A 144,179-nucleotide genomic window follows, 5' to 3' on the forward strand; every position below is an offset into this window, starting at 1 on the left:
TTGAAGCCTTACACTCCGTGGATTATGAGATTCATCAGAACAAGGTCTTCACTCAACTACAAGGCTGATTTTCAGAATCACCTCAGCTACTTGCCCCCGATTGAAGTCCTCAAGCGGACCTATTCCTCAGCTGATGACAAGGGCAAGGCTACTGCTGTTATAGATGAAGGCATTCATCCATTGGATGGTCAATTTCGCAAGGCTGCATCCTACTCCACCAATGACGACTCTGCCACTCATGACTCTGCCGCCAATGCAACCAAGCCAAATCCTCAAGGCACAGCTCCCAGGGTGATGACTGATCGTGAGCTTCTCCTCAATCTTCACCAGAAGGTTGATCGCAATCACAAATGGGTCAAGCGTCAGTTTGGTTCAATTCTTCACAACATGACTGCTACCCACAATGCAGTGAAGAAAAACCATTACTACCTTCATGAAACCTTCAACCGTACCTGGGTTGTTCTGTCTCACATTTATAGCGAAGAAGATCTGAAGAAAATGGGTCTCAAGGAAGACTTTGACTGGTCTGCTCCTCCACGAAGAAGTACAAGAAGGTCAAGGTTCCTTCCTTGGTGGCCAGCTCCTATTCTTCATCGTGCGACACTGACGAGCATGAAGACTTGGACGACACTGCGGCAGGCCCAACATCAACAAACGACCCCAACAACGCTGGCGCTCCTCCATCAACATGATATTCTTCAGGGGCGTTAGTCCTCATTTTCAACCCTTTTGGTCATTCGATGACAAAGGGGGAGAAATTTGAGTTAGTCTTCAAGCGGGTCTACCTATATGGGCGTTTTTTGCTAAGTTACAACTCTCGTTCTTCTGATGACTTTGCTGGATCGAGTTGTAAACTTAAACTGTATGGTGGCCTGATACTTTTGCTGTGATTTTCTGCATGCTTATTCCTCGCTAATGTTAATGCACGCATGCTGAATTACATCAGTCACCATATTTCATCATGCATTTCAAATTCTTCATATCATATGTCAAATGCGTGTTTGAATTACAAGATATAGGGGGAGATCTCCATGATTCTACTCTTCAAGTGTGCATTGCTTCAAAAGCAAATTCCTCACTATGCACATCTTCAGGGGGATTTCTTCTATATCTTGCAATCAAATTCCTCAATTTCAGTATTTACACTTCATATGTTTATCCCCGTTGAGAACTTAACCTATATTGTCATCAATCACCAAAAAGGGGGAGATTGTAAGTGCATCTAGTGCCCCTTAGTGATTTTGGTGTATTGAAGACTTATAGGTTAAGAGACTAATGAGTTTATGAGTGTACACAGGTCTATAAGTCTATGAGGAGTTTGATATTTACAGAGAAAGCGACCCCTAAAAATGAAGTTCTTCGACTGAAGACTTTGGATTTCTGAAGACTTTTTGAAGACTTTGAAAGTGAAGAAATTGGTGTGACCTTGAAGACTTGGTATTCATTCGAGGAACATGAAGCGTGAAGACTTTTGTTTTTGTAGTTTCATTTTCTCTTTCTTGAGTCATAGGAAACACCGTACTATTAAAGGGGGTCGAGGAAATACTAAGGAAAAATTTCCATGTGATGCTCAACTCAAAATCCTACACCTACCAATCCCTTCGAGTGAAGCCATTGGAAATCTCATACAGTTCAGTCATATTCTTCAGTGACAGAGACGAAGTTCTTCTGGTCTCTGAGGAATTTGTTCTGACTAAGGAGTTAGGAATTCGCCAGTGCGGATTGCCTACACAATGAGGAACATGATAGCCCTGAGGAATTTGAGCCTCAAATTTCTGACCGTTGATGTGCTATGCGTGAGCTGTCCCAAAATATCTTATCCACCTAACGGTCATATCATTGAAGGGCATTTATGTCTTATCATGTCGGGCTGCTCCCTAGGCTATAAATAGCCGCCCCCTACAACCACTAGCTGGTTGGCTGCTCCGAGAGAAACTGACACTTGTCATTTGAGAGCATCCCATCCTCCGAGGACTTTGAGCGAAAATCATCGAGTGAGGAAAACCCAAACCCAAACACCTACAAACCCAAAGTGATTGAGCATCACTGAAGAGATTGATCCTGCGTGCATCCAACGCTTGTTACCTTTGAAGACTGTGCTTCTTCCAGACGCTTCACCATTCCATGATGTGCATCCAAGTACTCCTTCACCTAAGGATTGTGAGCATCCAACACTCTCAAATGGTCCTCATGCTTCCTCAAGTTGCATGTGTATGATGCTGGCCATAGGTTCTCATCATAAACTTTACCTTTGAATTTATTTTTAAAATTATGCGCTAGGTGTCGCATACATTCCCTATGCTCCGCTCCAGGGAATACAATTCCTACCGCAGTCTCTAAACCCTTGCAAGCATCCGAGTGTATAGCTAAACCTGGGGGTGTACCTATAATGTTGCGCAACTGCTGCAGAAACCAGACCCAACTTTCCTCGGACTCTACCTCCAACACACCAAATGCAACTGGGAATAGCCAGTTGTGTCCATCAACTGCAGAAGCTGTTACTAGCTGTTCTCTCCATCTTCCATTCAAAGAAGTTGCATCAACAGCCATATTGGGCCTACAACCATCCAGAAACCCCTGCCAGCAAGCCTTGAAACAAACAAAAGCCCTCCTGAAGCACTCTGATACGTCTCCAACGTATCTATAATTTTTGCTTGTTCCATGCTGTTATATTATCAATCTTGGATGTTTTATAACCATTTTATAGTCATTTTATATCATTTTTTGGTACTGACCTATTGACACAGTGCCAAGTGCTAGTTGTTGTTTTCTGCATGTTTTTTACATCGCAGGAAATCAATATCAGACGGAGTCCAAACGCAACGAAACTTTACGGAGATTTTTTTGGACTAGAAGGGACGTAATGGGCCCTAGCTGTGCCTGGGGGTGCCCTGAGGAACTATTCTGTCCTGCTTCCTCATCAATCTATTGTGGGCATTGATCCTTTCCCTCCATAATTTCTGACGACCGAAAATCGAACCACCGTGCTTTGGCTTTTTATTGACGTGCATAGCTAGGATCATTGCGACGTCCTCCTCCTCTTGAAGATCAAATTCTTGATCGGAAGAATCATAGGACGAACTTATCTAAAAACTTGAATTTAAACCAATTTAAAACTACAAAAAACATGCACCAAATTCATCTACAAATATAAAGTTAGAAGCAATATATACCTTGCAAGTGTTTTGTCAAACACCTTGTGGGTGTCGAGCTGCAAATGGACGTCGGGCATTGTTTGTCGGAGGAACAGTGTGCTCGAGGGGCGACGGCGAGGAGAGGAAGCAGCAGCGGTCACTGGGAGAAGTAGGGGGGCGACGACACGTTGGGGACATGCGGGGAAAGCGTCGACGGGTCGCCGGAGCGAATGTGGGAAAGTGCGGGCGGAGGCGCCAACGCTTGGAGGTTTCAGATCTGGAGGTTGGTGAGACTCACACGCACAATTTGCTTGTCCAGCCCGCGTGAGCGGGCGCACGAAATATACAGCGCGCGATGCAGTTTTCCCCAGCGCGTTGAACCTTGTTTACTGCACGTGGGATTATAGCGTGGCTGCTGGAGCGCTACTTTCGGTCGCGCGCGTGCTATATAGTTGTTTTTTCAGTGCGTGGCTTATCTAGCGCATCTATTGGAGATGCTCTAAAGGTCTCATTTCTCCCTCGTGAACGTACTTGTTCAAAATCAGGTACATGGTACTGTTGTCCTTTATATGGTACTAGATACCCATCTCTGTTTGGATAGCGTGAGTCGATAAGATAGTATTTGCCTATACAGGAAAATGCAATGAAGACCAGTAAGTTAAAGCAAAAGGCTAGTGTAAAAGAACGCATGTATGAGTCATCACCGTTTGGAGGGTGTGGGAAACTGGGATATTCAACTCGTTCATCTGCCCATACCCGCGTGTCATGAACAGATCCATACCATCCATCAATAGCAAAAATGAAACTCATACTGAAATCATAGATTGACATGACATTCCGAGTGGTGACACCTTTCTGTTATGATACTTGGGCTACTCGTTTTCAAGCACAACACAAGGTATGTGTATTCCACCTGTGGCCCTAATGGGCCCTGCAGTGCACTTGGTTTCACGCGGTAGTTGATACGTCTCTGATGTATCTATACTTTTTGATTGTTTCATGCTATTATATTATCATTCCTACATACTTTTGCCATAATTTTATATTATTTTTGGGACAAACATACTAATGTAGTGCCCAGTGTCAGTTGCTATTGTCTGCTTGCTGTTTGTTTCATAGAATATCAATACCTACGGAGGTCCAAACACGATGCCAATTTTTGACGATTTTGTCTAGACCCAAAGGAACCCTAGAAGCTTCGGGAGTCATCGAGGGGATGCCCGAGGGCCCCACAAGGATAGGTGGCACGGCCAGGGGTGGCCACGCCACCCAGGCTTTGTGGGCCTCCTGAGCCTCGTTGCCCCCCCACAATAAAAGGATCTAGTCGAGGAGTGGCGGTCATGGAATGAGCGACAAAACTAGTTTGATGTTGTATGTTTGTTGTATTGTTGACTATTTGTTGTATTGTTCATGAACTATTTGTTGTATTGAAGATAAACTATTTGTTTGACTTGTAATAATAATTGAACTATTTATTGTTGATTTATTCTGTGTGCGTTTGATCTTCTTGGTTCTATGTTGAGTGGGAAATGTATTTTGAGCTAGGCGCACACACTACCTGCGGCGCGCAATTTATAGCACTTCTAGTAAAGAAAAACACCAGCCCAACGCGCTAAAATGTTATTTCAGCGCTGTAAAAAAATTAGCACGTCACGCAACCGCGTGTCTGTTGGAGATGCTCTTAATCATCTACATTCCTCACTATGTAACTTCATTGAAAGATCTTTTGGTCTTCTCGAGACGAAATGATGAATCTTTCTTGGCATTAGGCATTACAAAGTTGATACGCTAACAATGATAATTACTGCATGCACTTGTCTTCATAACTACATCCATGAGAGAAAACTACCTGATGAGCATTTCGACATGGTTGAGAATGGATCCTATGTTCATGAAGAGAGCGCTTCTCATCATGTTGCACCCTATGATGAGTGTAATGTGGGTACGAGATGCTATTGCTGCGAGTGTCTTTCCTTGACGACTAGCTAGCTTTATGGTGTATGCTTTTGTTGGGAGAGCCTTCTTATATTTAGAATATCCTCCTTTTGTGTGACTTGTTCTCAAGTACTAGTGACAATGATGTTTTTATGATGTTTGAATGCGTGACAATGAGCTTCCTTATGTGGACTTGTTACAATTTATGGATGTTTCAAATCAAATTTATGTTCGTAACTTCGTATGCGCGATAAACACAAGAAAATAACTCAAATATTATTTCATCAAACCAATTCCAGTTGTTGCATCAACTGTACGTCTAGTTGAGGCGGCTGAGTCGCAACTCAGTGGACACACAGTCCTCACCGTATTCCTCTTGAGCTAAGGTCACTTGGTCCTCGCCCAATCACTCGTGATAAGTCTTCAAGGTAGACTTCCAAAACCTTCACAGACTTGTTCACGGGCACACCACAATGACTCTTGATGTACTCAGAACTTGATGCCTAACCGTCTAGAAGAATGATAGTCTTCAAAGGTAACAGACGTCGGATCACACTGATCAATCTCTTTAGTGATGATCAATCACTTTGGCAGGTTTTTCCTCACTTAGGATTCTCTCGAAATCATTAGAGGATGGTTTGCTCTCAAATGGCAAGTGTCAAGTTCTCTCAGAGCAGCCAACCAACAAGTGGTTGTGGGGTCGGCTATTTATAGCCAGGGGCAACCCGACATGAATTGTCATAAATGCCCTTCTCTCATTCGACTATTGTTAGGATAAGGATCCACTCGACAACTGGCACACGGCGCAACAACGACCGGAATATGAACTCTCAAAATCGTCGGGGCACTCAATTTCCTCACTTTTAGGCAGAACACACTGGCGAACTCCTAACTCCTCAGCGTGACCAAATTCGTCAGCGACCAGATGAACTTCATCACTGTCGCTAGCAAATTCATCAGCTGTACTAGAGATTTCCAAAGGCTTCACTTGAAGCGGCTTTTGTGTATGGGTTTGAGTAGGTTTGAGCATCACTTTGGAAATGTGAAATATGTTTCACCTTGACCCCTTAACAGTATGGTTTTTTCTATGACTCAAAGAAGAAGAAAAGAAACTATGAAAACAAAATCCTCAAGCTTCAAAGTCTTCACATCAATTTCTTCAAAGGCCGTACCAATTTCACCACCAAATTGTTCACTTGAAGAAATCCATTTTTAGGGATCGTCTTCCATGTGTTAAACCAAATCTTCTAGGACTCTGTCTCCTGTGTATACTCACAAACACATTAGTTCCTCAACCTATTTGTCTTCAACACTCCAAAACCACTACGGGGGACACTTGATGCACTTACAATTGAGAGAGCACCTACATGCATGTATAGGCAAAGAATTTTGAGGAAGCCGTTGGAGATGCTCTAAGAGGGTCGCTCGATCATCTTCCTCCAGAAAACGTTCTCTCGCCCCTCTGTTTTCCTGAATTGCCGCCGCCCCAAATATTCACACCTCTCCTCCACACAAAAATGATGGTTTCGTCTGCAGATCCATTCAGTAAGTAGCATTAAAGACGATTTATCCATCTAACTGATCTGAAGGACCAACAGGTTTAATATCTTAAATTTCTCCTATTATCTTAGGGTTTGTTTGTCGTGTTGAGTTTTTTATAATTCCTTGAAAAGATGGTTAATCATGTGGATTGCACAATTAAGATTAAATCTCAAGTCATACCCCCATCACAATATAATATAGAGAGGTAAGTACTTTTGTAATTGGAGCTTATTTTATTATGATACATTGTCAACTATGATTTCTTATTTATTTGTGCTTAGTAAATAAATATTGTAGACATCTTAGTTGATACGAGGTACACCTTTTTTAGCCATATATTATTGCTACTTTGTTCTGTTTTGAGGTATATGTTAGTGCTATCTATTTGCGTTAACACCTATGACCTTTCTTCTTGGATTAGGGCATCTCCAACACTAATCCCAATCGGACACTGTATCTGTCCGCCGACCGGTGAGGACTAGTCCGCGACCACTGATACAGGAGCCGACCGTCCAAAGCTAGCCGTAAATGTCCGGTCACATTTGATGCAAATTTAAACAAACTTAACAACTTTCATTCAAACTAAGATAATTTTGACATAACCGAATGATTTTCATCTAAACCAGAGCATGCTCATTACATTTTGAACACATTTCAACTAAACTATAGCATACTAGCCTCAACCTAGTATAAAAGATCATCGACTGCCGCCGCGCCTGTTTCCCACAACATGTCTTCCATGTCCGACAGCAAGCTTGCTGGCCGACCATGAGCCCAGGGAACTGAAGCTACAACGAGAAGGTAAATAACACCCACCTCTGCGAAGTGGGCAAGCTAATCGACCAACGATGATGAGCATGCCAAACTTAACTTCAATGGGAGGGGAAGAGTAGTGGACTCCGGCTCCACAAAGCAGATAAGCTCATGGCTATGCAGCCCGATAAGACGATGGCCGTGGCCTTCTTGGGATCCAAGCGGTGGCGACCTCCCATGTTCTACTCTTCCTCACTATCGGCGGTAGCCATGGACGTTCTGGCCTCGTCGTCGTGGCGGCGGGGCGCAATAGGCGTAGAGCTGGTGACGTCGTCAGTGTCGTGTTAAATTCCTCTGCCACCGTGTTGATCTATGCGAACATAGCTTCTTTCTCCACCTGTAGCAAGTGGAGTTGCCATCACTCGTGACTTATTTCTTGGGCGGGGCCATAGGCCCGTAGAAGCGCCTTCTACTTGTCCACATCCGCCATAATGCATGTGTTGGTGATTTGCTCCTTCGTGAGCAGGTGCTAGTCGAGGAGGAGGAGGTTGTACCTCTGGTTGTCCTGCGTCTACCAGAACGTGGCCTCCCACTCTTTCAACACCATGTTGGTTTAGTGTGCCCGCGCCTCGCCCATGGTGATGCCGACATGGACCAACGAGGGCGTAGGTGCAAGCTCGTCGTCAGCCACCTCTTTCATTTGTTCGTCCGCAACGCTGGTCTCCGTGGAGAGCTCGTCGGCAAGCCAACCTCTATCCATCTAGCTCGGTGGGCCTGCTAACCGGCAGCAATGCGGGTGAGCTCCTACTTCTGTTCGTCCGACAGACTCTCCCACAGGGCTTTGGAGCTCGGGGCCATGGCGGATGTGGTGCAGAGAGGAGATCGGGGAGCGGAGGTGGGATGCACCTATTGCCGGTCCTGCCACGTTTAAATGGCGGGCGGATATAGGCCAAGAGATAAGGTGGTTAATGCCAGTTTTTTTCTCGAATACGCATAGCATGAGTATCATCTATATAGAAAGAGGAAGGGTACAAGAGACCCTCCACCATGTACAGTTACATCGAACTATAGCTTAGTGGCTCAAACCACACCCACACTCTGACGCTCATCCACACCTAGATACATACTACACATTACTCATACCTTGCCCACCGCTCCTAAGAACCTCTCCATGTCTCCTTTGAACTTCCCTGCTGCTTGCCATGCCCTTCCTTCGCATTCCACTCTTTGCAACACCACATGAGTAGCCGGTGTCACTCCGTCGAAGACTACCACATTCCTATGTTTCCATATCTCCCAAAGCACTAGAAAGAGGATGGCCCTCGTATCCTTAATGTGCTTGAAGGAAATATGCCCTAGAGGCAATAATAAAGTTGTTATTTATATTTCCTTATATCATGATAATTTTTTATTATTCATGCTAGAATTGTATTAACCGGAAACTTAGTACATGTGTGAATACATAGACAAACAGAGTGTCACTAGTATGCCTCTACTTGACTAGCTCGTTAATCAAAGATGGTTAAGTTTCCTAGCCATGGACAAGAGTTGTCATTTGATGAACGGGATCACATCATTAGAGAATGATGTGATTGACTTGACCCATCCATTAGCTTAGCACTATGATTGTTTAGTTTATTGATATTGCTTTCTTCATAACTTATACATGTTCCTATGACTATGAGATTATGCAACTCCCGAATACCGGAGGAACACTTGGTGTGCTATGAAACGTCACAACGTAACTGGGTGATTATAAAGATGCTCTACAGGTGTCTCCGATGGTGTTTGTTGAGTTGGCATAGATCGAGATTAGGATTGGTCACTCCGATTGTCGAAGAGGTATCTCTGGGCCCTCTCGGTAATGCACATCACTATAAGCCTTGCAAGCAATGTGACTAATGAGTTAGTTACGGGATGATGCATTATGGAACGAGTAAAGAGACTTGCCGGTAACGAGATTGAAATAGGTATGATGATACCGACGATCGAATCTCGGGCTAGTAACATACCGATGACAAAGGGAACAACGTATGTTGTTATGCGGTTTGACCGATAAAGATCTTCGTAGAATATGTAGGAACCAATATGAGCATCCAGGTTTCGCTATTGGTTATTGATCGGAAGTGAGTCTCGGTCATGTCTACATAGTTCTCGAACTCGTAGGGTCCACAGGCTTAATGACGATGACATGTACCTAGGGTAGGGCAATAGACCTGATCTAAGCACCCTACCCAAGGACACTGCCCTACAGTCAAGGACATTCAAAGGATAGCAGATTCTACCGACTGAAATCACCACAGGACACAAACCACTCGACTGAGAGTTCACCCGGATAGCCTAATCCCATTCGACCAGGATATATTCATTCGACCATACCAGAAACCACTCGGAGAACAGAAGATCTAAGGTCACTCTGAATGACAACGGTCGGGCGTTCACTCCATAGTCTTAATGTTCATTTATATGACTTTAATGCTGGTGTTATCAGTAATGTTCCCTCTTTATGTACATTGAACCCCTTGTAACGTGGGCTGGCTGGGGCCCTAGCGTACTCTATATAAGCCACCCCCTCCACTGGCACAAGGGTTCGCACCCCCTATAACTTCACGCATAATCCAATCGACCGAGCCTCCGGGCACCGAGACGTAGGGTTGTTACTTCCTCCGCGAAGGGCCTGAACTCGTAAATCTTGCATGCACAACTTCACCATAGCTAGGATCTTGCCTCCTCATACCTACCCCCCATTCTACTGTCAGACTTAGACCCACGACAGTTGGCGCCCACCTTGGGGCAGGTGTCTTAGCGACTTTCCGGTGAGGTTGCATTTTTTATGATTCCCATCATCATGGTTTCCGGCGGTGGTTTGGCTGAGGGCCGTGAGATCCGTCTCGGCGCGCTTGTCTTCGTCGCCGACGATTCCGCCTGGCTCCAGGAGGCCCCTCTCGACGTCGAGGTGCTCCCTGTCCGCGGGGCGACGCACTTTCGTGCGAGCGTTCGCGGCGTCCTTTTGCGCCAGCCGTCGACCCAATATCGGTCGGCTCCGGCGGTGTCTTCGCTCCCCGCTGTGCGCCATCGCAAGCGATCCGATCGGTCGCAGCTTCAGTGGTGGGTGAAGCACGCGGTGGCACGCCAGTCGGCCACCCCCCAAGTCACAGCAATGGAGCCCGACGAAACTCTCTACGACCTGTTTGATCTGTCGACTGGCTCCGTCAAGACCCTGTCCAAATGCGACAGCAGCGACCCTGCGACAGAAGTCCTGATGGTCAACGCGCCGCGCCGCCCGCCTGGTTTTCGTCGCGCCGACGGTGGCGACGGCGGCGGCGATCCGTCATAGGTTCATGAGGAGTATCATCCCGAAGCCCTCACCTCACAGCAGAGGGAGGAACTTCACCGCCGCAATGTGGAGGCACTCCACACGCCCATCATCGGAGAAACCTCTGAGGCTCGGGCCTTGGAGGCGGCGCGCCTGGCCACTTTGGCTGACCGCACTTGACTGGAGAACCTTTAACATGCACTCGACGAGCGTGCTCGGTGGCAAATCCCTAAGTCCAGTCGGCGGCAACGACAACTGTTTCCGCCTGAACCTCAGGTATACCGCACACCGATTCAGAATCTTACAGCTGCTGCCCGTATAGCAGAGTCTATTCAGCCGTCTCAGTCGGAGGCTGGAAGAGGTTTGATGCAAATCAGAGCATTGCTGCGAGTAGCAGGAGAGCAGAACACAGCAGTATCTCAGTCGCGTAACAAAATACACAGCAGATCTGTGATGGCTGACATAGTTCAGTCGGCCCACAGCCCAAGATCGCCCCTGCGGCGTTAGGGACGTGGGCATCACCAAGATCAGTACATGGGTCGGAACCACGAGCAGTATAATCATCGACTCGGCCGTGATGACCGCCGTCGGGTGCCCACACCTCCTCCGAGGAGTGGATCATATGTGCCCCAACAGTATGATGACAGGCGCCCGCACAGTGGTGAACGAAGAGTACCAGTCGACCCAAGGGAGCCAGGTTTTGATGCGAGATTGATTCTTGTTCAAGGTTTGGTCGACAGGAACAGAGCACACAGTGAGGGACTTGACAGAGATCGCCCGACAGGCAACAAAGTTCATGTTTCCGGTCCAAAGTGTTTCAGCAGAGCCATCAGGGCTGCAGAGATTCCCCCCAACTTCAGGTTGGCGACTAGAGTTAGCAAGTTCACTGGTGAGTTCAAGCCTGACACTTGGCTTGAGGATTACCGAGTGGCTGTATAGATCGGTTGTGGCAATGATGAGGTGGCCATGAAGCACCTCCCCCTGATGCTTGAAGGATCAGCTAGAGCCTGGTGTAATCAGTTGACTCCGGGTAGTATATTCAGCTGGGAAGAGTTGGCCCGAGTGTTTGTCAGAACGTTTGAAGGTACATGCAAGCGACCTGCAGGGTTGGCAGAATTGCAGCATTGTGTGAAAAAACCGAATGAAACTTTGAGGGATTACATCCAGAGGTGGACCACTTTGCATCACACTGTGGAGAATGTATCTCAGCACCAAGCAGTGTGCGCCTTCAAGGAGGGCGTTCGGTATCGTGAGCTTAACCTGAAATTCGGTCGGACAGGAGACATGACCCTAACCCGAATGATGGGAATAGCCACTCGGTACGCAAATGGTGAAGAAGGAGACCGACTCCGCAGTAGCAAGAGCAAACCAGTCGGCCAAGACACTGGAGGAGGTAATTCCAATCAGAAACAGAAACATAAAGCTAAGCCTGCAGGACCTGGTGAAACTGCAGTAGTGATCCAAGGAAAGTTTAAGGGAAAACCTAAGGGGCCCTGGACCCCCAAGAAGGTGAAAGACCAAGCAGGGAATGATGTGTTGGATTTGCCATGTCACATTCACACAAAGAAAGATGAAGAGGGAAATCTGATTTATCCCAAGCATACCACTCGACAGTGTCGACTCCTTATCCAGCAATTCCGAGAGAAACAACCCAGTGAGAAAGGGAAGGAGTCTAATAAGGATGAGGACAAAGAGGAAGATGATGGTTTCCCCAATGTCAATTCTACCTTGGTGATTTTTGCGGACATTGAGAGCAAAAGTCGACTGAAAGTCATAAACAGAGAAGTAAACATGGTTGCCCCGGCAACGAAGACATATTTGAAGTGGTCGCAAACAGCAATCACATTTGACCAGTCCGATCACCCATCACATGTTGCCACTCCAGGGCGGCAAGCGTTGGTAGTCGACCCAGTTGTTGGAGGCACTCGACTGACCAAAGTGCTGATGGATGGTGGCAGTGGTCTGAATATTCTTTACGCTGAAACCCTGAAGGGGATGGGCATTCCGATGTCCAAGCTTAGTGAGAGCAACATGAGCTTCCACGGCGTTATCCCTGGAAAGAAAGCTGAATCACTCGGTCAGATCACTCTTGACGTGGTTTTCAGTGATTCGAAGAATTACCGTAAGGAAAAGTTGACATTTGAAGTGGTAGATTCAAAGTGCTTATCATGCTATTCTGGGCAGACCTGCATATGCTCGTTTCATGGCTCGACCATGTTACGTGTATCTTAAGTTGAAGACGCCTGGTCCCAGAGGTGTGATCACGGTTACTGGTAATCGGCAGAAAGCAGAAGAGTGCCTTCAGAAGGGCTCAAAAATTGCTGATGAACAGATGGCAGCAGTTGAGATGCAAGAATACCAGAAGAATGCAGATCCGAGTGATTTGCTGCGAGCCAAAAAGCCTGCCTCAGATTTTGCGTTTCAGTCGTCCGGTGAAACAAAGTCAGTTCATATTCACCCTATCGATCCCAATGCTGCTCCGACTCATATCTCAACAACACTCGAAAGCAAATAGGAAGAAGCGCTCATCCAGTTCCTCCGTGAGAACTGGGACATCTTCGCATGGAAACCTTCTGACATGCTAGGTGTGCCCAGGGGGCTGGCTGAGCACCGTTTGCGAGTCGGCCCAAAGGTAAAACAGTCAAAGAGCATCTCCGACGGTCCGCCGTATAGAAGAGAAAAGCAATTGGCGAGGAAGTGGCTTAGCTTCTGGCAGCTGAGTTCATTCGAGGGATTTACCACTCCGAGTGGCTCGCCAATGTCGTCATGGTTCCTAAGAAAGATGATTCACTCCGTATGTGTATCGACTTCAAGCATATCAATCGGGCCTGCCCGAAGGATCACTTCCCTCTTCCTCACATCGATTAGATAGTCGACTCGACTGTGGGATGTGAGCGGTTGTCTTTCCTGGATGCATATTCCGGGTACCATCAGATCCGACTGTATGGACCAGATGAAATAAAAACAGCTTTTATCACTCCATTCGGGTGCTTTTGCTATGTCACCATGCCCTTTGGTCTCAAGAATATTGGCGCCACATTCATGCGCATGATATAGAAGTGCCTGCTCACTCAAATCAGTCGGAATGTGGAAGCATACATGGATGACATCGTGGTTAAGTCGCGTAAAGGTTCTGACCTGCTGACTGACCTCGCTGAAACCTTTGCCAATCTGAGGAGATATGATATCAAGCTCAATCCGTCGAAGTGTACGTTTGGAGTTCCAGGTGGCAAGTTACTCGGTTTCCTCGTTTCCGAACGTGGGATCGATGCAAACCCAGAGAAAGTTGGGGCAATACTCCGAATGAAACGCCCTGTGCGCGTACATGACGTTCAGAAGCTTACTGGTTGTTTGGCTGCTTTGAGTCGATTCATCTCCTGTCTCGGTGAAAAGGCTTAGCATCTTTACCGACTGATGAAGAAATCTAATAAGTTCGAGTGGACTCCTGAAGCTGACACAGCGTTTGCAGAGCTCAAAACCCTGCTTTCCACCCAGCCGGTGCTCGCTTCTCCAATCAGCAAAGAGCCTTTATTGCTTTATATTGCAGCCACTGGACAAGTCGTCAGTACTGTACTCACGGTCGAGCGAGAAGAAGAAGGTAAAGCCTACAGGGTTCAGCGCCCAGTGTATTATATTTCTGAAGTTTTAACCCCATCCAAGCAAAGATATCCACATTATCAGAAGCTTGTCTATGGAATTTACTTGACCACAAAGAAGGTTGCACATTACTTCTCAGATCATTCAATTACAGTCGTCAGCGACGCTCCATTATCAGAAATTTTGAACAATAGAGATGCAACTGGTCGAGTGGCTAAGTGGGCGATTGAACTCCTTCCGTTGGATATCAAGTTCGAGGCAAAGAAAGCAATCAAATCCCAAGCAATAGCAGATTTTCTCATCGAGTGGATTGAACAGCAGTTGCCGACTCAGATTCAGTCGGAACATTGGACTATGTTCTTTGACGGGTCCAAAATGTTGAATGATTCAGGTGTTGGGGTAGTCTTGGTATCCCCGCGAGGCGACAAGCTCAGTTATGTTCTCCAGATTCACTTTGACTCCTCCAACAATGAAGCTGAATATGAGGCACTTTTGTATGGGTTGCGTATGGCCATTTCACTCGGCGTCCGACGCCTGATGGTTTACGGCGACTCAGATTTGGTGGTCAATCCAGTGATGAAGGAATGGGACGTGAGGAGTCCAACTATGACTGGTTATTGCAATGTAGTGAGGAAATTGGAAAAGAAGTTTGAGGGGTTAGAGCTTCACCATATACCCCGACTGAAGAACCAAGAAGTCGATGACCTGGCAAAGATAGGTTCCAAGAGGGAGGCTATTCCCAGCAATGTGTTTTTGCAACATGTTCACACACCATCCTTTCAAGAGGATCCCTTCACAGAAGAGCCCCCACAGCCTAAGAGCTCCATTGATCCGACTGAAGTTGAAATCCCAGCCGTGGTCGACTTGATCATGGAAGTTTTGGTCATTATTCCCGATTGGACAGTGCCGTACATTGCATATATTCTCAGGAAAGAGCTCCCATAGGATGAAGAAGAGGCTCGTCAAATTGTCCGTCGATCCAAAGCCTTTACTATGATGGGTGGACAGCTTTACAGAGAGAGTGTTACTGGAGTCGCTCAGAAATGCATCACACCAGAAGAAGACCGAATGATCCTCAATCATATCCACTCGGGGACCTGTGGTCAGCACGCGACCTCTCGGACCATCTTGGCCAAAGCATACCGAGCGGGGGTTTACTGGCCACATGCCAATGAGATGGCAAAGGAAATAGTCGACAAGTGAGAAGGCTGTCAGTTCTACTCCAACATGCCCCACAAGCCTGCATCAGCCTTGAAGACCATTCCACTCGTCTGGCCATTTGCTGTTTGGGGATTGGATATGGTTGGACCTCTGAGGACTGACAGGAGTGGCTTCACCCATCTGCTCGTGGCAGTCGACAAGTTCACCAAATGGATTGAAGCTAAACTTATCAGAAATCTTGAATCAAGTACTGCTGCCAGCTTCATCAGAGAGTTAACGTTCAGATATGGAGTTCCACACAGCATCATCACAGATAATGGGTCAAACTTTGATTCAGATGAGTTCAAAGCTTTCTGCGCTTCCCAAGGCACTCGGGTCGGCTATGCTTCAGTCGCCCACCCATAGTCGAATGGACAGGCGGAGAGAGCAAACGGTTTGATCCTCAAAGGGCTGAAACCTCGATTGATGCGTGACCTCAAGCATGCAGCAGGTGCTTGGGTCGACGAGCTACCATCAGTGCTTTGGGGATTGAGAACAACTCCCAATCGGTCGACTGGTCGGACTCCCTTCTTCTTGGTGTATGGGGCTGAAGCTGTGCTTCTGAGTGACTTGCTTCACAATGCACCCCGAGTGGAACTTTTCTCAGAAACTGGAGTAGAACAAGCTCGACAGGACGCTATTGATCTTCTGGAAGAAGAGAGAGAGAGATGGCCTTGATCCGGTCGACTATCTATCAGCAAGACCTTCGTCGATTATACGCCAGAAATGTGAGAGGTCGAGCATTTCAGGAAGGTGACCTAGTGCTCAGAATGAATCAGCAACGGCCGCACAAGCTTGCTCCCGCTTGGGACGGTCCCTTCATCATCACCCAAGGTGCTCCACAACGGAGCATATCACCTCTACAATGTGGAGCACAATAAAGACGAGCCACGCGCTTGGAACGTCGAGCTGCTCCGCCGTTTTTATACTTAAGTCATTCAGATTATTGAGATGTAATAAGAAATACCTTTTAGTTTGTATATCAAAGACACAGTTTTACAGTCTCCTAAATGGTTGTTGTTGCTTATACATTTGTTTTAAATCCCCCAGTGGGTGGCTTAGCTGCGAATCCGTTTCGCCTAAGTTTCAAAAACAAACTCCGAGTGAAGAGCAAGCCTCTCACTTGGAGACTTAGTCGCGAATCCGATTTGCCTAAGTTTAAAAAATCCCATCGAGTGAAGAGCAACCCTCTCACTCGAGGGCTTAGCTGCAGTCATGTACTCGCGTAAGTTTAAAAAATCACACCGAGTGAAGAGAAACCCTCTCACTCGGGGGCTTAGCTGCAGTCCCGTACTCGCCTAAGTTTAAAAAATCCCACCGAGTAAAGAGCAACCCTCTCGCCTAAGTTTAAAAAATCCCACCGAGTGAAGAGCAACCCTCTCACTCAGGGGCTTAGCTGCAGTCTCGTACTCGCCTAAGTTTAAAAAATCCCACCGAGTGAAGAGCAACCCTCTCACTCAGGGGCTTAGCTGCAGTCCCGTACTCGCCTAAGTTTAAAAAATCCCACCGAGTGAAGAGCAACCCTCTCACTCGGGGGCTTAGCTGTAGTCCCGTACTCGCCTAAGTTTAAAAAATCCCACCGAGTGAAGAGCAACCCTCTCACTCAGGGGCCTAGCTGCAGTCTCGTACTCGCCTAAGTTTCAAAAATCCCACCGAGTGAAGAGCAACCCTCTCACTCAGGGGCTTAGCTGCAGTCCCTTACTCGCCTAAGTTTAAAAAATCCCACCGAGTGAAGAGCAACCCTCTGAATCGAGGGCTTAGCTGCAGTCCTGTACTCGCCTAAGTTTAAAAACTCTCACTGAGTGAAGAGCAACCCTCTCACTCGGGGGCTTAGCTGCAGTCCCGTACTCGCCTAAGTTTAAAAAATCCCACCGAGTGAAGAGCAACCCTCTCACTCGGGGGCTTAGCTGCAGTCCCGTACTCGCCTAAGTTTAAAAAATCCCACCGAGTGAAGAGCAACCCTCTCACTCGGGGGCTTAGCTGTAGTCTTGTACTCGTCTAAGTTTAAAAAATCCCACCGAGTGAAGAGCAACCCTCTCACTCGGGGGCTTAGATGCAGTCCCGTACTCGCCTAAGTTTAAAAAATCCCACCGAGTGAAGAGCAACCCTCGCACTCGGGGGCTTAGTTGCAGTCCCGTACTCGCCTAAGTTTAAAAAATCCCACCGAGTGAAGAGCAACCCTCTCACTCGGGGGCTTAGTTGCAGTCCCGTACTCGCCTAAGTTTAAAAAATCCCACCGAGTGAAGAGCAACCCTCTCACTCGGGGGCTTAGCTGCAGTCCTGTAGTCGCCTAAATTTAAAAAATCCCACCGAGTGAAGAGCAACCCTCTCACTCGGGGGCTTAGCTGCAGTCCCGGACTCGCCTAAGTTTAAAAAATCCCACCGAGTGAAGAGCAACCCTCTCACTCGGGGGCTTAGCTGCAGTCCCGTGCTCGCCTAAGTTTAAAAAATCCCACGGAGTGAAGAGCAACCCTCTCACTCGGGGGCTTAGCTGCAGTCCCGTGCTCGCCTAAGTTTAAAAAATCCCACCGAGTGAAGAGCAATCCTCTCACTCGGGGGCTTAGCTGCAGTCCCATACTCGCCTAAGTTCTAAAAAAATCCCACCGAGTGAAGAGCAACCCTCTCACTCGGGGACTTGGCCACAAGTACAACGTGTGCTCCATCCTGATCCGCAAGGACAACGAGGTGCAGGTCGACTACGACCTTCTCCTCAGAGCTGTGCCACAGGTACAATGTGCACTCCATCCTGATCCGCAAGGACGATGAGGTGCAGGTCGACTATGACCTTCTCCTTAAAGCTGTGCCACAAGTACAATGTGCACTCCATCCTGATCTGCAAGGTCGACGAGGTGCAGGTGGACTGTGACCTTCTCCTCGGAGCTCCGCCACAAATACAAACAAGAACAAAAGCCTGTTTCATGTGAAGATTCAAGTTCCGCTCAGAAATAAAGACAAGCATATTCAAGTTCAGATAAATCCCTCGAGGGTCCAGACCGCGGATTAAAGTACTCGGGCTCCAGGCCCGAAGGAGTTTTATGGTTACAAAACCACTCGGCATACCGAGGCAAATTTAAACGGATCATAAAAGAGTTTTTTCACTCCGCAGGAGGAGGGCTGGCAGGCTCGACGAACTCATCCAGGTCGATTCCATCAGCAATCCGAGTAGCAGCAGCAATGAAAGTCTCCATGAAGGACTCGAAGTCAAGCCTCTTGGTGTTGGCAACCTTGATCGCCGCTAGCTTCTCTTCTTTGGCTTCCTTGCAGTGAACGCGAACCAGAGACAGAGCCACGTCAGCACCACACCGACCAGAAGACTTCTTCCATTCCTGCACTCGACCGGGGATCTCATTGAGTCGAGTCATCATAGACTCGAGATCATTCTGGAATGTCACCCTTGGCCAGAGCGCTGAGTCGATCCGCGACACCGCAACCTTCAGTCCAGTGAGGTAGTCAACGACGCTAGCAAGACGAGATTCCAGTCGGAGCACATTCATGGCAGCTTCATCCTTGACAGGGGAGTTTATGGGGTCCAAGCTCGTTTCGATTTGACCAGTCTCTGCCTCGAAGTTTTGATAGAATTCTGTGCTCACAGAGAAGCAATGAGTCGACGGTTTTACGACTAGTCGACGAAAGAAAATCAATCAGACGAAGACAAATACCTTCTAGCATGAGGAATAACTTCTTGGCGAGTACTCCCAGTTAATTCTCCAGCTCGTCTCTCTTGCAGGAGATGTATTCTACCTTGTCAGTCAGGGCGCCCTTGTCCTTCTTCAGTCGAGTCACCTCTTTGTTGGCTTCATCAAGGGCAGCCTTCAATTTGGTGTTCTCTTCCTCCAGCTTTCCGACTGAGGCCAGCTTCTGGTCGGCGAGTGCCGTTTTGTCTTCTGCCGTTTTTCATGCAGCCGCAAGATCAGAGTCCTTCTTCTCCAAAGCTTGTCTCATTGTTTCTACAAAGAATAACATTCGAGTTAGAAAAAGGAAGGGAAATATAGCAGGAGAATCAGTCGACAAGTTTTCCATACCAGCAGCATCATCCTTAGCCTTCTGCAGATTCGTCTTGGCCAATTCCGGATCAAGATTAAGCTGGATCTGCTTCTGCTCCAAGTCAGCAAACCGACCTCCAAGTTCACATGATTTCTGTGGACAGAAGATAGTCAGTCGACAGACAAAAAGATTGGTTGCTTCTAAGCAATAAAATAACAAGTTCTAAGAGTTCTAAGACCACTGCCGAATCAAACATTCAATAGTAGTCTCGAGGACTACACCCAGTGGGTGCACTCAGCGTGCCCCCACTGGTTCAGTGACTTTTCAATTGACTTGGTCCGTCCAGTTGGGAAAAAAACATATGACTTGTTCTCAGACCATAGCCGACTGCTCGCAGTCGACTACGGTCTCGGGGACTGCACCTAGTGGGTGCACTCAGCGTGCCCCCACTGGTTCAGTGACCACTCGACATGATCTGCTTAGATCGAGTGGAAAAGTTCTGTTCAAAGACCACCGCCGAATCAAACATTCGACAGTTATCTCGGGGACTACACCCAATGTGTGCACTCAGCGTGCCCCCACTGGTTCAAAGATTTGATCGACACAACCTAGTCGACTCAAGTGGAAAAACTATTCAGCAGAAATTGAAACACCTAGTGGGTGGACAGATGCAAAATGCAGACTGGCAAGTAGAAGCACAATAAAGGTTTTTCAGGTAGCATATCCTAACAGAACAAGCGACAAGCTAGAAGATCAGTCGGAAATCAGCTAACCTGGATATTGGCCTGGAGTGCTGAGCTGGCGTCATAAGCAGCTTGACTAGCCTCGCGAACCACTTTCATCTGCTCCATCATGATGACTGCCTGGCGTATAGCTTCCTTGGCAGCACTCACTTGGTCCTCTGGGACGTGATGGGCGGTGAAAAGTGAAGACGGTGGATCAGCTTGAGCCTGTGCAGTCGACGCTGAAGGCTGTGCACTTGACAATGGAATGACAAAAGTAACAGAAGCCCGGTTGGTGTCTCCGGACTGCTGAACCACTGGTTCCGTCACTAGCGTCGACTGAGGCGTCTTGCTAGTTGATGTTTTCCTGTTCAAAGTCCTTCTCCTCCTTCCCGTGGGCCTCAGTGGTGCATCCTCGTCGTTGTTTGGAAGTTCAATAACATTGGGCAGAGCTGCAAAAGAATTAATCGCAAGAGTTCAGCCGACCGTCAAAATGGCTGATAAAGTAAAGACGAAATGGCAAGAGTTATACCCGCGTTGGAGGTGTGATGTCTACGAATCAACATTCTTCTTGTAGATGTTGTTGGGCCTCCAAGTGCAGAGGTTTGTAGGACAGTAGCAAATTTCCCTCAAGTGGATGACCTAAGGTTTATCAATCCGTGGGAGGTGTAGGATGAAGATGGTCTCTCTCAAACAACCTTGCAACCAAATAAGAAAGAGTCTCTTGTGTCCCCAACACACCCAATACAATGGTAAATTGTATAGGTGCACTAGTTCGGCGAAGAGATGGTGATACAAGTGCAATATGGATGGTAGATATAGGTTTTTGTAATCTGAAAATATAAAAACAGCAAGGTAACTAATGATAAAAGTGAGCACAAACGGTATTGCAATGCTTCGAAACAAGGCCTAGGGTTCATACTTTCACTAGTGCAAGTTCTCTCAACAATAATAACATAATTGGATCATATAACTATCCCTCAACATGCAACAAAGAGTCACTCAAAGTCACTAATAGCGGAGAACAAACGAAGAGATTATTGTAGGGTACGAAACCACCTCAAAGTTATTCTTTCCGATCAATCCATTGGGCTATTCCTATAAGTGTCACAAACAGCCCTAGAGTTCGTAGTAAAATAACACCTAAGACACACATCAACCAAAACCCTAATGTCACCTAGATACTCCAATGTCACCTCAAGTATCCGTGGGTATGATTATACGATATGCATCACACAATCTCAGATTCATCTATTCAACCAACACATAGAACTTCAAAGAGTGCCCCAAAGTTTCTACCGGAGAGTCAAGACGAAAACGTGTGCCAACCCCTATGCATAGGTTCATGGGCGGAACCCGCAAGTTGATCACCAAAACATACATCAAGTGAATCAATAGAATACCCCATTGTCACCACGGGTATCCCACGCAAGACATACATTAAGTGTTCTCAAATCCTTAAAGCCTCAATCCGATAAGATAACTTCAAAGGGAAAACTCAATCCATTACAAGAGAGTAGAGGGGGAGAAACATCATAAGATCCAACTATAATAGCAAAGCTCGCGATACATCAAGATCGTATCACCTCAAGAACACGAGAGAGAGAGAGAGAGAGATGAAACACATAGCTTCTGGTACATACCCTCAGCCCCGAGGGTGAACTACTCCCTCCTCGTCATGGAGAGCGCTGGGATGATGAAGATGGCCACCGGTGAGGGTTCCCTCCTCCGGCAGGGTGCCGGAACAGGGTCCTGATTGGTTTTTGGTGGCTACAGAGGCTTGCGGCGGCGGAACTCTCGATCTATTCTGTTCCCCGAAGATTTTGGGTATATGGGAATATATAGGTGAAAGAAGTACGCCAGGGGAGCCATGAGGAGCCCACGAGGGTGGAGGGCGCGCCCAGGGGGTGGGCGCGCCCCCCTGCCTCGTGCCTTCCTCGTTGCTTCCTTGACGTGGACTCCAAGTCTCCCGGGTTGCTTTCCTCCAAAAATAACTTCTCCAGAAGGTTTCATTCCGTTTCGACTCCGTTTGATATTCCTTTTCTTCGAAACACTGAAACAAGGGAAAAAAGAGGAACTGGCACTGGGCTCTAGGTCAATAGGTTAGTTCCAAAAGTAATATAAAAGTGTAAAATAAAGCCCATAAACATCCAAGATGGATAATATAATAGCATGGAACAATCAAAAATTATAGATACGTTGGAGACGTATCAGCATCCCCAAGCTTAATTCCTGCTCGTCCTCGAGTAGGCAAATGATAAAAACAGAATTTTTGATGTGGAATGCTACATAACATATTTATCAATGTAATCTTCTTTAATGTGGCAAGAATATTCAGATCCATAAGATTCAAGACAAAGGTTTAATATTGACATAAAAATAATAACACTTCAAGCATACTAACTAAGCAATCATGTCTTCTCGAAATAACATGGGCAAAGAAAGTTCATCCCTACAAAATCATATAGTTTGGTCATGCTCCATTTTTGTCATACAAGAATGCTCTCATCATGCACAACCCCGATGACAAGCCAAGCAATTGTTTCATACTTTAGTAATCTCAAACTTTTTCAACCTTCACGCAATACATGAGCGTGAGCCATGGATATAGCACTATGGGTGGAATAGAATATAATGATGGGGGTTGTGTGGAGAAGACAAAAAAGGAGAAAGTCTCACATTGACGTGGCTAATCAATGGGCTAGGGAGATGCCCATCAATTGATATCAATGCAAGGAGTAGGGATTGCCATGCAACGGATGCACTAGAGCTATAAATGTATGAAAGCTCAACAAAAGAAACTAAGTGGGTGTGCATCCAACTTGCTTGCTCATGAACACCTAGGGCATTTGAGGAAGCCCATCGTTGGAATATACAAGCCAAGTTCTATAATGAAAAAATCCCACTAGTATATGAAAGTGACAAAACAAGAGACTCTCTATCCTAAAGATCATGGTGCTACTTTGAAGCACAAGTGTGGAAAAAGGATAGTAGCATTTCCCCTTTTTATTTCTTTTATTTCTTTTTTTGGGCCTTTCTTTTTTTTGGCCTTTCCTTTTTTTTATTTGGCCTTTCTCTTTTTTGGGGGGGGGGGACAATGCTCTATGAATGATGATCATCACACTTCTATTCATTTACAACTCAATGATTACAACTCGATACTAGAACAAAGTATGAATCTATATGAATGCCTCCGTCGGTGTACCGGGATGGGCAATGAATCAAGAGTGACATGTATGAAATAATATGCATGGTGGCTTAGCCACAAATACGATGTCAACTACATGATCATGCAAGGCAATATGACAATGATGAACGAGTCATGATAAACGGGATGGTGGAAAGTTGCATGGCAATATATCTTGGAATGGCTATGGAGATGCCATAATAGGTAGGTATGGTGGCTGTTTTGAGGAAGATATAAGGAGGTTTATGTGTGATAGAGCGTATCGTATCACGGGGTTTGGATGCACCGGTGAAGTTTGCACCAACTCTCAAGGTAAGAAAGGGCAATGCACGGTACCGAAGAGGCTAGAAATGATGGAAGGGTGAGAGTGCGTATAATCCATGGACTCAACATTAGTCATAAAGAACTCACATGCTTATTGCAAAAATCTACAAGTCATCAAAAACCAAGCACTACGCGCATGCTCCTAGGGGGATAGATTGGTAGGAAAAGACCATCGCTCATCCCCGACTGCCACTCATAAGGATAACAATCAAAGAACACCTCATGTTTCAAATTTGTTACATAAAGTTTACCATACGTGCATGCTACGGGACTTGCAAACTTCAACACAAGTATTTCTCAAATTCACAATTACTCAACTGGAACAACTTTAATATCACTATCTTCATATCTCAAAACAATCATCAAGTATCAAACTTCTCTTAGTATTCAATGCACTTATTATGAAAGTTTTTATTATATCCCTCTTGGATGCCCATCATATTAGGACTAAATTCATAACCAAAGCAAATTACCATGCTGTTCTAAAGACTCTCAAAATAATATAAGTGAAGCATGAGAGTTCATCTATTTCTTCAAGATAAAACCACCATTGTGCTCTAAAAGATATAAGTGAAGCACTAGAGCAAACGACAAACTACCCCGAAAGATATAAGTGAAGATCAATGAGTAGTTGAATAATTATGCAACTATCTGAAGACTCTCTAACATTTAAGAATTTTAGATCTTGGTACTTTATTCAAACAGCAAGCAAAGCTAAAGAAAATAAAATGACGCTCCAAGCAAAACACATATCATGTTGTGAATAAAAATATAGCTCCAAGTAAAGTTACCGATGAACGAAGACGAAAGAGGGGATGCCATTCGGGGCATCCCCAAGGTTAGGACCTTGGTTGTCCTTGAATATTACCTTGGGGTGCCTTGGTCATCCCCAAGATTAGGCTCTTGCCAATCCTTATTCCATAGTCCATCGAATCTTTACCCAAAACTTGGAAACTTCACAACACAAAACTTAACAGAAAACTCGTAAGCTCCGTTAGCGAAACAAAACAAAACACCACTTCAAGGTACTGTATTGAACTCATTATTTATTTATATTGGTGTTAAGCTTACTGTATTAAAACTTCTTTATGGTTTATAAACTATTTTACTAGCCATAGATTCATCAAAATAAGCAAATAACACACGAAAAACAGAATCTGTCAAAAACAGAACAGTTTGTAGTAATCTGTAACTAACGCAACTTATGGAACTCCACAAATTATAAAATAAATTGGTGGACCTGAGTAATTTGTCTAGTAATCATCCTCAAAAATAATCAACTAAATAACACTCTCCAGTAAAAAGTTGAAGCAAATCTCGTGAGCGCTAAAGTTTCTGTTTTTTACAGCATGATCATAAAGACTTCACCCAAGTCTTCCCAAAGGTTCTACTTGGCACAAACACTAATTAAAACATAAAACCACATCTAAAAAGAATCTAGATGGCTTATTTATTCCTAAACAGAACCAAAAAGCAAGAAACTAAAATAAAATTGGGTTGCCTCCCAACAAGCGCTAACGTTTAACGCCCCTAGCTAGGCATGATGATTTCAATGATGCTCACCTAAAAGATAAGAGTTGAAACAAAAAGAGAGCATCATGAATAATTTGACTAGCACATTTAAGTCTAACCCATTTCCTATGCATAGGGATTTTGTGAGCAAAAAACTTATGGGAACAAGAATCAACTTGCATAGGAAGGTAAAACAAGCATAACTTCAAAACTTTAAGCACATAGAGAGGAAACTTGATATTATTGCAATTCCTACAAGCATAAATTCCTCCCTCATAACAATTTTCAGTAGCATCATGAATGAATTCAACAATATAACCAGCACCTAAAGCGTTCTTTTCATGATCTACTTGCATAGAAAATTTACTACTCTCCACATAAGCAAAATTCTTCTCATTCGGAATAGTGAGAGTATCATAAGAGACTCGAATACTATAAATTGTTTCCACATTAAATGAGTAAGGTTCAGAAAAAGGGTAATCATAATCATGACAAGTTTTATAAATATAATCATCACTACTCTTTATAGCATAAGTTTCATCACAATAATCATCATAAGTAGCAACTTTATTCTCATCATAATCAATTGAAACCTCTTCCGAAATAGTGGATTCATCACTAAATAAAGTCATGACCTCTCCAAATCCACTTTCATAATTATCACAATAAGATTCAACATCCTACAAAATAGTAGGACCACTACTTCCTAAAGTTGACACTCTTCCAAACCCACTTTCATCAATATAATCATCATAAGTAGGAGGCATGCTATCATCATTATAAATTTGCATATCAAAACTTGGGAGACTAAAAATATCATCTTCATTAAACGTAGCATCCCCAAGCTTGGGACAAACATTAATTGCAACAAATATATTCTCAAAAACATCATCTTCATCAAACATAGCATCCCCAAGCTTGGGCCTTTTCATATCATAAGCATAATCACTCTCATCATTAATAGTATAGCAATTATCATATTCTTCCAAGCAAGTGCCAAAAAGATTTTCAAGATCATAAGTAGTATCATTATATTCCCAATCATAATCATCACAACAAGCAATAGGCATAACGAGATCATCATCAAGTGCATCATCTTCCACAACTATTTTTGATTCATTTTCATGGGGCACAACAATAATAGGAGCAACATTATTTGGGAGAGATATCTTTGTACCTTTCTTCCTTTTTCTTTTCTTCTTCTTCACATCATGTGTGGGTTCAATCCTCTTTTTGGAGCTCCTTATTAATGAGATTGGTTGAATAGAAGGCTCCTCCTCGTTACCTGATTCATCATAAGAAATAATAGGAGAATATTGGGAAGTCTCTTCCCTTTCATTAGTGTTTTCTTCATCTTCTATTTGTTTTCTTTTCTTTATGTAATTGGCAATATAAGGATTTTCAATGCAATTCACCGCACAATACATATAAATTTCCTCTAGATCAAATTCAAGAAGTTTATAACGGGCAAATTCTGGAAGATAATTAGTCATACGTTTCATTTCTTCGTAGCCCATAAGCAAACTAAGTTAATTATAATGTGCAAGGGAAATCAAGTCATCACAATTTTTGGACACGATTAGATCATGAAACAATTTGCATCGGATAGTTAAATGACCCCGTTCATTTCAAAGTTCACAAGTATGGACAAGAAAATTTAAATTTTCAGCACAAACATCTAGCCTTTCTTGCAACAATTTAGTTTCTAAATGCTTATGCCTCTTGCAATATCTATCTTCTCTATTTGATGTGTACTTGCAAACCCAATGCACTCCACAGAAATTGACATGCTTATAGGAAACATTTTCATCATGACTAGTGCAATCATCATTAGTACTATGGATATTCAAAGAGTTCATACTAACAAAATTGCAATCTTGCTCATCATACAAAGATTTAGTGCCAAACATTCTATATATTTCTTCTCCTAGCACTTTAGCACAATTTTCCTTTCCATCATTCTCACGAAAGATATTAAAAAGATGAAGCGTATGAGACAAACTCAATTCCATTTTTTTGTAGTTTTCTTTTATAGACTAAACTAGTGATAAAACAAGAAACTAAAAGATTCGATTGCAAGATCTAAAGATATACCTTCAAGCACTCACCTCCCCGACAACGGCGCCAGAAAAGAGCTTGATGTCTACTACTCAACCTTCTTCTTGTAGACGTTGTTGGGCCTCCAAGTGCAGAGGTTTGTAGGACAGTAGCAAATTTCCCTCAAGTGGATGACCTAAGGTTTATCAATCCGTGGGAGGTGTAGGATGAAGATGGTCTCTCTCAAACAACCCTGCAACCAAATAAGAAAGAGTCTCTTGTGTCCCCAACACACTCAATACAATGGTAAATTGTATAGGTGCACTAGTTCGGCGAAGAGATGGTGATACAAGTGCAATATGGATGGTAGATATAGGTTTTGGTAATCTGAAAATATAAAAACAGCAAGGTAACTAATGATAAAAGTGAGCACAAACGGTATTGCAATGCTTCGAAACAAGGCCTAGGGTTCATACTTTCACTAGTGCAAGTTCTCTCAAAAATAATAACATAATTGGATCATATAACTATCCCTCAACATGCAACAAAGAGTCACTCAAAGTCAGTAATATCGGAGAACAAACGAAGAGATTATTGTAGGGTACGAAACCACCTCAAAGTTATTCTTTCCGATCAATCCATTGGGCTATTCCTATAAGTGTCACAAACAGCCCTAGAGTTCGTAGTAAAATAACACCTTAAGACACACATCAACAAAAACCCTAATGTCACCTAGATACTCCAATGTCACCTCAAGTATCCGTGGGTATGATTATACGATATGCATCACACAATCTCAGATTCATCTATTCAACCAACGCATAGAACTTCAAAGAGTGCCCCAAAGTTTCTACCGGAGAGTCAAGACGAAAACGTGTGCCAACCCCTGTGCATAGGTTCATGGGCGGAACCCTCAAGTTGATCACCAAAACATACATCAAGTGAATCAATAGAATACCCCATTGTCACCACGGGTATCCCACGCAAGACATACATCAAGTATTCTCAAATCCTTAAAGACTCAATCCGATAAGATAACTTCAAAGGGAAAACTCAATCCATTACAAGAGAGTAGAGGGGGAGAAACATCATAAGATCCAACTATAATAGCAAAGCTCGCGATACATCAAGATCGTATCACCTCAAGAACACGAGAGAGAGAGAGAGATCAAACACATAGCTTCTGGTACATACCCTCAGCCTCGAGGGTGAACTACTCCCTCCTCGTCATGGAGAGCGCCGTGATGATGAAGATGGCCACCGGTGAGGGTTCCCTCCTCCGGCAGGGTGCCGGAACAGGGTCCCGATTGGTTTTTGGTGGCTACAGAGGCTTGCGGCGGCGGAACTCCCGATCTATTCTGTTCCCCAAAGTTTTTAGGGTATATAGGAATATATAGGTGAAAGAAGTACGTCAGGGGAGCCACGAGGGGCCCACGAGGGTGGAGGGCACGCCCAGGGGGGTGGGCGCACCCCCCTGCCTCGTGCCTTCCTCATTGCTTCCTTGACGTGGACTCCAAGTCTCCCGGGTTGCTTTCCTTCCAAACATAACTTCTCCAGAAGGTTTCATTCCGTTTCGACTCCGTTTGATATTCCTTTTCTTCGAAACACTGAAACAAGGAAAAACAGGAACTGGCACTGGGCTCTGGGTCAATAGGTTAGTCCCAAAAGTAATATAAAAGTGTAAAATAAAGCCCATAAACATCCAAGATGGATAATATAATAGCATGGAACAATCAAAAATTATAGATACGTTGGAGACGTATCAAGGTGACTGCGTATTCCATCTCCTCATCATCATCTTTATAAACAGAAGTCCCAGAGGTACGGCACTGCAAATTTCAAAATTCACTCGGTCAGACCTTCCGAGGGGATTTGACCAAATATCAAGCCATGCTAAACTAAGGATTCGAATTCAAAGATTACCCAGAAGCAATGGGTACAGCCACTTTGATCTTGGGCAAGGCCTTCCGAGGTTTTGACGGCGCAATTTTGGGCTGCTTCCAAGCCTTCTCAGTCGGCACAGGAGAAGACGTCCGAGTGCGCTTTAAAGTCTGTCCAGTCTGTGTAGTCGCTTTGCCACGGATACTTGCTGGGTCATGGGTATGCTTGGATCGCCTTTCGGTGCGAGGAGGGGAGTCGACTTCCTCACCACCGCTTGAGTCGTCACTCTCATCATCTTCCCCTCCATCAGAATGCCAGTCACCGCTGTCACCCCCGCTCGCCTCTCCATCTGGCTCCTGCTCCTGCTCCCCGTTGGGCATTGAATACATCTCGGTATAAATCTGCAAGACACAGAGTCGACCGGGTATCAATCGGTTTCGAAAGTAAATTACATGTCAGAACAAAAAGACACTCAGAAAGAAACAGTCAGACCTTGTCTGGTTCGTTGACGTGGTCGAATGGAGGGACCCTCCTAGACCCCCTGGGGTTGTCCTTGTTGCCGGTGATGCCCTGCAACCATTGCACCACCGTCTCCTCATCGACTTCTTCTGGGTGGATCCGGGTGCTGTCTTCAATACCCGAGTACATCCACATTGGATGATCGCGGGCTTGGAGTGGCTGGATACATCGAGCGAGGAATACCTCTAGCAAGTCCATGCCAGTCACCCCATCGCCGACAAGTTGGACTACTCGGTCAACCAGCATATTCACCTCAGCTTTTTCAGCTGGAGTAACTTTCAAGGGGGAGGGTTTCTCAACTCGATCCATGGAAAATGGGGGAAGGCAGTCGACTGTCCAGGAGTCGGCTGGTCCTTGCAGTAGAACCAGGTCGACTGCCAACCCCTGACTGACTCGGGAAGAATCATAGCTAGGAAAGTGCTCTTACCCCTCATCTGGATTCCTAAACCTCCACACATCTGGATCACATGTGTCCTCTCATCACTCGGATTAGCCTTTTTTACAGACTGAGAACGACAAGTGAAAATGTGCTTGAAGAGACCCCAGTGCGGTCGACACCCCAGAAAGTTCTCATACATGGACACGAATGCAGCAAGGTATGTGATGGTGTTGGGAGAAAAGTGATGAAGTTAGGCTCCAAAGAAATTCAGAAAACCCCCGAAAAAAGGATGTGGAGGCAAAGAGAACCCGCGGTCGACGTGAGTGGCGAGAAGGACACACTCACCCTCTTGCGGCCGCGGCTCAGTCTCGTCCTCCGGAAGCCGCCAGGAGCCATGGGGAATCAATCCCCCCTCCACCAGATCCTCGAAGTTCTCCTGCTGGATCGTCGGCCGAATCCAGTCGCCCTGGATCCAGCCGGGTGGCAGGCCAGATCTCGACAACGACCCGCCCCGGCTCGTCTTCTTGCCCTTTGCCTTCGCCGTCGCCTTCTTCGCACACTCCAGGGCCACCATCTTGTCCTTCGCCATCGCTGCGGGTTGCGCTCGGGCCGGGCGGCGGCGTCGAGGGAGGAGGCGGGCACAGTGGAGAAGTAGAGGAGGAAGAAAAGAAATGGGGCGCACAGTGCAAGGGTACCGGCCCAGACACCTTATATGGGCTTGTTCACCGAGTGACTGACTTGTGGGCCCGAGCAATCTTGTCAAATCCCGCAACAGTCGCGCGCGCGGTACATGGCGAAAAAGGTGGCGCGTGGATCAAGGCATCCCAGCCTAATCCACTCTGATTACCGTGGCCCTCTTCGCCCCGCGCGCTTCCCCAAATTTTGAATCCCACGAGATCCGGGAGCGGCAGAGCAGTCAATCATGCCGAAGATTTTATACCATATTAAACACTCAAAGCTTATCAACAAAAGTTCACTCGACAACTTCTGAATGGCTCAAGGCGACTAAAAATGAAGTCGAAGTTCTTGCATGGTTCGCCAATCCAAGTAAAGTGCTTCTGAAGCATGAAAGTTGCTTCGGAACCACCTTCCACTCCATCTCCACTCGGACCCAGAACCATTCGGCGTCTATTGACGATGACACGTACCTAGGGTAGGGTAATAGACCTGATCTAAGCACCCTACCCAAGGACACTGCCCTACAGTCAAGGACATTCAAAGGACAGCAGATTCTACCGACTGAAATCACCACAGGACACAAACCACTCGACTGAGAGTTCACCCAGATAGCCTAATCCCATTCGACCAGGATATATTCATTCGACCATACCAGAAACCACTCGGAGAACAGAAGATCTAAGGTCACTCTGAATGACAACGGACATGACGAGGAGTCTCGAAATGGTCGAGACATAAAGATTGATATATTGGAAGGCTATGTTTGGACACCAGAATGGTTTCGGATAAGTTCGGGCAATTACCGGAGTACCGGGGGGTTACCGGAACCCCCTGGGGAGTCAATGGGCCTTATTGGGCCTTAGTTGAAGAGAAGAGGAGGCGGCCAAGTGGGGTGCGCCCCCCCCAAGCCCAATCCGAATTCAGGAGGGGCCAGGCCCCCTTTCCTTCTCTCCTTCTCCCTCTTCCTTCTTCTCCTACTCCAACTAGGGAAGGGGGGAAACCTACTCCTACTAGGAGTAGGAATCCCCCTTGGGGCGCGCCATAGAGAGGGCCGGCCCTCCCCTCATCCACTCCTTTATATATGGGGGAGGGGGCACCCCATAGACACACAAGTTGACAGTTGTCTTAGCCGTGTGCGGTGCCCCCCTCCATAGATTCCCACCTCGGTCATATCGTTGTAGTGCTTAGGCGAAGCCCTACGTCGGTAACTTCATCATCACCATCATCACGCCGTCGTGCTGACGAAACTCTCCCTCGGCCTTAGCTGGATCAAGAGTACGAGGGACGTCACTGAGCTGAGTGTGTGCAGATCGCGGAGGTGTCGTGCGTTCGGTACTTGATCGGTTGGATCGCGAAGACATTCGACTACATCGACCACGTTACTTAACGCTTCCGCTTTCGGTCTACGAGCGTACGTGGACACACTCTCCCCGCTCGTTGCTATGCATCACCTAGATGGATCTTGCGTGTCCGTATGAATTTTTTGAAATTACTGCGTTCCCCAACAGTGGCATCCGAGCCAGGTCTATGCATAGATGTTATATGCATGAGTAGAACACAAAAGTTGTGGGTGATAATAGTCATACTGCTTACCAGCATGTCATACTTTGATTCAGCGGTATTGTTGGATGAAGCGGCTCAGACCGACATTACGCGTACGCTTACGCGAGACTGGTTCTACCGACGTGCTTCGCACACAGGTGGCTAGTGGGTGTCTGTTTCTCCAACTTTAGTTGAATCGAGTGTGACTTCGCCCGGTCCTTGTTGAAGGTTAAAACAGCAAACTTGACGAAAAATCGTTGTGGTTTTGATGCGTAGGTAAGAACGGTTCTTGCTAAGCCCGTAGCAGCCACGTAAAACTTGCAACACCAAACTAGAGGACATCTAACTTGTTTTTGCAGGGCATGTTGTGATGTGATATGGTCAAGACGTGATTATATAAATTGTTGTATGAGATGATCATGTTTTGTAACACAGTTATCGACAACTGACAGGAGCCATATGGTTGTCGCTTTATTGTATGAAATGCAATCGCCATGTAATTGCTTTACTTTATCACTAAGCGGTAGCGATAGTCATGGAGGCAATAGTTGGCGAGACGACAACGATGCTTCGATGGAGATCAAGGTGTCAAGCCGGTGACGATGGTGATCATGACGGTGCTTCGGAGATGGAGATCAAAGGCACAAGATGATGATGGCCATATCATATCAGTTATATTGATTGCATGTGATGTTTATCCTTTATGCATCTTATTTTGCTTAGTACGACGGTAGCATTATAATATGATCTCTCACTACATTTCAAGGTATAAGTGTTCTCCCTAAGTATACACCATTGCTACAGTTCGTCGTGCCGAGACACCACGTGATGATCGGGTGTGATAAGCTCTACGTACACATATAACGGGTGCAAGCCAGTTTTGCACACGTAGAATACTCTGGTTAAACTTGACGAGCCTAGCATATGCAGATATGGCCTCGGAACACTGAGACCGAAAGGTCGAGCGTGAATCATATAGTAGATATGATCAACATAGTAATGTTCACCATTGAAAACTACTCCATCTCACGTGATGATCAGACATGGTTTAGTTGATATGGATCACGCGATCACTTAGATGATTAGAGGGATGTCTATCTAAGTGGGAGTTCTTAAGTAATATGATTAATTTAACTTTAATTTATCATGAACTTAGTACCTGATAGTATTTTGCATGTCTATGTTGTTGTAGATAAATGGCCCGTGCTGTTGTTCCGTTGAATTTTAATGCGTTCCTAGAGAAAGCTAAGTTGAAAGATGATGGTAGCAATTACACGGACTGGGTCCATAACTTGAGGATTATCCTCATTGTTGCACAGAAGAATTACGTCCTGGAAGCACCGCTAGGTGCCAAACCCACTGCAGGAGCAACTCCAGATGTTATGAATGTCTAGCAGAGCAAAGCTGATGACTACTCGATAGTTCAGTGTGCCATGCTTTACGGCTTAGAACCGGGACTTCAACGACGTTTTGAACGTCATGGAGCATATGAGATGTTCCAGGAGTTAAAGTTAATATTTCAAGCAAATGCCCGAATTGAGAGATATGAAGTCTCCAATAAGTTCTACAGCTACAAAATGGAGGAGAATAGTTCTGTCAGTGAGCATATACTCAGAATGTCTGGGTACCACAATCACTTGACTCGGCTGGGAGTTAATCTTCCAGTTGATAGTGTCATTGACAGAGTTCTTCAATCACTGCCACCAAGGTACAAGAGCTTCGTGATGAACTATAATATGCAAGGGATGGATAAGACAATTCCCGAGCTCTTCGCAATGCTAAAGGCTGCGGAGGTAGAAATCAAGAAGGAGCATCAAGTGTTGATGGTCAACAAGACCACTAGTTTCAAGAAAAAGGGTAAAGGGAAGAAGGGGAACTTCAAAAAGAACGGCAAACAAGTTGCTGCTCAAGTGAAGAAACCCAAGTCTGGACCTAAGCCTGAGACTGAGTGCTTCTACTGCAAAGGGACTGGTCATTGGAAGCGGATTTGCCCCAAGTATTTGGCGGAGAAGAAGGATGGCAAAGTGAAAGGTATATTTGATATACATGTTATTGATGTGTACCTTACTAATGCTCGCAGTAGCGCCTGGGTATTTGATATTGGTTCTGTTGCTAATATTTGCAACTCGAAACAGGGGCTACAGATTAAGCAAAGATAGGCTAAGGATGAGGTGACGATGCGCGTGGGAAATGGTTCCAAAGTCGATGTGATCGCCGTCAGCACGCTACCTCTACATCTACCTTCGGGATTAGTTTTAGACCTGAATAGTTGTTATTTGGTGCCAGCGTTAAGCATGAACATTATATCTGGATCTTGTTTGATACGAGACGGTTATTCATTTGAATCAGAGAATAATGGTTGTTCTATTTATATGAGTAATATATTTTATGGTCATGCACCCTTGATGAGTGGTCTATTTTTACTAAATCTTGATAGTAGTGATACACATATTCATAGTATTGAAGCCAAAAGATATAAGATTAATAATGATAGTGCAACTTATTTGTGGCACTGCCGTTTAGGTCATATTGGTGTAAAGCGCATGAAGAAACTCCATTCTGATGGGCTTTTGGAATCACTTGATTATGAATCACTTGATGCTTGCGAACCATGCCTCATGGGCAACATGTAGCGACCCGACCCGAATGGATCAAGTCTCTGTGCTTAAGTGTCATCCCTGGATCGGTATGCTGACACACACAGTACTCTAGGATTTATAACAGAGGTAAATCACATGTATAAAGTAACGTAAATACTATTACCTCAATCCAAAATAGCGGAAGTAACAAGGTTGTGGATTCCCATCAACACCAACGGCAAAGTTGAGTGTAGAAATCGTAACCCTAACGTATCACTTACTCGTCGTAAGATATCCTGCAACATGAAACGTTGCAGCCCGAAAACGGGTCAGCACATGGAATATGCTGGCAAATTCACACCATAGAGAAATGATGAACAAAGGCTATCACTACATGCATATATGGCTGGTGGAAAAGCTCTATGGTTATAATGTTTTTGCGAAAAGCCAATTTTTCCCTACTTCAAAGGAATAAATTTTATTTAACTATCATGGTGGTTGTGAAACATTGAGATGGTTGACAGCATCTCAATCCCAATTAAGTATCATCATTAACCCAACAATATTAATTAAAAGTAACATGATGAGATCAACGGGATAATCCAAGAACTAGATACTCAAGATGTCCATAACCGGGGACACGGCTAATCATGATCAGTTTGTACACTCTGCAGAGGTTTGTGCACTTTTCCCACAAGACTTGATCTCCTCCGTTGGATTACTCGCACTACATGGTGTTTGAGTAACGGATGACCAAGACACAGTCTTTCAGAAGTGTTTGCACCTTACGTATGGGTAGACCGTTACACCTACTTTCCCCTACATCTGCTAGTCTACCACTGTAAGAGTTCACACAACTTAATCAACTATGCTAGAGCCCATAATAGCTTGCGGCTGCACACGGAAGTTTCTAGCATGAAAAAATCTCATGATCCCTTTGAACCTGGGTGGCGGTCCAAAAGAAAAAAACAGGCAATCCTGGAATACCCAGGTACCTCAATCCACCCAGATGTGAGTTTTAGTTGCCACCTTAAGTTGAACCATTAATAAACAACTCACATCTGTCATGAATATCACTCAAACCCAATCCACGTCTACGAGCATAGCATGGCAATAATAAAAGCAACGTAGAAGTAACTCCCAAGGGTTTGATTGTAAACAGGGCAATAGGTACTACCTCATCAACTACTTCCCAATACCCACAATTTATTTAGATCCTAACCATGCAATGTGTTTGAGGAAATAGATCTAATGCAATAAAACTGGGTATGAACTGGGATATGATCAAAGTGTGAACTTGCCTGCAATGTTGATGAAGATGATTCGCACTCAAACTCTTGATAGATCTACTCGTCACACTCCGGTCAATCTATCGAGAGCAAGCAATAGTAACAACACATAAGCAATCACTCAAAAGATCAGAGAGAACGAGGAAAACAATTCGGAAAACTTCAAAACCAAGCAATTAACTCTTGCAACATAAAACAATTTCTAACAGTACCAAAATTATATGAATTTGGCCTTATCAGAAAGTTTAGGTCAAGAGCTTCGAATTGCAAAAAGAATCAACTCAAACGGAGTTATAAAACTCAAGTTATGAACAAAAGAAGTTTGAATACAAATCTGTCTGAATTCAAATTTTAAAACTTTCTAAAACATGTTTAAGTTGTTTTACTGGATAGAGGAGATCATAACGAAGGCGTGGGCGTTGGTTTCGTTGGATTTGGACAAACGAGTAAAAAGATGTGGTTGTTTGAAAATCAGGGACTAATCTGTAAATAAAATAACTACAACTAGGTCCCTGGCGAAAATAACAGAAAAAGAAAAAGCTAAATAGCGAACGCTCGTTTATAAGACCTAAACAGTGGACGTTCGTAGTTTAGTAAAACCTAAAAAAACAGATCTAGTCTAGTTTTTTTTTAGAAAAACCAAACAAAAGAAAAAAACCGAGAAAACCGGGCGGCGGTTATACCGGTTTGCGGCGGTCCGGCGCCGGCGGGGGAAACTCCGGCGAGGCGGGGGCGGTGGCGACGGCGAGCTCCGGCGCGGCGGCTCGGCTTCGCGACGAGGGGCGAGGCCGGCGCGGGGCAGTGGAGGCAGGAGCGCGGGCGGCGCGGCGAGGGGAGGCGGCGGCGGCGACAGAAGGCGGCGACGGCGGCGGCGATCTATGGCGGCGCGGCGAGGAGAGAGGAGAGAGAGAGGGCCCGGGGCGGCGCTATTTAAGGGGGGAGGGGCGGCTCCGTGGCGTGGAGGAGGGGGCGACCGGCGGCGTAGGTGCGGCGGACTCCGGCGAGAGTCCCGCACGGGCACGCGAGGAGGGAGGCGGCGCGGGGCTGGGCCTTGGCCTGGCTTCGGCTGGGCCGGCCCAGTTCGGCGGAGAATTTTTTTTTTATAAAACATTTCTCAGACAAAGAAAACAATAAAACGAAATAATTAAAAATATTATATAGGCATATAATATATCAAAATTTTCAGAAAAAGATTTCCTACAACGTGGACATTTTTGTAAATTCAAATAAAATCCACACAAATTTTAATAAATCAAACAGTGCTACTGCCTTAATAAAATCCAATAAAAATCATTTTAAAAATACCAAAATGATTTCAAATTTATTTTTCTCCAATTTTCTGATGTAGGGAATCATGTTACCCTATTTTCTGTATATTTTATTTTTGGAGAAAAATAATTTGAATAAAACTCAAATAACTCCAATATTGAAAAATAATTTCAATGGGACTTTGAATAAATCCTTTGAAACTCCCAACTCATATTTCATATGTTTTGAAGAAGTCATATTATCTTCTCTCGTGAAAATCATTGAGTTGCATAAAGTTTCAGAAATGGGAAATATTTTCAAATGAAATTCAAATATTTTCAACACCCCTTGTCATTTAAATAAATGGAAGAAGTCATGTCATCTTCTCTCCAGGGTTTTGTGATGAAAAGAATTTGAATTCATGGAGATCATAAAAGCAAAATGAAAGTTTGGGAAAGTCCTTTTATTCCCTCTCATTTAACTTTCAAAAGATTTCGAATTTCACTCACTTTCAGTCAATCAATCACACAACAATCCAACAAACAATCAAATCTATCTATTTATTATAACATTCCAAAATTTAGAATTTTGGGATGTTACACAACATGACTAAGAATCCGTTCTCCGGAACAATGGACGAGCAACAGACTTGTTGGAAATAATGCATACTGATGTATGCGGTCCGATGAGTGTTGATGCTCGCGGCGGGTATCGTTATTTTCTGACCTTCACAGATGATTTGAGCAGATATAGGTATATCTACTTGATGAAACATAAGTCTGAAATATTTGAAAAGTTCAAAGAATTTCAGAGTGAAGTGGAAAATCATCGTAACAAGAAAATAAAGTTTCTACGATCTGATCGTGGAGGAGAATATTTGAGTTACGAGTTTGGTCTTCATTTGAAACAATGCGGAATAGTTTCACAACTCACGCCACCCGGAACACGACAGTGTAATGGTGTGTCCGAACGTCGTAATCGTACTTTATTAGATATGGTGCAATCTATGATGTCTCTTACTGATTTACCGCTATTGTTTTGGGGTTATGCTTTAGAGACGGCTGCATTCACGTAAAATAGGGCACCATCTAAATCCGTTGAGACGACACCATATGAACTGTGGTTTGGCAAGAAACCCAAGTTGTCGTTTCTTAAAGTTTAGGGCTGCGATGCTTATGTGAAAAAGCTTCAACCTGATAAGTTCGAACCCAAATCGGAGAAATGTGTCTTCATAGGATACCCAAAGGATAATGTTGGGTACACCTTCTATCACAGATCCGAAGGCAAGATATTCGTTGCAAAGAATGGATCCTTTCTAGAGAAGGAGTTTCTCTCGAAAGAAGTAAGTGGGAGGAAATTAGAACTTGATGAGGTAACTGTACCTGTTCCCTTATTGGAAAGTAGTTCATCACAGAAATCAGTTCCAGTGATTCCTACACCAGTAAGTGAGGAAGCTAATGATGATGATCATGCAACTTCTGATCAAGTTACTACTGAACCTCGTAGGTCAACCAGAGTAAGATCCGCACCAAAGTGGTACGGTAATCCTGTTCTGGAAGTCATGTTACTTGACCATGATGAACCTACGAACTATGAGGAAGCGATGATGAGCCCAGATTCCGCAAAATGGCTTGAGGCCATGAAATCTGAGATGGGATCCATGTATGAGAACAAAGTGTGGACTTTGGTTGACTTGCCCGATGATCAGCAAGCCATAGAGAATAAATGGATTTTCAAGGAGAAGACTGACGCTGATGGTAATATTACTGTCTACAAAGCGTGACTTGTTGCGAAAGGTTTTCGACAAGTTCAAGGAGTTGACTATGATGAGACCTTCTCACCCGTAGCGATGCTTAAGTCCGTCCGAATCATGTTAGCAATTGCCGCATTTTATGATTATGAAATTTGGCAAATGGATGTCAAAACTGCATTCCTTAATGGATATCTTAAAGAAGAGTTGTATATGATGCAACCAGAAGGTTTTATCGATCCAAAAGGTGCAAACAAAGCGTGCAAGCTCCAGCGATCCATTTATGGACTGGTGCAAGCCTCTCGGAGTTGGAATATACGCTTTGATAGTGTGATCAAAGCATATGGTTTTATACAGACTTTTGGAGAAGCCTGTATTTACAAGAAAGTGAGTGGGAGCCCTGTAGCATTTCTGATATTATATGTGGATGACATATTGTTGATCGGAAATGATACTCAATTTCTGAATGGCATAAAAGGATACTTCAATAAGAATTTTTCAATGAAATACCTCGGTGAAGTTGCTTATATATTAGGCGTCAAGATCTATAGAGATAGATCAAGACGCTTAATTGGACTTTCACAAAGCACATACCTTGATAAAATTTTGAAGAAGTTCAAAATGGATCAAGCAAAGAAAGGGTTCTTGCCTGTGTTACAAGGTGTGAAGTTGAGTCAGACTCAATGCCCGACCACTGCAGAAGATAGAGAGAAAATGAAGGTCATTCCCTATGCTTCAGCCATAGGTTCTAGCATGTATGCAATGCTGTGTACCAGACCAGATGTGTGCCTTGCTATTAGTTTAGCAGGGAGGTACCAAAGTAATCCAGGAGTGGATCACTAGACAACGGTCAAGAACATCCTAAAATACCTGAAAAGGACTAAGGATATGTTTCTCGTTTATGGAGGTGACAAAGAGCTCGTCGTAAACGATTACGTCGATGCAAGCTTTGACACTGATCCGGATGACTCTAAGTCACAAACCGGATACATATTTTTATTGAATGGAGGAGCTGTTAGTTGGTGCAGTTCCAAGCAGAGCGTCGTGGCGGGATCTACGTGTGAAGCGGAGTACATAGCTGCTTCGAAAGCAGCAAATGAAGGAGTTCACATCTGATCTAGGTGTCATACCTAGTGCATCGGGTCCAATGAAAATCTTTTGTGACAATACTAGTGCAATTGCCTTGGCAAAGGAATCCAGATTTCACAAGAGAACCAAGCACATCAAGAGACGCTTCAATTCCATCCGCGACCAAGTCAAGGAGGGAGACATAGAGATTTGCAAGATACATACGGATCTGAATGTTGTAGACCCGTTGACTAAGCCTCTCTCACAAGCAAAACATGATCAGCACCAAGACTCCATGGGTGTTAGAATCATTACAATGTGATCTAGATTATTGACTCTAGTGCAAGTGGGAGACTGAAGGAAATATGCCCTAGAGGCAATAATAAAGTTGTTATTTATATTTCCTTATATCATGATAAATGTTTATTATTCATGCTAGAATTGTATTAACCGGAAACTTAGTACATGTGTGAATACATAGACAAATAGAGTGTCACTAGTATGCCTCTACTTGACTAGCTCGTTAATCAAAGATGGTTAAGTTTCCTAGCCATGGACAAGAGTTGTCATTTGATGAACGGGATCACATCATTAGAGAATGATGTGATTGACTTGACCTGTCCGTTAGCTTAGCACTATGATCGTTTAGTTTATTGCTATTGCTTTCTTCATAACTTATACATGTTCCTATGACTATGTGATTATGCAACTCCCGAATACCGCAGGAACACTTAGTGTGCTATCAAACGTCACAATGTAACTGGGTGATTATAAAGATGCTCTACAGGTGTCTCCGATGGTGTTTGTTGAGTTGGCATAGATCGAGATTAGGATTTGTCACTCCGATTGTCGGAGAGGTATCTCTCGGCCCTCTCGGTAATGCACATCACTATAAGCCTTGCAAGCAATGTGACTAATGAGTTAGTTACGGGATGATGCATTACGGAACGAGTAAAGAGACTTGCCGGTAATGAGATTGAACTAGGTATGATGATATCGACGATCGAATCTCGGGCAAGTAACATACCGATGACAAAGGGAACAACGTATGATGTTATGCGGTTTGACCGATAAAGATCTTCATAGAATATGTAGGAACCAATATGAGCATCCAGGTTTCGCTATTGGTTATTGACCGGAAGTGAGTCTCGATCATGTATACATAGTTCTCGAACCCGTAGGGTCCGCACGCTTAACGTTCGATGACGATCGGTATTATGAGTTTATGTATTTTGATGTACCGAAGGTAGTTCGGAGTCCCGGATGTGATCACGGACATGACGAGGAGTCTCGAAATGGTCGAGACATAAAGATTGATATATTGGAAGGCTATGTTTGGACACCAGAATGGTTTCGGATAAGTTCGGGAAATTACCGGAGTACCGGGGGGTTACCGGAACCCCCCGGGGAGTCAATGGGCCTTATTGGGCCTTAGTGGAAGAGAGGAGGAGGCGGCCAAGTGCCCCCCAAGCCCAATCCGAATTCGGGAGGGGGCCGGGCCTAGTTTCCTTCTCTCCTTCTCCCTCTTCCTTCTTCTCCTACTCCAACTAGGGAAGGGGGGGGAACCTACTCCTACTAGGAGTAGGAATCCCCCTTGGGGCGCGCCATAGAGAGGGTCGGCCCTCCCCTCCTCCACTCCTTTATATACGGGGGAGGGGGCACCAGATAGACACACAAGTTGATAGTTGTCTTAGCCGTGTGCGGTGCCCTCCTCCACAGATTTCCACCTCGGTCATATCGTTGTAGTGCTTAGGCGAAGCCCTGCGTCGGTAACTTCATCATCACCGTCATCACGCCGTCGTGCTGACGAAACTCACCCTCATCCTTAGCTGGATCAAGAGTACGAGGGACGTCACCGAGCTGAACGTGTGTATATCGCGGAGGTGTCGTGCGTTCGGTACTTGATCGGTTGGATCGCGAAGACGTTCGACTACGTCAACTGTGTTACTTAACGCTTCCGCTTTCAGTCTACAAGGGTACGTGGACACACTCTCCCCGCTCGTTGCTATGCATCACATAGATGGATCTTGCGTGTGCGTAGGATTTTTTTTGAAATTACTGTGTTCCCCAACAGTGGCATCCGAGCCAGGTCTATGCGTAGATGTTATATGCACGAGTAGAACACAAAAGTTGTGGGCGCTAATAGTCATACTGCTTACCAGCATGTCATACTTTGATTCGGCGGTATTGTTGGATGAAGTGGCTCAGACCGACATTACGCGTACGCTTACGCGAGACTGGTTCTACCGACATGCTTCGCACACAGGTGGCTAGTGGGTGTATGTTTCTCCAACTTTAGTTGAATCGAGTGTGACTTCGCCCGGTCCTTGTTGAAGGTTAAAATAGCAAACTTGACGAAAAATCGTTGTGGTTTTGATGCGTAGGTAAGAACGGTTCTTGCTAAGCCCGTAGCAGCCACGTAAAACTTGCAACAACGAACTAGAGGACGTCTAACTTGTTTTTGTAGGGCATGTTGTGATGTGATATGGTCAAGACGTGATTATATAAATTGTTGTATGAGATGATCATGTTTTGTAACACAGTTATCGGCAACTGGCGGGAGCCATATGGTTGTTGCTTTATTTTATGAAATGCAATCGCCATGTAATTGCTTTACTCTATCACTAAGCGGTAGCGATAGTCGTGGAGGCAATAGTTGGTGAGACGACAATGATGCTTCGATGGAGATCAAGGTGTCAAGCCGGTGACGATGGTGAATAACTCGATGATCATCTTCAAACGGCGCCGAAAGCAGGACTTGAGGTATGTGGGATTCTCCATAGAATAGTTCCTCATCAATCTATTGTGGGCATCGATCCTTTCCCTCCACAATTTCTGACGACCGAAAATCGAACCACCGTGCTTCGGCTTTTTATTGACGTGCATAGGTAGGATCATTGTGACGTCCTCCTCCTCTTGAAGATCAAATTCTTGATCGGAAGAATCATAGGACGAACTCATCTAAAAACTTGAATTTAAACCAATTTAAAACTACAAAAAACATGCACCAAATTCATCTACAAATATAAAGTTAGAAGTAATATATACCTTGCAAGTGTTTTGTCAAACACCTTGTGGGTGTCGAGATGCAAATGGCCGTCGGGCACTGTTTGTCGAAGGAACAGTGTGCTCGAGGGGCGGCGGCGAGGAGAGGAAGCAGCGGCGGTCACTGGGAGAAGTAGGGGGGCGACGACACGCTGGGGACATGCGGGGAAAGCGTCGACGGGTCGCCGGAGCGAATGTGGGAAAGTGTGGGCGGAGGCGCCAGCGCTTGGAGGTTTCAGATCTGGAGTGCGCTGGAGGGTTGCGAGGCTGGCCCACTTTGTTGCCTCCTATCATGCCATTCGACGTGCCGAAATGCATGATGACCTTTAAAAGGATCTAGTCGAGGAGTGGCGGTCATGGAATGAGCGACAAAACTAGTTTGATGTTGTATGTTTGTTGTATTGTTGACTATTTGTTGTATTGTTCATGAACTATTTGTTGTACTGAAGATAAACTATTTGTTTGACATGTAATAATAATTGAACTATTTATTGTTGATTTATTCTGTGTGTGTTTGATCTTCTTGGTTCTATGTTGAGTGGGAAATGTATTTTGTGCTAGGCGCACACACTACCTGCGGCGCGCAATTTATAGCACTTCTAGTAAAGAAAAACACCAGCCCAACGCGCTAAAATGTTATTTCAGCGCTGTAAAAAAATTAGCGTGTCACGCAACCGCGTGTCTGTTGGAGATGCTCTTAATCGTCTACATTCCTCACTATGTAACTTCATTGAAAGATCTTTTGGTCTTCTCGAGACGAAATGATGAATCTTTCTTGGAATTAGGCATTACAAAGTTGATACGCTAACAATGATAATTACTGCATGCACTTGTCTTCATAACTACATCCATGAGAGAAAACTACCTGATGAGCATTTCGACATGGTTGAGAATGGATCCTATGTTCATGAAGAGAGCGCTTCTCATCATGTTGCACCCTATGATGAGTGTAATGTGGGTACGAGATGCTATTGCTGCGAGTGTCTTTCCTTGACGACTAGCTAGCTTTATGGTGTATGCTTTTGTTGGGAGAGCCTTCTTATATTTAGAATATCCTCCTTTTGTGTGACTTGTTCTCAAGTACTAGTGACAATGATGTTTTTTATGATGTTTGAATGCGTGACAATGAGCTTCCTTATGTGGACTTGTTACAATTTATGGATGTTTCAAATCAAATTTATGTTCGTAACTTCGTATGCGCGATAAACACAAGAAAATAACTCAAATATTATTTCATCAAACTAATTCCAGTTGTTGCATCAACTGTACGTCTGGTTGAGGCGGCTGAGTCGCAACTCAGTGGACACACAGTCCTCACCGTATTCCTCTTGAGCTAAGGTCACTTGGTCCTCGCCCAATCACTCGTGATAAGTCTTCAAGGTAGACTTCCAAAACCTTCACAGACTTGTTCACGGGCACACCACAATGACTCTTGATGTACTCAGAACTTGATGCCTAACCATCTAGAAGAATGATAGTCTTCAAAGGTAACAGACGTCGGATCACACTGATCAATCTCTTTAGTGATGATCAATCACTTTGGCAGGTTTTTCCTCACTTAGGATTCTCTCAAAATCATTAGAGGATGGTTTGCTCTCAAATGGCAAGTGTCAAGTTCTCTCAGAGCAGCCAACCAACAAGTGGTTGTGGGGTCGGCTATTTATAGCCAGGGCAACCCGACATGAATTGTCATAAATGCCCTTCTCTCATTCGGCTATTGTCAGGATAAGGATCCACTCGACAGCTGGCACGCGGCACAATAACGACCGGAATATGAACTCTCAAAATCGTCGGGGCACTCAATTTCCTCACTTTTAGGCAGAACACACTGGCGAACTCCTAACTCCTCAGTGTGACCAAATTCGTCAGCGACCAGATGAACTTCATCACTGTCGCTAGCAAATGCATCAGCTGTACTAGAGATTTCCAAAGGCTTCACTCGAAGCGGCTTTTGTGTATGGGTTTGAGTAGGTTTGAGCATCACTTTGGAAATGTGAAATATGTTTCACCTAGACCCCTTAACAGTATGGTTTTTCCTATGACTCAAAGAAGAAGAAAAGAAACTATCAAAACAAAATCCTCAAGCTTCAAAGTCTTCACATCAATTTCTTCAAAGGCCGTACCAATTTCACCACCAAATTGTTCACTTGAAGAAATCCATTTTTAGGGATCGTCTTCCATGTGTTAAACCAAATCTTCTAGGACTCTGTCTCCTGTGTATACTCACAAACACATTAGTTCCTCAACCTATTTGTCTTCAACACTCCAAAACCACTACGGGGGCACTTGATGCACTTACAATTGAGAGAGCACCTACATGCATGTATAGGCAAAGAATTTTGAGGAAGCCATTGGAGATGCTCTAAGAGGGTCGCTTGATCATCTTCCTCCAGAAAATGTTCTCTCGCCCCTCTGTTTTCCTGAATTGCCGCCGCCCCAAATATTCACACCTCTCCTCCACAAAAAAATGATGGTTTCGTCTGCAGATCCATTCAGTAAGTAGCATTAAAGACGACTTATCCATCTAACTGATCTGAAGGACCAACAGGTTTAATATCTTAAATTTCTCCTATTATCTTAGGGTTTGTTTGTCGTGTTGAGTTTTTTATAATTCCTTGAAAAGATGGTTAATCATGTGGATTGCACAATTAAGATTAAATCTCAAGTCATACCCCCATCACAATATAATATAGAGAGGTAAGTACTTTTGTAATTGGAGCTTATTTTATTATGATACATTGTCAACTATGATTTCTTATTTATTTGTGCTTACTAAATAAATATTATAGACATCTTAGTTGATAAGAGGTACACCTTTTTTAGCCATATATTATTGCTACTTTGTTCTGTTTTGAGGTATATGTTAGTGCTATCTATTTGCGTTAACACCTATGACCTTTCTTCTTGGATTAGGGCATCTCCAACACTAATCCCAATCGGACACTGTATCTGTCCACCGACCGGTGAGGACTAGTCCGCGACCACCGATACAGGAGCCGACCGTCCAAAGCTAGCCGTAAATGTCCGGTCACATTTGATGCAAATTTAAACAAACTTAACAACTTTAATTCAAACTAAGATAATTTTGACATAAACCGAATGATTTTCATCTAAACCAGAGCATGCTCATTACATTTTGAACACATTTCAACTAAACTATAGCATACTAGCCTCAACCTAGTATAAAAGATCATCGACTGCCGCCGCGCCCGTTTCCCACAACATGTCTTCCATGTCCGACAGCAAGCTTGCTGGCCGACCATGAGCCCAGGGAACTGAAGCTACAACGAGAAGGTAAATAACACCCACCTCTGCGAAGCGGGCAAGCTAATCAACCAACGATGATGAGCATGCCAAACTTAACTTCAATGGGAGGGGAAGAGTAGTGGACTCCGGCTCCACAAAGCAGATAAGCTCATGGCTATGCAGCCCGATAAGACGATGCCCGTGGCCTTCTTGGGACCCAAGCGGTGGCGACCTCCCATGTTCTACTCTTCCTCACTATCGGCGGTAGCCATGGACATTCTGGCCTCGTCGTCGTGGTGGCGGGGCGCGATAGGTGTAGAGCTGGTGACGTCGTCAGTGTCGTGTTAAATTCCTCTGCCACCGTGTTGATCTATGCGAACATAGCTTCTTTCTCTGCCTGTAGCAAGTGGAGTTGCCATCACTCATGACTTATTTCGTGGGCGGGGCCATAGGCCTGTAGAAGCGCCTTCTACTTGTCCACATCCGCCATAATGCATGTGTTGGTGATTTGCTCCTTCGTGAGCAGGTGCTAGTCGAGGAGGAGGAGGTTGTACCTCTGGTTGTCCTGCGTCTACTGGAACGTGGCCTCCCACTCTTTCAACACCATGTTGGTTTAGTGTGTCCGCGCCTCGCCCATGGTGATGCCGACATGGACCAACGAGGGCATAGGTGCAAGCTCGTCATCAGCCACCTCTTTCATTTGTTCGTCCGCAACGCTGGTCTCCGTGGAGAGCTCATCGACAAGCCAACCTCGATCCATCTAGCTCGGTGGGCCTGCTAACCGGCAGCAATGCCGGTGAGCTCCTACTTCTGTTCGTCCGACAGACTCTCCCACAGGGCTTTGGAGCTCGGGGCCATGGCGGATGTGGTGCAGAGAGGAGATCGGGGAGCGGAGGTGGGATGCACCTATTGCCGGTCCTGCCACGTTTAAATGGCGGGCGGATACAGGCCAAGCGATAAGGTGGTTAATGCCAGTTTTTTTCTCGAATACGCATAGCATGAGTATCATCTATATAGAAGAGAAAGGGTACAAGAGACCCTCCACCATGTACAGTTACATCGAACTATAGATTAGTGGCTCAAACCACACCCACACTCTGACGCTCATCCACACCTAGATACATACTACACATTACTCATACCTTTCCCACCGATGGAGCGCTCCTAAGAACCTCTCCATGTCTCCTTTGAACTTCCCTGCTGCTTGCCATGCCCTTCCTTTGCATTCCACTCTTTGCAACACCACATGAGTAGCCGGTGTCACTCCGTCGAAGACTACCACATTCCTATGTTTCCATATCTCCCAAAGCACTAGCAAGAGGATGGCCCTCGTATCCTTAATGTGCTTGAAGGAAATATGCCCTAGAGGCAATAATAAAGTTGTTAATTATCTTTCCTTATATCATGATAAATGTTTATTATTCATGCTAGAATTGTATTAACCGGAAACTTAGTACATGTGTGAATACATAGACAAACAAAGTGTCACTAGTATGCCTCTACTTGACTAGCTCGTTAATCAAAGATGGTTAAGTTTCCTAGCCATGGACAAGAGCTGTCATTTGATGAACGGGATCACATCATTAGAGAATGATGTGATTGACTTGACCCATCTGTTAGCTTAGCACTATGATCGTTTAGTTTATTGCTATTGCTTTCTTCATAACTTATACATGTTCCTATGACTATGAGATTATGCAACTCCCGAATACCGGAGGAACACTTGGTGTGCTATGAAACGTCACAACGTAACTGGGTGATTATAAAGATGCTCTACAGGTGTCTCCGATGGTGTTTGTTGAGTTGGCATAGATCGAGATTAGGATTGGTCACTCCGATTGTCGAAGAGGTATCTCTGGGCCCTCTCGGTAATGCACATCACTATAAGCCTTGCAAGCAATGTGACTAATGAGTTAGTTACGGGATGATGCATTACGGAATGAGTAAAGAGACTTGCCGGTAATGAGATTGAACTAGGTATGATGATACCGACGATCGAATCTCGGGCAAGTAACATACCGATGACAAAGGGAACAACGTATGTTGTTATGCGGTTTGATCGATAAAGATCTTCGTAGAATATGTAGGCACCAATATGAGCATCCAGGTTTCGCTATTGGTTATTGATCGGAAGTGAGTCTCGGTCATGTCTACATAGTTCTCAAACCCGTAGGTCCGCAGGCTTAATGACGATGACATGTACCTAGGGTAGGGCAATAGACCTGATCTAAGCACCCTACCCAAGGACACTGCCCTACAGTCAAGGACATTCAAAGGACAGCAGATTCCACCGATTGAAATCACCACAGGACACAAACCACTCGACTGAGAGTTCACCCGGATAGCCCAATCCCATTCGACCAGGATATATTCATTCGACTATACCAGAAACCACTCGGAGAACAGAAGATCTAAGGTCACTCTGAATGACAACAGTCGGGCGTTCACTCCGTAGTCTTAATGATCATTTATATGACTTTAATGCTGGTGTTATCAGTAACGTTCCCTCTTTATGTACATTGAACCCCTTGTAACGTGGGCTGGCTGGGGCCCTAGCGTACTCTATATAAGCCACCCCCCCTCCACTGGCACAAGGGTTCGCACCCCCTATAACTTCACGCATAATCCAATCGACCGAGCCTCTGGGCACCGAGACGTAGGGTTGTTACTTCCTCTGCGAAGGGCCTGAACTCGTAAATCTTGCATGCACAACTTCACCATGGCAAGGATCTTGCCTCCTCATACCTACCCCCCATTCTACTCTCAGACTTAGACCCACGACAGTTGGCGCCCACCTTGGGGCAGGTGTCTTAGCGACTTTCCGGTGAGGTTGCATTTTTTCTGATTCCCATGATCATGGTTTCCGGCGGTGGTTTGGCTGAGGGCCGTGAGATCTGTCTCGGCGCGCTCGTCTTCGTCGCCGACGATTCCGCCTGGCTCCAGGAGGCCCCTCTCGACGTCGAGGTGCTCCCCGTCCGCGGGGCGACGCACTTTCGCGCGTGCGTTCGCGGCGTCCTTTTGCGCCAGCCGTAGACCCAATACCGGTCGGCTCCGGCGGTGTCTTCGCTCCGCGCTGTGCGCCGTCGCAAGCGATCCGGTCGGTCGCAGCTTCAGCGGTGGGTGAAGCACGCGGTGGCACACCAGTCGGCCACCCCCAAGTCACAGCAATGGAGCCCGACGAAACTCTCTACGACCTGTTCGATCTATCGACTGGCTCCGTCGAGACCCTGTCCGAATGCGACAGCAGAGACCCTACGATAGAAGTCCTGATGGTCAACGCGCCGCGCCGCCCGCCTGGTTTTCGTCGCGCCGACGGTGGCGACGGCGGCGGCGATCCGTCACAGGTTCATGAGGAGTATCATCCCGAAGCCCTCACCTCACAGTAGAGGGAGGAACTTCACCGCCGCAATGTGGAGGCACTCCACACGCCCATCGTCGGAGAAACCTCTGAGGCTCGGGCCTTGGAGGCGGCGCGCCTGGCCACTTTGGCTGAGCGCACTCGACCGGAGAACCTTCAACATGCACTCGACGAGCGTGCTCGGCGGCAGTTCCCTAAGTCCAGTCGGCGGCAACGACGACTGTTTCTACCTGAACCTCAGGTATACCGCACTCCGATTCAGAATCTTACAGCCGCTGCCCGTATAGCAGAGTCTATTCAGCCGTCTCAGTCGGAGGCTGGAAGAGGTTTGATGCAAATCAGAGCATTGCTGCGAGCAGCAGGAGAGCAGAACACAGCAGTATCTCAGTCGCGTAACAAAATACACAGCAGATCTGTGATGGCTTACATAGTTCAGTCAGCCCACAACCCAAGATCGCCCCTGCGGCGTTAGGGACGTGGCATCACCAAGATCAGTACATGCGTCGGAACCACGAGCAGTATGATCATCGACTCGGCCGTGATGACCGCCGTCGGGTGCCCACACCTCCTCCGAGGAGTGGATCATATGTGCCCCAGCAGTATGATGACAGGCGCCCGCACAGTGGTGAATGAAGAGTACCAGTCGACCCAAGGGAGCCAGGTTTTGATGCGAGATCGATTCTCGTTCAAGGTCTGGTCGACAGGAACAGAGAACACAGTGAGGGACTTGACAGAGATCGCCCGATTGGCAACAGAGTTCATGTTTCCGGTCCAAAGTGTTTCAGCAGAGCCATCAGGGCTGCAGAGATTCCCCCCAACTTCAGGTTGGCGACTAGAGTTAGCAAGTTCACTGGTGAGTCCAAGCCTGACACTTGGCTTGAGGATTACCGAGTGGCTGTACAGATCGGTGGTGGCAATGATGAGGTGGCCATGTAGCACCTCCCCTTGATGCTTGAAGGATCAGCTAGAGCCTGGTTGAATCAGTTGACTCCGGGTAGTATATTCAGCTGGGAAGAGTTGGCCCGAGTGTTTGTCAGAACGTTTGAAGGTACATGCAAGCGACCTGCAGGGTTGGTAGAATTGCAGCATTGTGTGCAAAAACCGAATGAAACTTTGAGGGATTACATCCAGAGGTGGACCACTTTGCATCACACAGTGGAGAATGTATCTCAGCACCAAGCAGTGTGTGCCTTCAAGGAGGGCGTTCGGTATCGTGAGCTTAACCTGAAATTCGGTCGGACAGGAGACATGACCCTAACCCGAATGATGGGAATAGCCACTCGGTATGCAAATGGTGAAGAAGAAGACCGACTCCGCAGTGGCAAGAGCAAACCAGTCGGCCAAGACACTGGAGGAGGTAATTCCAATCAGAAACAGAAACAGAAACATAAAGCTGAGCCTGCAGGACCTGGTGAAACTGCAGCAGTGATCCAAGGAAAGTTTAAGGGAAAACCTAAGGGGCCCTGGACCCCCAAGAAGGTGAAAGACCAAGCAGGGAATGATGTGTTGGATTTGCCATGTCACATTCACACAAAGAAAGATGAAGAGGGAAATCTGATTTATCCCAAGCATACCACTCGACAGTGTCGACTCCTTATCCAGCAATTCCGAGAGAAACAACCCAGTGAGAAAGGGAAGGAGTCTGATAAGGATGAGGACAAAGAGGAAGATGATGGTTTCCCCAATGTCAATTCTACCTTGGTGATTTTTGCGGACATTGAGAGCGAAAGTCGACTGAAAGTCATAAACAGAGAAGTAAACATGGTTGCCCCGGCAACGATGACATATTTGAAGTGGTCGCAAACAGCAATCACATTTGACCAGTCCGATCACCCATCACGTGTTGCCACTCCAGGGCGGCAAGCGTTGGTAGTCGACCCAGTTGTTGGAGGCACTCGACTGACCAAAGTGCTGATGGATGGTGGCAGTGGTCTGAATATTCTTTACGCTGAAACCCTGAAGGGGATGGGCATTCCGATGTCCAAGCTTAGTGAGAGCAACATGAGCTTCCACGGCGTTATCCCTGGAAACAAAGCTGAATCACTCGGTCAGATCACTCTTGACGTGGTTTTCAGTGATTCAAAGAATTACCGTAAGGAAAAGTTGACATTTGAAGTGGTAGATTCAAAGTGCTTATCATGCTATTCTGGGCACACCTGCATATGCTCGTTTCATGGCTCGACCATGTTACGTGTATCTTAAGTTGAAGATGCCTGGTCCCAGAGGTGTGATCACGGTTACTGGTAATCGGCAGAAAGCAGAAGAGTGCCTTCAGAAGGGCTCAAAAATTGCTGATGAACAGATGGCAGCAGTTGAGATGCAAGAATACCAGAAGAATGCAGATCTGAGTGATTTGCTACGAGCCAAAAAGCCTGCCTCAGATTTTGCGTTTCAGTCGTCCGGCGAAACAAAGTTAGTTCATATTCACCCTACCGATCCCAATGCTGCTCCGACTCATATCTCAACAACACTCGAAAGCAAATAGGAAGAAGCGCTCATCCAGTTCCTCCGTGAGAACTGGGACATCTTCGCATGGAAACCTTCTGACATGCTAGGTGTGCCCAGGGGGCTGGTTGAGCACCGTTTGCGAGTCGGCCCAAAGGTAAAATAGTCAAAGAGCATCTCCGACGGTCCGCCGTATAGAAGAGAAAAGCAATTGGCGAGGAAGTGGCTCAGCTTCTGGCAGCTGAGTTCATTCGAGAGATTTACCACTCCGAGTGGCTCGCCAATGTCGTCATGGTTCCTAAGAAAGATGATTCACTCCGTATGTGTACCGACTTCAAGCATATCAATCGGGCCTGCCCGAAGGATCACTTCCCTCTTCCTCGCATCGATCAGATAGTCGACTCGACTGCGGGATGTGAGCGGTTGTCTTTCCTGGATGCATATTCCGGGTACCATCAGATCCGACTGTATGGACCAGATGAAATAAAAACAGCTTTTATCACTCCATTCGGGTGTTTTTGCTATGTCACCATGCCCTTTGGTCTCAAGAATGTTGGTGCCACATTCATGCGCATGATACAGAAGTGCCTGCTCACTCAAATCAGTCGGAATGTGGAAGCATACATGGATGACATCGTGGTTAAGTCGCGTAAAGGTTCTGACCTGCTGACTGACCTCGCTGAAACCTTTGCCAATCTGAGGAGATATGATATCAAGCTCAATCTGTCGAAGTGTATGTCTGGAGTTCCAGGTGGCAAGTTACTCGATTTCCTCGTTTCCGAACATGGGATCGATGCAAACCCAGAGAAAGTTGGGGCAATACTCCGAATGAAACGCCATGTGCGCGTACATGACATTCAGAAGCTTACTGGTTGTTTGGATGCTTTGAGTCGATTCATCTCCCGTCTCGGTGAAAAGGCTTTGCCTCTTTACCGACTGATGAAGAAATCTGATAAGTTCAAGTGGACTCCTGAAGCTGACGCAGCGTTTACAGAGCTCAAAACCTTGCTTTCCACCCAGCCGGTGCTCGCTGCTCCAATCAGCAAAGAGCCTTTATTGCTTTATATTGCAGCCACTGGAAAAGTCGTCAGTACTGTACTCACGGTCAAGCGAGAAGAAGAAGGTAAAACCTACAGGGTTCAGCGCCCAGTGTATTATATTTCTGAAGTTTTAACCCCATCCAAGCAAAGATATCCACATTATCAGAAGCTTGTCTATGGAATTTACTTGACCACAAAGAAGGTTGCACATTACTTCTCAGATCATTCAATTACGGTCGTCAGCGACGCTCCATTATCAGAAATTTTGAACAATAGAGATGCAACTGGTCAAGTGGCTAAGTGGGCGATTGAACTCCTTCCGTTGGATATCAAGTTCGAGGAAAAGAAAGCAATCAAATCCCAAGCAATAGCAGATTTTCTCGTCGAGTGGATTGAACAGCAGTTGCCGACTCAGATTCAGTCGGAACGTTGGACTATGTTCTTTGACGGGTCCAAAATGTTGAATGATTCAGGTGTTGGGGTAGTCCTGGTATCCCCGCGAGGCGACAAGCTCAGTTATGTTCTCCAGATTCACTTTGACTCCTCCAACAATGAAGCTGAATATGAGGCACTTTTGTATGGGTTGCGTATGGCCATTTCACTCGGCGTCCGACGCCTGATGGTTTACGGCGACTCAGATTTGGTGGTCAATCCAGTGATGAAGGAATGGGACGTGAGGAGTCCAACTATGACTGGTTATTGCAATGCAGTGAGGAAATTGGAAAAGAAGTTTGAGGGGTTAGAGCTTCACCATATACCCCGACTGAAGAACCAAGCAGTCGATGACCTGGAAAAGATAGGTTCCAAGAGGGAGGCTATTCCCAGCAATGTGTTTTTGGAACATGTTCACACACCATCCTTTCAAGAGGATCCCTTCACAGAAGAGCCCCCACAGCCTAAGAGCTCCATTGATCCGACTGAAGTTGAAATCCCAGCCGTGGTCGACTTGATCATGGAAGTTTTGGTCATTATTCCCGATTGGACAATGCCGTACATTGCATATATTCTCAGGAAAGAGCTCCCAGAGGATGAAGAAGAGGCTCGTCAAATTGTCCGTCGATCCAAAGCCTTTACTATGATGGGTGGACAACTTTACAGAGAGAGTGTTACTGGAGTCGCTCAGAAATGCATCACACCAGAAGAAGGCCGAATGATCCTCAATAATATCCACTCGGGGACCTGTGGTCACCACGCGTCCTCTCGGACCATCGTGGCCAAAGCATACCGAGCGGGGTTTTACTGGCCACATGCTAATGAGATGGCAAAGGAAATAGTCGACAAGTGTGAAGGCTGTCAGTTCTACTCCAACATGCCCCACAAGCATGCATCAGCCTTGAAGACCATTCCACTTGTCTGGCCATTTGCTGTTTGGGGATTGGATATGGTTGGACCTCTCAGGACTGGCAGGAGTGGCTTCACCCATCTGCTCGTGGCAGTCGACAAGTTCACCAAATGGATTGAAGCTAAACTTATCAAAAATCTTGAATCAAGTACTGCTGCCAGCTTCATCAGAGAGTTAACGATTAGATATGGAGTTCCACACAGCATCATCACAGATAATGGGTCAAACTTTGATTCAGATGAGTTCAAAGCTTTCTGCGCTTCCCAAGGCACTCGGGTCGACTATGCTTCAGTCGCCCACCCATAGTCGAATGGACAGGCGGAGAGAGCAAACGGTTTGATCCTCAAAGGGCTGAAACCTCGATTGATGCGTGACCTCAAGCATGCAGCAGGTGCTTGGGTCGACGAGCTACCATCAGTGCTTTGGGGATTGAGAACAACTCCCAATCGGTCGACTGGTCGAACTCCCTTCTTCTTGGTGTATGGGGCTGAAGCTGTGCTTCTGAGTGACTTGCTTCACAATGCACCCCGAGTGGAACTTTTCTCAGAAACTGAAGTAGAACAAGCTCGACAGGACGCTGTTGATCTTCTGGAAGAAGAGAGAGAGATGGCCTTGATCCGGTCGACTATCTATCAGCAAGACCTTCGTCGATTATACGCCAGAAATGTGAGAGGTCGAGCATTTCAGGAAGGTGACCTAGTGCTCAGAATGAATCAGCAACGGCCGCACAAGCTTGCTCCCGCTTGGGACGGTCCCTTCATCATCACCCAAGGTGCTCCACAACGGAGCATATCACCTCTACAATGTGGAGCACAATAAAGACGAGCCACGCGCTTGGAACGTGGAGCTGCTCCGCCGTTTTTATACTTAAGTCATTCAGATTATTGAGATGTAATAAGAAGTACCTTTTAGTTTGTATATCAAAGACACAGTTTTACAGTCTCCTAAATGGTTGTTGTTGCTTATACATTTGTTTTAAATCCCCCAGTGGGTGGCTTAGCTGCGAATCCGTTTCGCCTAAGTTTCAAAAACAAACTCCGAGTGAAGAGCAAGCCTCTCACTTGGAGACTTAGTCGCGAATCCGATTTGCCTAAGTTTAAAAAATCCCATCGAGTGAAGAGCAACCCTCTCACTCGAGGGCTTAGCTGCAGTCCTGTACTCGCGTAAGTTTAAAAAATCTCACCGAGTGAAGAGCAACCCTCTCACTCGGGGGCTTAGCTGCAGTCCCGTACTCGCCTAAGTTTAAAAAATCCCACCGAGTAAAGAGCAACCCTCTCGCCTAAGTTTAAAAAATCCCACCGAGTGAAGAGCAACCCTCTCACTCAGGGGCTTAGCTGCAGTCTCGTACTCGCCTAAGTTTAAAAAATCCCACCGAGTGAAGAGCAACCCTCTCACTCGGGGGCTTAGCTGCAGTCCCGTACTCGCCTAAGTTTAAAAAATCCCACCGAGTGAAGAGCAACCCTCTCACTCGGGGGCTTAGCTGCAGTCCCGTACTCGCCTAAGTTTAAAAAATCCCACCGAGTGAAGAGCAACCCTCTCACTCGGGGGCTTAGCTGCAGTCCCGTGCTCGCCTAAGTTTAAAAAATCCCACCGAGTGAAGAGCAACCCTCTCACTCGGGGGCTTAGCTGCAGTCCCGTACTCGCCGAAGTTTAAAAATCCCACCGAGTGAAGAGCAATCCTCTCACTCGGGGGCTTAGCTGCACTCCCGTACTCGCCTAAGTTCTAAAAAAATCCCACCGAGTGAAGAGCAACCCTCTCACTCGGGGACTTGGCCACAAGTACAACGTGTGCTCTATCCTGATCCGCAAGGACAATGAGGTGCAGGTCGACTACGACCTTCTCCTCAGAGCTGTGCCACAAGTACAATGCGCGCTCCATCCTGATCCGCAAGGAAGCTGAGGTGCGGGTCGACTACGACCTTCTCCTTAGAGCTGTGCCACAAGTACAATGTGCACTCCATCCTGATCTGCAAGGATGACAAGGTGCAGGTCGACTGTGACCTTCTCCTCGGAGCTCCGCCACAAATACAAACAAGAACAAAAGCCTGTTTCATGTGAAGATTCAAGTTCCGCTCGGAAATAAAGACAAGCATATTCAAGTTTAGATAAATCCCGCGAGGGTCCAGACTGCGGATTAAAGTACTCGGGTTCCAGGCCCGAAGGAGTTTTACGGTTACAAAACCACTCGGCATACCGAGGCAAATTTAAACGGATCATAAAGGGCTGGCAGGCTCGACGAACTCATCCAGGTCGATTCCATCAGCAATCCGAGTAGCAGCAGCAAGGAAAGTCTCCATGAAGGACTGGAAGTCAAGCCTCTTGGTGTTGGCAACCTTGATCGCCGCTAGCTTATCTTCTTTGGCTTCCTTGCAGTGAACGCGAACCAGAGACAGAGCCACGTCAGCACCACACCGACCAGAAGACTTCTTCCATTCCTGCACTCGACCAGGGATCTCATTGAGTCGAGTCATCAGAGACTCGAGATCATTCAGGAATGTCACCCTTGGCCAGAGCGCTGAGTCGATCCGCGACACCGCAACCTTCAGTCGAGTGAGGTAGTTGACGACGCTAGCAAGACGAGATTCCAGTCAGAGCACATTCATGGCAGCTTCATCCTTGACAGGGGAGTTTATGGGGTCCAAGCTCGTTTCGATTTGACCAGTCTCTGCCTCGAAGTTTTGACAGAATTCTGTGCTCACAGAGAAGCAATGAGTCGACGGTTTTACGACTAGTCGACGAAAGAAAATCAATCCGACGAAGACAAATACCTTCTAGCATGAGGAATAACTTCTTGGCGAGTAATCCCAGATAATTCTCCAGCTCGTCTCTCTTGTAGGAGATGTATTCCACCTTGTCAGTCAGGGCGCCCTTGTCCTTCTTCAGTCGAGTCACCTCTTTGTTGGCTTCGTCAAGGGCAGCCTTCAATTTGGTGTTCTCTTCCTCCAGCTTTCCGACTGAGGCCAGCTTCTGGTCGGCGAGTGCCATTTTGTCTTCTGCCGTTTTTCATGCAGCCGCAAGATCAGAGTCCTTCTTCTCCAAAGCTTGTCTCATTGTTTCTACAAAGAATAACATTCGAGTTAGAAAAAGGAAGGGAAATATAGCATGAGAATCAGTCGACAAGTTTTCCATACCAGCAGCATCATCCTTAGCCTTCTGCAGATTCGCCTTGGCCAACTCCAGATCAAGATTAAGCTGGATCTGCTTCTGCTCCAAGTCAGCAAACCGAGCTCCAAGTTCACATGATTTCTGTGGACAGAAGATAGTCAGTCGACAGACAAAAAGATTGGTTGCTTCTAAGCAATAAAATAACAAGTTATAAGAGTTCTAGGACTACTGCCGAATCAAACATTCATAGTAGTCTCGAGGACTACACCCAGTGGGTGCACTCAGCGTGCCCCCACTGGTTCAGTGACTTTTCAATTGACTTGGTCCGTCCAGTCGGGAAAAAAACATATGACTTGTTCTCAGACCATAGCCGACTGCTCGCAGTCGACTACGGTCTCGGGGATTGCACCTAGTGGGTGCACTCAGCGTGCCCCCACTGGTTCAGTGACCACTCGAGATGATCTGCTTAGACCGAGTGGAAAAGTTCTGTTCAAAGACCCCCGCCGAATCAAACATTCGACAGTTATCTCGGGGACTACACCCAGTGTGTGCACTCAGCGTGCCCCCACTGGTTCAAAGATTTGATCGACACAACCTAGTCGACTCAAGTGGAAAAACTATTCAGCAAAAATTGAAACACCTAGTGGGTGGACAGATGCAAAATGCAGACTGGCAAGTAGAAGCACAATAAAGGTTTTTCAGGTAGCATATCCTAACAGAACAAGCGACAAGCTAGAAGATCAGTCGGAAATCAGCTAACCTGGACATTGGCCTGGAGTGCTGAGATGGCGTCATAAGCAGCTTGACTAGCCTCGCGAACCAATTTCATCTGCTCCATCATGATGACTGCCTGGCGTATAGCTTCCTTGGCAGCACTCACTTGGTCCTCTCGGACGTGATGGGCGGTGAAAAGTGAAGACGGTGGATCAGCTTGAGCCTGTGCAGTCGACGCTGAAGGTACTGTATTGAACTCATTCTTTATTTATATTGGTGTTAAACTTACTATATTCAAATTTCTTTATGGTTTATAAACTATTTTACTAGCCATTGATTCATCAAAATAAGCAAATAACACACGAAAAACAGAATCTGTCAAAAACAGAACAGTTTGTAGTAATCTGTAACTAACGCAACTTATGGAACTCCACAAATTCTAAAATAAATTGGTGGACCTGAGGAATTTGTCTAGTAATCATCCGCAAAAAGAATCAACTAAATAACACTCTCCAGTAAAAAGTTGAAGCAAATCTCGTGAGCGCTAAAGTTTCTGTTTTTTACAGCATGATCATAAAGACTTCAACCAAGTCTTCCCAAAGGTTCTACTTGGCACAAACACTAACTAAAGCATAAAACCACATCTAAACAGAAGCTAGATGGTTTATTTATTCCTAAACAGAACCAAAAAGCAAGAAACTAAAATAAAATTGGGTTGCCTCCCAACAAACGCTAACGTTTAACGCCCCTAGCTAGGCATGATGATTTCAATGATGCTCACCTAAAAGATAAGAATTGAAACATAAAGAGAGCATCATGAAGAATATGACTAGCACATTTAAGTCTAACCCATTTCCTATGCATAGGGATTTTGTGAGCAAACAACTTATGGGAACAAGAATCAACTTGCATAGGAAGGTAAAACAAGCATAACTTCAAAACTTTAAGCACATAGAGAGGAAACTTGATATTATTGCAATTCCTACAAGCATAAATTCCTCCCTCATAACAATTTTCAGTAGCATCATGAATGAATTCAACAATATAACCAGCACCTAAAGCATTCTTTTCATGATCTACTTGCATAGAAAATTTACTACTCTCCACATAAGCAAAATTCTTCTCATTCGGAATAGTGAGAGTATCATAAGAGACTCGAATACTATAAATTGTTTCCACATTAAATGAGTAATGTTCAGAAAAAGGGTAATCATAATCATGACAAGTTTTATAAATATAATCATCACTACTCTTTATAGCATAAGTTTCATCACAATAATCATCATAAGTACCAACTTTGTTCTCATCATAATCAATTGAAACCTCTTCCGAAATAGTGGATTCATCACTAAATAAAGTCACGACCTCTCCAAATCCACTTTCATAATTATCACAATAAGATTCAACATCCTCCAAAATAGTAGGATCACTACTTCCTAAAGTTGACACTCTTCCAAACCCACTTTCATCAATATAATCATCATAAGTAGGAGGCATGCTATCATCATTATAAATTTGTATATCAAAACTTGGGAGACTAAAAATATCATCTTCATTAAACGTAGCATCCCCAAGCTTGGGACAAACATTAATTGCAACAAATATATTCTCAAAAACATCATCTTCATCAAACATAGCATCCCAGAGCTTGGGCCTTTTCATATCATAAGCATAATCACTCTCATCATTAATAGTATGGATAGCACCAATAGTATAGCAATTATCATATTCTTCCAAGCAAGTGCCAAAAAGATTTTCAAGATCATAAGAAGTATCATTATCTTCCCAATCATAATCATCACAACAAGCAATAGGCATAACGAGATCATCATCAAGTGCATCATCTTCCACAACTATTTTTGATTCATTTTCATGGGGCACAACAATAATAGGAGCAACATTATTTGGGAGAGATATCTTTGTACCTTTCTTCCTTTTTCTTTTCTTCTTCTTCTTCTTCACCTCATGTGTGGGTTCAATCCTCTTTTTGGAGCTCCTTATTAATGAGATTGGTTGAATAGAAGGCTCCTCCTCGTTACCTGATTCATCATAAGAAATAATAGGAGAATATTGGGAAGTCTCTTCCCTTTCATTAGTGTTTTCTTCATCTTCTATTTGTTTTCTTTTCTTTATGTAATTGGCAATATAAGGATTTTCAATGCAATTCACCGCACAATACATATAAATTTCCTCTAGATCAAATTCAAGAAGTTTATAACGGGCAAATTCTGGAACATAATTAGTTATACGTTTCATTTCTTCGTAGCCCATAAGCAAACTAAGTTAATTATAATGTGCAAGGGAAATCAAGTCATCACAATTTTTGGACACGATTAGATCATGAAACAATTTGCATCAGATAGTTAAATGACCCCGTTCATTTCAAAGTTCACAAGTATGGCCAAGAAAATTTAAATTTTTAGCACAAACATCTAGCCTTTCTTGCAACAATTAATTTCTAAATGCTTATGCCTCTTGCAATATCTATCTTCTCTATTTGATGTGTACTTGCAAACCCAATGCGCTCCACAGAAATTGACATTGTAACATCCCAAATTTTGAATTTGGAATGTTATATATTAGATCATCATTGCATAGCATATTTTATTGCATTTTGGCAAAATTCTCGAAAATCCTAAGCAACTCAAGGACCCTCGGAGAGAGTTGGGGATTTTTCCCGGTTTTCATATTTGATTTTTATCAAATAATAAAACGAGGATTTTTGGTTTTAATTATTTTTCTCTCCGAAAAATATTTCATATTAAAATAAATGAGAGGAGAAAATATGACTTCTCCAAAATAATTGAAATATTGGAGGAAAAATATTAAAATCAAATATTTGATTTTATTTCGGAGTTTATTTGCAATTTTAATTGCATTGGAAAAATTACACGTTTTCAAAACTGCATTTTCGGGCCAAGAAAATGTTCATCTCGTTCTAATTATTTTAATTAGACGGTGAAAATTTGTTTTGGCATTTTTGGATTTTTATTTATTTTTCTATGATTTTTCTTATGTTCGGCGAAATAATTTTTTTTAAAAAAAATCGCCCGAGCGCCGACTGGGCCGAAGCCCAGCCGCGCGGCCCAGCAGCCCACCCCGACACGTCCCCGACCTAGAGACGGACTCCCGCCGCCGCCCGTGTCCCTCCAGGACACGTTGCCGCCGCCGCCTTGCCCCCTCCCCCACGGCACCCCCCTACTATATATACTCCCCCACCCCGCCGCCTCACCCCACCCCGTTCCCGAAGCCGCTGCCGCCAAAGGAAGCCGCCGGAGCCGCCCGACCCCGCCGCCGAAGGAGCCGCCGCGCCGGAGCCCGTACGCCGCCGCCGACGCCGCCCCTCGCCGCCCCCGACGACGCCCGAGCCCCGCCGCACCCTCGCCGCACCCCCCGAGCCCCGCCGGAGCCCGTCCCGAGCCCCGCAGGAGTTGCCCGACGAGGTAGCCGAGCCACTGCTCGAACCGCCCGGTTTTTTTAAAAACCGGTTTTTTTCGAAACCCTAGATTTTTTTTAGATCGGTTTATTTTTTTTTGGTTTAATTAATTAGTGAACGTTCACCGATTCGTTCGTTTTAACGAACGTGTTCGTCGGTTAGTCGCTGTTAACGAACGTCTGTTCGTTTAACTATTCGTCAGTTTTCTTTTTCGTCGGTTTTTCCGCGATTATTCCAGATCGCGATTTCTGATCAGATTTTCGTTCTGGTTTAACTTTTCGCTCGTTTATCGGAATCAGGCGATTCAAGCGCCTAGAGTTTCGTCTCGAAATTCTCTTTTCGTTTAACGAACTCAAACAAGTTACCTATGCATTAGATGAGTGCTTATTGTTTGCTTGTTTGTTTGCGATAGAGTACCCGGAGTGCGCCGCTTGCTACTTCGAATCTCTAGGTTTCACGGATCATCAGCAAGGCAAGTAACACTTTGATCATACCTCTTTACTACCCAGTTTTATTGCATTAGATCAGCCCTCAAACATTGCATGATTAGGAACTAATTAAATTGTGGGTATTGGGAAGTAGATGAGGTAGTACCTATTGCCCTGTTTATTATCAAACCTTTGGGAGTTACTTCTACGTTTGCTTATATTGCTATGCTATGCTCGTAGACGTGGATTGGGTTTGAGTGAATTTCCATGATAGATGTGAGATTGTTAATTAATGGTTTACTTAAGGTGGCAACTAAAACTCACATCTGGGTGGATTGAGGTACCTGGGTATTCCAGGATTGCCTATTTCTTTTGGACCGCCACCCAGGTTCTAAGGGATCATGAGATTATTCATGCTAGAAACTTGCGTGTGCGGCCACAAGCTATTATGGGCTGTAGCATAGTTGATTAAGTTGTGTGAACTCTTACAGTGGTAGACTAGCAGATGTAGGGGATGTAGGTGTACCGGTCTACCCATTCGTAAGGTGCTAACGCTTCTGAAAGACTGTGTCTCGGTCATCCGTTTCTCAAACATCATGTAGTGCGAGAATCAAGCGGAGGCGATCGAGTCTTGTGGGGAAAAGTGCACAAACCTCTGCAGAGTGTACAAACTAATCATGATTAGCCGTGTCCCCGGTTATGGACATCTTGAGTATCTAGTACTTGGATTATCATGTGAATCTCGTCATGTTACTTTAATTAATTTTGTTGGGTTAATGATGATACTCAATTGGGATTGAGAATGCTGTCAACCATTCTCAATGTTTAACAACCACCATGATAGTTAAATAAAATTTATTCCTTTGCAGTAGGGAAAAATTGGCTTTTTGCAAAACAGTAACCATAGAGCCTTCTACCAGCCAAATATGCATGTAGTGATAGCATCATTCTGTTCATTACTCTCTATGTGTTATTTTGCCAGCATATTCCATGTGCTGACCCGTTTCGGGCTGCAACGTTTCATGTTGCAGACTTTTCAGACGACGAGTAAGGTGCCTTAGGTCGTGTTCTTATACTCAGTGATGCCGTTGGAGTTGATGGACTCACTTATCTTCCAAGTCTTCCGCTGTTATCGTATTTAGATGGCCTTAAGCCATATTTATCATACTTATTCTCTTTTGAGATACTCGTTGTAATAAGTGTGTGATTGCTACTCTGTTATAAAACCTCCATTTGTACTATGCGTGTCAGCATTACTGATCCAGGGATGACACTGGTGCACAGCAGCACAGACTGTTTGAGGTCTGGTCGCTACAAAGGTGGTATCAGAGCACACGGTGACTGTAGGACACGACCACTAAGCTTAAACCCTAGAACACTACTCTCTTCTCATTTCTGACTCCTCTCCACTTTCTACTCTTTTAGGAATGGCGGATGGAAGGAACAAGTTCATGCAACCGGATGAAGAGACACCTTTTGGACGACACTTGAAGGAAGTCACTAAGTACCTGAACATCGGAATACCAAGCTTCACCGGGACTTACAAAGCCACACTACCAGAAGAGGAGCGCTGGAAGATTCAAGTTCAAGTTCCAGGAAGGACGTTTACGCCAGTCACTGAACCTATAGAGTTTTCCTTTGATGCACCAACCTGGAGTTTAGGGAAGAGCATGGCAGCCCACATCTCTATGGGACGCATTGGAGAAGTCTACCGCAGGGAGCTTAAGGATACTATTTATCAAATTTGTGGACGCCGAGATGAGCAATGGGAGATGATCAGCACCAAGAAGGATGGATCAATTGCAGCTTTCATCCAAGAGCAAAACCAACACATTTGTCGCCAGGAGAACCAGATGTGCGCACACATGATAGAACTGAACAAGGCATTGACCAAGATCACGGAGTTGGAGGAAGAACTCAAGTCTACGCGCGAGGATTATATGGAGGAAATCGTCGCGCTAGTGAGAAAGAATGACGACCTAATACATAAGATCGGAGTATTCATGGGAGACCCAGCTCCAGGAGGAGAAGATGACGATTCTACTTGCCCGGATAACTACATCATCATCGACGACACCGACTCAGACCCCAGTGAAGATGATGAAGCTGGAGCAGATATCATGGAGTCTTCGACCGATCAAAATTTCTAGTAGACCCCCATAATCAGTAGTAGTATTTCCCCCATGTAAATAGTATAGTCCGAGCACTTTTGTAACGATAGTTAGATCGATTGTATGCCTTATTTGAATTGATTGAGTGATATTGATTGTGTTTGTCTCATGAGCATATGGGTAGTGTTTCCTCTCTAGACCTCATTCTATTCTAAATTCTCATCCTTTCTAAACCTATCAGATGCCTCCGAGACGCGACACCGGATTTGTTTTCCCACCGGAGATCACTCAGTTGATTCAGCAGCAGAATGCCCTGATGCAAGTGTTAGTATAGAACCAAGGCAACAACAACAACAACCCACCACCACCTGTTGATCACTTAGCCCGTTTCTTGAGGCTAAATCCGCCGGTGTTTTCCAGCAGCACCGAGCCGATTGTTGCAGATGATTGGCTCCGCAAGGTTGGAAGTGAGTTGACCACTGCAGGATGCACAGATGCAGAGAGAGTGCGTTTTGCCGCACATCAGCTTGATGGACCCGCAGCATCATGGTGGGAAAATTACACAGCCACACATCCTATTGACACTGTCACATGGGACCAGTTTCAGCAAGCTTTCTGTACTGCCCATGTTTCAGCAGGAGCCATGGCTATGAAGAAGCGTGAGTTTCGCAACCTACGCCAAGGAGGACGCACGTAGGCCAATATGTGGAGGACTTTAGTAAGTTAGCACGTTATGCTCCAGATGACGTTGCTACAGATGCAGCCAAGCAGGAGAAGTTTCTCGAAGGACTGAATGATGAGTTGAGCATGCAGTTGATGGTAGCAACCTTCAACAACTACCAGGAGTTGGTAGATAAAGCTCTCGTGATTGAAGGGAAGCAACAGCAGATTGAAAACCGTAAGAGGAAGTATGGACAAGGGAAGTACAATTCTAGAGCTCAGCAGAAGCCACGTTTTACCCCGAAATCAGGAGGACAGTTTCAGCATACCCATGGAGGAGGTAGTTCGCACAACCATAATGGCCCCAAGAATGGTAATGGGAATGGAGGAAGCAACGGCCAGAACCGTACCAACCCTTCAACCCCAGCTAAGAGAGACCTGAGCCAAGTCACTTGCTTTAAGTGCCAGAAGACTGGACATTATGCCAATGAATGTCCTGAAGCCCAGAATGGAAATGTCAATGGAAGCTCTGGGAAGAAGCCGAACCCTTTTAACAAAGGACAAGTGAACCACGTTTACGTGGAGGAGGTTGAAGCATAGCCTGATGCAGTAATAGGTAAGTTTTTGGTTAAGTCATTTACTGCACTCGTTCTTTTTTATACTGGTGCATCGCATTCATACATATCAAGGGGATTTGTGGATAAGTATAAACTGCCCACCAAGGTTCTTAAAACACCTATGTTAGTAAGTTCACCAGGAGCAGAGTATATGGCAAGCCAAGGATGTTTTCAGATGCCATTGGCCATAGGTAGGCATGTTTTCCCCTCAGACTTGATAACCTTGGATTCGCAAGGTTTGGATGTAATTTTGGGTATGGATTGGCTATCGATGTACGGAGGAAACATCGATTGCGCCAGTAAGACGATTTCGCTTACCACCCCAGAAGGAAGAAGGATTAAGTATGTATCCCGGCATGTGCCGAAGAGGACTCAAGTGAATTCCTTATCAGGAGTTGTACAGGAGGAAGTACCAGTGGTGAAGGATTACCCCGATGTATTTCCAGAAGAGTTGCCAGGCATGCCACTGGATAGAGACATTGAGTTTTTGATCGAGCTTTTGCCAGGCACAGGGCCAATATCTAAGAGACCGTACAGGATGCCCGCAAAGGATTTGGAAGAAATTAAGAAGCAGATTAAGGTGTTACTTGATAAAGGCTATATTCGCCCAAGTTCGTCACCTTGGGGATCACCCGTACTCTAGTGGAGAAGAAAGATGGATCGTTGAGGATGGTTGTTGATTATCGAGGATTGAACGAAGTGACCATCAAGAACAAGTACCCACTGCCGATGATCAATGATTTGTTTGACCGCTTACAAGGAGCTAAGGTATTTTCCAAGATCGATCTACGATCAGGATACCATCAGTTGAAGATTCAAGGGCAGGATATACCTAAGACGGCTTTTACCACCAGGTATGGGCTGTATGAGTATACCATTATGTCCTTTGGTCTGACTAACGCACCTGCCTATTTTCATGAACCTGATGAACAAAGTGTTTATGGAGTTTTTGGATAAGTTCGTCGTGGTATTCATTGATGATATTTTGGTCTACTCAAAGAACAAAGAGGAGCATAAGGAGCATTTGCGTTTGGTACTTGAGAAGCTCAGAGAACATCAGTTATACGCCAAGTTCAGCAAATGTGAGTTTTGGCTGAAGGAAGTTGGATTCCTTGGACATGTTATATCCGGAGAAGGAATAGCAGTAGACCCCGCCAAAGTTGACACAGTAACAAGCTGGGAATCACCCACGTCAGTTGGAGAGATCCGGAGTTTTCTTGGACTTGCAGGATACTACCGGAGGTTCATTGAGAATTTCTCGAAGATTGCTAAGCCCATGACAGAGCTGTTAAAGAAGGACACCAAGTTCAATTGGACTGAGGATTGTAAAGATAGTTTTCAGGAGTTGAAGAAACGTTTGGTTACATCACCAGTGTTGATTCTGCCAGACCAACGCAAGGATTATGAAGTTTATTGCGACGCTTCTCGTCGAGGACTTGGAGCAGTGCTTATGCAGGAAGGAAGAGTTGTTTCATATGCTTCACGACAACTTAAACCCCATGAGAAGAATTATGCCACCCATGATTTGGAGTTAGCAGCCGTAGTGCATGCGTTGAAGACATGGAGACATTTTCTCATCGGAAATCACTGTGAGGTGTACACGGATCACAAGAGTTTGAAGTACATTTTCATGCAAAAGGAGTTGAATCTCAGGCAGAGGAGATGGTTGGAACTCATAAAGGATTATGATATGAGATTGCATTATCACCCCGGAAAGGCTAACGTAGTAGCAGACGCGTTGAGCCGCAAGAGCCATGTCAACACACTCATGACCGGAGAGTTACCGAAAGTATTAGCCGAGGATCTTCGCGAGCTATGTTTGGAGATAGTACCGAGAGGTTACGTAGCAACGTTGGAGATTCAGTCTACCTTGATGGAAAAGATCAGGGAAGCTCAAAAGACAGACAAGGAGATTGCAGAAATAAAGAAAAGGATGAGTAAAGGAAAAGCCAAGGGATTTCGTGAGGATGAGCACGTTACCTTATGGTTTGAGGACCGCGTTTATGTGCCTAATGATCCGGAGATCAGGAAGTTGATCTTGTAAGAGGCCCATGATTCGCCGTATTCGATTCACCCAGGAAATACCAAGATGTATTTGGATTTGAAGGATACTTTCTGGTGGACCAGAATGAAGAAGGATATTGCGGAGTATGTAGCAGTTTGTGATGTATGTCAGAGAGTAAGGGCGGAGCATTAGAAGCCAGCAGGATTGCTACAGCCATTGCCGATACCCGAATGGAAGTGGGATAAACTAGGCATGGATTTTATCACGGGATTGCCCAGGACTCGTTCAGGCTATGACTCAATATAGGTTGTAGTCGATCGTTTGACGAAAGTAGCTCATTTCATCCCAGTGAAGACCACTTACACCAGTGCTAAGTTGGCAAAGATATACATGACCAGGATCGTATGTCTGCATGGAGTTCCAAGGACCATTGTATCAGATAGAGGAACCCAGTTTACCTCGAAGTTTTGGAATCAGTTACATGAAACTTTGGGAACCAGGCTAGAATTCAGTACAGCTTTTCACCCACAGACAGATGGACAGACTGAGAGAGTCAATCAGATTTTGGAAGATATGCTGAGAGCTTGTGCGCTAGATTATGGATCTAGTTGGGACGACAATTTGCCGTATGCGGAGTTTTCTTACAACAACAGTTACCAATCCAATTTGAAGATGGCCCCTTTCGAAGCTTTATACGGAAGGAGGTGTAGAACACCATTGTTATGGGACGAAGTTGGAGGCCGCCAGTTGTTTGGACCAGATTTGATTAAGGAATCAGAACAGAAGGTGAAATTGATTCGCGATAGGCTCAAGGTAGCCCAGTCCAGGCAGAAGAGTTATGCGGATTCTAAACGCAAGGAGACAGTTCACGAAGTCGGAGACAGAGTTTACCTATGAGTATCACCACTTCGAGGAGTGAAGCGCTTTGGAGTTAAAGGAAAGTTAGCGCCACGCTTTGTCGGACCATACAAAGTTTTGGAGCGTATGGGAGAAGTTGCTTACAAGCTAGAATTGCCTGAAGGATTGTCAGGAGTTCATGATGTATTTCACGTTTCCCTGTTGAAGAAGTGCCACGCAGAGATGGCTGAGATACCACCGAGAGATACAGTGCCACTGGAAGCGATTCAGTTGGAAAGTGATTTGACCTATGAGGAGAAACCAGTTAAGATTCTTGAGTATGCCAGCCGAGTCACCCGCAGCAAGGTTATCAAGTTTTGCAAAGTTCAGTGTAGTCACCACACTGAAGATGAAGCCACCTGAGAGCGAGAGGAAGATCTACGGAAGAACCACTCTCACCTATTTTCTAGCCAACCCGAATCTCGAGGGCGAGATTCATCTTAAGGGGGGTAGGTTTCTAACATCCCAAATTTTCAATTTGGAATGTTATATATTAGATCATCATTGCATAGCATATTTTATTGCATTTTGGCAAAATCCTAGAAAATCCTAAGCAACTCAAGGACCCTCGGAGAGAGTTGGGGATTTTTCCTGGTTTCATATTTGATTTTTATCAAATAATAAAACGAGGATTTTTGGTTTTAATTATTTTTCTCTTGAAAAAATATTTCATATTAAAATAAATGAGAGGAGAAAATATGACTTCTCCAAAATAATTGAAATATTGGAGGAAAAATATTAAAATCAAATATTTGATTTTATTTCGGAGTTTATTTGCAATTTTAATTGCATTGGAAAAATTGCACATTTTCAAAACTACATTTTCAGGCCAAGAAAATGTTCATCTCGTTCTAATTATTTTAATTAGACGGTGAAAATTTGTTTTGGCATTTTTGGATTTTTATTTATTTTTCTATGATTTTTCTTAGGTTCGGCGAAATTATTTATAAAAAAAAATCGCCCGAGCGCCGACTGGGCCGAAGCCCAGCCGCGCGGCCCAGCAGCCCACCCCGAGTCGTCCCCGACCTGGAGACGGACTCCTGCCGCCGCCCGTGTCCCTCCAGGACACGTCGCCGCCGCCGCCTTGCCCCTCCCCCACGGCACCCCCCTACTATATATACTCCCCCACCCCGCCGCCTCACCCCACCCCGTTCCCGAAGCCGCCGCCGCCGAAGGAAGCCGCCGGAGCCGCCCGACCCCGCCGCCGAAGGAGCCGCCGCGCCGGAGCCCGTACGCCGCCGCCCACGCCGCCCCTCGCCACCCCCGACGACGCCCGAGCCCGCCGCACCCTCACCGCACCCCCCGAGCCCCGCCGGAGTTGCCCGATGAGGTAGCCAAGCCGCCGCTCGAACCGCCCGTTTTTTTTTAAAACCGCTCGGTTTATTTATTTTTCGAAACACTAGGTTTATTTTTTTAGATCGGTTTATTTTTTTGGTTTAATTAATTAGTGAACGTTCACCGATCCGTTCGTTTTAACGAACGTGTTCGTCGGTTAGTCGCTGTTAACGAACGTCCGTTCGTTTAACTGTTCGTCAGTTTTCTTTTTCGTCGGTTTTTTCGCGATTATTCCAGATCGCGATTTCTGATCAGATTTTCATTTTGGTTTAACTTTTCGCTCGTTTATCGGAATCAGGCGATTCAAGCGCCTAGAGTTTCGTCTCGAAATTCTCTTTCCGTTTAACGAACTCAAACAAGTTTTTGCTACTGTAAAATTTGACTTAGATCCAGATTAGTTGAACCGGAGTTGCTTCGTTTGATTCGATTCTTTTTGCAAACCGGAGTTCTTAAGTTGAACTTTCTGGTTAGATCTTTATTTGAGTTTTACCTGTGCATTAGATGAGTGCTTATTGTTTGCTTGTTTGTTTGCGATAGAGTACCCGGAGTGCGCCGCTTGCTACTTCGAATCTCTAGGTTTCACGGATCATCAGCAAGGCAAGTAACACTTTGATCATACCTCTTTACTACCCAGTTTTATTGCATTAGATCAACCATCAAACATTGCATGATTAGGATCTAATTAAATTGTGGGTATTGGGAAGTAGATGAGGTAGTACCTATTGCCCTGTTTATTATCAAACCTTTGGGAGTTACTTCTACGTTTGCTTATATTGCTATGCTATGCTCGTAGACGTGGATTGGGTTTGAGTGAATTTCCATGACAGATGTGAGATTGTTAATTAATGGTTTACTTAAGGTGGCAACTAAAACTCACATCTGGGTGGATTGAGGTACCTGGGTATTCCAGGATTGCCTATTTCTTTTGGACCGCCACCCAGGTTCTAAGGGATCATGAGATTATTCATGCTAGAAACTTGCGTGTGCGGCCACAAGCTATTATGGGCTCTAGCATAGTTGATTAAGTTGTGTGAACTCTTACAGTGGTAGACTAGCAGATGTAGGGGATGTAGGTGTACCGGTCTACCCATTCGTAAGGTGCTAACGCTTCTGAAGGACTGTGTCTCGGTCATCCGTTTCTCAAACATCATGTAGTGCGAGAATCAAGCGGAGGCGATTGAGTCTTGTGGGGAAAAGTGCACAAACCTCTGCAGAGTGTACAAACTAATCATGATTAGCCGTGTCCCCGGTTATGGACATCTTGAGTATCTAGTACTTGGATTATCATGTGAATCTCGTCATGTTACTTTAATTAATTTTGTTGGGTTAATGATGATACTTAATTGGGATTGAGAATGCTGTCAACCATTCTCAATGTTTACCAACCACCATGATAGTTAAATAAAATTTATTCCTTTGCAGTAGGGAAAAATTGGCTTTTTGCAAAACAGTAACCATAGAGCCTTCTACCATCCAAATATGCATGTAGTGATAGCATCATTCTGTTCATTACTCTCTACGTGTTATTTTGCCAGCATATTCCATGTGCTGACCCGTTTCGGGCTGCAACGTTTCATGTTGCAGACTTTTCAGACGACGAGTAAGGTGCCTTAGGTCGTGGTCTTATACTCAGTGATGCCGTTGGAGTTGATGGACTCACTTATCTTCCAAGTCTTCCGCTGTTATCGTATTTAGATGGCCTTAATCCATATTTATCATACTTATTCTCTTTTGAGATACTTGTTGTAATAAGTGTGTGATTGCTACTCTGTTATAAATCCTCCATTTGTACTGTGCGTGTCAGCATTACTGATCCAGGGATGACACTGGTGCACAGCAGCACAGACTGTTTGAGGTCTGGTCGGTATAGACATGCTTATAGGAAAAAAATTCATCATGACTAGTGCAATCATCATTAGTACTATGGATATTCAAAGAGTTCATACTAACAAAATTGCAATCTTGCTCATCATACAAAGATTTAGTGCCAAACATTCTATATATTTCTTCTCCTAGCACTTTAGCACAATTTTCCTTTCCATCATTCTCACGAAAGATATTAAAAAGATGAAGCGTATGAGACAAACTCAATTCCATTTTTTTGTAGTTTTATTTTATAGACTAAACTAGTGATAAAACAAGAAACTAAAAGATTCGATTGCAAGATCTAAAGATATACCTTGCACTCACCTCCCCGGCAACGGCGCCAGAAAAGAGCTTGATGTCTACTACTCAACCTTCTTCTTGTAGACATTGTTGGGCCTCCAAGTGCAGAGGTTTGTAGGACAGTAGCAAATTTCCCTCAAGTGGATGACCTAAGGTTTATCAATCCATGGGAGGTGTAGGATGAAGATGGTCTCTCTCAAACAACCCTGAAACCAAATAAGAAAGAGTCTCTTGTGTCCCCAACACACTCAATACAATGGTAAATTGTATAGGTGCACTAGTTCGGCGAAGAGATGGTGATACAAGTGCAATATGGATGGTAGATATAGGTTTTTGTAATCTGAAAATATAAAAACAGCAAGGTAACTAATGATAAAAGTGAGCACAAACGGTATTGCAATGCTTCGAAACAAGGCCTAGGGTTCATACTTTCACTAGTGCAAGTTCTCTCAACAATAATAACATAATTGGATCATATAACTATCCCTCAACATGCAACAAAGAGTCACTCAAAGTCACTAATAGCGGAGAACAAACAAAGAGATTATTGTAGGGTACAAAACCACCTCAAAGTTATCCTTAAGACACACATCAACCAAAACCCTAATGTCACCTAGATACTTCAATGTCACCTCAAGTATCCGTGGGTATGATTATACGATATGCATCACACAATCTCAGATTCATCTATTCAACTAACACATAGAACTTCAAAGAGTGCCCCAAAGTTTCTACCGGAGAGTCAAGACGAAAACGTGTGCCAACCCCTATGCATAGGTTCATGGGCGGAACCCGCAAGTTGATCACCAAAACATACATCAAGTGAATCAATAGAATACCCCATTGTCACCACGGGTATCCCACGCAAGACATACATCAAGTGTTCTCAAATCCTTAAAGACTCAATCCGATAAGATAACTTCAAAGGGAAAACTCAATCCATTACAAGAGAGTAGAGGGGGAGAAACATCATAAGATCCAACTATAATAGCAAAGCTCGCGATACATCAAGATCGTATCACCTCAAGAACACGAGAGAGAGAGAGAGAGAGAGAGAGATCAAACACATAGCTTCTGGTACATACCCTCAGCCCCGAGGGTGAACTACTTCCTCCTCATCATGGAGAGCGCCGGGATGATGAAGATGGCCACAGATGAGGGTTCCCTCCTCCGGCAGGGTGCCGGAACAGGGTCCCGATTGGTTTTTGGTGGCTACAGAGGCTTGCGGCGGCGGAACTCCCGATCTATTCTGTTCCCCGAAGTTTTTAGGGTATATAGGAATATATAGGTGAAAGAAGTACGTCAGGGAAGCCACGAGGGGCCCACGAGGGTGGAGGGCACGCCCAGGGGGTGGGCGCACCCCCTTGCCTCGTGCCTTCCTTGTTGCTTCCTTGACGTGGACTCCAAGTCTCCCGGGTTGCTTTCCTTCCAAAATAACTTCTCCAGAAGGTTTCATTCCGTTTCGACTCCGTTTGATATTCCTTTTCTTTGAAACACTGAAACAAGGAAAAACAGGAACTGGCACTGGGCTCTGGGTCAATAGGTTAGTCCCGAAAGTAATATAAAAGTGTAAAATAAAGCCCATAAACATCCAAGATGGATAATATAATAGCATGGAACAATAAAAAATTATAGATACGTTGGAGACGTATCAAGGTGACTGCGTATTCCATCTCCTCATCATCATCTTTATAAACAGAAGTCCCAGAGGTAGCGGCACTGCAAATTTCAAAATTCACTCGGTGAGACCTTCCGAGGGGAGTTGACCAAATATCAAGCCATGCTAAACTAAGGAGTCGAATTCAAAGATTACCCAGAAGCAATGGGTACAGCCACTTTGATCTTGGGCAAGGCCTTCCGAGGTTTTGACGGCGCAATTTTGGGCTGCTTCCAAGCCTTCTTAGTTGGCACAGGAGAAGACGTCCGAGTGCGCTTTGAAGTCTGTCCGGTCTGTGTAGTCGCTTTGCCACAGATACTTGTTGGGTCATGGGTATGCTTGGATCGTCTTTTGGTGCGAGGAGGGGAGTCGACTTCCTCACCACCGCTTGAGTCGTCACTCTCATCATCTTCCCCTCCATCAGAATGCCAGTCGCCGCTGTCACCCCCGCTCGCCTCTCCCTCTGGCTCCTGCTCCTGCTCCCCGTTGGGCATTGAATACATCTCGGTATAAATCTGCAAGACACAGAGTCGACCGGGTATCAGTCGGTTTCGAAAGTAAATTACATGTCAGAACAAAAAGACACTCAGAAAGAAACAGTCGGACCTTGTCTGGTTCGTTGACGTGGTCGAATGGAGGGACCCTCCTAGACCCCCTGGGGTTGTCCTTGTTGCCGGTGATGCCCTGCAACCATTGCACCACCGTCTCCTCATCGACTTCTTCTGGGTGGATCCGGGTGCTGTCTTCAATACCCGAGTACATCCACATTGGATGATCGCGGGCTTGGAGTGGTTGGATACGTCGATCGAGGAATACCTCTAGCAAGTCCATGCCAGTCACCCCATCACCGACAAGTTGGACTACTCGGTCAACCAGCATATTCACCTCAGCTTTTTCAGCTGGAGTAACTTTCAAGGGGGAGGGTTTCTCAACTCGATCCATGGAAAATGGGGGCAGGCAGTCGACTGTCCAGGAGTCGGCTGGTCCTTGCAGTAGAACCAGGTCGACTGCCAACCCCTGACTGACTCGGGAAGAATCATAGCTGGGAAAGTGCTCTTACCCCTCATCTGGATTCCTAAACCTCCACACATCTGGATCACATGTGTCTTCTCATCACTCGGATTAGCCTTTTTTACAGACTGAGAACGACAAGTGAAAATGTGCTTGAAGAGACCCCAGTGCAGTCAACACCCCAGAAAGTTCTCGCACATGGACACGAATGCAGCAAGGTATGTGATGGTGTTGGGAGAAAAGTGATGAAGTTAGGCTCCAAAGAAATTCAGAAAACCCCAGAAAAAAGGATGTGGAGGCAAAGAGAATCCGCGGTCGACGTGAGTGGCGAGAAGGACACACTCACCCTCTTGCGGCCGCGGCTCAGTCTCGTCCTCCGGAAGCCGCCAGGAGCCATGGGGAATCAATCCCCCCTCCACCAGATCCTCCAAGTCCTCCTGCCGGATCATCGGCCGAATCCAGTCGCCCTGGATCCAGCCGGGCGGCAGGCCAGATCTCGATAACGACCCGCCCCGGCTCGTCTTCTTGCCCTTTGCCTTCGCCATCGCCTTCTTCGCACACTCCAGGGCCACCATCTTGTCCTTCGCCATCGCTGCGGGTTGCGCTCGGGCCGGGCGGCGGCGTCGAGGGAGGAGGCGGGCACAGTGGAGAAATAGGGGAGGAAGAAAAGAAATGGGGCGCACAGTGCAAGGGTACCGGCCCAGACACGTTATATGGGCTTGTTCGCCGAGTGACTGACTTGTGGGCCCGAGCAATCTTGTCAAACCCCGCAACAGTCGCGCGCGCGGTACATGGCGAAAAAGGTGGCGCGTGGATCAAGGCATCCCAGCCTAATCCACTCTGATTACCGTGGCCCTCTCCGCCCCGCGCGCTTCCCCAAATTTTGAATCCCACGAGACCCGGGAGCGGCAGAGCAGTCAATCATGCCGAAGATTTTATACCATATTAAACACTCGAAGCTTATCAACAAAAGTTCACTCGACAACTTCTGAATGGCTCAAGGAGACTGAAAATGAAGTCGAAGTTCTTGTATGGTTCGCCAATCCAAGTTAAGTGCTTCTGAAGCATGAAAGTTGGGTCGGAACCACCTTCCACTCCATCTCCACTCGGACCCAGAACCATTCGGCGTCTATTGACGATGACATGTACCTAGGATAGGGTAATAGACCTGATCTAAGCACCCTACCCAAGAACACTGCCCTACAGTCAAGGACATTCAAAGGACAGCAGATTCTACCGACTGAAATCACCACAAGACACAACCCACTTGACTGAGAGTTCACCTAGATAGCCCAATTCCATTCGACCAGGATATATTCATTAGACCATACCAGAAACCACTCGGAGAACAGAAGATCTAAGGTCACTCTGAATGACAACGGTTGGGCGTTCACTCCGTAGTCTTAATGATCATTTATATGACTTTAATGCTGGCGTTATCAGCAACGTTCCCTCTTTATGTACATTGAACCCCTTGTAACATGGGCTGGCTGGGGCCCTGGCGTACTCTATATAAGCCACCCCCCTCCACTGGCACAAGGGTTCGCACCTCCTGTAACTTCACGCATAATCCAATCGACCGAGCCTCCGGGCACCGAGACGTAGGGCTGTTACTTCCTCCGCGAAGGGGCTGAACTGGTAAATCTTGCGTGCACAACTTCACCATAGCTAGGATATTGCCTCCTCATACCTACCCCCATTCTACTGTCAGACTTAGACCCACGACACTTAACGTTCGATGACGATCGGTATTATGAGTTTATGTGTTTTGATGTACCGAAGGTAGTTCGGAGTCCTGGATGTGATAACGGACATGACGAGGAGTCTCGAAATGGTCGAGACGTCAAGATTGATATATTGGAAGGCTATGTTTGGACACCAGAATGGTTTCGGATAAGTTCGGGCAATTACCGGAGTACCGGGGGGTTACCGGAACCCCCTGGGGAGTCAATGGGCCTTACTGGGCCTTAGTAGAAGAGAGGAGGAGGCGGCCAAGTGGGGTGCGCCCCCCCCCCCAAGCCCAATCCAATTCAGGAGGGGGCCGGGCCCCCTTTCCTTCTCTCCTTCTCCCTCTTCCTTCTTCTCCTACTCCAACTAGGGAAGGGGGGAAACCTACTCCTACTAGGAGTAGGAATCCCCCTTGGGGCGCGCCATAGAGAGGGACGGCCCTCCCCTCGTCCACTCCTTTATATATGGGGGAGGGGGCACCCCATAGACACACAAGTTGACAGTTGTCTTAGCCGTGTGCGGTGCCCCCTCCATAGATTCCCACCTCGGTCATATCGTTGTAGTGCTTAGGCGAAGCCCTACGTCGGTAACTTCATCATCACCGTAATCACACCGTCGTGCTGACGAAACTCTCCCTCAGCCTCAGCTGGATCAAGAGTACGAGGGACGTCACTGAGCTGAACGTGTGCAGATCGCGGAGGTGCCGTGCGTTCGGTACTTGATCGGTTGGATCGCGAAGGCATTCGACTACATCGACCACGTTACTTAACGCTTCCGCTTTCGGTCTAGGAGGGTACGTGGACACACTCTCCCCGCTCGTTGCTATGCATCACCTAGATGGATCTTGTGTGTCCGTAGGAATTTTTTTGAAATTACTGCGTTCCCCAACAATGGCATCCGAGCCAGGCCTATGCGTAGATGTGATATGCACGAGTAGAACACAAAAGTTGTGGGTGATAATAGTCATACTGCTTACCAACATGTCATACTTTGATTCAGCGGTATTGTTGGATGAAGCGGCTCAGACCGACATTACGCGTACGCTTACGCGAGACTGGTTCTACCGACGTGCTTCGCACACAGGTGGCTAGTGGGTGTCTGTTTCTCCAACTTTAGTTGAATCGAGTGTGACTTCGCCCGGTCCTTGTTGAAGGTTAAAACAACAAACTTGACGAAAAATCGTTGTGGTTTTGATGCGTAGGTAAGAACGGTTCTTGCTAAGCCCGTAGCAGCCACGTAAAACTTGCAACACCAAACTAGAGGACATCTAACTTGTTTTTGCAGGGCATGTTGTGATGTGATATGGTCAAGACGTGATTATATAAATTGTTGTATGAGATGATCATGTTTTGTAACACAGTTATCGACAACTAACAGGAGCCATATGGTTGTCGCTTTATTGTATGAAATGCAATCGCCATGTAATTTCTTTACTTTATCACTAAGCGGTAGCGATAGTCGTGGAGGCAATAGTTGGCGAGACGACAACGATGCTTCGATGGAGATCAAGGTGTCAAGCCGGTGACGATGGTGATCATGACGGTGCTTCGGAGATGGAGATCAAAGGCACAAGATGATGATGGCCATATCATATCACTTATATTGATTGCATGTGATGTTTATCCTTTATGCATCTTATTTTGCTTAGTACGACGGCAGCATTATAAGATGATCTCTCACTACATTTCAAGGTATAAGTGTTCTACCTGAGTATACACCATTGCTACAGTTCGTCGTGCTGAGACACCACGTGATGATCGGGTGGTATAAGCTCTACGTACACATATAACAGGTGCAAGCCAGTTTTGCACACGTAGAATACTCTGGTTAAACTTGACGAGCCTAGCATATGCAGATATGGCCTCGGAACACTGAGACCGAAAGGTCGAGCGTGAATCATATAGTAGATATGATCAACATAGTAATGTTCACCATTGAAAACTACTCCATCTCACGTGATGATCAGACATGGTTTAGTTGATATGGATCACGTGATCACTTAGATGATTAGAGGGATGTCTATCTAAGTGGGAGTTCTTAAGTAATATGATTAATTTAACTTTAATTTATCATGAACTTAGTACCTGATAGTATTTTGCATGTCTATGTTGTTGTAGATAAATGGCCCGTGATGTTGTTCCGTTGAATTTTAATGCGTTCCTAGAGAAAGCTAAGTTGAAAGATGATGGTAGCAATTACACGGACTGGGTCCGTAACTTGAGGATTGTCCTCATTGCTGCACAAAAGAATTATGTCCTGGAAGCACCGCTAGGTGCCAAACCCACTGCAGGAGCAACTCCAGATGTTATGAACGTCTAGCAGAGCAAAGCTAATGACTACTCGATAGTTCAGTGTGCCATGCTTTACGGCTTAGAACCGGGACTTCAACGATGTTTTGAATGTCATGGAGCATATGAGATGTTCCAGGAGTTAAAGTTAATATTTCAAGCAAATGCCCGAATTGAGAGATATGAAGTCTCCAATAAGTTCTACAACTGCAAAATGGAGGAGAATAGTTCTGTCAGTGAGCATATATTCAGAATGTCTCGGTACCACAATCACTTGACTCGGCTGGGAGTTAATCTTCCAGTTGATAGTGTCATTGACAGAGTTCTTCAATCACTGCCACCAAGGTACAAGAGCTTCGTGATGAACTATAATATGCAAGGGATGGATAAGACAATTCCCGAGCTCTTCGCAATGCTAAAGGCTGCGGAGGTAGAAATCAAGAAGGAGCATCAAGTGTTGATGGTCAACAAGACCACTAGTTTCAAGAAAAAGGGTAAAGGGAAGAAGGAGAACTTCAAAAAGAACAGCAAACACGTTGCTTCTCAAGTGAAGAAACCCAAGTCTGGACCTAAGCCTAAGACTGAGTGCTTCTACTGCAAAGGGACTGGTCATTGGAAGCGGAACTGCCCCAAGTATTTGGCGGAGAAGAAGGATGGCAAAGTGAAAGGTATATTTGATATACATGTTATTGATGTGTACCTTACTAATGCTCGCAGTAGCCCCTGGGTATTTGATATTGGTTCTGTTGCTAATATTTGCAACTCGAAACAGGGGCTACAGATTAAGCGAAGATTGGCTAAGGATGAGGTGACGATGCGCGTGGGAAATGGTTCCAAAGTCGATGTGATCGCCGTCAGCACGCTACCTCTACATCTACCTTCGGGATTAGTTTTAGACCTGAATAGTTGTTATTTGGTGCCAGCGTTAAGCATGAACATTATATCTGGATCTTGTTTGATACGAGACGGTTATTCATTTGAATCAGAGAATAATGGTTGTTCTATTTATATGAGTAATATATTTTATGGTCATGCACCCTTGATGAGTGGTCTATTTTTTACTAAATCTTGATAGTAGTGATACACATATTCATAGTATTGAAGCCAAAAGATATAAGATTAATAATGATAGTGCAACTTATTTGTGGCACTGCCATTTAGGTCATATTGGTGTAAAGCGCATGAAGAAACTCCATTCTGATGGGCTTTTGGAATCACTTGATTATGAATCACTTGATGCTTGCGAACCATGCCTCATGGGCAAGATGACTAAGAATCTGTTCTCCGAAACAATGGAGCGAGCAACAGACTTGTTGGAAATAATGCATACTAATGTATGCGGTCCGATGAGTGTTGATGCTCGCGGCGGGTATCGTTATTTTCTGACCTTCACAGATGATTTGAGCAGATATAGGTATATCTACTTGATGAAACATAAGTCTGAAATATTTGAAAAGTTCAAAGAATTTCAGAGTGAAGTGGAAAATCATCGTAACAAGAAAATAAAGTTTCTACGATCTGATCGTGGAGGAGAATATTTGAGTTACGAGTTTGGTCTTCATTTGAAACAATGCGGAATAGTTTCGCAACTCACGCCACCCGGAACACCACAGCATAATGGTGTGTCCGAATGTCGTAATCGTACTTTATTAGATATGGTGCAATCTATGATGTCTCTTACTGATTTACCGCTATCATTTTGGGGTTATGCTTTAGAGACGGCTACATTCACGTAAAATAGGGCACCATCTAAATCGGTTGAGACGACACCATATGAACTGTGGTTTGGCAAGAAACCCAAGTTGTCGTTTCTTAAAGTTTAGGGCTGCGATGCTTATGTGAAAAAGCTTCAACCTGATAAGTTCGAACCCAAATCGGAGAAATGTGTCTTCATAGGATACCCAAAGGAGAATGTTGGGTACACCTTCTATCATAGATCCGAAGGCAAGATATTCGTTGCAAAGAATGGATCCTTTCTAGAGAAGGAGTTTCTCTCGAAAGAAGTAAGTGGGAGGAAATTAGAACTTGATGAGGTAACTGTACCTGTTCCCTTATTGGAAAGTAGTTCATCACAGAAATCAGTTCCAGTGATTCCTACACCAGTAAGTGAGGAAGCTAATGATGATGATCATGAAACTTATGATCAAGTTACTACCGAACCTCGTAGGTCAACCAGAGTAAGATCCGCACCAAAGTGGTACGGTAATCCTGTTCTGGAAGTCATGTTACTTGACCATGATGAACCTTCGAACTATGAGGAAGCGATGATGAGCCCAGATTCCGCAAAATGGCTCGAGGCCATGAAATCTGAGATGGGATCCATGTATGAGAACAAAGTGTGGACTTTGGTTGACTTGCCCGATGATCAGCAAGCCATAGAGAATAAATGGATTTTCAAGGAGAAGACTGATGCTGATGGTAATATTACTGTCTACAAAGCGTGACTTGTTGCGAAAGGTTTTCGACAAGTTCAAGGAGTTGACTATGATGAGACCTTCTCACCCGTAGCGATGCTTAAGTCCGTCCGAATCATGTTAGCAATTGCCGCATTTTATGATTATGAAATTTGGCAAATGGATGTCAAAACTGCATTCCTTAATGGATATCTTAAAGAAGAGTTGTATATGATGCAACCAGAAGGTTTTATCGATCCAAAAGGTGCTAACAAAGCGTGCAAGCTCCAGCGATCCATTTATGGACTGGTGCAAGCCTCTCGGAGTTGGAATATACGCTTTGATAGTGTGATCAAAGCATATGGTTTTATACAGACTTTTGGAGAAGCCTGTATTTACAAGAAAGTGAGTGGGAGCTCTGTAGCATGTCTGATATTATATGTGGATGACATATTGTTGATCGGAAATGATACTCAATTTCTGAATGGCATAAAAGATACTTCAATAAGAATTTTTCAATGAAATACCTCGGTGAAGTTGCTTATATATTAGGCGTCAAGATCTATAGAGATAGATCAAGACGCTTAATTGGACTTTCACAAAGCACATACCTTGATAAAATTTTGAAGAAGTTCAAAATGGATCAAGCAAAGAAAGGGTTCTTGCCTGTGTTACAAGGTGTGAAGTTGAGTCAGACTCAATGCCCGACCACTGCAGAAGATAAAGAGAAAATGAAGGTCATTCCCTATGCTTCAGCCATAGGTTCTAGCATGTATGCAATGCTGTGTACCAGACCAGATGTGTGCCTTGCTATTAGTTTAGCAGGGAGGTACCAAAGTAATCCAGGAGTGGATAACTAGACAGCGGTCAAGAACATCCTAAAATACCTGAAAAGGACTAAGGATATGTTTCTCGTTTATGGAGGTGACAAAGAGCTCGTCGTAAACGATTACGTCGATGCAAGCTTTGACACTGATCCGGATGACTCTAAGTCACAAACCGGATACATATTTTTATTGAATGGAGGAGCTGTCAGTTGGTGCAGTTCCAAGCAGAGCGTCGTGGCGGGATCTACGTGTGAAGCAGAGTACATAGCTGCTTCGAAAGCAGCAAATGAAGGAGTTCACATCTGATCTAGGTGTCATACCTAGTGCATCGGGTCCAATGAAAATCTTTTGTTACAATACTAGTGCAATTGCCTTGGCAAAGGAATCCAGATTTCACAAGAGAACCAAGCACATCAAGAGACGCTTCAATTCCATCCGCGACCAAGTCAAGGAGGGAGACATAGAGATTTGCAAGATACATACGGATCTGAATGTTGTAGACCCGTTGACTAAGCCTCTCTCACAAGCAAAACATGATCAGCACCAAGACTCCATGGGTGTTAGAATCATTACAATGTGATCTAGATTATTGACTCTAGTGCAAGTGGGAGACTGAAGGAAATATGCCCTAGAGGCAATAATAAAGTTGTTATTTATATTTCCTTATATCATGATAAATGTTTATTATTCATGCTAGAATTGTATTAACCGGAAACTTAGTACATGTGTGAATACATAGACAAATAGAGTGTCACTAGTATGCCTCTACTTGACTAGCTCGTTAATCAAAGATGGTTAAGTTTCCTAGCCATGGACAAGAGTTGTCATTTGATGAACGGGATCACATCATTAGAGAATGATGTGATTGACTTGACCCGTCCGTTAGCCTAGCACTATGATCATTTAGTTTATTGCTATTGCTTTCTTCATAACTTATACATGTTCCTATGACTATGTGATTATGCAACTACCGAATACCGCAGGAACACTAAGTGTGCTATCAAACGTCACAATGTAACTGGGTGATTATAAAGATGCTCTACAGGTGTCTCCGATGGTGTTTGTTGAGTTGGCATAGATCGAGATTAGGATTTGTCACTCCGATTGTCGGAGAGGTATCTCTCGGCCCTCTCGGTAATGCACATCACTATAAGCCTTGCAAGCAATGTGACTAATGAGTTAGTTACGGGATGATGCATTACGGAACGAGTAAAGAGACTTGCCGATAACGAGATTGAACTAGGTATGATGATATCGACGATCGAATCTCGGGCAAGTAACATACCGATGACAAAGGGAACAACGTATGATGTTATGCGGTTTGACCGATAAAGATCTTCGTAGAATATGTAGGAACCAATATGAGCATCCAGGTTCCGCTATTGGTTATTGACCGGAAGTGATTCTCGATCATGTATACATAGTTCTCGAACCGTCCGCACGCTTAACGTTCGATGACGATCGGTATTACGAGTTTATGTATTTTGATGTACCAAAGGTAGTTCGGAGTCCCGGATGTGATCACGGACATGACGAGGAGTCTCGAAATGGTCGAGACATAAAGATTGATATATTGGAAGGCTATGTTTGGACACCGGAATGGTTTCGGATAAGTTCGGGCAATTACCGGAGTACCGGGGGGTTACCGGAACCCCCCGGGGAGTCAATGGGCCTTATTGGGCCTTAGTGGAAGAGAGGAGGAGGCGGCCAAGTGCCCCCCAAGCCCAATCCGAATTCGGGAGGGGGCCGGGCCCAGTTTCCTTCTCTCCTTCTCCCTCTTCCTTCTTCTCCTACTCCAACTAGGGAAAGGGGGGAAACCTACTCCTACTAGGAGTAGGAATCCCCCTTGGGGCGCGCCATAGAGAGGGTCGGCCCTCCCCTCCACCACTCCATCATATACGGGGGAGGGGCACCCGATAGACACACGAGTTGATAGTTGTCTTAGCCGTGTGCGGTGCCCTCCTCCACAGATTTCCACCTCGGTCATATCGTTGTAGTGCTTAGGCAAAGCCCTGCATCGGTAACTTTATCATCACCGTCATCACGCCGTCGTGCTGATGAAACTCTCCCTCGGCCTCAGCTGGATCAAGAGTACGAGGGACGTCACCGAGCTGAACGTGTGTAGATCGCGGAGGTGCCGTGCGTTCGGTACTTGATCGGTTGGATCGCGAAGACGTTCGACTACATCAACTGCGTTACTTAACGCTTCCGCTTTCAGTCTACGAAGGTACGTGGACACACTCTCCCCGCTCGTTGCTATGCATCACCTAGATGGATCTTGCGTGTGCGTAGGAATTTTTTGAAATTACTGTGTTCCCCAATAGTGGCATCCGAGCCAGGTCTATGCGTAGATGTTATATGCACGAGTAGAACACAAAAGTTGTGGGCGCTAATAGTCATACTGCTTACCAGCATGTCATACTTTGATTCGGCGGTATTGTTGGATCAAGCGGCTCAGACCGACATTACGCGTACGCTTACGCGAGACTGGTTCTACCGACATGCTTCGCACACAGGTGGCTAGTGGGTGTCTGTTTCTCCAACTTTAGTTGAATCGAGTGTGATTACGCCCGGTCCTTGTTGAAGGTTAAAATAGCAAACTCGACGAAAAATCGTAGTGGTTTTGATGCGTAGGTAAGAACGGTTCTTGCTAAGCCCGTAGCAGCCACGTAAAACTTGCAACAACAAACTAGAGGACGTCTAACTTGTTTTTGTAGGGCATGTTGTGATGTGATATGGTCAAGACGTGATTATATAAATTGTTGTATGAGATTATCATGTTTTGTAACACAGTTATCGGCAACTGGCGGGAACCATATGGTTGTTGCTTTATTTTATGAAATGCAATCGCCATGTAATTGCTTTACTCTATCACTAAGCGGTAGCGATAGTCGTGGAGGCAATAGTTGGTGAGACGACAACGATGCTTCGATGGAGATCAAGGTGTCAAGCCGGTGACGATGGTGATCATGACGGTGCTTTGGAGATGGAGATCAAAGGCACAAGATGATGATGGCCATATCATATCACTTATATTGATTGCATGTGATGTTTATCCTTTATGCATCTTATTTTTCTTAGTACGACGGTAGCATTATAAGATGATCTCTCACTAAATTTCAAGGTATAATTGTTCTCCCTGAGTATGCACCGTTGCTACAGTTCGTCGTGCCGAGACACCATGTGATGATCGGGTGTGATAAGCTCTACGTTCACATACAACAGGTGCAAGCCAGTTTTGCACACGTAGAATACTCTGGTTAAACTTGACGAGCCTAGCATATGCAGATATGGCCTCGGAACACTGAGACCGAAAGGTCGAGCGTGAATCATATAGTAGATATGATCAACATAGTAATGTTCACCATTGAAAACTACTCCATCTCACGTGATCACTTAGATGATTAGAGGGATATCTATCTAAGTGGGAGTTCTTAAGTAATATGATTAATTGAACTTTAATTTATCATGAACTTAGTACGTGATAGTATTTTGCATGTGTATGTTGTTGTAGATAAATGGCCCGTGTTGTTGTTCCGTTGAATTTTAATGCGTTCCTAGAGAAAGCTAAGTTGAAAGATGATGGTAGCACTTACACGGGCTGGGTCCATAACTTGAGGATTGTCCTCATTGCTGCACAGAAGAATTACGTCTTGGAAGCAACGCTAGGTGCCAAACCCGCTGCAGGAGCAACTCCAGATGTTATGAACGTCTGGCAGAGCAAAGCTGATGACTACTCGATAGTTCAGTGTGCCATGCTTTACGGCTTAGAACCGGGACTTCGACGATGTTTTGAACGCCATGGAGCATATGAGATGTTCCAGGAGTTGAAGTTAATATTTCAAGCAAATGCCCGAATTGAGAGATATGAAGTTCTACAACTGCAAAATGGAGGAGAATAGTTCTGTCAGTGAGCATATACTCAGAATGTCTGGGTACCACAATCACTTGACTCAGCTGGGAGTTAATCTTCTAGTTGATAGTGTCATTGACAGAGTTTTTCAATCACTGCCACCAAGCTAGAAGAGCTTCGTGATGAACTATAATATGCAAGGGATGGATAAGACAATTCCCGAGCTCTTCGCAATGCTAAAGGCTGCGGAGGTAGAAATCAAGAAGGAGCATCAGGTGTTGATGGTCAACAAGACCACTAGTTTCAAGAAAAAGGGTAAAGGGAAGAAGGGGAACTTCAAAAAGAACGGCAAACAAGTTGCTTCTCAAGTGAAGAAACCCAAGTCTGGACCTAAGCCTGAGACTGAGTGCTTCTACTGCAAAGGGACTGGTCACTGGAAGCGGAACTGCCCCAAGTATTTGGCGGAGAAGAAGGATGGCAAAGTGAAAGGTATATTTGATATACATGTTATTGATGTGTACCTTACTAATGCTCGTAGTAGCACCTGGGTATTTGATATTGGTTCTGTTGCTAATATTTGCAACTCGAAACAGTGGCTACGGATTAAGCGAGGATTGGCTAAGGATGAGGTGACGATGCGCGTGGGAAATGGTTCCAAAGTCGATGTGATCGCCGTAGGCACGCTACCTCTACATCTACCTTCGGGATTAGTTTTAGACCTGAATAATTGTTATTTGGTGCCAGCGTTAAGCATGAACATTATATCTGGATCTTGTTTGATGTGAGACAGTTATTCACTTAAATCAGAGAATAATGGTTGTTCTATTTATATGAGTATATCTTTTATGGTCATGCACCCTTGATGAGTGGTCTATTTTTACTAGATCTTGATAGTAGTGATACACATATTCATAGTATTGAAGCCAAAAGATATAAGTTTAATAATGATAGTGCAACTTATTTGTGGCACTGCCGTTTACGTCATATTGGTGTAAAGCGCATGAAGAAACTCCATTCTGATGGGCTTTTGGAATCACTTGATGCTTGCGAACCATGCCTCGTGGGCAAGATGACTAAGACTCCGTTCTCTGAAATAATGGAGCGAGCAACAGACTTGTTGGAAATAATACATACTGATGTATGCGGTCCGATGAGTGTTGATGCTCGCGGCGGGTATCGTTATTTTCTGACCTTCACAGATGATTTGAGCAGATATGGGTATATCTACTTGATGAAACATAAGTCTGAAACATTTGAAAAGTTCAAAGAATTTCAGAGTGAAGTGGAAAATCATCATAACAAGAAAATAAAGTTTCTACGATCTGATCGTGGAGGAGAATATTTGAGTGACGAGTTTGGTCTTCATTTGAAACAATGCGGAATAGTTTCACAACTCACGCCACCCGGAACACCACAGCTAATGGTGTGTCCGAACGTCGTAATCGTACTTTATTAGATATGGTGCTATTTATGATGTCTCTTACTGATTTACCGCTATCGTTTTGGGGTTATGCTTTAGATACAGCTGCATTCACGTTAAATAGGGCACCATCTAAATCCGTTGAGACGACACTATACACTACAAAAAAAAGACACATCCGTGACATTTTGGGCCGAACGAAATTTTTTCTGTCATACTTACGACACTTCTATGACAATAATTGTGACAAAACCCGGTATCGTCATAGATGTGGTGGGATCCTACTTCTATGACAAAAAATCATGACAGAAAATGGGCTTTACGTCCTGGGCGGGCCGGAGACACAGCTGCATGACATTCTTTGGGCCGTCCATGACGGAAAAAACCGTGGTAGAAGCGAGGGCGAGGAAAATATCGGGGTGTTCCCGGTTACGGTGGGTGGTTGCGGCCGAGCGATGCGTGTTTCTCTCGTACGCGCACGCGCGTGGGTGCGAGGCGTTGGGATCTAACTGAACCCGAGCGAGGCGTTGGGCTCTAACTGAACCGAGCGATTGCACTGCAGGCTACGCGTTACTGAACCCGAGCGATCGATCGATGGCTGTTAACTGAACGCGATCGAGCGATTCCTTCGCTACTGCTGCTAACTAAAGCCGATCGATGTTGCCTCTGGATGAACAGTGAGCGTTGCTGGGGGGTTTGGATGAACAGTTCCCGGTGGGGGTGGATGAACAGGACCCCGTGGTGTTGCCTCTGGATGAACAGGACCCCGATCGATCGAGCCGGTTGGGGCTGGATGAACAGGACCCCGTGGAGGGCTGGATGAACAGGACCACCCCGTGGAGGGCTGGATGAACAGTAGACGGTGGAGGGGTGGATGAACAGTAGCCCGTGGAGGGGTGGTTGAACAGGAGCCCGTGGAGAGGGCTGGTCAAAGAGTAGCCGGTGGAGTAGCGCGCGGTGGAGGCTGGATGAACAGGAGCCCGTGGATGAACAGTCGCAGGTGGAGGCTGGAGGAGGTCGACGGTGGATGGACAGTAGCCCGTGGAGGCTGGAGGGGGTCGACGGTGGAGATGAACAGTATCCCGTGGAGTCCCGTTTTGCGGTACGCCACACCCCTCCCGATGAACAGGACCCCCGTTTCGACCGTAGCGCTCCAACACAAGTCCGTTTCCTCCGTTTTGCGGTATGCCACACCCCTCCCGATCAACAGGACCCCCGTTTCGACCGTAGGAGGTCCGTTTCCTCTGTTTCGACCGTAGGAGCCAGACCCCTCCCGATGATCAGGATCCTGTTTCGAACGTGGCTGGTCAAACACAAGGCCGTTTCCTCCGTTCTGTGGTACGCCAGGCCTCGTTTCCATCGGTTGTTCCGTCCAAGCCGGTTGGCTCCCACGCGTTCTGTTGCCTCCCGATGAACACGACGCATTCCGTTGCCTCCCCATGAACACGACGATGATGCAGTTTCTCCGTTCCGACCCAGCCATGTACATGAGCCCTGGTCGTACGTACGCGCGAGTAGGCGTTTGAGACCCCGCCCATATGTACGTACATGGCCGTATTTACTTTCTTGCACCCTGGCCGCTGTACGTACGTGTACATGCTACGTGCGCGCCTCTACTACGACACGTGCGCACCTCTACATCGACCAGTATGTACGTACACGTTCGCGACCAGAATGACAACGCTACGTACGCTTTGACCAGGTGGGTCCCGACTGTCAGGCACTTCCTTGCGTGCGAAGATGTGGCTGGTGGGTCCCAGCAGTCAGGGGGCGAATCATTTTTTTTTGCCCGGACGCACTTCCTTGCGTGCATAAATGTTGCTGGTAGGTCCCAGCAGTCAGGGGGGAAACATTTTTTTCGCGAAATATGGTTGCCCGTCCGGTGGGTCCCTGCTGTCAGGTGGAGGAATCATTATTTTCTACGTAATAAGGAGGCACTTCCTTGCTACGGCCGTGGACCCAGCTGTCAGCCTCTCCACGTACAGTCCGATGGAAGCTGTTCCTTGACCACATTGACCACGCCGCGCCGAGAGCACCAGGGCGGTGGACGACGGTGAGGCCTAGGAAGGGGACGACGCGGAGCCGGGGAAGACGCGGCAGTGGATGCCCACGCGTAGAGGAGTATGAGGGATCACTGGTTCGCTACGGTGTGAGGCTGCCGTCACCGCAGAATAACAGGGGATGTGGGTGAGTAGAGGGATGGCCTGGCTAGCGGTGGGAGTAGTAGGGGCGGTGAGGCCTCTGCGGCATCGCAGCCGGCCACGGGAGGCACGAGCACGAGGCACGACCGGCGCTGCTTTGGGCGGCTGGAGCAAGAAGACCAGAGGTTGAAGAAGCACTACGGCCGTTGGATGGACATCGTACGGTCACTGGAGCTAGAATCGTTCATATTGACTAAGTTGACAAAGCCCTCCGTCCCCGTCAACTTAGTTGACCCACAAGTCAGCCTACCACTACTATGGGTCCCAGCTAACAGGGGGTATTCATTTTTTTGTGCGTAATAAGGAGGCACTTCCTTGCGTGCGAATATATAGCTGGTGGGTCCGACCTGTCAGCGGTGGGAACGTTTTTTTTTCACGAAATACAGAGGCCCTTCCGGTGGGTCCCAACTGTCAGGTGGAGGAATCATTATTTTGCACGTAATAAGGAGGCATTTCCTTGCGTGCGGCCGTGGACCCAGCTGTCAGCCTCTCCACGCACAGTCTACTTCCGATGGTGTCGTTCGTTGACCACGTTGACCACTCCACGCTGAGCGCATCCAAGGTGGTGGACGACGGCGAGGCCCCGGACAACAACGAGCCGGAGATGGGAAGACACGGGAGTAGAGTCGCAGACGGAGAGGTGTACGAGGGTGAACTGGTTCTGGTGCGGTGTGGTTCGGCAGTCGGTGGAGAAGAACAGGAGGTGTGGAGGGGTGGAGGGATGGCCTGGCCAACGGTGGAGTAGCGCTTCACAGTGAAGCGTGCTAAGCAGAGCTGCTAGCAGCAGGAGGCGGGAGCAGGTGGTCCCGCGGCGCTGGAGGAAGAAGACGAGAGATTGAAGATGGATGTCGTTCGTTGGATGTAAATCCAACGACTAACGATGTTAGAATCATTTGTTGACTAAGTTGACAATACCTTGCATTGGCTTCGACCTATTGGCCCACATTTTAGCCTCCAAAAATGTGGCATGTATTCAACCCATTTTTTCAGAATTTACAGTCTTTTTTTGCAGGGTAGAATTTACAGTCAATTTGATCTCTTTTTTTTTAATTACAGTCCATTAGCTGGGCTGGGTGAACAAATAATGTAGCGTCCATGCGTCCCATTTATGTTTTTCCCAAAAAAATACAGGCCATTTGCACTTTCTCGAAATACACGATTTTGCTGGGCTGATTCTAATTATAATGTTGGGGTGGGCACAGCAATGTTATCAAAAAATAAATAGGGGTTGAGCATTTTATTATATATATATATATATATATATATTTAAATAATAAGTGATTTATTATTACATTGGTCCTTAAATCTTACCAAGCTTCTGTACGCAATCACCAGGATTTTTGTTGCCAAAAAAAATCCAGGATTTTATTGTTAAGAAATTATTTTTATAAGTTAATAAGATGTGGGATATTGTTTTCTTACATATGTAAGTATTTGTTAAATATATGATGACAATAACAATAATATATAATAACATATAAAATAATTTAAATATATGTAATATAGTTAGAAGGGAAACATAAGTTGGACCAGGCCTTCCTATTCTTATATAGAAAAATAGAACAGACCTCTGCGTTTTCTTCAAAAAAAACATAAATTGGGCTGCCGATGTTTTAGGAAAAATAAAACCTCGGGTGGGAGGTCCATAGGCCGGTCGATACATGACGGCCCTCAAGAAAATACAAACAGGCCTATGGACCTCCCATCTGAGGTCGTGGGCTGCGCATGTTAAAAAAGAATGCCTAGACGGGGCAGCCCAAAACCCAGCTGATACTTGCTACCCCAGTGTGATAAATGATACCTGCCAGCTCCCCGGCTTCGTTGTGAATTTATCTCCTATAGTAACTATGTTGAAGCACCTAAAAAAATGTAACTATGTTGACAAACCCGTGGGCCCCAACGTCGGTATAGCATTAGGAGGAAGTATTTTTTCAATGAGGCACTTGCTTACGTACGGCCATAGACCTGGTGGGTCCCGACTGTTCGCCTCTCCACGTACAGTCATCTCCAGATTCCTCTCGTTTGTTCAGCATGTTCACAACGGCACACATCGGCGTCGCGGCAAGTGCACAAAGGCGCAGGAGGAGATCCGACCACCTGAGGAAGTGCCTTATTAGTAACGAAACAACTGAACTAGCCTATTGGCCGAGTGACACTACCCGACAGCTGTTCCGCCCGGGTTCGATTCCACGTGTGCAGAGAAAATATCTCCAAATTTTTTGCCTCTTCCTTTATTGACATGTGGGTCCTAATTGTCATCTATGCACACCACGTCCAACACTTGCCAAAACTTCGTCCCTCGTTTTCTCTGTTTTTCGCACACTCGACATTGTGTGGGCATTTTGAAAATAGCATATCTTTTTGACTGTGCATCATATGAAGATGTGTTATGCATGAATGTTGATCAGCATGATGTTAACTGGTTGGTAGTTCCAGTTTCGACCATGAATAAAACTTCCGGCATGATGTTAACACTATTTGAAAAGGGCGTGTTAATATAAATGCTCTGCCTCTGAAAGTTGCAGTTTCTTATCTGAAACTGAAACTTGCAGTTTCTTCTCTGAGAATCACATTGTCTGCACTTCTATACTCATATGAAACTACATTTTTTGAAGTGCTAAAAATAGATCTCTAGAATTCATAAAATACTTCATATGCTCAATACTGCAAATCTGAAATTCAAAAGACATTCATATCTGAAAGTACTCTCAAAATACACAACACAAAACACAATTCATAACCTACAAATACTAACAACCCTAAGCTCCTCCTGACAATTCACAACCTGCCCAACTATTGGTCTGGGGGGGCAATCCCTCCTATTCCTCGGCAGCAGACAGCCGCCCCATGAGACGATGTGAACGGCGAGGGAGAGGATGGCGGGGAAGCGTCGTTGGGCCAACTATTTTTCTCCTCTTGCAATTGGGTTCGGTCGACGAAGACTCCACCGGCTCGCTCTGGCACGACACCCTCACAAACGGCACCCTGTAGATGCTCGATCCTTCAATCTCTGGTGGATTCTCCATCTGGGATCGATACTCCCACCACCGCTCCCTCACGATCGGATTCGGTGAATCTATTTGCTCCATGGCCCAGAGGAGCAGCTCTATGTACTCCCGTGCGACTCCCTCCAGGAGTATCGCCGCCTTTTCACTCTGTTGCAGATATTTGGCCATGGATGTCGCCGTCGCCGCTAGTTGGTCCTTGTTGTCAAACCAAGACTGTATCTCCAACATCCTAGCTTGCTTCACAGGGTCGCCGTCTGCGATCCTCACATATCGGTTGTACTCCTCCATCGATCTACTTCTCCACAGCACCTTCACTCGCCGGCGGTGGTTTTTGAATGGAAGAGGAGAGTAGCAGCGCTGGTTTTGGTTTAGAACGGGAGAGGAGCGACGCTGGTTTTCGATTGGAACATGAGAGGAGGGGCGGTGGTTTTGAAATGGAAGAGGAGAGGAGCGGCGCTGGATTTAGATTGGAACAGGAGAGGAGCGGCAGTGGTTTAAGAGGAGAAGAGCGGAAGAGCGGCGCTGGTCTTGGAAGTATTTTTTTGTTTTGCGTATTTTGGGTCAAAGTTTGACCATGTACTGTATTTGACAAGCAAAATGTGAATGCATGTCACAAAAAATTGTATCATTTGGTTCGTACCTGAATGTACTTTCAAATTATATTATTTTTGCAACGTATAACATATATTTTATTTGCGAAAATCATGTTCAATTATGACCCAGAATAAAAGGGAGACTAGTTAATGTGGGGTCGCTTTCTTAATTGAAGGGTAAATTGATTTTGATTTTGATCCGGTCACAGCGCGCCGGCCCTCTCGTCCAATCCTAAATTGCTGTCGCACGCTCCTCTCCCTCTTCTCCATTGCAAAACCACCTCCTCTCCTCTCCATCATCTCCATTCCAAAACCACCGTGTCGCCTCTCTCTCTTCTCCATTGCAAAACCACCTCCTCTCCTCTCCATCATTTCCATTCCAAAACCACCGTATCGCCTCTCCCTCTTCTCTATTGCAAGACCACCGTCTCTCCTCCCATCTTCCAAAGCTAGCACCGAATCAGGCAGATCGCCGGCGGCGACCAGGCAAAGTTAGCCAGGTTGAAGGAGATCCTTACTTGGTTTGACAATGAGTGGGAGATTTCGAGGACGGTAGGGTTTAAGGTAAGCTTCGCACTAACCTAATCTTCCACCTGCTCATGCTTACAATCAGTGTGATAGCTAATGAAAATCATGGTTACAATCAGTCTCCGAGTACTACGCCAATCACCCTTAAATAGCTCTGGACCTTTGGGTCAAAGTTGTGACACTGTGTACAAATAAGGAAAAATAGATTGGTGCTTCTTTCAGAAAAGAGTAGTCCCTAGAAAACTGCCAATATAAGCTACTAGTATTTGGTTAGAGGATTTGCTGCCGAGAAAGATCCGTCCACAGAGAGCGCCACACATCCCACTGGTGGTGGTGGATGCCAATGCGTGCATGGAGCATGGTTGGTGTCGGTAATTTTTACTAGGCACACGTCGCACTCTGCATATATGCCGGTTCCATCCGTACATTTGTGCAGTTCCACCAAAATGCAGCTGAATAACCCTGTTTGCACAGATAATGAAAGAGCGTGAGTACATTATAGTGGCACTAGTTGATGAAACACGCAAAATAAATAGAAGAAAATATTGCGATAGTATCATAGTATGCCATGCTGCGAGGGCGAGATGGGCCCTGCGACGCCTCATACGGTACGCCACGCCTCATACTGGAAATCGTCCCAAGTCTCCCGGATACACCTTCTGCTAGTGATGAACATCAGTGTACAACGGTAGTACAAGGAGGGGTCTTGAGACATTCAAATCTCTATTTATGTGCAGATCAACTAAAATTAAGCACCCCAGTTTGCAGAAACGCTTAAACATTAACAATGGGACTAGTTGATGAAACATACATTAACAAAGAGAAGCACTTTCTTTATCTACATTAGAAATGAAATGATAGAGAGGACACTCGCTCTATTTTAACTGTATTATTACTTCATTTTATCGGTGACACTAGGGTCGAGCAGGTGGCAAACGAGGTGTACCGTGCGTCGCAAGGATGAAGGCGGGGGTGCTTAGACTGGGATGCTGAAGTTGGCTCTTTCAGTCCCTATCTTCCCCCTGATGTTTGTGTGGTAGCATTTGGGTTGTAATCCAAACTTGGTCGAGCTGGTGCTGCGTCCCCCTACCTGCCTAGATTATGTGGCGAACTTGTCTCCTGCAAGTACTCAGTCCGTTCTAGTAGTAGTTGCATTACTGCCCGTTTACACTGAGATGTTGTCAGATAATGGTTCTCTATGGTTGGGTTTCTTTAATGAAATCGGAGGGAACCCCCTCTTTCGATATATAAAAAAACAGTGGCACTAGCGGTGCCAAAACATTGCCTCAAATTAATAGTGCCACTAGATTAAGGTGCACAATAATAACATTACTGCTTTATCATGGCAGTGCCAAAACAGTAGCACAAGAGCAGGATCAACATGCGGGATCCTTGGCAAACGATTAGACCAACAAGGAACATCATGATGGGAACCATATCTGCAGTCAACGCCATCGTAGAAGGGATGACACCAGTCACCAACATGGATGATTCAATTCATGGGACCTTTTGGTGCAGTTCACCTAAAATGAAGCAATGTCCCATGAGCTAGCAGCTTCTTCCTCTTCTTTTTTTAAGAAAAGGGCTCCAGCCCCAGTTCCATTTCCATCAGAAAACGAAACTCACAGAGCTTCTTCTTCATTAGTTGCAATAAAATTGAGCAACATCAAGGTTGGTCGTGAAGCTCCTGGAGAGTAGGCGGACCAGGACAGTTGCATCTCTAACGAAAATAAGCAACTTATCTTAATGGGAAATTTAGCAGGACATGAAAGAAAGTGCCATTGATTCATATTCCTGGAGGCATTACATTGAAAACAACATTGGTTTAACGTGTCCTTACTTTTAACAGTGCGACTGCTACATTTTACCAGTGGCATTACATAAGAGCGGCTCGGGGCAACAAACATCAGAAGAGGATATCTGGGTTGGTCCCATTTTTGTTCGATATATAGCCACCTTATACTATGTGAGGCTAGCAAATCTAGTGCTGGACTTACTCTGTTGACTTGTCCCCCAGTCCCCACTTTCTTTCCTTTTTCAACCAATAGATCGGGTTTATATTGAGTTTGTACTGCGTTCCCTTTATTTCCCTATTAGACCTAGAGACCAGTTGGATAGCCAGTCTCTGCTACTTTTCGCCCCCATTATTTCCTCTTTCGACCAAGTCCTAGATTCAGGTAACAAATCTTCCCCCACACCCCACCCCCTTTCTTCCTTGTTTGAACCAAGTACTACTAGATTCGAGTGCATGAACTAGTTTTACCTCTTAAAGTAAAAAATTAGGTGGTTTTCGAACAGCCGATCGATCCTATCTACACGAGGGGGGCCTGAGAAATAGTAAAAGATACAAATGCAACGACGTCAGGAGCTCGGGAAGTAGGGCAAGGCCGGTTTCGAAGGAAGTTATACCTGAGGGTCGCCGGGATGTCGCTAGGTGGGCGGCGGGAGGTCGGATCTGCCCACACTATGGCAGCGAGGAAGAAGGGGTGGGAGGCCCTCCCTCCCAGCGATGCTTGGGAGAGAACGGCAAGGCACGTTGATCGGGACGCGCCGGCAGTGGGTAAGAGCCATCGCCGAGGACGACCGCGTGAACGTTGCACCTTTTCAACTTCCCCGGCAGAGAGGATCCGGCTGGATCTGTGACCAGCGGTGAGTAGAGAGAGAGTGTGGCCATCGCTGTCGTGTTTAGATCTGGAGAGGACGAGACAGTGTGAAGAGAGCAACACTAGCAAGCAAGCGCGGAGGCTCCTGCCTATATAGTGGAGTACTAGTTTTGTTTTGTCTACCGGCCAGAGCCGGCTTGACCTCGGCAATGACTGTCGAGAAGTCTTCATGCACGTGCCCCGGAGGCGCAGTTGTCGTCATTTTGATCTGAAGCACCGGATTATAACATATAACACAAAAAAATGCCACATGACAAGAAATCATAACCTCACTGCCCAAAGGAGACAAGATGAATCCCGACGGACAAACTAGACGAGGATCAAAGCTCAAATTAAAGATAAACTCGTAGAAAAGGGGTCCGTCGATAGATGTACTAATTAACATAGCCGACTTGACCTAGATGGCAGCCGAGTAGTCTTCGTGCATGTGCCCCCAATGATTAGCCCAACTCAGTTGTCGCTGTTTAACCCTCGCAGTGATCCAAAGCACATGACACCTAATTTTGCGAGATGACAAGAAACCTTTTTTTAGATTTCTCACCAGAAGTACAGCCCTGTACAACACAGCCTGCACGATATGTACACGATGGCCAATCCAGGCGTGTCTGCTGGAGTCTGGTCACGTGCATGGATGAACTGATCTTCCGTGTCTTGCAGGGATCGTCCAGGTACTAACGTATGTACTCCTACAACACTTCTCTAGTAGTACTATCGCTCGTCTCTCTCTTCTATTAACTCACCCGACTTGCGGGGCTGGGGAGTGTGCCTATGGTCGGTTCTCAATTGCGATCCCACATGTGTGTGCAAACGCAATATGACGCGCGCTCCATTCAAAGAGCGGCGTGCCAGACCGACCGACCGTCTGGGGTGCGACGCGAACGCGGCGGGCGTGCTATATACTCCGTACATGTGTACCGCCGTTTTCTTGAGGCTTTGCTCCATGGCGCAATCCATGGATACAAAATTAGTATACTGTACTATTTAAAAGTCGAGGGCAAGGCTTTTCCCGCGCGGTAGGCGGGGCAGTTCTGCCTAGTCGGTTCGACAGAGACGTGAGAAGATGAGGGAGTAGGCTGCTGCAAACGTAGGGCTATGTGATTTGATAGTGAGTTACTGCTGGACAGGTGGGGCCTGGTGATTTGACTTGCCATTATCATTTTAACTGCAGCGCTACAACCGGCTTGAGTCTCCCGATTCTTGACCACCTCCATACAAGTGCCTCTCCCGATGCTCCACCATGTAGAGGCTGGCTCTTGCTTGAGAGCCCACTCCTCCACTTTTTCCTTGCCTCTTTCCCCCACATATGCAAAAATGCCATGTAAAGCGGGCTTATAGCCCACTATTGTACTTGATCCTACAAGTGCTAAGCCTGCCACATAGCATAAAGTCTAATGTGGCAAGTTAATTAAGAAGAGAGAAACTAGTTTGGTGACCCCAGGAAGAAACGGTGATAAGCGCGTGTACCTAGATGAAGCAAACTTAGCAACAAAAAACTAAGCACCTATGCATTGGGGACTTGAGTTGCTAAGCCATTTAATGCCTATAGCACCTCATCTAAGCACCATTTCATTGGAAGAGGTCACTCCTTGGCAAATGCAATAAATACTACGAAGAAAGAGATAGAGAGAAGTAAACAAAAAATACTCTTATAGCCAACCTTATAGCTAACCTTGTTGTATGAGTGACTAAGTGATGACTATGTATGACATGCCAACATCAGATAGCCTAACGCACCGTGTTAAATCTCCAAGGGCGCGACCGCACGAGCGAGGCGACGGTCGTGGTAGGCGCGACCATGATACGGGCTGCTGGCAGCCCTTGGATCTAAGATCGAACGGTCGCATGCTAAGTTGCTGAAAATTTGCAGAATAACCCTCCTGAAAGTGCTAGTTATCGACTAGAGGGGGGTGAATAGGCGATTTTTATGAAAGTCTTCAAAACGTGAGAGTTTCGAAGAAAAACAATAGAAATGAACCTATTGATACGCAGCGGAAGGTAGACTACACTAAGCAAGCCATAGTCAAGTATGCAATGAAGTGAAAGCACGAAGACTAATAGCAGCTAGGTAGTAAAGATCAGGATGGAAGATAGTATGAAGCCAAACAATGATAGTACTCATACAGTGAAGTCAAACAGGTAGTGCAAGAAGGCAATGACTTCACGAAGACAAACTGTAAGTAAAGAGAGGGAGAGGATAGAACCAGTCACTTGGTGAGGACACGAGATTTGTTGGACCAGTTCCAGTTGCTGTGACAACTGTACGTCTGGTTAGGGAGGCTGAGATTCAACTTAGAAGACCACGTCTTCACCTTATTCCCCTTGAGCTAAGGACACCCAGTCCTCACCCAATCACTCTGGTAAGTCTTCAAGGTAGACTTCCAAGCCTTCACATACTTCGTTCACCGGCGATCCACAATGAATCTTGGATGCTCAGAACGCGACGCCTAACCGGCTGGAGGATTCACAGTCCTGAAGTGTAACAAGTCTTCAGGTCACGCAGACAGAAAGACTTCAGTGATGCCTAACACTCTTTGGCTCTGGGTGTTTGGGCTTTGTCCTTGCAAGGATTTCTCTCTCTCAAAAGCTTCGGAGGTGGGTTGCTCTCAAACGACAGAAGCCGTGCAGTAACTCTAAGCAGCCACCAATTTATGGTGTAGGGGGTGGGCTATTTATAGCCACTAGGCAACCCGACCTGATTTGTTCGAAATGACCCTGGGTCACTAAGGAACTGACACGTGTTCCAACGGTCGGATTTCAAACACACGCGACAGCTTCACTTGGGCTGCAAGTAAGCTGACTCATCCAGCTCTGGATAAGATTTGCTCTCATTGTCTTCGCTCGAAGACATAGGATTTTGGTTGAGCATCACTTCAGTCACTCTGACTATGTTCACTGGGACCCCACTTAACAGTACGGTGGTTCCTATGACTCAACAAAGAAGAAAAGGAAACAACGAAACAACTAAGTCTTCGCGCTCCAAAGTCTTCACGCAATGTCTTCTCTTGTCATAGTCTTCAATGTGAATATCTTCACATACCACCATTGTCGTCAATGTCTTCATACATTTTTAGGGGTCATCTCCGGTAGGTAAACCGAATCAATAAGGGACTACTACCTGTGTTATCCTGCAATTCTCACAAACACATTAGTCCCTCAACCAGGTTTGTCGTCAATACTCCAAAACCAACTGCGGGTGGCACTAGATGCACTTACAATCTCCCCTTTTTGGTGATTGATGACAAACTGGTTGAAGTTTTCAACGGGGATAAAAGTATGTGGAATTGTAAAGGATTTAGGTATTGTCTTCATAAGTAGCAAAAGGCTCCCCCTGAAGATGTGCATACAAGTAATTTGCTTTTGGAATGCAAATGCACATGGCAGGTTGTACTTGTGGAGATCCTCTTCAACTTATGAAGACAATTCATCATGCATGATTTGATATAACGAAGATAATGACATGCATAATGAAAAATGGACGTCTGCAATATGACTTCGTGCGGGATTTATCATTGCACATGCGGAATTTATCATCGCATCACAGAATAGCAAACAAGTAGCAGACGACCATCAAGTTTAAGTGTTACAACTCAAAGAACCAAATGTATCAAAAGAGAGAGTTGTAAACACTAAGCAAAATATAAAGCAACCGCCCATATGGACCCGCTTGAAGACTATCAACTCGTATGCTTCTCCCCCTTTTGTCAGTAAGGACCAAAAAGGTTTGAAGACATAGAGCCTCTACTCATTCCCAGAAGGAGTAGGAGAAGCTGCAGGGTCGGCCTCGGGGTTTGGCGGTGCAGAAGAACTTGGTGCAGTGTCGATACGCGCTGAAGTTGGAGGTGGTGAGGTAGCATCATCTTGATCATCAATAACTCTGGCATTCACCGTTGTAGCTGAGGAGGAATAGTCAGAGTCTTCAAGAGATGGAGTTCGACGCAAGACAGCATTCCTTGGAGGAGTGGAGTCAAACTTGAATCTTTCAGTGAAGCCATCGTCTTGAAGATCTGCTTCAGCACTAAGCAATGTCAAACTCTTCCATGACCTCCGACAGGTTTCATGAGTGACAAAGGCATTCTTGGTGGCAAGATTGCGAATGCGATTGACATCCACCAAGAGACTTTGCATCTGTCGCTTCAGCCAGTAGTGATGCTTATCCTGTTTCTGATGAAGGGCAACGAGAAGCTCTCTGTCATTGAGAACACGAGATCGTTTCCGAGGCCTTTGAGCAATAGTGCTTTCAGTGGCTTCAGTTTGAGCACGGTGAGGTAAGCGTGTATTGCCAGCCAACGGATAAACGCGAGTGACTGCCTGGACTCCTTCAATGGACTGTGTGAAGCTTTGGTGATCAGTATTGTGAAGATAAACAGGCTCCTTGGCAGGCTCGGGGTATATGGCTTCAACTGACATATCAACCTCTGGCAGAAAGATCAGATGGTTGCGAGCAGAGGGCTGATAGTTGACAGCTGAATGAAGCTTGATGAGGCGCATAAGCCATGGAGCGTAGAACTTCAGTCCAAAGAGATCAGAGCCTGATGCAGCCAACTGCCTGATAAAGAAGTCTTGAGCATTGAAGCTGATGCCATTGAAGATATAAAAGACCAAAGTCTTCATTGCTCCTTCAAGTTTCGCTGCAGAAGAATGTCCTTTGACAGGCCATAGAGTTCGCCTGATGATATGACAAATAGTGCGGGGCAGATAATCTAGGTCTTCAACAAATAACTCCTTTGGGTAATCAGCGTCATGTGGCAGAGGCTTCATCATGCTTAGCATTTGGCTCATGTTGGGCTCTGGCTTCTGAAAGATGCTCTCCAAGGCATTGCGGTGAAGCTGACAACCAGGTTCATACAGTTCACCTGGAGTGGGCAGACCAGTAAGCTCAATAATGTCAAAAGCTTTAGCTTCATGGTGTACGTTGCCTGTCATCCACTCAAGGACCCATGTCTTCGGATCCCTGTTGTAGCCGCGAATGTGGAGGGTGGCATAGAATTGCAGCAGAAGCTCTTCATTCCAATGCTCCTTATCAGTCACAAAGTTCAGCAATCCAGCATCACGGAAGCAGTCAAGGGCTTCTTCAAGGCATGGCAGTCCAGCAATGGCTTCACAGTCAAGACGCATATGAGGGAAGATGCGCCCTTGGTCATAAAGAACACAAGAATAATAACTGCGCTGCTGATAGCTCCAGAACCGATCTGATGAAATCCTTGGCTTGGAATAGGGGTTCTTGGCGCTATCAAAGAAGGTGTTGTGCGCAATGAAGCCATTGGCATTGAAGGACCCTGGTGAAGTGGCAGTACCTGGAAACCTGGGCAGTCTTGGCTTAGGCTTCTGGACCTGAGGCATGTGCTCGACATGGTAATCAAATTGCGGACCAGCAGCAGGTGGAGGAACCAGAATAGGCCATCTGACAGTGACCAGCTGACCATAATTGTATGCTTTCTCGATAGTATGTGGCCTGGGAGGTGGTACAGGAGCAGTGGCAGTGACTTCAGGCTGCAGATTTGCATCAGGTGCAGCATTGACTTCAGGTGCTATCACTTCGGGCACCACACTGACTTCGGGTGCCACATTAGCTTCAGCCATGACAACATCATTGGCTTCAGTGTTGGTGTTGGTGGTCGCCTCAATGTTGTTAACCTCCACTTGAGTAGCTGGAGGGTCGGACATGTTCTCCTCGAGAACAACTTCAGGGTAGATTGGGGGTGTGGCAACACGAACTTCTTCAACTCTTGGTTCTTCTTGGTCATCGGCTGATGCAGCCGGAATATCTTTAGCCTCGTTGGCTTCAGACTCAGGGTTGCTCACAGTTGGAGATGCTTCAGGAAATACTTGGCGTGAAACCGATTGGCGCTCTTCTCCTTCTAGAACACTCGACAAGGTGACTTGAGCCCTTGGTCCCTTGTGAAGCCTGCGGAAAGCTGGCGACGCTTGTGGAGATGGAGTAGGTTGAGCCTCAAAGTCATCATCTTCAAGCACCGAAGCGGTGACTTGAGTTGGGGGAGTAGTTGGTGTTTCTTCTTCACGGGGTGAGTTTTGTGGGTGATCAACCCATGAGTCATCCTGAGCAATTGGCGTCAAAGGACGACCAATGCTGATGAGCTCGCTGTTCGTAAGAACAGGCGATGATACCACATTGTGTTCGATCTGAGGAAGGACTTCATCATCTTCAACATTGTCTTGATGACCAATGTCTTCAGCTGCGGTGGGGTCAACAGCTGGAATGTCTTCAGCTTCAGGAGCCTCTAGGGAAGCAGGCTCATGAACTATCAAACGACGTTCTTGTTGTGCAGATGCAGGACGAGCAACAGAAATTGGCTCGATGACAAGGGGCTCTGTGGGAGCAGCCCGATCTCTCTTCTTGGTCTTGCGCTTGTTGGTGGGTGGAGCATCGTCAGTGGTGTTCTTGGTCTTGAGCTTTCGGGCTTTGGCTTCAGCTGCCCTTGTCTTCTGAAGCTCTAAAGCCATTGTGGGGACCTTAGGCTTCACGCCTGTCATACTGGCGGGGAAGACAATGTGAGGTTCTTCCCGCCTGGATGGTTCATCTTGGTCCACAGTAGGCTTCTTCTTCTGCTTGGCAGCCATCTTAGGGTCGATGCCAGGACGCCCAAGTGCCTTGCGCTTCTCAGCTTCATTGTAAGCTTGAACACACTTTGCAGCCAGAAGCTTCATTCGCTCTCGAGAACCTTTGGCTTCCTCACGTTTCTTGTGAAACGCTTCCTTGGGCTCATGCAGCATGACCTTGAAGTTCTGGACGTCTGTTACACTGAGCTTGGCCATGTGCTTCTTGAACTGAGCCTTTTCATAGTCGATCTTGTGCTTCAGCTCAACAATTTTCTGTGCAAGAGCCAATTCAGGAGCAATGGCGCCATGGAAGGAGACGCTTAGCCCAATGGGAGGTTGCAGATCATCAAAGCTGAGATTGGGGGTGTCAAACCACTCATCAATGAAGTTGTTCAATACTTCCACGTCAAAGAGAGGCAAAACATTGAAGATTTCCGCCTCTTGCTTGCTCTTTATCAGCTGCTCAAGAGCGTCATCAGCAAGATCATCGTCACTCGACAGATCAAGGGCGTTGTTCTCATTCCTCAGAATAGCAGCAGGGGTCAGAGCTGGACCAGGAGTGTGGATGGGCTTCTTCTTCTTTTTTCAGACTTGGAGATGCGTGAGAGATCTTCTGACTGCACACTTGGTGCAGGAGGAGCAGTGGCCAGAGGCTTCGCTGGTGAAGCTTTTGGTGCAGTGGAAGGCTTCGAAGCATTGGGTTTCTTCAGCTTCTTAGGCTTAGGTGGTGCAGGCGCTTCGCCAGAATCAGCGTCATCTGCAGGTTGATCCACGTCTGTCCCTTGAACCATAATATGAGTGATGAGACCTTCTAGGTTGTAGAAGGGCCCAACAAGATTGGGTTCAGCTTCGCGTGTGCCATCGACACGAGGAGCAGAGGGACCTGGGTTGAAGTCTAATCCCCGCGACTTCTTGTTTTCTTTGGCCGATTTCTTGGCAAACTGGAAGTTGCGCTTGAACAGATTGTCGTCACGACACCATAGCAATGAAGATGGGTCGGCATCTGCAGGCTGTGGTCCACGGACCATGCAAGGGTAGAAACCTTGTTCAATGGCTTCAGCTCTGGACCTGGGTGGAAGAATTTTGTACAAGATGTCTCCCCAGGGTCGCTTGATGGCATTCTTCTCAGCATATTCCTGGGTCACGAACCTGTACTTGTACCATTGTTCTGCCCAATATCTTCGAATCCATTGGATTTGGGTTTTTCGCTGAATGTAGTCCTCCTCTGGATCTGTCTTGTACAGCTCATAGAGGTCTGGTGGCAAATCCTTTGATGTATTCCCACGGCGCTGTCTGCCACCCTTCCTTGCAGACTTATCTGTTGCCATGAATTTCAGACTGAATGGCTTCAACACTGTCAAAGGCTTCCGTCTGCTGGTCAGACAGGAACTGGCTTCGGGAGAGTTGATATGATGCTGTAAGAATTCTGCAAATGAATGCAGACTATGAGAACCAAGGGATTCTCCCATGGACATGTACCTGTGACAGCATTAGAGATGCGAGGGAAGGGGAAGAGGTCATATGCATTCTCAGAAGATTTTGAAGATAAATCAGTTTAGAAGTCATTGACCTCATAGCGCGAAGATATTCACTTATATGTTGAGAGTTGGTTCCAGATTTGTACGAATCCAAGAATAAGTACAAGTGAGGAATCTAACTACGTGTGAAGCATAAGTGAATATACTAGGCATCATATGAGATGCAGACAGGATAGATCCAAATTTGTGGAGGCAGAAACCACTTTTGGTAGAAAGGATGAATCCATAGGATCAAAAAGACGGTAAAAAGAGGGTTTTAATTTACCACACGATGAACTGCTAGACAGAGTAGAAGATGAGCCCGAGCAGTTCGATCTTCCGTGCCCTAACTTGGCGACGGAGGACACCTACGGCGGCGGCGGAGAATACGATGTCCGCGGCCGGCGTGAAGACGGCATCGGAGAGGTCGCGGCAGCTAAGCGCTTCGTCGTCGACGTCGTCGAGAGCTAGCGGTGGCGCTAGGGTTTGTCGAGGTGGAGAGGTGGAAGAAAGATTTTGACAGCGATTGGATGTGCATTTATAGGGAAAGGGACGGCACAGCGCAATTACGCAGGTGCCCCTGGCGGTTCACATCTGAGTGACACGTGGCGACATGCAACACATTTGGAGTTGTCCCACGTTCCCACGCCCGCCTGGACTGTCGGGTGGTCGTTCCGGCTTCTCCGGGTTTCAGGCAATAAGAATTGAGCATTTAAAACAGTTTTAATGTTTGTCTCTGTATCTTCTGCTGACAAGGACGCAGAGAAGACATTCGACAGTTTCAACCGAATGCATATGATTTGGATAGATAGAGTTTGAGGTAGAAAGCATAGAGAGGTTAGGGTCCGATCACATTCACTTAGTTCAAAGGATTCAAACGAGAAGACATAGCTATAAGTGAATGCTGTAGAGGACAGAACACTAATATATGTACATATCAGAATAAAATCAAATCATCATTGTGAAGATAAACATGAAGACATGTTGATATTGAAGACAAACCAAATGCGAAGACATAGCGAATGTAACGCCATGAGAAAAACACTTCAAAAAGAGGAATTTGGTGGTGGCGTTACCCACCGTATAGGAAGTATTAGACCCAGACACGGCGCACAATTATCGTGGCGCTCCGAAGTCAAATTCCGCGTTAATATATTCACACTTAGAGTGTAAGTCTTCATTGATTGAAGATATACTTTACTTCGTGTGTTGCACATCTAAGTCATCAACATGCATAAGTGTTAGGATGTGTGCCTGATCACAGGACATTCGAGGATTCCAAGATATTTAGCTCACGCCGCAACTTGCAAAACCTTTTGTCATCCAAGGGCTTTGTGAAGATATCTGCCAATTGCTCTTCAGTGTTGACGTGAATGATGTCAATATCTTCCTTCATAACATGATCTCTGAGAAAGTGATGACGAATTTCAATGTGCTTTGTCTTCGAGTGCTAAACTGGGTTGTTGGCAATCTTGATGGCGCTTCCATTGTCGCAGTAGAGTGGTACTTGTTTCATATGGATGCCATAGTCCTTGAGTGTTTGCTTCATCCATAGAAGCTGAGCGCAGCAAGATCCAGTAGCAATGTATTCAGATTCAGCAGTGGAGAGTGATACACAGTTCTGCTTCTTTGAAGACCAACAGACAAGTGATCGTCCCAGAAAGTGACATGTGCCTGATGTAGACTTGTGATCCACCTTGTCACCAGCATAATCAGCATCCGAGAATCCAACTAGATCAAACTCTGAGCCCTTTGGATACCATAATCCTAGTGTTGGGGTGTAAGCCAAATATCGAAGAATTCGCTTCACAGCTAAGTGATGTGATTCCTTTGGTGCCGCTTGAAATCGAGCACACATGCAAACACTAAGCATAATATCTGGCCTAGATGCACATAAATAAAGTAAAGAACAAATCATGGAGCGGTATACCTTTTGGTCGAACTCTTTACCATTGGCGTCCGCATTGGCGTCGTATAACCTTTGCAGTCTTGCATTCCAAACTTCTTCAGGCAATCTTTGAGATATTTCTCTTGAGATATGAAGATGCCATTGCTTTGCTGACAGATTTGAAGACCAAGGAAGAACTTCAGCTCACCCATCATGGACATCTGATATTGCTCTTGCATCATGTGTCCAAATTCATCACTGTATTTCTCGTTGGTGCAGCCGAAGATAATGTCATCCACGTATATTTGGCATACAAACAGTTCACCATCATATGTCTTCGTGAAGAGTGTGGGATCCAGGGAACCAGGTTTGAAGCCTTTGCTCTTCAGGAAGTCTTTGAGTGTATCATACCAAGCGCGAGGGGCTTGTTTAAGGCCATACAGTGCCTTGTTTAGCTTGTACACCATATCAGGATGTTTTGGATCTTCAAAGCCAGGAGGTTGTGCAACATACACTTCTTCTTCAGTCTTTCCATTGAGAAATGCACTCTTCACATCCATTTGATACAGCAGGATGTTGTGATGATTTGCATAGGCTAGCAATATGCGAATAGCTTCAAGCCTAGCGACGGGAGCAAATGTTTCATCGAAGTCAATCCCCTCAACTTGAGTGTATCCTTGAGCAACGAGGCGAGCCTTGTTTCTGACAACTTGACCATGCTCATCTTGCTTGTTGCGATATATCCATTTTGTGCCTATAATGTTGTGCTTGCGAGGGTCAGGACGCTTGACAAGTTCCCAGACATTGTTCAGCTTGAACTGTTGAAGCTCTTCTTGCATAGCTTGAATCCATTCAGGTTCCATGAAGGCTTCAGCAACTTTCTTGGGTTCAGATATTGAGACAAATGCAAAGTGCCCACAGAAATTTGCTAGTTGTGTTGCTCTTGAACGAGTGAGTGGACCAGGCGCATTGATGTTATCAATTATCTTCTCAATCTGTACTTCATTTGCAACACGAGGATGAACTGGACGAAGATTCTATTCTTGCTGATCATTGTCATCGTTAGGAGGATTGTCTTTGGGCTGAGCATTGTCTTCAGGTTGATTAGGTGCAGAAATGATAAGTTCCTCTTCAGGCTGTGCATCAGACGGTATGATTTCTCCAGTTCCCATTAGCTTGATGGATTCACTAGGTGGAACTTCATCTAGCACATTTGGCAGGTGCTATCTTTGCGAGCCGTTAGTCTCATCGAACCGCACATCCACGGTTTCAACCACTTTATAGTGAAAGAGGTTGAATACTCTGTAGGAGTGCGAATCCTTTCCGTAACCAAGCATAAAACCTTCATGTGCTTTCGGTGCAAATTTTGAAGTGTGATGTGGATCTTTGAGCCAGCACCTAGCACCAAATACTCTGAAGTAACCGACATTTGGCTTCTTACCAGTGAGGAGTTCATAGGATGTTTTCTTCAGAAGCTTGTGAAGATAAACACGGTTGATGACATGGCATGTAGTATCAATAGCTTCAGGCCAGAACTTTCTTGGAGTCTTGTATTCATCAAGCATTGTCCGTGCCATCTCAATGAGCGTTCTGTTCTTGCGCTCCATGATGCCATTCTGCTGAGGTGTGTACGGAGCTGAGAACTCATGAGTCATGCCCAATGTATCCAGGTAAAGATCGAGGCCGGTGTTCTTGAACTCTGTGTCGTTGTCACTTCTGATGTGCTTGATCTTGACGCCATAGTTGTTCATGGCACGGTTGGCGAATCGTCTGAAGACATCATGCACTTCAGTCTTGTAGAGAATTATGTGCACCCACGTATATCTTGAGTAATCGTCAACAATGACGAAGCCATAAAGACAAGCAGTAGTAGTGAGAGTAGAGTAGTGAGTAGGGCCAAATAAGTCCATGTGTAGCAGCTCGAAGGGTTGTGATGTCGTCATGATTGTCTTCGAGGGATGCTTGGCCCTTGTCATCTTTCCAGCTTCGCAGGCACCGCACAAGTGATCCTTCTTGAACTTGACGCCCTCGATGCCTATGACATGCTTCTTCTTTGCGAGAGTGTGTAAGTTCCTCATGCCAGCATGCCCTAGTCTCCGATGCCAGAGCCAGCACTCTGAAGCTTTTGCAAGAAGACATACGGCAAGCTGTGGTCCTGTTGAGAAATCTACCATGTATAGATCATCTTTCCGGTACCCTTAAAAGACTAGAGACTTGTCAGATTCCATTAGTACAAGGCAACGATATTTTCCAAATATCACAATCATGTTCAAGTCACAAAGCATTGAGACAGACATTAAGTTGAAACCAAGGGATTCAACAAGCATCACTTTATCCATGTGCTGATCCTTTGAGATTGCAACTCTACCTAGACCCAATACCTTGCTTTTAATAGTATCAGCAAATGTGATGTGACTCTTGTCAGATGGACGTAAAGTTGAGTCCATGAGAAGACTTCGATCACCAGTCATATGATTAGTGCATCCGCTGTCCATAATCCATTCTGAAGCATGAGGTATCATACCCTACAGTATAGTTAGGGGGATAGGCTTCACCAAGAGTATTGTGAAGCATAAACATTTGACGCACAAGAGGATTATCAAAGCTCAGATCAAGATTAGGACAGATAGGATGATTGGCAAGCGATTCAGGAACAAAATAAATAGTAAGACCATTTGGGCATTTGATCTTGCGCCCTACAAGATGTTTTAGGTCCCCAGCAATAACATTAGACGCCTTTGATTTCCGGCTGGAGACCTTTCCCTGCAAAAGAAAGTTAATTCTTCTTAACCACCCACATCTTCAGGGGTGGCTTAGAAGCAATGAGTCTAAGTGCAGCATCTGAGAACTTCGGCTTTTGAGCCCTAGCAAATAGCCTTGCAGGAGATGAATGATACTCATATGAATAAACGGAAAAGTTCTTAGTTTTATGAACATAGCGGTTTGAAGACACACGCTCATATTCATAAGTCTGAGTACGATTTCCCTGCAAAACATTGGCGTTAGGGTGACTCAGTTGAGTCCTGTATCTGTATGAAGCCTTTGGACCATATGAAGCCTTTGGTCTGGGATTTGTCTTCTTCCCAGGTGGTGTCATGATGACATTCACAGGAAGATTCTCAAGACAACTTTTGGGAACCCAGATCTTCTTCTTAGGTGGCCCATTCCTGCAGTTAGTACCAATATACCTAGCAAACACTTCACCATTCTGATTCTTAAACAGTTTATAGTTTGCATCAAAGGATTCAACAATGATAATAGGGTTAGCACAAGTGAAGCCAGATAAGGTGGATGGATCCACTGAAGGTCCCTTTGCAGCAACCCATGTGGTTTTGGGATACTGCTTTTTGAGTATGTTCCATAGCTTTCTGTTGTTCAGTTGAAATTTTAGCAAGTGTTTTGCAGCTGGGTTTGGATTCACAATCAGAGTCATCTTCACTTGATGTTTGAAAGTAAGCATCGCGTGATTTTACCTTGGCACCACGTGCCATGAAGCAGTAGGTGGGAGCAGAGTCGTCCTTGTCATTAGCATCAGCGTTGGTGATGGGTCCATTGTCTTCAGTGTTGAAGATGGACTTGGCAACATAGGCTGTAGCTAGAGCCAGACTTGCAACGCCAGGGTCGGACTCCTCCTCAGACTCCACCTTCGCCTCCTCAGAAGCAGACTCCTCCTCTGAATCCATCTCCTTGCCAACAAAAGCACGAGCCTTGCCAGATGAGCACTTCTTATGAGATGAAGACTTGGATGAGGAATTGGAAGAAGACTTTGAGGATTTCTTCTTCTTCTTGTCATCAGAATCATATTCCTTGCTCTACTTCTTCTTCTTGTTCTCATTGTCCCACTGTGGACACTCAGAGATGTAGTGTCCAGGCTTCTTGCACTTGTGACATGTTCTCTTCTTGTAGTCATGAGTGGAAGCTTCATCATTTCTTGAGCTGGATCATGAAGACTTTCTGAAGCCCTTCTTCTTAGTGAACTTCTGGAACTTTTTCACAAGCATATCAAGTTCCTTTCCAATGTCTTTAGGATCATCAGAACTGCAGTCAGATTCTTCTTCAGATGAGGAAACAGCTTTTGCCTTCAAAGCACGAGTTCGGCCATAGTTGGGACCATAGATATCTCTTTTCTCAGATAGCTGGAACTCATGTGTGTTGAGCCTCTCAAGTATGTCAGACGGATCGAGTGTCTTGAAGTCAGGGTGTTCTTGTATCATCAGGGCAAGGGTGTCGAACGAGCTGTCAAGTGATCTCAGCAGTGTCTTGACGATTTCATGCCTGGTGATCTCAGTGGCGCCGAGAGCACGAAGCTCATTTGTGATGTCAGTGAGGCGATCAAACATGAGCTGGACATTCTCATTGTCGTTTCTCTTGAAGCGATTGAAGAGGTTGCGAAGAACACTAATCCTTTGATCTCTCAGCGTTGAGACGCCTTCGTTGACCTTGGAGAGCCAGTCCCAGACTAGCTTCGACGTTTCCAGAGCACTCACACGGCCATACTGTCCTTTGGTCAGATGACCACAGATGATGTTCTTGGCAGTAGAATCTAGTTGAATGAACTTCTTGACATCAACAGGAGTGACACCTTCACCAGTCTTGGGAACGCCATTCTTGACGACATACCAGAGGTCGACATCAATGGCTTCAAGATGCATGCGCATCTTATTCTTCTAGTAGGGATATTCAGTTCCATCGAAGACGGGGCAAGCAGCGGAGACTTTGATTATCCCTGCAGTCGACATAGCTAAAACTCCAGTGTAGCGACCAGACCTCAAATGGCCTGTGCTGCTGTGCACCAGTGTCATCCCTGGATCAGAAATGCTGACACGCACAGTACAAATGGAGGATTTATAACAGAGTAGCAATCACACACTTATTACATCGAATAACTCCGAAGAGTTTGAGTATGATAAACATGGCTTAAGGCCAACTAACACGATAACAGCGGAAGACTTGGAAGATAAGTGAGTCCATCACTCCAGCGGCATCACTGAGTATAAGACCACGACCTAAAGCACCTTACTCGTCGTCTGAAAAGTCTGCAACATGAAACGTTGCAGCCCGGAAACGGGTCAGCACATAGAATATGCTGGCAAAGTAACACATAGAGAGTAATGAACAACAATAATGCTATACTACATGCATATATGGCTGGTGGAAAGCTCTATGGTTACAGTTTTGCGAAAAGCCAATTTTATCCTACTTCAAAGGAATAAATTTTATTTAACTATCATGGTGGTTGAAACATTGAGAAGGTACCTCCAACTCAATCCCAATTAAGTATCATCATTAACCCAACAAAATTAATTATAAGTATCACGGTGATGAGATTCAAATGATAATCCAGGTACTAGATACTCAAGTTGTCCATAACCGGGGACACGGCTAACCATGATTAGTTTGTACACTCTGCAGAGGTTTGTGCACTTTTCCCACAAGACTCGATCACCTCCGCTTGATTCTCGCACTACATGATGTTTGAGAAACGGATGACCGAGACACAGTCTTTCAGAAACAATCACTCTTTACTCTGGATGGACCGGTACACCTACTTTCCCCTACATCTGCTAGTCCACCTCTTCAAGAGATCTTGTAACCTACTCAACTATGCTAGAGCCCATAATAGCTTGTGGCTGCACACGGAAGTTTCTAGCATGAATAATCTTATGCTCCCTTTGAGCCTGGGTGGCGGACCTTATACATACAGACAACACTGGGTTCTCCAGGTGCCTCAATCCACCCAGATGTGAGTTTTAGTTGCCACCTTAAGTTGAACCATTATTAAACATCTCACATCTGTCATGAATGTCACTCAAACCCAATCCACGTCTACGAGCATAGCAAGGCAATAATAAAAGCAACGTAGAAGTAACTCCCAAGGGTTTGATAAGAAAACAGGTAATAGGTACTACCTCAACTACTTCCCAATACCCACAATTTAATTAGATCCTAATCATGCAAGTGTTTGAGGAAAACAGATCTAATGCAATAAAACTGGGTATGAACGGGGTATGATCAAAGTGTTACTTGCCTTGCTGATGATCCGCAAAACCTAGCGAGTCGAAGTAACAAGCGGCACACTCCGGGCACTCTATCGCAAACAAACAAGCATACATTCAGTACTCATCTAATGCACGGGTAAAACTCGAATGAAAGAACCAACCAGAAATTCAACTTAAGAACTCCGGTTTGCAAAAAGAATCAACTCGAAAGAAGCAACGAAAGTCAAACGGCGAAAGAAAGAAACTTCGTTTGCTAATCTGGATCTAGGTCAAATTTTACGGTAACAAAAACTTGTTTGAGTAGATTAAACGGAAAGAGAATTTCGAGACGAAACTCTAGGCGCTTGAATCGCCTGATTCCGATAAACGAGCGAGAAGTTAAACAGAATCGAAGATTTGATCAGAAATCGAATCTGAGAAAATAACGAGAAAAATCCGACGAAAAAGAAAAACGGTCGAACGGTTAAATAACGGACGTTCGTTAACAGAGAAAAACCGACGAACGCGTTCGTTAAAACGAACCGTTCGGTAAACGCTCGCAAAATAATAAAACCGAAAAAAAACCGATCTAGGGTTTTTATTTATTTTAAACGAAGGGTTTTTTTAAACGAAAACCGGCAACGACGAACGGCAGCGGCAGTACCTCGACGGGCGGGCTCCGGCGAGGGCTCCGGCGGGCGCGGGGCTTGGCGGCGGGGTGTGGGGGTCGGGGGGCGCGAGGGGCGGCGGCTCCGGCGACGAACGGGCGGCGGCGGCAAGTGCGGGCGGCGGCGGCGACGGTGAGTGCGGCGGCGGCGGCGGTTGAGGAGAGAGAGAGAGGGGGGGTATATATAGGGGGGTGCTAGGCTTGGGGAAGGGGGCACCGGCGGCGGCGTACGGCGGCCGGACTCGGGCGGCGGTCCCGTGGCGCGTTCGGTCTCCAGGAAGGAGACGGGCGCGGGGTTGGGCCGTCGGCTGGGCCTTTGGCCCAGTTGGCGCGCGGGCGTTTTTTTTAAATAAGTTCCGCGGAAAATAATACGTAGAAAAATATAAAAATCGAAAAAATATGAAACAAATTTTCCCGGTCTAGTTAGAAAATCTAGAATAGGGTGAACATTTTTTTAAATCAAAATAAATATTTTGAAAACATGCAATATTTTTAATGCAATAAAAATTGCAAATAAAATCCAAATAAATGCCAAATAATGATTTTAACATTTTTCCTCCAGTATTTCAATTATTTTGGAGAAGTCATATTTTCTCCTCTCGTTTATTTAAAATGAAATATTTTTCCGGAGAGAAAAATAATTAAAACCAAAATCCTCGTCTTATTATTTGATGAAAATCAAATATGAAAATTTGAGAAAATCCCCAACTCTCTCCGAGGGTCCTTGAGTTGCTTAGGATTTATCGAGGATTTGTCAAAATGCAATAAAACATGATATGCAATGATGATCTATGTATAACATACCAAATTGAAAATTTGGGATGTTATATCCAGGTGGTTAAACCGAATCACACAGAACAAGGGAGTACCTTGCTCTGATACCAATTGAAAGTGCTAGTTATCGACTAGAGGGGGGTGAATAGGCGATTTTTATGAAAGTCTTCAAAACATGAGAGTTTCGAAGACAAACAATAGAAATGAACCTATTGATATGCAGCGGAAGGTAGACTACACTAAGCAAGCCATAGTCAAGTATGCAATGAAGTGAAAGCACGAAGACTAATAGCAGCTAGGTAGTAAAGATGAGGATGGAAGATAGTATGAAGCCAAACAATAATAGTAGTCATACAGTGAAGTCAAACAGGTAGTGCAAGCAGGCAATGACTTCACAAAGACAAATTGTAAGTAAAGAGAGGAGAGGATAGAACCAGTCACTTGGTGAGGACACAGGATTTGTTGGACCAGTTCCAGTTGCTGTGACAATTGTACGTCTGGTTAGGGAGGCTGAGATTCAACTCAGAAGACCACGTCTTCACCTTATTCCCCTTGAGATAAGGACACCCAGTCCTCACCCAATCACTCTGGTAAGTCTTCAAGGTAGACTTCCAAGCCTTCACATACTTCGTTCACCGGCGATCCACAATGACTCTTGGATGCTCAGAACGCGACGCCTAACCGGCTGGAGGATTCACAGTCCTGAAGTGTAACAAGTCTTTAGGTCACGCAGACAGAAAGACTTCAGTGATGCCTAACACTCTTTGGCTCTGGGTGTTTGGGCTTTGTCCTTGCAAGGATTTCTCTCTCTCAAAAGCTTCGGAGGTGGGTTGCTCTCAAACGACAGGAGCCGTGCACTAACTCTGAGCAGCCACCAATTTATGGTGTAGGGGGTGGGCTATTTATAGCCACTAGGCAACCCGACCTGATTTGTCCGAAATGACCCTGGGTCACTAAGGAACCGACACGTGTTCCAACGGTCAGATTTCAAACACACGCAACAGCTTGACTTGGGCTGCAAGTAAGCTGACTCATCCAGCTCTGGATAAGATTTGCTCTCATTGTCTTCGCTCGAAGACATAGGATTTTGGTTGAGCATCACTTCAGTCACTCTGACTTTGTTCACTGGGACCCCACTTAACAGTACGGTGGTTCCTATGACTCAACAAAGAAGAAAAGGAAACAACGAAACAACTAAGTCTTCGCGCTCCAAAGTCTTCACGCAATGTCTTCTCTTGTCATAGTCTTCAATGTGAATATCTTCACATACCACCATTGTCGTCAATGTCTTCATACATTTTTAGGGGTCATCTCCGGTAGGTAAACCGAATCAATAAGGGACTACTACCTGTGTTATCCTGCAATTCTCACAAACACATTAGTCCCTCAACCAGGTTTGTCGTCAATACTCCAAAATCAACTGGGGGTGGCACTAGATGCACCTACACCTCCAGGATAGGATATTCACCCATAGGTCTAGAATCACGCCATGCAACTGTTCGATCTTAGATCCAAGGGCTCTCGGAAGCCCGTATCATGGGAGAATGGAAAGCTTCGTATCACCTGTAATTTTCCCCACGCTTGACATGACATCTAAAGCCATTTAATTGGGCGTCGAGTAGACATGACATCCAATTAGGCCCCCATAGTACTGTGCATGAATCCATTTATCCACCAGGCAAGCCACTACCCTGCCATTCGCACGCCCCCCCCCCCCCCCCCACTCGACATTTTTACAATCGATAAACCGCTCCTAGTCATCCTGTCCTTTCACATTACGGCAGTTCCACTAATCCTAACCCTCCTCCCAATTCCATGGCGTCCCAAATCTCCATGATCGGCGGTGAGTAGAAGGTTAGAACCATCACCGGCAATGAGTTCGACGTCATCTACACCCGTTCTTCCGCAACGGTGAAAGAATTCCTTGCTCGCTTCAAACGCATGTTTGAAAACTCAAATGATGAGTGGGTCGCTGGGCTAGATGTTGAGTACACCACAGTCCTGGGAAGCGAGAAGAAACTAAAGGAGGCAGAGAAGAAGAAGCCCGCCGTGATCCAGGTTTGCGTGCATGACTTATGCTTGGTCTACCACATATGCCATGCCGACGTTGAGTGCGAGGAATTTAAGAAGTTCCTCAAGGGCGGCCGAGTCAAATTCGTTACTGTAGACTTTAGGAACGACAAGGAAATCCTGGGTCGGATAGGCCTCGTTGTAGGCGACCCCTTCGACCTCCAGAAGGAAGGGCTGGTGCCCTCCCTTGATTAGCCTTCAATGCTGACCCTGGCAGGAGCCATGGTTCATCCTTCATACGGTGAACTGAAGAAACCTCCGCACACGTTTCATCGTGCATGGCAGTGGACTGTACTAGATATAGATCACATCCACTACGCTGCAATGGATGGCTACCTTTATTTCAATATCTATAAGGGTTGGATGAAGAGCAAGAGCCAAGTGTGCGGTTCAAGCAAAGAAGTATCGCCCAAGAGGAGGAGGGACAAGGACGAAGTCGAGGACGTGGACGAGGACTCCGAGTAAGGTGGTAGTGTCGTTGCTCATGGTGGTTCTAATGCAGTGTCTACCGGATTAGTTGCTTAGTTTAATTTCTGGTGTGCTTAGTTTTATTTGAGGGGTGTGTTGTGCTGAGCCCCCAGTAGAACTATGTTATGTTTCTTCTCGTTATATTTCGTACATTTCATCTTTTAGTTGGTATAGTACTACCACTCGTTTCTTGACATTATATATGTACAATATATATGGCCAACATCATATAGCCAGCAGTTTAGTTGTCAAAGAATTTCAGGGTGCTTAGTTTTGTCAAAGAATTCCAGGGTGGTTAGTTTTATTTGAGGGGTGTGTTGTGCTGGACACCATTAACTTATCATTGTGAGAATCGGCTTATTTTTGTCATGTAACATGGTCAACGGGTTTGACGTGAAAATAACAATGTCTAATGGCATTTCTGAGCAAACATCTAACTTAACGATGGCATTTTTTAGATATCTAATTGCATTTTTGAGCAGGCATCTCACGGATCGATGGCAATTTTTGAGTAGTTGTAACTTCTAATGGCAAAACTGAGTAGTGATACACAATTAGTGGCATAAATAATAAGAACCCAAGAATTAAATAGGTATGCTAATTTCTTTATTTCTTTATACCTTTGTGTGTGAAACAATATACGCTGCGTCCCTCCAGATTTTCTTTACAGAGGCAAGATAGAACTATATGAGTGCCCTGTTAAATTTTGGAATTATTCCTGGTTCGTTTGGCCTTTTTTATACATTAATTGAGTTTCTGGTCATTTAATGTGCATAATTCAAATTTGAACTACAAGCACATGCTCCCCTGCACCAAAGTTGACTGAAAAATCACATGTGTGTCCTCGGGTGAATTTCTAGGTCCCATGCAAGAAATGGGAATGAAATTCAAGCATCTAGGCATCGTGGTTCGTCCGAGAACATTGAGAAGCTTGGTTTTAAAATTCTTGTAAATCCAAAACACGCCTGAAAATCATGAAACTTGGCATGGTGTCATGTCATGGTACTACCATGCTGTGGTAAAAAAAATTGCAGAATAGGAACAAGTTTTGGTATAAGTTTCTTGCAAACCGGAGCTTCTCTCAAGAAGGCTCGTGGTTCTGAGAGGGGACGTGTCACCTTTGTGTGCATAATTCAAATCTTAAATACAAGCACATGCTCCAGTGCACCAAAGCTGGTTGAAAAATCACATGTGTGTCCTCGGGTAAATTTCTAGGTCCCATGCCAGAAATGGGAATGAAATTCAAACATCTGGGCGTCATGGCTCGGCTGGAAGCATTGAGAAACTTGGTTTTTTAATTCCTGTAAATCCGAAACACGCATGAAAATCATGAAACTTGGCTTGGTGTCATGACATGGCACCAACATGTTGTAGTAATTTTGTTGTCCGATTTGCGAAGGCGCACACATTAACAATCAACAAAGTCATTTTGGAACAAGTGTTGTCACGTTACAATCGGAAACACAAGTATTATTGAAACCGTGGGCGTTCTATTTACCATTTACGTGCCGCCACGCGTCCCCTTTTTTTATTAGCTAGGAGGCGCCGTGCAGGGTAGCTATTTGAGTACGGGAGGTGTGCGATCAGACCCCTGCGCGTGCTTATCGGGAGGAGAGCCCTTTGACCTCCATCTGCCGTCCACCTCTCTCCCAAGGTCTCCATTAATGGCGCCCGAGCCTATGTTTAATGGCGTGGCAATGTCTCACTCGACTGAGATTTAAGAGAGAAAAAAGAAAATCTGAAAAGAAAATTTTGCACGGATCTTGATGTAAGATCCGACGGACCTATATAGCATCTACTGCGACTTATAGCAAGATTGATGAATATATATATAAGGACGACGAGAGTGGATAATAATTGTCTTACATAATTAGGAAGATAATTAAAAAAGCCACATGCGGCTACGCCCGAAATACACAAGGGCAAAAGAAGAAGGAAGACGCATACAACAATCTGGCTCGCTGATCTCTACTTTCTTTATGCGCTGCAGGTCGCGGAGACTAGTTCTCGCGGCGGGCGGTGATCTCTTTCATCAGTTTCATGTCCTTAATACGCTGCTTGGCAGCATCCATGGATTCCTCCACCAGCCTGTTGCGCTCAATGCGGAGCATGGCATTCTCGTCCATAAGTTTCTTGATGATGACGCCCGTCCTATGCAACAAGGCAGCGGTCTCCTCCTCCTGCTTCGCCCTTCCGGCGATCTTCGTCCTCAGCAGGTCGCGCTTGCCCCGGAGCTTCGCATTGCCCTCCCCTAGTTGCCGGATGACGCCAGTAGCCTCTTCCTGCATCCTCGCCAGCCGGAGATCTGATCCATCTGGCTATGGACGATCGCATGCATGCGCCTGTAAGAGTCCTCGCCTGCCCGCGAGAAATTTTCCCAGGCCGCCGCGGCGCGCCCGGACCTCCCTGCTACTTCGACGGCACGGCGGGACATCTCTGTTGCTTCCGCGGCGTGGCCGGACCAGTCTGCTACATCGACAGCGCAGCGGGACCTCCGTGCTGCTTCGGTGGCGCGGCGGGACCTCTGTGCTGCTACTGCTGCACGGCTGGACATGTCGGCTGCTTTCGCGGCAACGGGACATCTCTCATGCTTCCTCTTCCATGCTCACCTCTCCCTGGTGGAAATCTCTCGACCCAGAACTCACGCTGGCTATGGCTTGATTGACTTGATTGTTTTTTGTGGATGAGGAGTTGAGGAGGAATGTGCAGTCATCTTAGCATAGTAGTATTTATAACCGAGTACTACTAATACGCTCCTAAGTGGGAAACCGTTTAGGTTGTGATTGGTGTGAACAGGTTTGCAATTAAATATAGCGTGGTAGTAGTAGTAATTTGGAATGTGACGAGACGCGCTCAAAATTTATTGACGGTTCTTGTTTTGAAGTGCGGCACTATTCCCGGATGGCGTAACGTCGGCACGTTTTCTCGGCCATGGTGTAGCATATGCCATGGTACAAGTTCTTTTTCTACTGCTCTGTACGTGCAAAAACTGGCACCATCGGATACATATCTTACGCTTGGCGTTCGACAGGAATAGCCTCGTGGCGAGCTATAGACTAGTCTTTTTTCAGACGCATTACACCTATCTCTCGGGACTTCTCGCACGCACCATCACTGCTCCCTAGGTCGATGCCACCCACATACAGTTGTACTATGAGAAGAGGTGCACGCACGCACTCGTCCTCTCTCACACACGCATCTGTAGCTATGAATTGTAGTGTTCTCAACCATCCGATTGGCTCTATCATAGGTTTCACGTTGCTCCTTGGCCTTGAGATTGAGAAGTTTAAAACGCGGAGGCTAAGATGGAGGCGCGAGGTTTTGGTTAATGTGCGGGCCGCACACGGCACCAACACGACACGAGCTTCGTCTGCCTGGTGCGCATGCAGTCGGGTGAGTTGTCCAAGTATAGACACAACCAGGCCATCGTTGGTATCCGTGCCTCGACTTTGGCTGGTCATAGTGGAGAGTAACATAGACTAGTTACTAGTCTATGTTACTAGTACCTTCATAGTGGGTAGTGTCATATAGTATATGCATAATTTGGCGACGAGCGCTCTCTATATGTACCACCTTTTTTCTTTAATTACATTTTGTTAGTTTTTCTCCATGGCGCTATCCATCGATACTACTACTGTACAAATGTATACATTTTTTTAAAGGCTAGAGGACGGGGCAGTCTAGCTTGGTCCTTTTCACGAGAGGCGAGGGCCTTTGTGATTTGACGGCTCATTACTGCTGGAAGGCGGGGCCTTGTGATTTGACTGCTCGTATAAATGTGTCGACGACCTGAGGAGGACCAAAGAACTGTGCGGTATACTCAAGTTTTCCACTGGAGTACGACGGAGGAGCACGAAACACGGCAGCCCACTGCCATATCCTCTACTCTCTACTCTTATTATATATTACTAGCAAGAGGCATTGTTCTATTGGCGATAAAGAATGATCTAATTTGCTAGTCATCTCATTTTTAGCATTGTTCTATTCATGCCTCGCAGAGAAGCTGACACGTGCGGCGAAACACCCAAAGAAAAATAAGAAACACATGAGCAAAAGAAGAAGGAGGATTATCGCCCCAAAAAAAGAAGGAAGACGCACACACAAGTCTGGGGCGCTGCTCTCACTACATGAAGGGTTGCTAGCCGCGGAGTCGTAACTGCTTCTTCATCGCCTCCATGACCTCCATCTCCTTGCGCGTCTCCTCCGCCATCTTCTTCATTGTGTCCATGACGCGGGATTTCTCGACGCGAGCCTTCATCATCTGTTCCACGGCCGCATTACGTACCTTGACAGCAGCCGGGTGTTCGATGCGGAGCTTTGCCAACTCCTCCTTCTGTTCCATGAAGAGGGCCTGCAACATCTTCATCGAGGAACTACTATTCTCATGCAGCTTCTTCCAGCCGGCGTTCTCCTCCTTCAGCAGGTCGAGCTCGTGGCAGAGCTTCGCCTTGTCCTCCTAAAGTTGCAGGATTTCGCTGGTCGCCTTCTTCTCTGAGGCAATGCTCTTCTTCAGCATCATCACCAAGCCGGCGGTCAACTCCCCCTGCTCATTGAGCTCAGCGGGCATGTCGTCAAGGCTCTCCTTCAGCAGCTCCACCAAGCCGTGGATGAACTCCTTCTGCTTATTGAGGTGCTTATTGAGCTAATCGGGCATGCCGTCAAGGGATAACGACTCTAGAGCCGCCAGCTCGGCATGTTCGCCTCCGCGTCTAGGGCGCTCCTGGGAGCCATCGCCTGCCCGTGAGAGATCTTTCGAGGTCTCTGCGTGGCGGCGAGCCCTCTCTTTTTTGCAGCCTTGGTTGCCGCTCCCTTGTTACGAGTAGTTCTCGACCTAGAGCTCTGCACACTGGCCATGGCAAGCACGGACGAAGAAGGAGGACTTATGAGGAGGAAGGTAGAGTAATTTTTGGTTAGGTAGTTCCCCTTTTTATAACCTAAGTACTAGCACTAGTACTAAAACCTGCATAGTGGGAACACGTTCAGGTTTGGTACGTACTGGTAGGTGTGAGCAGGCTTGCACTTAATTGTAGCACTAGTACTTTCGAATGTGATGGGAACAAGGTAAAGATTAATTGATGGTTTTTGGTTTCGAGGCCCGAAACGGCTCCCGATGAGTTTAGTGGAACATAAATTTCAAGTAGACTACACTGCTCAGATGCGTAAATATTATGTTACTGTCAAAAATTGGCACAAAATACGAAGGAGACCCATGGAAGTACTACTAGGAACCCATGATTTAACTACTCGCATGCGCGTAGTGGAGTAGTAATGTCTTTCTTCCGCCCTCATGTCCACTCAATTTGCATGCGCTGTATTAATTGACCATCAATGAAGTGAAGGACTTTACACGCGTCAAATTATCACATGGGGTGGATCTTGGTACAAAATTGTGTCCGCCTGTGTACCGCGTGTGCGTGCGAGGGAATGAGTGCGTGTGTGGCGTGCGTGCACATCTTCGCTTCGTGCATGTACCGCCAGTGCGGCTCAGGGAGGACGAGTACATTCTTCTGGAACCAGCAGCACGTCACTGTGATCAATCCACACAAGGATGTCGCGACAACGCCTCCACATGTGCCAAGTGGCTTCATGAACTGTAAGAGAGACACTGTGTAGCGTGCCATTGTGTTTTGCACATACTCGAAGTACTAGTAAGGTACACGTGCATTGCACGCGTTAGATTTTGCAACCAAGTTATGAATAAATACCACACTGTAGCATGTAAGCTCTGAGTCATATATGCCTGATGTAGACCTTCGTTTAATTCTTATAGTTCATCTCATTCAAAATCAATTAGTTTTTATAAAAAAACCTAGGGCCTCTTTGATTCGTAGGATTTCCAAAACGCGGGAATAGGAAGAACATGGGATTAGAGTGGAATGTCGTCTTGAATCCTACAGGATGGTACGAGTGTTTGATTGTGCATAGAAAAAATGCAGAATTCTTCCAAAGAGGTTTGAGTGGATGGGATGTTTCCTATGAAATCTAGTGCAAATGAATCATATGGAAAAATTCCTATGGTTTACAATCCTACGAATCAAACAACCAAGATAGGAAAAATTCCTAAGGATTAGAATCCTCCAAAATTCCTTCGAGAATCCTTTGAATCAAAGAAGCCCTTAATCTACTTTATGATTCATGGAATTGTGCGTTGTAAAGCATAAAGTAAAAACAAATAATGGCAATTCAACTAGAAAAAAAGTTTGGGCAGTTATGATACGGAAGATTCTAGAACAAAGGAGAACCACTGTTGTTTTGAGATTTGTTCATTATGCTTAAGTTCAACCATGGAGTCTGCTAGATTGTACATGTGGCAAAATCCGGTGGGGGCTAGAAGATGGTGCGAGGGGTTGAGTGGAGGGAGACTATGAAGGAGTGCACAACTGCGAGACCGATATTTAGAGAGAGGGGGCGAGAACGTGCGCTGTTGCGCGCAGTGGCGGAGCCATGAAAAATGTCCCATGAGCTAGGGGGCCAAGCATTGCTAATCCTTTACGAGGAGGGCCAATTCATGGACTTAAACCATTTTTACCAGCAATTGTCTAATGATCACATTCATATTAGCCTCGATATATAGTGATGTTAGGGGGGGCAGGGCCCTTGCTGCCCCCTGTCTTCGCCATTGTGCGCGCGTTTGAGAGATGAAGCGGAAGGCATGGATGATGAGAGGGGGGCGTTGGATATATAATTAATGTGGGTGTATTAGCTATATATGTAATCCTATATAGAGAGGTATAGATTGATCGATGTGGACGTGGGAAAGAGGGTGAGACCTCACTAGATATATAGATTGATCGGTTTATGTGGAAAACTATGAAAGACCTAGCTATATACACACACACATAGAGGAACATCGATCGTTGTGCATGCACGTGAGAGATAAAGAATGCCCGATATGATGGAGAGGGGGATGTGTGTGTGTGCCTTCATGGGAGACCGACCTGAAGAAAAAGATTGCATGTGTGCGATGGATAATGCCGACTGGTAGTGTGTGTGTGCATGCATGCACGAGAGAAAGTTAGTGGTACAATTATAAAGAGAAGACCAATGTGTGGGTGTAAAAGACTAGGTGAGGTCATGATAATGTAAAGTTGAATTCAAATATTTGAATAAGAGATCATGATGTTTGAAACCCATGCATGCATGAATATAACGGAGATCTGCGCGGTGTGGTTTGGAAACGAGCATGTTGTAATGTATACACATTGAACAAGGTCAGACTGGTTTGAATTTGAGATACCGATGGCAGACATCGTTTGGCCACATTGCATCCGTGCATGGACACACTATTCTAATTGGAGATGATGGGTGGCTTTCGCATCACATATCTATATCTATACCCCTATATATATTATATTTTATATTTTTTTATATAGTGTGCGGATAACTTTAACTTTGAAAGATGGTCATTGGATGAGGCCAATCCGATGGTGCAGAGCTAGCAAATTTGAGCACTACTGGTTGTTGGATATCATCTAGATTCCACCAGATTTTGCCACATGTACAATCTAGAAGACTCTATGGTTGAACTTAAGCATAATGCACAAACCTCAAAACACAAGCACTTCTTATTTGTTCTAGAATCTTCCGTATCAGAATTGCCCAAATGTTTTTCTACATGATTTGTTTTTACTTTATGCCTTACAATGCACAATTCCATGAATCTTAAAATAGATTAGGTTCTTATAAAAACTAGATGATTTTGAATGAAATGAACTATAAGAATTAAACGAACATCTACATCATGCATATATGACTCAAAGCTTACATGCTATAATGTGGTATTTATTCATAATTTGGTTGCCAAATCTCATGCGTGCAATGCGCGTGTACCTTACTAGTCTAAATGGTGTCTGTGTGTGTGTTGTGCGTGTTAAACACATTGTATGTAGTATATCATACTAGTCTAAATTGTCTTTTTTGGTACACGTTAAGCTTGTTCTCCCAAAAATTTAAGCCGCGCCTTGTTATGCCGAAATTTCAAGCTAGCGTCTCTGTCTATCGTGCTGCGAAACTCCCGCCTCTTCAACCCGCGCCTTGTTGAAAGGGCATGTAGCCCCTAAGTGTGGTTTTGGTAATTGAATGACAATCTCTATGGACTAATGTTTTCAGTGAGATATATTTGAAGGTTTTGTCCATAGATGGTGCCTCAAGGATATTGGATGGAATCAAGGATGAAGTCCATATATATGAAGATAATGCCTCAAGGATATTGGATGGAATCAAGGATGAAGTCCATATAGATGAAGTTATATTTGCTCTAAGCTTTGGTATTAAATGACAATTCCTATGGAGCATCAAGTGCATTGGATCTTATATGAAGATATGTTCCATAATGATGCTTGAAGTTCTTTGGGTTGTTTTGTGAAGATTGCCATCAAAGCATCCGAAGAAGTCCTCATGGTATCCCTCTCTGGATACCCCATGCACACGGGCTTATACCGTGCGCACGGGGTCGAGTGTCAACTCTTTGGATACCCCGTGCTCACGGGGCCTAGGTGTTGGCTCTCGAGATTCCATATCCAGCGAGGTTTCAAGTTGGTCTTCTGAGGATCAAGGCTTGAGAGAATAATCAAAGAGAAGAATTCGAGTTATGGTTTCAAGACAAGATCATGGTGAGCTCATGTGTTGGGTTTTGGTTGATCAAGCCTTGAAGCAAGCAACTAGAGTGAAGAATTCATTATGCCTCTCAAGACAAGATCATGTTGATCAAGTCTTGAAGCAAGCAACTAGAGTGACGAATTCATTATGCCTCTCAAGAGTTTGGGATGGAGTTTTTAGAAGGGCAAGTGGTGACCAAGATGATATTCATAGTGGAACTTGATATGGTCATGAAAGAGTCTTTGGTGATATTGTCTTGAAGCAATGAAGTGAAATGAAGAGTTCATTGTGGCTTTCAAGAAACCAAGATGGAGCTTGAAGTAAAGATGTTGGTTGACCAAGATGAAGCTCGAAGAGTATATCTAAGTGGTCAACTCACAAAGCACAAACAATGTACCACGTGAGATCAAGTGATCTAGTGGTATGGTAAGTAATTGTGAATTGTGCTTTGTTACCTAACCCATGCTATATGTTTGGTATGTCTATGTGGGTTAGGTGTTTCTCATAGGCTTGCATCAAAAGGAAAGATCTCGTGTAGCCTATGTGTGGATGACATCAAGTGGTGATGGTCATCGGATTCGAGGAGTCCAAGTGCAAGATGAGATGACATCAAGTGGTGATGGTCATCGAGTTCGGGGAGTCCAGGTGCAAGATGAGAAGCCGGAGGTTATATGCTTTGAAGCTTGCGGTCCACATCATGATAATGTGCATGTGAATATGGGCTTGAGATAAGGCTTCCCTCATTGCATCATGAGGAAGCAATTCGAGTATCTTCACCAAGTGGTCGTGGACAAGAAAGGGAATCCAACTTGAGGCAAGCATTAAAGTCATCATCAAGCTCAAGTTGAATGTGCAAGGCAAAGGTATATCTTAGTTTTCCTAGTTTTGCTGGTCTCATAGTGCTTGGTGGGAGACCGGATTATAGGTTTGATAGCCGTACTATCAAGAGGGACTCTCGGGCAAGTAGCTTGATCACGTCGCATGTAGAGAGCTCAAACCTTTGCATTACTTGCATCATTCTTTCTTGTTGATCTTGGGTGGTTCTCTATGTGAGGATCTTGGGCTTTTCCATAGCTTCAAAACGAGCCCAAGATCATCGAATTCGGAGTCCGTATGCCCAAGTTATCGATGTTTTAGTGGGCTGCTGCTGGCTGTCCTGGGGACCCCGTGCGCACGGGGTGTCCAGAATTCTGGGTACTCCGTGCACACGGGCTCGTACCGTGCACACGGGGTCTCAACCCCCGTCCGCACGGGGTGCCCAGGAAATGCCCGTTGGAGCCCCAACGGCTAGTTTCGGAGTTTGGCTATTTAAGGGCCCTTTCCTCCCACCGGTTGGGGGTTGGTTCACACACATTCTAAACACCATTTTGAGCCTCTCTCCACCTCTCCCAAACCCCTATCTCCCCTCTATGTGAAGGGGGATTTGTGGATGGATTAGTGAGCCATTTGTTGATCATATCCAAAGCATCCCCTCTCTTCAATCTCCTACTTTCAAGAGTGCATCTTATGAGATTGAGAGAGTGAGTTGAGCATTTGTTGCTTGACCTTGCATTGCATTTGTTGCATTGGTTTGAGCTCCCTGCATCGATTTGTTCGAGTGTGAGCCCGTGAGTTCATTACTCTTGGAGGCCTCCGCCTCCTAGACGGTTTGGTGATACATTGAGAAGATTGTGAAAGAGGCCTATGTGGCCAAGGTTCCCCCGGAAGCTTCCTCTTGTGGTGTGCTCCGGGGAAGGGTGTTGAAGTGTCCTAGGTGGTCAAGTTCCTCCGGAAGCTTCCTTGTTTGTGGTGTGCTCAGTAGAAGTTTGTAAAGGTGTGGTGGTCGCCTTCAAGACCAACCCCGAGTGAATCGAGGCTCATCCGTTGGGGGTGACTCGAAAAGGAGAATACGGTGAGTCACTTGGTGACGCCCCGGAGCTTTGGCTTCGGCACCGCTCTAACGGAGATTAGCACTCTCACGAGTGTGAACTTCGGGATAAATCCGCGTTTCCGACTCACTTGTGGTTATCTCTTACCCACACCCTTTACTTACCGCAATTCATACTTGCTCATATTGACATATCTTGTGCTAGTTGAATTGCTTAGTTGTTCCTACATTTCCATATCTTGTGATATAGTTTGTGCTTGATAGTTTCCTTAAGTGCCTATCTTGTTTAGCATAGGTTGTTGGTGCACTTAGTTGAGCCTAGCATATTTAGGATTTGTGCTTGAAAGGTATCCGTTTAGTTTAATTCCGCATTAGGATAAAGCCAAATCCGTAACAGTTTTAAAACGCCTATTCACCCCCCCCCCCTCTAGTCGTCATCTAGATCCTTTCGATTGGTATCAGAGCTTTGGTCTCTCCTTGCTAGGCTTCACCGCCTAGAGAGTAAAGATGTCGACTAGTAGTATAGTGCACGATGACACTTTCTGTTTTAGTGGCACAAACTATCACTTGTGGAAAATTCACATGCTTTGTCATTTCTGGGCCATGGGTCCAAATTTTGTGCGAATTGTTCTTGTAGGGGCTTCTCCATGGAAGGATGAACTTTTTCCATCTATTAAGGAAAATGATGATATCCTTTGTGGGTATGGTGCAAAGAATGCCTTAATCCGGTCTATATCCCTCGAAGTGTTTGAGTCAATTTTGACGTGTGCGTCGGCTCATGAGATGTGGACAAAACTTGAAGAAATATATGGTGGGTCCAATTTTGATGAGGTCAATCATATTTCGGAGGTGTCTCTTGAGGAGTTCTCCACATCTTCATATCATGAAGAACTCCATATTGCTTCTTCCTCCGTGTGCTTGGACATTTCAACTTCTTCCACCTCACCATCATATGACATGTCCCAAGGTAATGACATGGTGAGTGGAAATATAATTTGTGATGATGATGTTGTGCTCAACATTGATGATCTTTCATGCATAAATGCTAATTTTGTAGCTTCTTTGGACTTGAACACATCTAGCAAAAATGACATACATTCTTGTGTTGATAGTCCTTACATATCATATAGAGATTCCTTGAATACTTGTTGTGATGATATGCTTGATTCTCCTTGTTGCCATGATATCTATGCTTCTATTTCCTCTAGTTGTTGTTTGACTAACCATGTAGAGGAAATAAGAGAAAATGATGCACACATCACTAATGGAGAATTTGCTAGAAGAGCAAAGAAGGAAATCACTATGTTGGAGAGGAAATGCTATGAGTGTCAAGAGGATGGACATGGATATCCTACTCTTGATGATGAAGAATCTCCCTCTCCAAAAGAATCATCATCAACCTCCGATGTTCACATGTGCCTCATGGAAAGAGGTACTACCGAGTTATCATCTACTCTTAGTAATGATAATGATGAGAGTGATGATGAATGTGATAGGGATATGAGTCAAGAAATATATGAAATTGGTAATTCTCTTCGTGGAGTAAATAAGAACACTTATGAGATATTTAAAGATCTTATTACTCATTTTGGAAAGTGTAATGATTTACTTCACGAAGAGCAAGAACAAAATGATAAACTTGATTGTAACCTTATTGATGCTCTAGAAACTCTTAGAGACTTAGAATCTTCCAAAGAAGAGACTGAAGTTGCTCATGATAAACTTAAAGAGGATTTTGAGCACCTTGACCTTGGCTACAAGAATGTCAAAGGAGAGCTCGCCAAACTCTCTAAGTCTTATGAGGAACTTCAAGCTACTCATGTGAAGTCTCTAGTTTCTTCTATCTCCTCTCATATTGTCAATGATGCTTGTGCTACTAACTCTACTTCTTGTGAAGCATCTATCTTGAAGGAGAATGTTGAGCTACGGGCTCAACTTGTTTTGCTAACTAGCAATTATGGGAAATTAGAAGAAAGTCATGAAAAGCTCTCGGGCTCTCATGATGACCTTCTAATCTCCCATGAAAGGCTAAAGTTAGCTCATGAGGCTATTGTGACTAAGGTAACATCTTGTGAGCCTCATGTGGACATTAGCACTATTTCTACTCAAAATGCTTTATTGACATGTGCTAGTCCTAGTGATTCATCTAGACATATTATTCCCAATTCTTGTGATGAATTGCTCTCCTTGCCTTGTTGCTCTAACAATGAAGTTTCTACTTCCTCCAGTACTTTTGTTGATACTAACCTTGTAGAGGAAAACAAAGAGCTCAAGGCCCAAGTCACTAATTTGAAGAAAGACTTGGAAATGTGTCATGAAGGAAATTCCACTCTCAACACTATCTTGAGTGTTCAAAAATCCCCTCATGACAAGGGTGGACTTGGTTTCATCTCCAACAACAAGAAGTCCAAGAAAAAGAACAAGGGACAAGACCAAGTCAAGAATGATGCCAACATTACATGCTTCAAGTGCAAGAATGTTGGACACCATGTGAGATATTGTCCATTGAAGAAGAAGGCTTCAAATGTGAAGCAACAAGGGAAGCGGCCTCAAGTTCAATCTCAAGGTCAACCTCAACTTGAAGAAAGGCCACTACCAATGATGAACCAAGATAATGCTCCCCAAGTTGAGAAAATAAAGAAGAAGAGAAGGGGGAGCACATGTTGCTATAATTGTCGTGAGAAGGGACACATATCCTCATCTTGTCCCAACGGTAACATCCCTAAGCCTCCTCTAGTCAATGATCATTATTCGCTTAGGAAGGATGTTGTTGGCAATTTGTTTGCCAAGTTTGTTGGCGCCCAAAGTGGCTTGGAAATGGAAAAGGCCATTTGGGTTGCCAAGCCTATTGTGACTAACTTCTTAGGACCCAACTTGGTTGGGTACCATCAAGCTCAAACTTGATCAATAGGTGTGTGGAGGACATTGGAGATTTGGCTAGTTCATAAAGAAAAGGATATCCACCATTTATTTGTTCGAGCCAAGTCATGTGGATTATCTTCATATTATCTATCCAATGTTCCTCTTTGCGGTAACTTGTATTTATATTGCTTACATTGAAAGTTGCTCGCCCCTTGCATGCTTAGGTTTTGTATCTAGCATGTGCATCTATATGTTGTGTTTCTTAGTATGCTTGATTTGTGTTATCTAGCATGTGTAGGTTGCATTGCACATTATATAGTGGTGTTTGCTGTTTTGAGCCTGTATTGTATCATGATTGGCTCTTGCAAGATACTAGTGGATCATCACATTATGGGGGAGTGTTTTGTTGTGTGCACATCACAAACCCAAAATGTGAATATGAGAAATGCCACATAGTATTGATATTCAATCTTATCTAGTCACTATGTGGTATGTCAAGCTCATTTGAAATTCAAATTCTCAGAGTATCCACTAATTATCTCTTGTTGGTTGTTATTTACCTTTGTTGCGTGCTTCGTCGCGGTGTCCTGTGAGGTTCTTCAGTAAGTTTCTGGACACCCCGTGTGCACGGGGTCTCTGACCCCCGTGCGCACGGGGTACCACGAAACTTACTGGAGACCCCATGCGCACGGGGTCCTGGACCCCCGTGCGCACGGGGTGGGTGAAAATCACTGGACACCCCGTGCACACGGGGTCCTAGACCCCCGTGCGCACGGGGTGGTGTTTTTTCTCTGGACACACCGTGCGCACGGGGTTGACCTAGCCCGTGCGCACGGGGTCCTATGGGCAGAAATGTCCACCCGACCAAGTACGCTTTATTTATCTTTCTTTGCTTTGGAGTTGTTGATGATCCTGTGCATCTTCGTAATCTACCCCCGAGTGTTAATTCCAAATACCATTTGTATTCTCTTACAATTGGTATTTCCTCATGTGGTAGAACCTTATGATCATCTTCTTCTCGGCTTGTGCTTCAACTTGCCTTATCTCACTGCTTGTGCTATCTATTATCTACTTGAGTAAGATAAGCCTTTGAGCATGTGTGTATTGTATATCCTATATGCTCTTTGGTTTTTTGCTTAGTTCATATGGTGTACTTTGTGTGCGGTCCTGTGTGGATTCGTCACTTTGATATAATTTGGACAACTTGAATACTTTGTGATATTATCGGAGTATTCTTCGGTTAAGTGTTCTTTTGTCCAAATTGTATCTCTCTGGATCTTGGTAGGCATGAGCATGCATATTTATTTATATTCTTCTTCATGCCTTGCTTGCTACTTGATTCTCTATGTAGGGTAAACTCTATAAAATCATTAATGGTTAAAAGTGTGCATGAACTTCAAGTTCATATCCTTTTGCACATATTTAATGTGTAGTTTGCCCTATATATTGTGGTTGTCCTAACTACTTCGGATCCAATATGTTTGGGGAACAAATTGTACCTTAATGTGTTTTAGGTACTGTGGAGAAGCATTGGATGCTTGGCTTATTCACAAGGAAGGTGGAGACACCATGGAAAATTATTAGAGCCAAGCTTGGTTGATTCTTTGATTTGAGGGAGAAGATAAATGAAAACCCGATTCGGTTGTAAGTGTTTCATTCTCATCAATTCAACCCGGTTAACATAATTTGGGTCTTTTTGTTGGATATGCATCAAACTCCCACACTTACTGTATTCTCAATAAATCCACGGGATGTATTGAGGAAATGGTGAATGTGGAGTGTGATGAGAATAACAGCTTCCATGCGGAGCAATTTGTTTCAAGTGTTGTAGGTGATGAGGCTCCTTCCCAAGCTACAAGTACAATGGGGATTGGTCATATTCTTCCACAAGCAACACCCCTTGTCCATGTAGAAGAAGAAGGAGTAAGAGCCCCTCTTGTGGATCCACCACAAGGGAAGTCATCACCCCCAACACAAGAGCAAGATGCTATGGGAGATCGTTTACCTATCCAAGAAGAAGATCAAGTCCCTCATGCTCATGGGCTAGATCAAGGTCCCCTTGAACCAATGCTCTCTCGGTAACAAGTACTTACTTCATGCGTTTGTTTAAATTAGAGTCAACATTGTGTATGTTGCATCATGGCATGTTTAGTACTTGTTGAGTTTGTGTTTCTTGCAACAGCTTAAACCTCCTTATTGCATCTATGAGACTTTTGAGAAGAAGCATATCATGGGGATCTATAAAACCATGCTCATGGTTCACTTATCCCAAATATGCCAATTAAGAAATTTATTGCATACCAATTCCTCAAAGTGCTCTTATGTGCAATATTGATAAAATTGCAAGAAACAATCTTTTTGGTTGTGGTATTTGCTCTCATGCTTAGTAATTCATTTTTATGCAAATGAGATCAGTTTGCGCCATGTGCCTTGTGCCATGTGCCATGTGACAAAGCCCTACACTAAGATCAAGTTTGTATAAATAATGGATTCATTCTTGGATATCATGTTCTTATCTTTTGTATCTTTTTGTGTGTGCAAGTTTCTTTGTGGATGCTCATCTTGATGATTATTGGCCACGTAAGAAACTTATACACATGAGAAAGTGCATATCCCTCTTTGATATCCTTTCGTTTCCTTGCCGGTCCTTGGAATTGTCTCTTTTTATTCTTTGGTGGATCCGGTAAGAGGTTGAGTAGTGAATGCTTGTATGTATTGCATATATCATTGCACTCATGAGTTGTTGGATATATTTTGGACCCTTGCTTAGTCAAGTGATGATCCTATTTTGTGCACGTTGTATCCAAGTACAAAACTAAATAATGCACAAATCATGGGGAGCTTCTCTATGTTCTTTAGAACACTCCTATGCTCATATCATAATATCTTTTTGGTGCATTTTATGGATCCTCAATATAGTGTGAATTTCTTCATTTGTTCGTAACTAGATATGTGCATTTGATTCCACTCACAATATGAGAAATGCACAAATTAAGGAGGAACTCATACTATATTGGTCTTCTAGATTTTTTTCTCCATTTTGGCACTTGTTGCCAATGGGGGAGAAGTTTAGAGGGTTTAGGTGAAGTAGGTTGGTTCATGCATATCTACATTTGTTGTGGTTGTTGCATGGATGTGTATATAGAGGAAACTCCACCAAGTTCTTCCGTGCATATATTGTGGGGGAGTTTGCTCTATATAGTGTGGTTCTACTAGCATCAAATTCTTGTGTAGTATTTCGATGCTAGTACAACCGGTTTTGATAACATCAACTATCTTTGTGATATTTGAGGCTATCAAAACCACCTCAAGTATTCAATTTATTCTCGGATAGATTGCATACTTGTTTTAAATTCATTATATAAACCCTCTTGTTGAGATTGTCATCAATTACCAAAATGGGGGAGATTGAAAGGGCATGTAGCCCCTAAGTGTGGTTTTGGTAATTGAATGACAATCTCTATGGACTAATGTTTTCAGTGAGATATATTTGAAGGTTTTGTCCATAGATGGTGCCTCAAGGATATTGGATGGAATCAAGGATGAAGTCCATATATATGAAGATAATGCCTCAAGGATATTGGATGGAATCAAGGATGAAGTCCATATAGATGAAGTTATATTTGCTCTAAGCTTTGGTATTAAATGACAATTCCTATGGAGCATCAAGTGCATTGGATCTTATATGAAGATATGTTCCATAATGATGCTTGAAGTTCTTTGGGTTGTTTTGTGAAGATTGCCATCAAAGCATCCGAAGAAGTCCTCATGGTATCCCTCTCTGGATACCCCATGCACACGGGCTTATACCGTGCGCACGGGGTCGAGTGTCAACTCTTTGGATACCCCGTGCTCACGGGGCCTAGGTGTTGGCTCTCGAGATTCCATATCCAGCGAGGTTTCAAGTTGGTCTTCTGAGGATCAAGGCTTGAGAGAATAATCAAAGAGAAGAATTCGAGTTATGGTTTCAAGACAAGATCATGGTGAGCTCATGTGTTGGGTTTTGGTTGATCAAGCCTTGAAGCAAGCAACTAGAGTGAAGAATTCATTATGCCTCTCAAAACAAGATCATGTTGATCAAGTCTTGAAGCAAGCAACTAGAGTGACGAATTCATTATGCCTCTCAAGAGTTTGGGATGGAGTTTTTAGAAGGGCAAGTGGTGACCAAGATGATATTCATAGTGGAACTTGATATGGTCATGAAAGAGTCTTTGGTGATATTGTCTTGAAGCAATGAAGTGAAATGAAGAGTTCATTGTGGCTTTCAAGAAACCAAGATGGAGCTTGAAGTAAAGATGTTGGTTGACCAAGATGAAGCTCGAAGAGTATATCTAAGTGGTCAACTCACAAAGCACAAACAATGTACCACGTGAGATCAAGTGATCTAGTGGTATGGTAAGTAATTGTGAATTGTGCTTTGTTACCTAACCCATGCTATATGTTTGGTATGTCTATGTGGGTTAGGTGTTTCTCATAGGCTTGCATCAAAAGGAAAGATCTCGTGTAGCCTATGTGTGGATGACATCAAGTGGTGATGGTCATCGGATTCGAGGAGTCCAAGTGCAAGATGAGATGACATCAAGTGGTGATGGTCATCGAGTTCGGGGAGTCCAGGTGCAAGATGAGAAGCCGGAGGTTATATGCTTTGAAGCTTGCGGTCCACATCATGATAATGTGCATGTGAAGATGGGCTTGAGATAAGGCTTCCCTCATTGCATCATGAGGAAGCAATTCGAGTATCTTCACCAAGTGGTCGTGGACAAGAAAGGGAATCCAACTTGAGGCAAGCATTAAAGTCATCATCAAGCTCAAGTTGAATGTGCAAGGCAAAGGTATATCTTAGTTTTCCTAGTTTTGCTGGTCTCATAGTGCTTGGTGGGAGACCGGATTATAGGTTTGATAGCCGTACTATCAAGAGGGACTCTCGGGCAAGTAGCTTGATCACGTCGCATGTAGAGAGCTCAAACCTTTGCATTACTTGCATCATTCTTTCTTGTTGATCTTGGGTGGTTCTCTATGTGAGGACCTTGGGCTTTTCCATAGCTTCAAAACGAGCCCAAGATCATCGAATTCGGAGTCCGTATGCCCAAGTTATCGATGTTTTAGTGGGCTGCTGCTGGCTGTCCTGGGGACCCCGTGTGCACGGGGTCTTTGACCCCCGTGCGCACGGGGTGTCCAGAATTCTGGGTACTCCGTGCACACGGGCTCGTACCATGCACACGGGGTCTCAACCCCCGTGCGCACGGGGTGCCCAGGAAATGCCCGTTGGAGCCCCAACGGCTAGTTTCGGAGTTTGGCTATTTAAGGGCCCTTTCCTCCCACCGGTTGGGGGTTGGTTCACACACATTCTAAACACCATTTTGAGCCTCTCTCCACCTCTCCCAAACCCCTATCTCCCCTCTATGTGAAGGGGGATTTGTGGATGGATTAGTGAGCCATTTGTTGATCATATCCAAAGCATCCCCTCTCTTCAATCTCCTACTTTCAAGAGTGCATCTTATGAGATTGAGAGAGTGAGTTGAGCATTTGTTGCTTGACCTTGCATTGCATTTGTTGCATTGGTTTGAGCTCCCTGCATCGATTTGTTCGAGTGTGATCCCGTGAGTTCATTACTCTTGGAGGCCTCCGCCTCCTAGACGGTTTGGTGATACATTGAGAAGATTGTGAAAGAGGCCTATGTGGCCAAGGTTCCCCCGGAAGCTTCCTCTTGTGGTGTGCTCCGGGGAAGGGTGTTGAAGTGTCCTAGGTGGTCAAGTTCCTCCGGAAGCTTCCTTGTTTGTGGTGTGCTCAGGAGAAGTTTGTAAAGGTGTGGCGGTCGCCTTCAAGACCAACCCCGAGTGAATCGAGGCTCATCCGTTGGGGGTGACTCGAAAAGGAGAATACGGTGAGTCACTTGGTGACGCCCCGGAGCTTTGGCTTCGACACCGCTCTAACGGAGATTAGCACTCTCACGAGTGTGAACTTCGGGATAAATCCGCGTCTCCGACTCACTTGTGGTTATCTCTTACCCACACCATTTACTTACCGCAATTCATACTTGCTCATATTGATATATCTTGTGCTAGTTGAATTGCTTAGTTGTTCCTACATTTCCATATCTTGTGATATAGTTTGTGCTTGCTAGTTTCCTTAAGTGCCTATCTTGTTTAGCATAGGTTGTTGGTGCACTTAGTTGAGCCTAGCATATTTAGGATTTGTGCTTGAAAGGTATCCGTTTAGTTTAATTCCGCATTAGGATAAAGCCAAATCCGTAACAGTTTTAAAACGCCTATTCACCCCCCCCCCCCTCTAGTCGTCATCTAGATCCTTTCAGTTGTTACCCCGAAATATTTAAGATAAATCTTTGTCTCGTTGTGCTCCGACAACTCCCTCCATCTCAACCCGCGCCTTGCTATTCCAAAATTACAACGCGCGCGAAAACTCCCGCCTCCTGTGAAATCCCGACACGTGAAATGCCCGTGATACCCCTGAACCGAAAGAACCGCCTCAAATCGATGGGGGTACTTTCATAACTTACCCCACATTTCGGACAAGCGCGTCCCTAAGCCATGGTTCCCCACTCCCATCCCATCCGCCCACCCATTCGTACACCGAGGCCGGAAAAACCCGCGAAGCCCCACACCCTCCTCCGTCCGCCACCCAGCCGGAGCCTCTTCCCCGACGACGTCGTCCACAGCAACACCTCGACATCCCTCCTCCACCGTACTAGATGAGGACCCGTCGTCGATCTGGTCGTTCCGCCGGTTCAGCCACACCGTCCTCCACCTCCAAGGAGCTGCCCCGACGTTCCCCTCGTCTTTCGCACCACCTCCATTCCCACACCGTCGTCTTCACCTGCACACCGGAAGAGCATCATCATCACTATTTCCTCGGATGAAGCGGCGGCCTAATCGGCGCCACCAAAGAGGTTGTACACTAATCGCCGCATTTTCTTCTTGATTCGATCTCACCGTGCTGCCAGCGCTCAGTCCCGAGCCGACACGGCGCGGCTCCATCCACGGCAGCGTCGCCGGCCACTTCCTCCACGGTGTCGCTCCCTCGGCAACGACGTCCACATCAGTAGGAGCTGCTGCTGCTTTAGCTCTCGCACGCGCTACTGCTCTGCTCTTGCTCTCGGTCCCCTGCCTGGTCTGCTCTTGCTCGCGCTGCTGCTCTCGCTCTTGCTCTTGCTTGCGATGCTGCTCCGATTTAGCTACACTTCAGTCGACTGAATCGACTTTTGGGTTAGTCGATTTTTAGGGGGTGGGGGGCTCGCCGGAGTTAAGGAAGAACCAGCCGCAGCGGGGAGGGGGGCTCGCCGGAGAGGTGCCCCACTATCTATCTTAGGGTTCAGGGTGGGGCGGTGGTCGCCGGCGGTGGTGGGGCGGTGGCGTGGGGATCGCCGGAGAAAAGCTCAGCACGGGGGGGCCTAGAGGGATGGCCGGGGTGGCGGCGGGCCGGCGGTGGGGAGTGTTTTTGGGGCGGGCGGGGCGGCGCACCGCGGGCGGCGGGGGGGGCTGTTTGGCCGGGGGTGGCTAGCGGCTCAGGGGGGTGGAGGTTGAAGATGAACTGCAGGCCCTTGATTTCATATCCAACAGCTGCAAAATCGACTTAACAGAGATGAAAAGGTCGGTCGACTGACGTGTAGCCTCACCTCTACTGCGTTCAGTTTCGACAGTAAAATTCAGTTTCGACAGCAAAATTCAGTTTCGACAGTTAAGTTCAGTTTCAACAGTTAAATTCAGTTTCGACAGTTAAGTTCAGAGATGAGCGGCTGATGTATAAATCTAGCACTTTGTGGTTATGTATTTTACGTCATCTATTGGAGATGCTATTAGAATTCCACTCAGGTTAACATTGTCTCTCTTGTCCTGCTTCAGCCTCGGCGTCGTACAACTCACCGGAGCTGCTCCAACGACGAAACCCTCCATCACAGCGGAGCAGTACCTCGGGCTCCATCTCCAGACGCCTAAGATCTTCTTCACCTCCTCCGACAGCCAAGTCAGCCGGAGCATCCTCACCGGCCAACCCAATCACGCTGAGATCGACATGGCTTCGCCAAAGAGGTTGTACACTTCTTGTGGTTTGACTTAATCTCACCATGCTTCTTTGCATCCTATGATCTTCCAATTCTTGTGAACCAAACACCCAGATTGGCAGAAATCCTGTGTTTTCAAATTCTCTATTTTGCACGTGCATTCCTATCTTATTCCTGTCTATTTCCTATCCCTGCATTGTTAGAATCCTCAAATTCAAACAAGCTCTTACACAATTACTTCTATTACATATATGTGTCAAAGAAAACCTTGTGTGGTTTGTCCTGCTCCTGCGGTGATGTGTTCCACCCCAGCTCGGCTGCTCCAACGACGGAAGGGTTCACCACAGCAGGGATCCACTCTCCAGACTGTCTTTCGCCGCCTCAGATCTTCTTCCCCACCGCCGGCAGCCACGACAACTGCATTACCATCATCAACTGAGGAGATGGCCTTGAGGACTACACGGGTCCGCAAGAGAGGTCGCACTCTTCCGTGTCTGCTTACGCTATGCATCGCTTAATATGATGACATGCTACTTTATCGTCGTGTTCACCTATTAGACTCCGACTCAGGTCCAAACTTATGCTGAAACTTGAGTTTTTAAATGGTTGTGGGGTACATATTGGGGCAGCAATCAGTACTATCTCTCTACTATCTGGTTGATCTCAGGTGTCTACTATGAGTTTCATGTTGGGTGCAAACAAACATTAAAGGAGCCATTATCTGTATTTTTTAACTAAAGCTATTATCTGCCTGCTATCATTTGTTTTGGGTCTATCCACAGTTTGCTACCATCACTCTGGATTTGTGCATGCACTCCTTACATAATCTCACTATGTTTTATTCCTATGCATGTCAGTTATTGTACACAATGGAACTGAACATGTAGAGCAAAAGAGACGAGCCTTGTGTGGCAATAAAATTTCATGCAGACATCGCTCCATGGTGGGCGCAAAGGCAGCCCCCCTCCACCCATTTCGGATCGTAATCAAGAGGAAGATAACTGTTCTGAGGGGGATTCAGAAGCAGAAGACCACTCCTATTTACCCCATGAGGTCTTCGCTCTAACTTGGCATGCTGATGTTGGTAATATCATGCATATGGTGCCTTGCATTGCTTACTGTATACATTAAAGATGTCATCTGCTTAGTTTAGACATGCTTTGTGTCAATGTCATCTGTATAGTTTCTTTATCATATATGTGAATCATGCAATGCCATCTTGTTTAGCCAGGCATCATATATGTGAATTTTGCAATGCCACCCTGGTTAGCCAGTCATCTTATATGTGAATTATATCATGACGTCATTTTTTTATTACGTGTTAAATTTGTCAACAATTTTAGTACATTCAACTACTCTTCCTGTGCATCAGCCATTCGGCACGGTCATGGAAAAATCTGGAGTGGAAACAAGGTCTTCAGAGCAGACAATGCTATCTGACGAAGCGCATGTCTTGCTGGTTACAGATAGCTCCTCAGAGGAGGATTCAGAGACAGATGACCAGTCCTATTCCCCCCCCCCCCGAGGTGCATGCTCTAACTTGGCAGGGTTATGTTGCTCATATCGTGTGTATGGTATCTTGCATTGCTATGTCATTTGCTTAGTTTAGACATGCTTTGTGTGAATGCCACCTGTTTAGTGTCTAATTACCATATATGTGAATTATGCAATGCCATATTGTTGCAAGACATTATATATGTGAATTATGCAATGCTATCTTGTTGCAAGGCATTATAAATGTGAATTATGCAATGCCATGCTGTTTAGCCAAGCGTCATATATGTGAATTATATCATGTCGCCCTTTTTTTGTATTTCTCATTGCTTTTGTCTACAATGTTTGTATATTCAACTCCTCTTCCTATGCATCAGCCATTTGAATTGGTGATGGAGAAATCTGGAGTGAAAACAAGGTCTTCAGAGCAGACAATGCTACCTGGTGAAGCATATATCTTGCTGGTTACAGATAGATCTTCAAAGGAGGATTCAGAGGCAGATGACCAGTCCTATTATCCCCCTGAGGTGTATGCTCAAACTTGGCAGGGTTATATTACTCATATCATGCATATGTTGTATTGCAATGCTTAGTTTTTACATCATATACACGATATTGAATGCCATCTCCTTAGTTGACACATCATATATGCGATTGCCCTCTGCTCACTTCCTTAGTATATAAATCATATATTTGAATTATATCATGCCATGATGTTTACATAGACAGCATGTATCTGAATTATGGCATGCCAACCCATTTTCTAAAGACATAATATAGTTATATCATCTCATCCTGTTCACATAGTCATCATATTTTGAATTATGTCATTTTATCCGTGAATTATATCATGCCATCATGTTTCCATCGACGACATGTTTTTGATTTATGGCATGCCAACCACTTTAATAGACACATCGTATAGTTATATCATGTCATCCTGTTTACATAGTCATCATATTTTGAAGTATGTCATTCTATCCTATTTATTTAGCCATCATACATGTGAAATTGTGTCATGCTATCCTGTTTAATTAGCCATCATATATGTGAAATTATGTCTTGCTATTCTGTTTGGTTAGACAACATAAATGGGAATTATTTCATGCCCTGTTTACTTCCCTACTATCCATTGCACCTGTCTATCTTACAATGTCTGTACATTCAATTACTTTTCTTGTTTATCAGCCATTTCAATTGGAGGGGGTGATGGCAGTATCTGTGGGAGTAAAAACACGGTCTTCAGAAAAGATCGTGCTACTTGTCGCTGGAGATAGAACCACGGTTGTACTTGCCCAAGAACCAGCCCCACCACACATAACCCAGACTCACGCAGATTGTACCCCTACCCAGTTGGACAGAGAACCAGCTACACCCCTTCTAACCCCAACCACAGCAGATAGTAACCCAGTTCTCGTTGACACAGCACAGTCTCCACCACAGAGCACCCAAACACGAGCAGTTAGTAAGGCAACTGCAGTGCCCAAAGCATGAGGACCACCACTCCGAACCCCAAGTCAACGCTTAAAGCAGAAGAAGAATTGTTCTCAGGTCAGGTTCCGTAGCTATGGTTCATACTACTTTGCTCTTGCATCACTGTATTTACTCATACCAACTAATTTCAAATTTGAAGGATGCAATTGAAACTCCAATTGCGCAACAGGTATGTTTTAAACCTGTTTCTTTAACGTGTTTGCTGTTGTAACTTGCTCTATGTTGATTTCAGTTTCAATTGAATAAACAGTTATATTCTCATGCCATGCACCTTACAAGTGTTGTTATTGTTGTGTAGTTTCCCACACTTATATTCTGTCTAAGCTGCTTTGTCTTAAATAGATATGATTCGAACTGTATCTATCTTGATTTGGCAACATAAACTAGAATGATATAGACCATACAGTGACCATACTACATAGATATATGTTTGTTTCATGTTGTTATCCTGTCCACCTTACTACTGAACTAGTTTACCAAAATGAGTTTCATATACTACATTGTAAACCTGTGATGTGTTTGTTTGTTTCTCTTTTAGAATACGGATAAAATATTGGAGAAGAGTACCCCGTTATGCAATGGTACAGGAAGTAATGCAGATAAGGTTCAAGATAGTGAGACATCCCTGTTGGTCTCCAAGAAAGCTGATAAAAACTATATTGAAGACACTGAGACAACCCCAAAGTCCTGTGTTGATGTAGTGTTCGAGTTACTGGCTACTACTGCTGGCACCAGCTCTTCGAACTCGCTGCCTGAATCAGTTCGGCTTCTTGAGTCTCAACTTCAAGTTGAAAGACATCGATCAGATGTTGTGCGACAGGAAGCCGAAGGACTGAGGAAGTCCCTGCAGAATTCAGATGCATACTTTCTGGTGCAACAGCAAGTGCTGGAGGATTTAAGCGCCAAACAAGAGAAAGTTAATAAGCTTGCTAAGCATCTTGCCAGGATTATGGGTACCCAGGATATTGTTTCTTGAGCTCTTCTGAAGTGGTTTCAGTTCTGGACTTGTTTTCCTATGGCGTTTATATGCTGCTTTGTTCCCTATATTTGCACTGGTGGCAAACTTTGATGCCCAGTGGATGTAATATGTGTAATAGCCGTGATAGCCTAGCATAAGTTGCTTGCCTATTTATTTCCTTATTGTCTTGTTTATTTGTTTTCTTGTAGTCAGTGCAGTTCTTTTTCCGCGGTTTGCTAGTGGCCGCAATAACCTATTTTTTAAAACTAGGCCACATTAACCATGGGCTACATATTTACTGTAGTTAACATGGGCCTCCTACGAGCCGTAGAAACAATGGGCCTTCTAAGGGCCGTAGAAACAATGGGCCCTCTACGGGGCGTAGAAACAATGGGCCTTATACGGGTTGTAGACACAATGGGCCTTCTACGGGTCGTATCATCAATGGGCCTTCTACGGGTCGTACGATCGGTTGGCCAAACATGGGCCAATAACAGACCACATTATGGCCGTAAATGGGCTAGAGTTGAAATCGTCCGTTCATGGGCCGACCATAACGGGCCGTTGTTAATCGGCCGTATTTGATGACGCTATGAAAACGGCCCAACGTATTAATGGGCCACAAACGGGCCGACTGTAACCACGGGCTGAATTTGGCCCACAAGCAGAAAATGACAGTAACGGGCCGAAAGTAAACGAATGCTGGAAATGAGCCCAAGAATAAATGGGCCCTGAGAAGGCCGAAAGATAACATGGGCTGGAAACGGCCCAACGGAATAATGGGCCGTTAATGGGTATAAAGTGATACACTGTTCATTACGGGCCAGTTTTACCACGGGCCGTTGCTACCTCTTGAGCACTGCGTTGGTTTTCCCTTGAAGAGGAAAGGGTGATGCAGCAAAGTAGCGTAAGTATTTTCCTCAGTTTTTGAGAACCAAGGTATCAATCCAGTAGGAGGCTACGCGTGAGTCCCTCGCACCTGCACAATACAAATAAATCCTCGCAACCAACGCGATAAAGGGTTGTCAATCCCTTCACGGTCACTTACGAGAGTGAGATCTGATAGATATGATAGGATAATATTTTTGGTATTTTATGATAAAGATGCAAAGTAAAATAAAAGCAAAGTAAAAAGCAAAGGAAATAACAAAGTGTTGGAAGATTAATATGATGAAGATAGACCCGGGGACCATAGGTTTCACTAGTGGCTTCTCTCAAGAGCATAAGTATTTTACGGTGGGTGAACGAATTACTGTTGAGCAATTGACACAATTGAGCATACTTATGAGAATATCTAGGTATGATCATGTATATAGGCATCACGCCTGAGACAAGTAGACCGACTCCTGCCTGCATCTACTACTATTACTCCACTCATCGACCGCTATCCAGCATGCATCTAGAGTATTAAGTTCATGAAAACAGAGTAACGCCTTAAGCAAGATGACATGATGTAGAGGGATAAATTCATGCAATATGATAAAAACCCCATCTTGTTATCCTCGATGGCAACAATACAATACGTGCCTTGCTGCCCCTACTATCACTGGGAAAGGACACCACAAGATTGAACCCAAAGCTAAGCACTTCTCCCATTGCAAGAAAGATCAATCTAGTAGGCCAAACCAAACTGATAATTCGAAGAGACTTGCAAAGATAACCAATCATACATAAAAGAATTCAGAGAAGATTCAAATATTGTTCATAGATAATCTTGATCATAAACCCACAATTCATCGGTCTCAACAAACACACCGCAAAAGAAGATTACATCGAATAGATCTCCACGAGAGAGGGGGAGAACATTGTATTGAGATCCAAAAATAGAGAAGAAGCCATCTAGCTACTAACTATGGACCCGAAGGTCTGAAGTAAACTACTCACAGTTCATCGGAGAGGCTGTGGTGTTGATGTAGAAGCCCTCCGTGATGGATGCCCCCTCCGGCGGAGCTCCGGAACAGGCCCCAAGATGGGATCTCGTGGGTACAGAAGGTTGCGGCGGTGGAATTAGGTTTTTGGCTCCGTATCTGATCGTTTGGGGGTACGTAGGTATATATAGGAGGAAGGAGTACGTCGGTGGAGCAATAGGGGGCCCACGAGGGTGGAGGGCGCGCCCTGGGGGGTGGGCCGCCCCCCTACCTCGTGGCCTCCTCTTTTGTTTCTTGACGTAGGGTCCAAGTCTCCTGGATCATATTCTTCCTAAAAATCACGTTCCCGAAGGTTTCATTCCGTTTGGACTCCGTTTCATATTCCTTTTCTGCGAAACTCTGAAATAGGCAAAAAACAGCAATTCTGGGCTGGGCCTCCGGTTAATAGGTTAGTCCCAAAAAATAATATAAAAGTGAATAATAAAGCCCAATAATGTCCAAAACAGTAGATAATATAGCATGGAGCAATCAAAAATTATAGATACATTGGAGACGTATCAGCCGTTAATGGGCCAAGGGTTACTAAGGGCCTCATATGGGCAGAAAGACGTCATGGGCCATACATGGCCCGGAAGTTAAAACGGGCTGGAATTATATTGGATGGCCCAGATGACGCTAGCCTAATTCGGATAGGCCGTAAACGGGCCCTGGGTTAGCGGGCTGTAAATGGGCTATATGCGAACAGGCCGTTAACAGGATTGCCGTGGGCCGGCCCGCCACCTTTTGACCAAGTCAAATGGGCCGG

The sequence above is a fragment of the Aegilops tauschii genome, chromosome 5, assembly GCF_002575655.3.
Source record: "Aegilops tauschii subsp. strangulata cultivar AL8/78 chromosome 5, Aet v6.0, whole genome shotgun sequence".
NCBI classification, from domain to species: domain Eukaryota; kingdom Viridiplantae; phylum Streptophyta; class Magnoliopsida; order Poales; family Poaceae; genus Aegilops; species Aegilops tauschii.